Consider the following 144179-nt stretch of genomic DNA (forward strand, 5'->3'; position numbering starts at 1 on the left):
CGAATAACCAAAGACCTGTATATATATGTAGGTCTTTGGTTGTTCGGGTTTTCTCCTGCGTAAAATTGGAAGTGTCTTGGCGATGTTTCGACGAAGTCCCATTTGTCATCTTCAGGCTGGTGTTTTCAGCTTCGTGCTTCGAGGAGCAATGTGTGGTCTTAGCTGTTTCTTCAAAAGGAAGATATTTGTTTTCTGAGGTTTTCGCGGGTGTTTGTATGTAGGTCTTTGGTTATTCGGGTTTTCTCCTGCGTCAAATTGGAAGTGTCTTGGCGACGTTTCGACAAAGTCTCATTTGTCATCTTCAGGCTGGTGTTTTCGGCATCGTGCTTCTAGGAGCAATGTGTGATCATAGCTGTTTCTTCCTTTTAACTGCCAGTGGGGGTATGAACTGATTGGATGAGAGCTTGGCTGTATTCTGATTGGATGGACGTGTGTTCTGATTGGTTAGGAGCTTGGCTGTGCTCTGATTGGATGGGGGGTTGGCTGTGCTCCGATTGGATGAGGGAGTGTTCTGTTTGGGTGGGGGCTTTGTTGTGCTCAGGTGTCTGAGTTGCACAGGAATGTGAGATGGTGAGCTGTATTGCTATTGTTTGGCTTCACGTTCGTGGTCGTGCCTCATCTTCATGGTGGGTGTCAGTTTGCTTCATGTATGAATTGGAGGGGTTTAAAGTGGCTAATGATGCAGCTGTGGTCTGGCTTCTGGTTTGTGGTCATGCCTCATCATCGGTGTGGGTTTGGGTTTGCTTTTTGCGTGGATGTGTGGTGGTGACATCCTGTGTGGCTTTTGTGAGTGTGGGTCTGGTGTCATTCTTTGTGTTAGGGACTCGTTTGTCAATAAGGGCGGGTTTCCAAATGGCTGGTAGGCGGGAGGTATCATCTCATTTGTTCATGCTGTGTGGGCTTTTTTCTATCTCGATGACTTTTCTGATTATTCTGTTATTAAAGTGTTCAGTTTTCCCTAACACAAAGAATACATACACACACACACACACACAGAGAGAGAGAGAGAGAAAGAGAGAGAGAGAGAGAGAGAGAGAGAGAGATTATTTTAAATATAAAAAATGACTTAGAGATTTGAAGATCCCTTTTTCCCTAACCATTTTACCTCTGAAGTTTATTTGAGGTGATTTTCTTGGGAACTTTTGTTGTTAAAAACTGAGAATAAAAAAGCACTGGCACACGTATGGCTCGGGTTTTTTGGCATTAACAACAAAGAATTTTTTATTCCCTCTGCACACAGACATGACAAGTGGGAGAAAAACACTGCCAGAGAACTGGTTACTGTGACCTAGTGAGTTTTCCCTCTTCAGTCTCCAACTCTATGTCTGACATTTTCAGTTGCTTACCCTTCTAAATCTTATTTCTCTCCGATACAAGACTTTTCTTCTTCTTCTTCTTCTCAGTGCCTGAATTAGAAAAACCATTGTTGAAGCCAGGCACAGATTGTCAGGTGGCAAAAGTGCGAAAATTAAACAATCTTCTGGAAGTCTGTTCCTGTATTTTTATACATACATACATACATACATACATACATACATACATACATACATACTCAATTCTTTTCATTAGTCAGAGCTTCCAAACAGACTCTGGAGATTGTAAAGGTTTATTTAATACTATTTTTAAATCTCATTTTCTGCAGTAGGTAATAAAAGTTCATATTTGCCGGTAAGAAAAACCAGGACTTATACTTTTTACTTTTTCTAAGATTACTTTTGCATGTTATTTCATTATGCCAACCCTCCTTGCTTCTATTAGCACATTTGGCATTGTTCCTTTACCAGGGAGCAAAGGAGCAAGATAAAGACCCTTTAACAAACTCCAAGTACTAAATCATACCTATCAAGACTTAGAGGGAAAACATTCTCTTTTTTTTACAAGATAACCTAGAGCTGTCTTTATCTCTGAGTAGCAGGATTCTCAAAAGTATTTTAGCAGTTTGTTCACACTGCTATGGCTCCGCTTACACCAGCATTTTTAAAATATAAATTCCTTCTTTCACAAAGGTTTATTTTCTCTGCTGGTGGAAAAGAAAAAGACTAATTTTGGATTAAAACTTGGGGCAAGGATGGATGTAATTCCTGGCCTTATTTTGTTCCCCAGCCCTTATCTATGAAAAAGCAAATTGAACTATTGACAGACTAAACAGAATGAATATCTTTCCTTCCTTCCTTCCTTCCTTCATTTTTCCTTCCTTCCTTCCTTCCTTCCTTCCTTCCTTCCTTCCTTCCTTCCTTCCTCCTTCCTTTTTCTCTCCCTTCCTCCCTCTGTTCCTCCCTCCCTCCCTCCCTCCCTCCCTCCCTCCCTCCCTCCCTTCCTTCCTTCCTTCCTTCCTTCCTTCCTATATAACCAGGGTTCAAGCCATCACAGAAGAGAACATTATTGCAGAAGAGCTAACCTTTATGGGGAATGTGATAAACACATTCTGTAACGGCAAATTTATACTGTGGGGGTAGAAGAACAATTTGTATTACTGAATTCATATACTATGGTAAGCTGTGGCTGGCTGAAAAAGCATTACACCAGGCCAAAGATGGATAGCTTGCATTTTGTAAAGTAAATCTGGACTCACAGAATCAATTTATGATCCACCTGATCATCTGCTGAGCCTCCAGTGCATTAAGCTTAAAAAAAATAATTAAGGAACAAAATCATTACAGTATAAGTATTTACCCTTTCACACTTTGCTTTCTTCAAATCAGTTTATTCTGGAGGGGGGAGGGGGGGATAATAGCAAAATGGTTGCCTCTTTTATGACTCATGGACTTCAACTCCCAGAATTCCTGGCTTAGGAATTCTGTGAATTGAAGACCACAAGTCGTAAAAGAGCCAAGGTTGCCTACCCCTGCCTTAAACCAAGGCTTAATATATTTATTTCATCTCTTACAAGTCCTCCAAACCTTAAAATAAAGAGTTTGAACATTTTGGACCCATCTATTAGTTGCATCCTTGAGATGTCCAAATGCAGCCATGGTCATTAATCGTGTTTTACAAAGCTCAGTGGTTGGATTGCTACAACATTAAACAAATTTAAAGTAACAATGTACCTATAAATAGTGATTGGCTGCTGCCCTACCAGTGGGAAGATTTGCTGACTGTAGATGTAGACTTTGTGTTAAGATTATGCCCTGTTGCTATCAATAGAGAAACATACTTCATAGAACTGTGCAGCCCTTTAGAATCAAAGGGAAGCAGGTGTGTCAGAGTGCAGGTAGGTCCACAGGTAGCACCTGTTGTCAACTCCTTAAACAAAACATTGCCTTTTCCCAGGATTATGCTGCAGACCCATTATCCTGGGAATAGGTGTGCCAGTTTTCAGGCGTGACCAACAGCTGCTATATTCATGCCTGCGCATGCTAGAGAACTGTTTCTCAACCTTGGCAACTTTAAGATGTGTGGGCTTCAACTGGCTTGGGGAATCCATGATGAGTGGGGAATTCTGAGAGTTAAAGTCTACATATTTTAGTTGCCAAGTTTGAGAAATACTGAACTAGACCAAGCAACAGAAGTGTCTAATCCCGACAGTTTGCTACTGTTTCATTGATTATTTGAATTATGGAGGCCAACAATTGGGAGCTGATTGAACTGAATGAAATCTTTAAAATAAATGATATCCTTTTGCATAAGATATCTCTAATTGCTATAATTATTGTCTAGTGAATTGTATTATCTTGTCAGCTGAATCATTCCTAGAAAAGCCCAAATCTTCAGATCTTTTTCAGCCTACCTGATCGCCACATATTCCTGTTGTTATAACATCACATAGTTCCTATAACAAACACTATGGCTGAGCATACTTGAATTTTTCTGAAATGCTTTCTATACATTTCTACAGTATATTTGTAAGTGAAGGCTTAAGGTTTTGTGAACATTGGATTATATCACTGCAATAATGCATCTATCCCTTCTTTATCTACAGACAATTTGTTCATCTTGTGGTGTGCAAACCCATCTGGAAAAAATGTCTGCTCTATAAAAAAAATGTTAAGCACATTGATCTTAAGCACCATCCAGATTTTCAAAAGCAGATGCTGCGACTGTTGTTTTGAATGAACAGGCAATGGGGGAAATCAAAACTGAACACCTGGGATCCCAGCAAACATGGAAGCAATGATAGAAGCAGAGATCATGCACATTCAAAGGCAGTCAACAAGTCCCAGATTTTTTTTTTAAGTCTCTTGCAATAATATACCTGAGGAATAGTTAGGTGAAACTTCCTTCCTAATCCCAGGAAGGAAAGAAAATTATACAAAATTAGATATTAGTGGCTCAAAAACAACCCCCCCCCAAGAAGGAAAAATGAGGAACATCTACAGGGGCCAGGATAGATTAATGAAGGGGTATAGAATACTGTAGAGAAAAGACATTTACAGGAAATGGAAGGAGGAAAACATAACCAGGCCTACAAGATAATATGCAGGAACTGTGTCAGTCTACAGTCTAAAATTCAGAATGGGGTGAAGCTTGAGAGATATACTAAAACAGCACCAAGGGTTATGTGGCTGCATTAGAAATAAAAAGAAAGCCAAAGGATGTAGGATCCATTGTAAAAAGAAAACAGGGAAGTGGTGACAAATGATAAGATGCAACTTCTTAACTCTCATGTTGTGTTTATCTTCCCTCTGAAGGAAAATGGAACCAATTGGGCACTGTTGTGTCTCAGGGGGAATGAGGAAAATCAAGTTTAGGATGGAAAAGGATAATTTCTACAAGTTGCCTTCATTTCTTCCAACATCATCCAACGATGGTTGTGCCAAAATTACAGTAATGTGGGCAGACTTTATCTCACCCTGGATGACACTATGAAGATGCTGATAGCCACTACTGCAAAATGAACCAAGACAGGGTAAAAGATCACTGCTAATTTAAATGAATTCAAGAGTCCAGGAATAGATGAAGTAACCAATGGAAGTGATCTCAAAATCATGTCAGTCACCTTTGAGAACTTCTTGAAGTCTGGAGATGTTTCAGAAAGCAAGAAGAGTAAATGTCATCCCAGTCTTCAAAACGGGGAAGGAGGAGGACCAGCAAAATAACAGACCTTGACATCTATACTGGCTAAGATCTTCCAACAGATTATCAGGCAACATGTTGTGAGCGTTTAGGTAGGTGTGCTACGATTAAGAAGAGTCGACATGATTTTGTCACAATGGGTCATGCCAGATTATCTTGGCTACTGGGTTCTGTATCTGGATAAAAGATAGGAGAGCAGTCTTCAAATATCTGAAGGGCTGTAGTGAAAGACAGACAGATGAAAGAAAGAAAGAAAGAAAGAAAGAGAGAGAGAGAGAAAGAAAGAAAGAAAGAAAGAAAGAAAGAAAGAAAGAAAGAAAGAAAGAAAGAAAGAAAGAAAGAAAGAAAGAAAGAAAGAGAAAAGGGCAGGACCTAGCAGGATGAAATTACAAGGAAGGAAATTCAAGCTAGCCATCAGGAAGAACTTCCAGTGGGACAAACAGCCACGCAAAATGGTAACTTCTCTTTTACCAGTCAAAAAGAGACTGGACAACCATCTGTCAGAGATAGTCTGGTACATATGGAGCAGGGGAGTTAGATTAGATTACCTTTAAGATCTAAATAACCTTTAAGGTTACTTCTAATTATGACTCTATGATTAAAAAGAGCTCTGGTGGCACAGTGGTTAGAATGCAGTATTGCAGGCTAACTCTGTCCACAGTCTGGAGTTTGATCCTGATGGGCTCAAGATTGATTCAGCCTTCCATCCTTCCAAAGTCAGTAAAATGAGGAGCCAGATTGTTTGAGGCAATATGCTGACCCCATAAACCACCCAGAGAGTTCTGTAAAGCACTGATGTGGTATATAAGTCTAACTGCTATTGCTATTAACTAACATTTCTAAACTTGCAAATTATCTTTGCTTCTAATGATAACAATACACTGCTTTATACATTGCCTTTTGTTCCTTAAATGCCTTATTCTTTCATTCCGCATACCTCATTCGCTCCATCTAACCACTTCCTTGGTCTTCCTCATCCTCTCAAACAGGTCACTCTTATTTCATAGTTTTGTTCTAGAATTTAATCCTAATTTATTTTCTCTATTTGACTAAACTAATATTGGCTGCAAATCATTTGGGTTCTCAGCTACCAGTCAGTGTTTCATTTGCATATAAAAATATCTGTCTCGTCAAATTCCCAACCAACATATCTCTACTGTATCTCTACTCTCACCATAAACATTCCCCATACATTTATCCATAAATATATGAAGCAACCCTTCCTTTCTTACTCCTTACTCAGTGTTGAACCATTAGAGTTAGTCTCATACTTTACTTCCATCATATACTGCTTGTATTACATTCAGCAAGCAACCTTCAGCTCCATACTCAAGCTCCAAATTCATGCAATGGATTCAATGCAGAGTCCACCGGAAGTGGATGGCTAATAAATTGCAAGAAATAAATAACCATTCCATAAATTGGATTTATTCACTTTGTTGTGCATTTTTTCAAAATAAACAAATGTAAACAAATTTTATTTCCTATGTTTAGACATTTCTTAATAATCTACTGAGGATAACAAATAGCTGCATTAACAGAGGGATAGAATCAAGATCACATGAAATGTTAGTACCGCTTTATAATGCCTTGGTAAGGCCACACTTGGAATACTGCATCCAGTTTTGGTCACCACAATGTAAAAAAAAATGTTGAGACTCTAGAAAACATATAAAGAATGGTTGCTTGAATTGGGTATGTCTAATTTAATGTTTAATGAAAAGAAGGACTAGGGAGACATGATAGCAGTGTTCTAATGTCTAAGGGGTTACCAAAACGAAGAGGGAGTCATCCTATTCTCCCAAGCATCTGAAGGCAGGACAAGAAGCAATGGCTAAAAAGAAGCAACCTAGAATTAAGGAGAAATTTCCTGATAGTTAGAACAATTAACCAGTGAAACAACTTGCTGCCAAAAGTTGTGGATGCTCCAATATTGGATATTTTTAAGAAGAGATTGGACAACCATTTGTCTGAAATGATATAGGGTTTCCTGCCTAAGCAGGGATTGGACTAAAAGACCTCTAAGGTCCCTTCCAACATTGTTATTCTAATCTATATATGTCCAGCACAGCAGAGATGCCGACTGTATTTCCCAAATGTTCACTGTCACCTGCTACTTTTTCCATCAGAATTCTGAAAAGTACTTTCTCAGGCACATTTAACAAATTAATCCCCCTCTAGGTTCGACATTCACTCTTGCTGTCTTTCCTTTGAAAAGGGGAACAATAACAGCAGGCAGAGATGCAGCAACCGTTCATATTAACCAAGCTTATTACGTTGCACAAATCTTTTTACCTTACCCATGTTTCCTAAGCCCAAATATTCAAGGCTGTAAAACAATGGGGTTCAATATCCTTCATAGAAGCCTTTCTTAGGCACATACATCTACACACACACACACACACACACACACACACACACACACACACACACATATTTTCTTCTTGGCAGGCATCCCAGTGAATGTCCTAACAGAAACTTTGAACAGTGACAACTGGCTATGAATTATAAACCCAGCAGTCTCCATTCGGAGAGAGTTGAGTCATTTTTCCATTTCATTTTCCACAACTCTTGCCAGAGGGAGAACCAAAATTCACTGTAAGAAGGTTATTGGATTGGACATTCATGGTGTGCATGGATGTCCAGTCCAATATTTTACAATGTCTTGGATGCAGATTTCAGAAAGTTATTCAGATAACTGGTTTTTCAGTGCCCATCCACCTTCAGAAGTATGGTGACTGCAAGGCTGTAGACATGCTTTGCATGCAGATGACCTCAGGCTCCGTAATACACTTAAAATTCATAGTTAACTGGCAGAGCTAAGGCAAGACTATATAAATTGATTGAATAAATAAATAAACAAGCTGATCCTGGCAAGCCACAGACTAATGAAACAGACTAAACAGTCTAGTTATTTGACTCTGTATCAGCCAGGTTACATACATATTCCTCGGTCTTCTTCCCTGATTATCTACATTCTTAAATGCAGGAATGGATTAATAAGGAGAGAATTCTGTCGAATGGAATAAATAAACAGAAAAGCAACCTTGACATCCCCTTGACCTGCTACAGCCTACTGGGATGTGCTGTGACTACAGCTCCCGCAATCCTCGTCTTTGATTGTGCTACCAAGGAACAAAAGGAATGGAATATGAACACATCCAAAAGGTACCAGGTTGAGCAAGGTGGATGTAAAAGGTTCTCTTGAATGGACAGAGCACAGTAAATAATAACGTGCCAGAGACACCCTTGTTGATCTTGGAAAAAGCTGAAAGGGATGAACCTGGCAAGCTAGTACTTGGGCTGGAAACTACTAGGAAATCCCAGGTCTGTAATGCTGGACTGAAAAGTCAAATAAAGCCCCCTGGATGGAGGCAATCAGAACTCAGTTTCCTTTTCTCAACATGAGAGCTACAAGGGCAAGTCTGCAAAGTTTTCAGGCACTGATAACCCAACACAGATGCTCAAACTTCATAGAACTATACAGTTTAAAGGATGGAAGACCAGAACTGCCATCTTGTTTCTGCATGCCTTAGACTTGCAGGAATATAGCAATAGCAATAGACTTATATACCTCTTCATAGTGCTTCACAGCCCTTTCTAAGCAGTTTATAGAGTCAGCATATTATCCCCAACAATCTGGGTCCTCATTTTACCGATCTTGGAAGGATGGAAGGCTGAGTCAACCTTGAGCTAGTCTGGATCGAACTCCAGACTGTGGGCAGAGTCAGCCTACACTACTTCATTCTAACCACTGCACCACCACCATGGGTCTTATATCCTTCAACAACATTGAATGCAGGCCTTAAACCAGTTGTCCAAGATAATGCAAGCTACGGGATTGTGTGCCCTCTCAGCTGGGAAAATACTTGATGTCACAATTTTCTACTTGGAAACAGCTTCTGGATTTTTTGGGTTGAGATAGAGCAAAAATAAGTTGACTTTGGGATTTGCTGATTAGTCAAGTTTGTTGTTATAGAAATGGCTAATACATCTTAAGTATGCAAAAGTCAAAAGTTGAGGCTGTAGTGTTATTATATTTATTCTACTGTACTGAAAAGAATCGGAAGTTAATGTTTTTTTTTCTTTTCCCTTTATCCTACACTTCTCTCCCCACCCCATTTTCCCATTACTTTCACTTTCATTTGTATTTTATATTTTGATAAGTTTAATAAAAATTCTATTTTTTTAAAAAAATGATATCATGGTTAATGACTGATTGCTGGGTCCAAAGCGGTGTTTTTAATCTCACTCCATGTCCCTGTGCACATTCCTTTCCAGTGTGATTATCTGCATAAGATTTGAATTATAAATAATTATGCAATAAGGGAAACATTAATTACTACAACTGCATTACTATTTAATAGATATAGGAAACTCAATGTTCAAAACACAGCTATGATCAAAGTCTCTTGAAAAATTCTAAGGCTGTAAGGCAGCCTAAAATGTGGTTTGGACTTCTTTAGCAGTTCTTTATTGATTTGGAAGACAATATTCACTATTCGTCTAACATGAAGTCAATATGTGGTTGGTTTGGCTTTGGCTCAGCATATGGTATATAAAACTACAATACAGGTAGTCTTCTACATATTTGTTTAGTGAATGTTCAGTACTGAAAAAAAGTGACTTACAAATGTTTTTCACACTTACGACTGTTACAACATCCCTATGGTCACGTGATCAAAATTTGGGTATTTAGCAACTGATATGTATTTATGACAGCTGCACTGTCCCCGAATCATGTGATCATCATGTGTGACCTTCCTAGCTGGCTTCTGACAAGCAAAGTCAGCTTAATTACTGCATGATTCACTTACCAATTGCAGTGATTCGCTTAACAGCTGTAGCAAAAAAGGTCATAAAATGGGGCAAAACTCACTCACCACTGCCTTGCTTAGGCATGGAAAGTTTGGGCTCAGTTATGGTCATAAACCCAGGACTACCAGTATTATAGCTCAGTATTATGAGCTATAATACTGGTATTATTATGCACCAACCAGGCCATTAAGGCTTGTCCGATAAAAAGTGCTGTAAAAGTAGTTTAATGTTGCATCCAGCTACACCAAACCCCAGCACTGGATAAACCAGCAGACAGCCAATCATAATTTCCCTTCTGTTTTAACATTGTCTTTGCACAGTAGTAAGAGAAAAAGAAAAGGCCCATGTTTCATGCTAGGGGCAGAGGTAGGCAACCTTGGCTTTTATGATTCGCGGACTTCAACTCCCAGAATTCCTGAGCCAGCATGGCTGGCGCAGGAATTCTGGGAGTTGAAGTCCATGAGTCATAAAAGAGCCAAGTTTGCCTACCGCTCTGCTAGGCCACACCGATAGTCCTTGACTTACAATAGTTCATTTAGGGACCGTTCAAAGTTACAACAGCACTGAAAAATGTGACTTAGGGCCGTTTTTCACACTTACGACTGTTGCAGCATCCCCCATAGTCACGTGATCAAATGGCTCATTTTTATGACGGTTGCAGTGTCCCAGGATCATGTGATCGGCTTTTGTGACCCTCTGACAAGCAAAGTCAATGGAGAATCCAAATTCACTTAACAAGAGTCTTACTAACTTAACAAATGCAATGATTCGCTTAACAACTCTGGCAAGAAAAGGTGTACAATGGGACAAACTCTTTTAACAAATGTTTCACTTAGCCACATAAATTTTGGGCTCAGCTGTGGTTGTAACTCGAGGACTACCTGTAATGGGATCTAAGTGAGCTCTGCTATTCTACTCAGTAACAAGTATGATCACGAAACTAGCTCTTGTTGTGTTTAAACCACAGATCTGGTTAAGTGTGATTTGTGAACCCAAGCATTAAAAGGTGGTCCAGCTTTCATTATGATACTGAAAATAAGAGAGGGAAGGATATTTGTGTTGCCAATTGTCCTTTTAAAGAATAATCCTTTTAGAAGAACCAAATAAGAACTTGGTAAGCCTCCAAATTATAGATTTCCCCAACACCTTTAATCAACGTGAAAAGATCACCGGGCTGTTGCTGAGCCAACATAAATCAGATTCACTCTTTCAAGTAACTTTTGCATGCCGATAGGGAGGAAGAATCAGGATTAGTAAAAATAATTCACTCTTTTCCAGATAGGGAAGGTGCTACCATCATAGAAATCATAGAATTACAGAGTTGGAAGGGACTTTGGAGGTCTTCTAGTCCAACCCACTGTTTGAGCAGGAGACTCTATACCAGTGATGGCGAACCTTTTAGAGACCGAGTGCCCAAAAACTGGCCCCGCCCTGTTCTCACCCCCTGCCCCACTCTGCCCCCCCCCCATCCCTCACCCTGCCTGCCCACAGGACTACTCACTGCCTCCAGGGCCCACCGCAGATCATCCAGGCAGCCCAGCAGTGCTATGGCAGCCACACCCTCTGCCCACGCCCTGCAGCATCAACTGCATGATGGGGTATTAGGTCAGAGTCTTGTCTATGCTGCCTGGCTGCCATGTCCTTGGCTGTGCTGCTCCGTGTGGGCCACTCTCGGGTGTGACTCTCCTTCAGGGGGGCTGCTGGAGAGGAGGGGGTCATGGGGGAAGGCGAGGCACGTGTGCCCACAGAGAGGGCTCCAAGTGCTGCCTCTGGCACCCGTGCCATAGGTTCGCCACCACTGCTCTATACCATTTCAGACAAATGGTTTGTCCAGTCTCTTCTTGATGCCTCCAGTGATGGGGCACCCACAACTTCTGAAGGCAAGCTATTCCGCTGATTAATTGTTCTCATTATTAAGAAAATTCTCCTTAGTTCTAGGTTTCTTCTCCCCTTGAGTAGTTTTCATTCATTGTCTTTCCTTCTGGTGCTTTGGAAAATAAGTTCACCCCCTCCTTCTTTGTGGCAGCCCCTTACGTATTGGAACACTGCTATCATATTATCCCTCGTCCTCCTTTTCACTAGACTAGACATAATCTAATTCCTGCAACTATTCTTCATATGTTTTAACCTCCAACCCCTTAATCCTCTTTGTTGTTCTTCTCTGAACTCTCCATAGTCTCAACATCTTTTTTATATTGTGGTGATTACAACTGGATGGAGTATTCCAAGTGTGGCCGTACTAAGGTTTTGTAAAGCAGTACTAATACTTCACATGATCTTGATTCTATCCCACTATTAATGCAGTCTAAGGTTATATTGGCTTTTTTGGCTGCTGCCCCACACTGTTGGCTCATAGTTAAGTGGTTGTCCAAATCTGGTGATGGCCATGAATTCAGATGGCTTAAGACTGGATTAGACAAAAGTGTGGGGGGGGGAGCTACCATTGCAACTTCAAATTTGGGTCACAGTCATAACTTCGAATGAGGACTATCTGTATAACAGCTAAAACAGGGGTTCTCAACCTTGGCAACTTTAAGACTTGTGGACTTCAACTCCCAGAATTCCTCAGCAAAGCTGGCTGAGGAATTCTGGGAGTTGAAGTCCACAAGTCTTAAAGTTGCCAAGGTTGAGAACCCCTGACTAAAACTAGGTGTGAAAACATTTCATGTTATGCCACTCTTCTTTCACAGTGCAATTCCGTGCATATCTGCTCAGAAGTAAATAACCCTGACTTCAGCAGAGCACTGCAACCTTCAAACGAAAAGGAGAGACTTCCTTTCTCTTTGATGCACCAATATATTAAATGCCTACGTGTGTAGCTTTGAAGGTATGACTAGCTCTGGCCATCATAAATGATTACAATTCAGAAGTCTAATACCAGAACTCTGTATCTTTTTAAGAACTTAAAAACTTAATGGATCCATCCAAATGTCCATCTCCTACAGCAGTCGGTGTCTGAACAGGTGAGTCCAGGAAGGAAAGTTTATAAAAGGGAGACAAGGACAAGAGCTTTCTTCCACTATTATACTTAAGCACCTACTACTAAGGGCAAGCAGTCTTTGGTTCTGGAATTAATTTACTGCTGTTGAGCCTAGCAGCCAAGGGTAGTTAAATTCTCCATGAATTTCTCAGATTTCTTTTTTAAATCATACAAATTAGCAACCCTGAGAGCAGCAAATTATTTATGTTATTGATAGAGGAGAATACTGTAGGTCAGGGTTGAAATGAAAGATCTTTGGTGCTCTCTGAGCTTGGTTTCATTACCCAAACTAGCATCATCAGTGGAATGACATCACTTTGATGATGCTACCTAGTTGGATAATGAAACATATGCAAGAAAACAATCAAGCTCAGGGAGGGTCAAGGACCCTCAAATTGTTTCTGTGTCATGTAAAGACATACTTTTTTTTTTTAATCCTGATTTTTTTTCTGTCTTGAGTTTTGGTGGATGGTTTTATGTTCTACTATATAAGACGGGGGGGGGGGAATCCTTTTTTACTGATCAGTTGTAGTGTTCATGCCTCTATACACCTCTGCTGTATTAACTGCTTTGATCCAAACTGAAAATCTCCAGTCACTCTAGTCTTTCTTTGTAAAAGAGTTGCTCTATTCCTCTCCCCCCCTCCTCAATAATTTGGGTTGTACTTGGGGTTCTGCAATATATTTTCCACTAGAACCCCAGAATGGATGTGCATAAGGAAGGATCTGGAGTACAAAAATCCCCATGACACGATGCAGCAAAGTGTTAGGGGTCACCCTACTTTTCCTGCCTTCCAATAGTCATTTTCCAACACAGTTCTAGTAGCAGTACACGAAGACATAACTACTTTGCCAGTTTTATTTTCACTTCCTTGAAAGATAATTAATTTTCCTTAATGCCATACACTAAGTTGGCCTTTTTCCTTAGAAATGGTTCAATAAAAAATATCCAAAATAATAATGTCATATTATATTGTTTTCATCAAGAAACAGCTACACAAATAGTTATTAGCTCTTCTACTTAGAAACAGCTTCTGGTGTGTTAAGAATCATATGAGTTGGTATTACCAATATTCATTAATACCAATTAATATTGGTAACACCAATTGATTAAACTATTAATACTTTAAATTTTCAGCTAGCTCTAGCTCTACATGTACAGTTGGCACATGACTGACTAAACTGTATTTGCATTTGGCAATGAGACACTGTGCAATAAAATATGTACACACTTACAACATCCGAATACACGATGTGATCCAAAGTATAAAGAAATGTTTATATGGGTAATTTTTGAATTAAAAGTTGTTTTATGAGTAGATAGGGCATTTCACAAAGTATCTGGTTTATTTATTTGGCTAGGATTCAGTAATCATACTGTAACTCTTGCAGGCAATAATTATGTTAGATGTCACAGCACTAAAATATTGTCATGTAGCACCTGGAAACTGGATATATTTAGGGCTAAATTTTCATTCAACTTTTTATTCACTCTCAAATGAGAGTGAGAGAGTGAGTTTTTAATGTCCAGTCTGACAGCCTGCTGCTATGAAGGCAGACTAGGTTTGTACATCACACTAAAACATGATTTACTTAGACACATTTTTTAATTAACCACAATTGGCTGGATTTCCAAAGCACCCTGAATCAAAATCAAACAAATCACATGTTAGTTTAATGCTCTACAACCAATATATTTTCAAAATTGTAAGCTATCCAGAGTCATTGACAGAGATGGGTGGCTACAGAAATTAGATAGACAGACAGATAGACAGACAGACAGGCAGGAAGGCAGATAGATCTCTACATGACAGCAAAGAATTTCTAGTTCTCTATCCCTTTGCTGCTATCTATCGGATGTCTGAATGGTTGGAGCTGAGATTTGGCAAAGCAAAGTAAGGAATCCTCATTTGATATCCTACCACTCCGTTTCCTAAATCCTAGATTATGGTGAAGCTTACTCTTAGAGTAAGGCGAATTCTTCACTTTCTAACTGGGGAGTCCGTAGTAGGAGTTGAGTGGCCAATAAATTCAAATAAACAAAAATTACTAGGATGGAACTGTAGGCTCCTCTTTGCATATCTGGAGGGGAGGATGTAAAGACTTCTCATTAGGTTAAAAGACCCCCGTTCATTCTGGGGGAGGGGGATAAATGAGGCTTTAGCAATGAGAAGGATCGGGGCAGTAATACAGATTTACCTAACCTGATGACTTCTAGATGTTCGGGGCTTCAATTCCCATAATCTTCCCAATCAGGATCTTTTTCTTTTCTTTTTTTAACCGATGCCCGCTGATTTGGTACAGCGGAGTATTTAGAGTCTGCTTCTCTCTCTCTCTCTCTCTCTCTCTCTCTCTCTCTCCCGCCTTTTCTAACAGCAACCTTCACTTACCAAGTTCGGTCCCGACGGAAGCCGGTTGTATCTCACTTATTCTTCGAAACTCGGGGATTGGGGCGATATAGGAACATTTTATTGACCGAAGGGAGAAAGAAAGAAAGAAAAGAAAGAGAAAGAGGGGGGGGAGAGAGAGAGACGGGGGGGGGGCAAGGGTCCTTTGCTTTAATACATAAGGAAAAGTAGATTGATCCCCATGACTCCCACCAAGCCATCTCCTTCTCTCGGTCCCCCGAAGCCCTGCAGAGTCCTCCTCTCCCTCCTCTTCTTTGCAAGGATGCTCCCCCCCCCTCCGTTTTTTTTTTTTCCCTGCCAGACTCCGAGCACCTTTGTCTTTAAGAGGCAGATCCGACAACCCGAGCGGAGGGAGGGGCCAAGAGGCTATCCCGCCTGCGATTGGGCAGCAGGGCCAGTCCTTCCCGAGCCTTCTCCCCCGCCCCCCCCGTACCGCGCCTTCCCCAATAGATTCCTTTCCTCCCCGCGCGCGCAGCCCCCCCCTTTCGAAAGGGCAGTTCCAGTCTAGCGTTGACGTCACCCCGTCTGTCTGCTTCGGTCTCCTCTCTCTCCCTCTCTCTCTCCCATCTGAAACTGAATCTCCTTGGACTTGAATGAGGAGCAGAGGACGGGGGGGCGGGGGAGGAGGAGGAGGAGGAGGGAGGGAGGAACTCACATCTTGCCTGGGCAGGCGAGCGCGAGAGAGGGAGACGGAGAGAGAGAAACAAAGTCGCAAGTCTGGTCCGCTCCGTGTGCGAACTTCTAGGTCTGGAGGGGGAAATGGGGGCCGAGCCGCACCTCTCAGAGCTCCAACCTTCTCTTACCAGCTTCTGATCCGAAGCTAGAGACACACATCTCTCTCCTTCTCTCCCCCCCCCCCCAAACTGAGGAGGGTGCTCTTTTTTAATGTTGGGGTTTTTTTCCCCCCCTCCTTCCTCCGCAAAGGTTTCTCTCTCTGTGTCACTCTCTCTTTTAAAGTCAGTTATATTTGCCTCGGTTTCCTCTCCCGTCTCTCAGCCGTCGTCCCCTCCTCCTGCCAGCGCTCCCGTCTTTATGTCGGGCTTCCCGGAGACCTTTTGAGGTCTCGCCGCTCCTTTTGTTTCTCCTCCTGATTTTTAAATGTATAACTTGATGGGTCTCAACAATACCGGCGGACCTAACCAGCCTAATGTCTCCTGTACTTGTAACTGCAAACGGTCTTTGTTTCAGAGTATGGAGATCAGTAAGTACTTCTTCGATTTATTTTTATTAACCATACGGTTCCTTCCGTTCTCTCTCTCTCTCTCTCTCTCTCTCTCTTTTTTTTTTTTTTTCTCCCTACTTTGGGGAGGGGGGGCGGAATTTGGATCTAGAGCGACCTGGCCGATCGCCTTGCGTGGTTCCCGCCGGGGAAATGCGATCCGGACTTTCCAAGCGCGTTTCACTCCCGCCGTCCCTCTGCTGCAGCTTCGGCCGAGGGGGTTGCTTCTGCGGCTTTTACGCGCAAGAAAACCCTCCGGGCGAACAGTTTTGTCCTTGTGTCAGAGAGTCTGAGACTTGCATGGCTTAGTTCTATTCCGCTCCCCCACTTTTACAACCTTCAGCCTTTTTTCCTCTTGCCATCCACCCCTCTTGCCTCCCACTTCCCTCCCCTTAAAAAGTTGCGTTTCTTGCAATCTGGGGCGCTTCGTTTCCTCTCTCTTGGACAACGTCTTCCCCCGGCAGAAAGCTGCGTGCCGTATCTGCAGTGGTAGCGTTCGCCGCTTTGCAACCAAAGCAGGAAAACCGAGTTGGTTTCGAGCGCGCGACAGAGGGGGAATTCAGCTCGAATCAAATCCTCCCCGCTTGGTTGTGTGTGTTGCCCTTCAGCTTCGCCGGCGGGACTGCAGGAGACGGAAGGCGGGGGGGGAGGCGGGGAGGGGAGAGAGGCGAGCGGAGTCGTTCCATTGATCGGAGCGTTCCGTTCGCGCTCGGGAGACCCAAAGGACCGTGGGAACGCGCCGGGAAGGCTCTCCCGGTCTGGCTGGCTGGCTGGCTGGCTGGGCTGCGCGCCTGGGTCTCCCCTTTAGGAGAGGGAAAAGAGCCGAGGACGAGGGAGGAGGGGACGCGATCCTCCCCAGTGAGTTTGATCGCCCGGGGAACTTTGTTCCCAAGCCAGACGGTAAAACAGCCTGTTCGGGCTATTTAAAGCACACGCTGGAATGGAGGTTCCAGCCAGCGAGCCGGGGAGATCTCGTCTCCCAGGACGAGACGCCGTCTTTTGGGTTTTTATTGTCGCTGCCTTTGGGTTGTTCTTTTTTTTTTTTCCCTCCTAAATTGCCTTCCTGCAATCTGCTGCTCTTCCTGAACTTTGCAGATCGGAGTCCCCTTTCCCTCCAGACCCTTCCCTTCCAGCTGTCCTAAACCGTTTGTATTAATAACTCTTTCAGCCTTCTCGGATATTTTATACACCTCCCACTCTTCTTTTACAACCATGCTTTTTTTACTTTATGGAAAGAGAAGCCCTTCTTTCTGTTTTTGTTTCTGTTTTCCTGGAGCTTTCGACTGATAGGTGACAAAAAAAATCCGTGGAGGTGATGGCTGAAGCCTCCTTCTCCATAGGCAGTATATCTTTGGGCTCCAACAGTAGAACAGGTCTGTGAGTTTGTGAGCTTAGCCGAGCAGTGTTGGGAACAGAGGACTAAGCTGGCTGTTGGTGAATTTTGATCTGATCCAATAGGGTTAGGGGTTGTGCCAAGAGTGCTTTGCTGTGCTCTGTCACAATTCTGGCTCCAGAGTTCTGTAGAAGGATACTTACAACCAGCCCATCATGACATGACAGAATAATTGTTTAGCTATTAAGGCACCTCACCAAGGAGTCTCGTGTATGTGATGAGAATGCAAACTGTTATGTCCAGCAAACCAGAATTTGTGACTATAAATAGTAATCACTCTGTCTGAGAAGTAGATTACAGCTCTGTCTAGCCTGTGGAAAGACTAAGTCAGACAAAGTTAGTCCCCCCCTGTTCCCCCCCCCCGCCAGTGTGTCTGTGCCTGTAATGATAACTAAGCAAATATACTGTCACAGAGTTCCTAATATCTAAAGGAATAACATCAGTTCTCTTTCCTGCCTACATTTGCATTTTATTCTGTCCTGTGGTCATAACAGCTCCAAAAGAGAGAGAGAGAGAGAGGATTGGACCAGAGAAGGGCTTTTTAAACATTTGCTGTTCTGGAGATGGAAAAATTGTTTCAATTTTTAAGGCTTCCATCCTATCCATAACTTAGACCTGAGCTCTGTTGATTACAGTGAGACTTCCTATTTAGTTGGCATGTCTGACTTTGCTTGGTAAGCAAAAAACTGTTCTCCAATTCTTACTTTCTAGCCTGTAATATTATGGACAAAAATTGCCATTCCCTGCCATTTTTAAATTACCCAACACAGTAAAGCATTGGGGAAATGCCCAGAACTGGAATATTTAAAATACTGCATTGTTGTGATGAATTTGGCTGATTGCCTCTTCTGTCTTTTTTTCTTGTAAAGGATCTGCTATTTAAACACAATCGATGTAAAAAAATACACGCAGTACATGGTCATACCCTCCTTATTTATGAGCCTGCCAATGCTCTTGATGTATCTACTACATCACAGATTCCCAGACACAGCAGGCTAATAATTATTGTGGAACAGTGTTGTCTTCTCCCCTCTGTCAGAGATGTTAGTGTACAATTATTTCTTCTTTAAAATCAGCTAATTAAAAATCAATGTCCATGGGAAATGTGCTTGTCCCCTCTAAATATCGCAGCCATTAAAATGAATGTTTCTCCCCTTTCCTGCTTTTACATGGAGTGTCCCTTTTTTTTTTTTTTTTGGCTGCGGGTCTTGACTGTTTACCTACCCAAAGATTCCCAACACAAGACAATATTTTCTTTGCTAATAAAAATACGTATGGAGCTTCTGTCTGTTATGTATTATACCGCCAAATGTTTGCCTCCCTTTTTTTCAGGGCTTGTCTATATATTTTTTTTTTCCTTTCAAATTCATCACCTTTATTTTCAGTTCCTTCCTCTCAGCTAATCAGCTGTAATGATGTTTTGGCTGACACAAGGCAGTCTCGTTAATTTAGTTGTCTGCTCTTTCAAATAGACTTCATTTCTCACTCCTGATGAAGTGATACTCAGGGGATTTCGACTTGCAAGGTTAGCATTAAGAGGAACAACATTCAATATGTAATATACATATAAAATGCATGCATTCTTTAGCTGTCAAGACAGGGAGGAGTGAAATGGGAGAGGGACTCATTTTTGCAAGCTGATTTTGACATAGTCTTCTTTAAAAAATGCTTTTGAATAAATACATTTGCCTGAATCTGTTGCGACTTCTAGATCTATTAATTAGAGTTAGGGAATATGTGCGCTTGTGCTTATGTGTGTTCATGTGCATTATATTTGGGGCTATAGCAAAATCTATTCCACATGTTTGTTTGTTTGTTTTTGAGACCAAACCCTATTCAAATTTCTGGAATCTATTTTCCAAAATTTCCCATTAAAAATGAAAAATGCCGTAAAACTATTTCCCATAGTCTAGTGCCATTCAAATACGTTGAACTATAATGCTTATTGTAACTTTCCATTTAGGAGGGTTGATATGAATTGTATTCCAAGACATAAGATAGGCATAGATTTAGAAAGCCTGCCTTAAAACTCTTTTCACTGCCCAGGTTACAATAAAAGTCACCTTGGAACTACTCCCTATTAAATAGGGTCTAATGAATATCACTGGAGTGCTTTACTCTGTGTATATGGATTAATACCCAAATATCAATTCCAGAAATAATATGCAAATTAGAATATACATGAGTGTCATCATAATGCTGCATCATAGATATCGAAGCTGAACATGAGTGATCGTGTCTTTTGGAATTCTTCTCCCTCTGTAGCTGAGAAATGAACTTAATTTTTTAGTTGATAGGCACTGCAAGAAGGTGGGAATAAGAATATCTCAAAAGCATTCAACCTTCCTTTGAAGGACAAAGTCTTGTAATGACAGACAGCAGGCGTTTCTTATTGGGAACCATTTGTCCTTTTTCCAAATTTTTGCTTGAAACTTGCACTAGGTTTACAGGATCACCTTACATATCCCTTCTTAATGTTGGAAACTAATATGGAAGACTATTGGGAGTTCGTTTAAGATTGACTTTGGGCAAGAAAACAATACAGTATTATGTGTATTAAGTCTAATGAAAAGCTTTGAATTTTGCATGTTTATTCCCAGTAGTATTGGCTGCAACTCAAAAGAAATTGAACTGGAAGTAAGTTTCATTAAACTCATTTCCGATTTACCAGATACGCCTATGCTTGCTTTGGGTCCAGGCACTAAATCACTGCCTTGTAATTTAAGATGATCCCTATTTGAAATGTTAAGCATTATTTGAAATAAACTCCACTTAAAATGTTGACTCTAGTATTTCAGTCTATATGGCTGAAATAGTAAGCTGATATGGCACTTTTTAAAATATGCAATGAGCTTTAAGTCTTCTCTTCATTCTGTTAGATGTTTGAATTTATTTTTTATACTGATTTCCCCCTAGCTTAATTAATTTAGAATTACTTCCACAATAATACTATCAATAATTGCTAAGGTTATTAAAATAATTGTTCTACCTTTAACAGTGGCAGAAAGGTCACCTTAAAGCCACTTATGTTTTGTTCAATAATATGATCTAATGGCTTCAGCAGGTGGCAGGATTGGCTGACCTTATCTGAGCTATGAAGCTAAGCAGAGGTAGGCCAGGCTAATAATTGGATGGGATACTGCCAGACAGTTCCATCCTGGAAGAAGACAATGGCCATGTTCTTCCGTACAATCCCATATTGTAGGCAAGGAAAATGGATGGACATATTGATGCAGTCAACCTCTGTTGAAAGGAGACTTTACAATTTAATAGTGGCATTCACAGAATCCAAATGAGGAAAAACATAGTTGCTGTGTTCAGATAAATACAGTCCCCAAATTAGGGTACAGGATGACAATCTGATTCACACAATATTCTATGATAATGGCAAGGTCCTCACAACATGTTATAGCATGAACTATCCAATCCTTTGCACCACCTGGTCTGTTGTATGAACTCAGTTAATACACAGAATGTTAAGGAATCATTGAACCACATCGGCATTGATAGATATGCATACACATACAGTTAATGAGAGAGAGAGAGAGAGAGAGAGAGGTGGAGGGTGGGGGGCCCAGTTACAGACATAGACACACACAGAAAGAAATGGAAATCTATTTCAGTTTTGCTGAAATCCTGGCCTTAAGTCTGGAAGCCAGTGGAAAAAGGAGGATTCTACAAAGGTCTAATAAATATCTCTTTGTTAAGGGGTTCACCTTAATGTGTGTGTTTGTATCCACATGTGGCTTAATTGCGAAGATTGGGGTTCAGAGTGGGGTCCAGAGTGGCTTTCACTGCATTTTAGCACCTGCAAACAGGAATTAGCCAGCTTCTCTCTTGCCTTCTTGAATGAGTCTTAAAAAGAGTCTCTTTTCCACCCCTTCCCTCCCTTTCCAAGTTCAAAGTCTTGACTACTGTACAGGCCAGCAAGTACTCTGACCCAGTATAACAACTGTTCATTGTGTGACGCTTTTCTAGGCAGCCAGACATCTCTGATGTGGTCCTAATCAGTCAGACAAAGTGAAATGAGGTCAAGAGAGTGCATGCTATTGGCAGTGTCTGGAAATAACAAATAGTTCACAATGGTAGATTAAGGCCACGTCTTTCTTCCATCCGCTAGGCTTCTGATGGTTGCTAGGAATAATTAATTCTATGTACTGACTCCATTCCTTTTCTCTGGGGATTTATTTGTGCAAGCTTTCTTAAAACAGGGCAGTTGTTTCAGTTGAATAAAGTTATGTTTCAGCAGAGATACATGTGCCTGAAAAATAACTATTAGACTCTTTTCATGTAAAAGTTTAATTCATTAACCACTTTGTTTTCCTGCATATTTCCTTTATGGTCTGTTCAGTTCATTTAGGTGATTTTTGAAGGTATCAGCCAAATAATTAAGATTCGGTTAATGAAAGATTCTCTTTTTAGAAGATTCATGACATATAAGTTAGATTCACATGTTACATTAAATTATAATTTCTTGAACCATGGATGGTTGAAGAAACCATAGCAGCTGGTTAATTTGTTGTATGGATGCAATTACTAGGTTTTCACCTGCTCTGTTTAAGTCTTGTGCAGAAATACTTTATTTTACTATTTATTGCTATTTAAGGTTGCTGAGCAGTGGATCTGCATAATATGAGAAGCCATAACTGCCCCAGATCATGGCTACATGGATTATGGATACAGATAGCCTTTTGCTATTTTTATCTCACAATCCCAAACTTCCCAGATTTTATTTGCTCTTCCATTGGTCAGTGAACCAAAGTCCCAATCTGTTTCTTTTGATTTTTACTGCATGTTGACACCATTGAAAGCATAGTTCCCACATTATACTAAGCTGTGATATGATTTGTTTATTTTTTATTTAAACTGATATGTAAAAGACACTTTGTAAACAAAGGATTTATAGTTTTGGATTGCATAAATGAGGACATTGCCGTGTTACCTTGGTAGTGCCAAATTGTGATTATACCACAGCTTTATTTGCTTCTTCAAATGTTTATCTTTAGCATGTAATTTCTCTTAGTCACTTATCCTGCCTTCCTAATGTTCATCTCAATCATCCATGAGACTCTCCCAATCTAAATTATTTTAATATCTCTTTAGAGATCCCCTCTTCCAAGCCTTCTTCTGCCCAGTTCTTTTCTCCAAATGTCTCCTTCTGGTTTTTCATTCATATTTTTGGGCTGTTTATTTTGTAACTCCTTGGCCCAGTTTTCAACTTCATCCCAGAACTCGAGAAGCTGCACCACATGTAAGGTCCATTCTATGAGCAATGAAACATTCTGTTCTTCCATGAAACCAATCTTTGCTGAAGACAGAATTGAACGCAAGTTGGCCTTCTTTACTATAGGAGAAGGAGCTGCCTATTCATCTACCAAGAATTTAACACAAAGGCCAAATCCCAAAGAACACATTGTGTCTTGGCGCAAAGTGCCAATGAATTCTCTATAAAGGATAGTTCAGACTGATTTCTTTTTAAAACTTGGATGGAAGATTCCGGTGCTGTTGGGGAGAAATTGGAATGAAAGCTTTTTCACAACGGAGCATGCTGGAAAGAAACCCAGCTAACACTGACCCTGTTTGTCTTTGCACTAAGTTGAGTTTGTTTCAAGTCAGCTCTTCACAGTCCAATGACTTTTTATAACGGTGGTTATCTATATAGAATTATGTTTATATTCCTCTAGGGAACTTATTTAATCATCAAGTATCTGTCTGGAACAATTCGAGCTTCCAAATTGGCAACATTTCTATATTAAAATGTTAATTTCTTCCTCAAAACTTCAAACAGTGTTTTGAACATTGCTACTCTCTGCCTCATGTTGATTAGCAGAAAATAGCCAGTTAGGAGGTTATTAATCTGAGCGATCTGTCTTGATAAATAGGTCTTGAGTGCTTTTTAGAAAGAACATGTACATTAAAAATCCCTTTGTTGATATGTGTAAGATTAGAAATATTCCCTGAATGGAATATTCCCAATGGAATATTCCCTGAACAGGCTTCTAAATATATGTGAACTAAAGATATTGAGTTGCCAGCAATTTAGACTGTCCTGAAATCTATGGGGAATTATTGAAGATAACAGTTGGGTCAACGCTGAATCCTGTTAGAGATACTTAAAGTGTTCAAGTCAAAAGATAACTCAGTGTTACTGAAAATAGTTGTGTTCAGGAATTGGAGGGACTCCAACCTGTGCCACAAATTTGCATTCAAATACAGATCCTTTTAAAGGGCCTTCAACTTGGAATATGGATTGATTCCAATATTAATAGGGCAACTTTCACTTTATATTTTGTACTTGTTTGAATCTGCCCATGCTAAAATTAGCCACTAGTCTGGGACTAAGTCTTCATTTCCAAAGGGACTGACTTCACACTGTGTTTGAAGGCCAGCTCAAAATAAGCAGGGTTGAATCCCTATTGTTAATTGATCCCCAGAACTGATTATGAGGCCAAGCACAGGAGCAACTGAAAAAGTATTGCAAGACCCCCCCCCAAAAAAAGCACTTTCCTTTAGATTTTTAGAAATGTTAGGAACAAGGTCTGCTAATCTTCATTGCCCTGGTAAATCAGCTGCTCACAGTATTGTAAGCACAGCTAATTATCCATTGCCCAGTAAATGGTTGTTTGTATTCTCAACCAAGATGCTATTTTTGATAGGATTATCTCAAAAGGTTAACCCAACAAGGCAGCGTTTGTCTTTCTGAATCCTTCACAAATCCACTCTGGAAATGAAGTGCATTGACTCTAAAACCCACAACTTAGTAACCCATTACTGAGGCTCTCTTTGTTCTCTGTTCATTGTTCATATTGGATTTTGCTTTCCAAAATCATGATCACACTTTTATGCTCTCAGTTTTCATCGTGGAATATATTAGGTCAGGTTTTCATCATGAGTTACATTAGGTCAGATAACAAACCAGGCATAGACTGTCTGGTGCTTCCATCAGCCTGAGCTAACAAGAGTTATACAAAAGATGCCCATCAAATGAATTGGGAGAGATAACATAGGGTCGCAACACCAAGGAAATGTCATTACAGTAATCCTGTAATCTAGCCTTCTCTGTAACAATTCTCCACCCTTGGAAAAGCTGTCCCCCACATATTTAAATCATTCCCTACTTATTAATTTTTTGAACAGACATTTATCCAGACTAAGGGATCTTCTTCCTCAATTTACAAGAATCCTTGAACAGAGGAAGTCATCATCTGATATATGATCCTTTTTTTATGAAGATGTTAAGAATTGATCAATGGACCATTGGGTAGAAGCTGGGACTCAAGAGCCTTGAATGGGCCTTGTCATCTTTGATTTTATTCACTTCTACTTTCACCTTCTAAACTCGACTGAGGTCTTTCACTCCCAAAATTAAAAGGGTTTTAAAATAATATCCAGGGTTCTTTTTTCCTTACATCAAGAGCATAAATTTATTTTGAACCTCTAAAATAAAGGATCATCCTATGTTCATTTATGCTTTTTTTCAACAGAAGGCAAAAGTGGCACCTATATTTATGTATATCAGATATAATTACTTAAGGTGCCAAAGCTGTATGAGTGTGCTTGGAATTTCTAGAATGCTTCACAAAGAATATATTTATGTTTTAGAAACACTGAAACTCATGCTTTGAGGGTCAGCAGCATTATGGTTGATTATGAGGATGATTATGAAGGATGATTAAGAGCCTGTGGTGGCACAGTGGTTAGAATGCAGTATTGCAGAGTAACTCTGCATTCCCACTGCCAGGAATTGGATCCTGACCAAGTCAAGGTTGACTCAGCCTTCCATCCTTCCCAAGTTGGTAAAATGAGGATCCCGATTGTTGAGGGCAATATGCTGACTCTGTAAACTGCTTATAGAGGACTGTAAAGCACTATGAAACTGTATATAAGTCTAAGTGTTATTGCTATTGCTATTACATGCCATCAAGTCATTGCTGACTCTTAGTAACCACATAGGTGGTTATAGGTGGTTTTTCTCCATGAAGACCTGTCACTAACCTGGTCCTTCAGCTCTTCCAACAGTGCACTCATCACTACTGTTGGAGACTGTATAAAACTTTGATTTCTATTGTCTGTGTTGATAACAATTGCCAATATTTCCAGATGTTAAACTATAATGATAGAGTTTCATAATTTAAGAGCCTGTGGTGGTGCAGTAGTTAGAATGCAGTACTGCAGGCTACCTCTGCTGACCGCCGGCTGCCAGCAGTTTGGCAGTTCGATTCTCACTGGCTCTACGTTGACTCAGTCTTCCATCCTTTGGAGGTGAATAAAATGAGGACCCAGCTTGTTGGGGGCAACATGCTGACTCTGTAAACCGCTTAGAGAATGCTTTAAAGCACCGTGAAGCAGTATATAAGTCTAAGAGCTATTGCTACTTAGCTCTTCAAGAAAATAGATCGTCTAGATCCAGATACTGTTAACATTTAAATGTAAACAAGTTTACATGGTAAGGTTTTTTTTTTCCTTTTTGAAAGAGTGTTTCTGTTTCTCATAAATTGCACTGATCTGTGAAAGCAAAAGCAGACTGCCCAGTGAAGGTTACATTATTAATTTGCTTCATGTGACAAATTGCCTTGGTCATATTTATCCTCATTGGATAAAGAATCATTGACTAGTGTGCACTTAGAATGGATTGACTCTGCATTTTCTTTAAGCATCATCACTATTAAACTTAGTTACTTACATGACATGATTTCTGCATGATCACTGCAGCTGTGGGGCCTGAGAAAATGAGTCTATGACAAAGGATTTAGTGATGATTAACATCTATAAATTTCTCTTTTATTTAATTTCAGCTTGTAGTAGCCCAAGAATTCTATGAAATGAATACTTTAGTGGGCAGTATTTGTAAGAAGGGTGGCACATTCCTACTGCATTGAGATAATTTACTAAGAGTTCTATCTGTTACACTGAATCTGGAGCCCACTTAATACACGCTGGTTGATATTTCAAGCTGTAGTCAGCAAGTGAGGTGCAAACTGACAATATTCTTACAACGCAAGAGGAGCCCAAGTCCTCTGCTTAAGCATGTCATTTCTCAGAGCAGCCATCTAAATGTTTTTCAGAAACCAGCAAGGAGGATGTGACCCTAATATTCCCCACTACCCTCTTTTTTTCTGCTGCTTATACAGCCATTGCAGCTAATAATCATTGATAGATCTCTCCTCCATTAATCTGTTTTTTTCCCATCCACCATATCCTATTGCAATGGATTTTGTAATGCAGAAATTAATTCTTTTTTACTTTACCTTCAGTCGACCAGATCAATTTCATGGCCTGCCCTGTGTCTCTTTTTCAGTTTCTGTATACCATGCAAGATTATAAATCTCTAGCAAAATCTACCTTAGTTGTTCTTCATCCTTAAGTTTTGTTTTGGTTTGGTTTTGGTTTACTCCAATTTTTAATTCAGCACTTTAAGTATTTTAGTTACTTGCCCGTGGCTGATTTCTTTATTTTTTCTTTTCTTTTCCTTCAAAAGAAGATGACTAAAATGCTGTACTGTACTCCTCAGCTGCTTATATCTTCCAAATTTCAGGTTTTGTTCTACTGCTTCCTGGCCCAACATACAAATGACTTCTAGTAATAAATCTGCAGCTTATGAATCAACTTTACTTAGCGTTGTGCAAAGGGCATGAGTAATTTCTTTGTTCTCTTCATCTCCCCCTCTCCTGTCAGGTTTGCAATTGGTATCTATAGAAGGCCAAAGGTATAGCTTTATGGAAAGCATGAGTCATCCATCGGTCGGTCTGTCAAGTAGTTATCTTTCAGTCATTCTGCAGAGCTGCTACTAGCCAAGAATGAATCATACATGGCTAAGTGCACAAGCAGACAGGGTCATGCTCATCTGCAGAAACTTTTCAAATCTATTTATGGTGACAGGAAAAGAGGTGGGTGTATGAAGGGTGATGGAACTAGTGTCATTTACCATGATGAATAAACCAGTTGGGTAACGCTAACCGTTATATAAACACATCCTTCTGGGTGTTGCTCAGTGCTTTTGTGTCCATTAATCTTTAATCTGTCTTAAAGTAATCTAGCTCTCTTTGATGTAAGGTAGATGAACCTTTTAGGTTTGGCATGCTATGGTGATGTTGGCTGACTGAAAACTTTCCTTGCTCCAATTCGGAAATACCTGTTGGCTGTTAGGAGTTATTTGTGTGTAAAGATCTGTTATTTTCAAGCAGTAATGTGCATGTCCATGTTGGCATACAAAGACTGAGGCAGCCCATCATACAGTTACCCATGACCCAAACAGTCCGTACATGCTGTGTGTCATAGCCACCATAAACTGGAGGCGTGAGAAGAGGATTAGCTATGTGGAACTGTACATACAGTAGATAATCCCTGTCCTTGCACTCTGTATGCAACTTTTTCTGCTTATTAAGAAACAGAGACTTGATTTGGGTGAAATGAAACTGACTTAAAATAAAGCACTTCCTCTGTTGAAGAATATCCAGAAATAGATTTCTAGAAATAAATATAGATTTCTATAAGGCTGCAAATGTACACTGGGTGTAATGGAGGGTTTGCTGAAAAAATAAATGGGGAAGTCGGTTTCTTTTCTTCTTGCCACGATCTTAGTTCAAGATTGCTGTCTATAGCCAATCATTGGAGAAGTGGTTGTTTTGCTTTGGAAAGCACCCTTGGCATTTGGAAAGCAGGACATGAATGCTACCACAGCATGGGCTTGCTCTGGTAGTTGTAGTGAGTCAAACGATTTAGCAGAAAACAACCTGATGAATTCCTCACATTTTCTCTGAGATGCTATCAATTTCTCTAACTTACCTTTCTCTTCTCTTTTCTTTTTCTGACCAGTTCAGTACATTTCTAAAACAAAAGTATTGGACTGCAATTGTATACCACTTTCCTTTTTGGAGACTGTCTGGGGAAATTGTGTGTGTGTGTGTGTGTGTGTGTGTATGTGTTTTAAATATACATATATATTTAAAAGAGTCTTCTAATTCAAAATGGATATATCTTTTAAATAGCTAAGTGGATCCCAGATTAGGTGTCTGGGAACTTTGCCACTCACAGACACCATGTTTCCAGTTTCTACAATGGAAGCATAGGATTCAAGATATATGGTCAGGAGGATAGCAATAGCATTATATACTGCCCCATAGTGCTTTGCAGCACTCTCTGGGCAATTTACAATGTGAGAAGCATTATTTGCATATTGGCCCCAACAATCTAAGTCCTCAAAAGACATGACCTTCAGACGGCTACTCTGTTCAGCTCATGGAGATCATTTCTTTCAAATGTGTGCATACATTCTGTAGCAATGCTAAATATGCAGACTGGTCTTTGCATTAAAAAAAATGGAGGATTATGAAAACCATATTTATGATAAAAAGGACAGCAGGATGCAGGAAGGCAGTAGAGGAGATTGTTCTGCTTTGCAAAGCATATTTGCTTTGCAAAGCAGAAGGCTTTGGAAGTATGTTTGTGTCATTATTGCTTTAAGCAGGTCAGGATGTCTACATTTTTCCTGACTATCTGTCTAGGAATTTTTACTGAAGTCTCCTACAAAGTGCATAGTCTATAAACAGAATTTATATTTGAGTGTGTCAGAGAGAGAGAGAGAGAGAGAGATTTGTTCTTTTGATTAAATTATTAAGGACTGTAAAGAAAGGCATTTTGGGGAAAGAGTGAAAATTGATCCTTTTGAGGGGGGGGTGTGTGTGTGTATTTGAGTTTCACTGAAATATGAGTAAACCCATCATCACCTGCTTTAAACATATTTTTCTATATTGGATATTAAGGTGGTTGCCCAACTTTGGAAAAAGTGAGCAGGAAGTCTGCAAACTATTGCATCTCTGAAAAACCCACATGAAATTTAAGATTAGGTAAAGATACCAAATTTTAATTTCACTCTCATTATGTCCCAGTGGTCAGTATTTTGTGCTGAAATCTAATTTCTCCATAACAAAAGTTTTCTGTCAGGAAATGTCTTCTTTTTGTTGAGACTGGCTGTACAGCTAATCCTTGACTTACAACAGTTTGTTTAGTGACCATTCAAAGTTACAACAGCACTGAAAAAAGGGCCTTACAATCATTTTTCACACTTGCAGCATCCGTTGCAGCATCCCTTGGTCACATGATTTACATCTGGATGCTTGACAGCTGGTTCATATTTATGACGGTTGCAGAGTCCCAAGGTCATGTGATCCCCTTTTGCAACCTTTTGACAAACAAAGACAATGAGGAAGTCTGATTCAATTAACAACCATGTTACTGACTTAACAACTTCAGTAATTCACTTAACAAATGTGGCAAGAAAGGTCATAAAATGTGGCAAAACTCACTTAACAAATTTCTCACTTAACAACATAAATTTTTGTCTCAATTTTGGTGTAAGCTGAAGACTACCTGTATTAGTATATTTCACTTGGGCAGCCAGATGCTTTTTCTTAGTTTTCCACTAAAGCATCATCTGAAGAACATTGATGGCCAGCCACAATGCCATGTTATTTTATCAAGATAGGGCTCTCTGCAGCTTAGAATTATAGTGTGTATAATGAAACACTTTCTGATCCAGTTTACAACAGTTACGGGGAAAATAGTCTTCCTTCTATAGTAAATCATTTGAGGCCAAATGAAGGATCCAACTTCTTCTAGTACTTCCAGAAAAACCTGGTGCTATATTTCTTGTTTGATATATAGAAAATGAATTGTTGGACCTTGCCAGAAAAAAAATCCATTGGTTTCCATTAGTTTCACTGATTTCCATTGGTCAATAGGATGGACAAACATTAGATAACCATCTCTAAACTCAATTTCTTGGAAATTTCAGCTGGTCCAGAATACAGCAATGCAGGGAGTTCTGAGTGCATCTTGTTATGTCTAGGTGACACCACTACTCCATAAACTGCACTGGATGACAGTAGGCTTCTGAGTCCAACTTAAGGAGATTATAAATCAAACCAATGACTTCATTAGAATTAGAGCAGAACAGGAAATAAATATACTACATCTAGGATATCTAAATTTTATCATACCTTCTTGACTTAGCACCAACAGAAGATTGTCCCAAAGGTGCTCTTTCATGAGACAACTGGACTCTTTTGTTTTTCTTTGAAGATGTTTCTCTTTTCATCCAAGAAGTTTCTTCAGCTCTGACTGGATGGTGGGGAATGGCAGGATTTATACTCCTTGCAGAAAGTTGGTCATTTGCATTCTTCCAGAGAATCATTGAGGCCACCTGGAGGATTTATCTGTCATCAGTGTTACCTGAGTAGTGCAAATGGGTGTGGAGCTTTCTTGGAACTGCTTGGAATGCAAATGACCAGCTATCTGCAAGCAGTATAAATCCTGCCATTCCCCACCATCCAGTCAGAGCTGAAGAAGCTTCTTGGATGAGAAGTGAAACGTCTTCAAAGAAAAACAAAGTCCAGTTGCCTTGGGAAAAAGCACCTTTGAGAATCTCCATACACAATAGAAGATTGGGTTTTTTCATTCAACCAAACCTTTCCATTTTGAAAAGCTAAACATTTAAAACAATGGGTAAAAATGTGGAAAGAACAGTTTGGTGTTTGAGTTATGAAGTCTAGTCTTGGCAAAAGCCACCTGGCTGACTTTGAAGAGTTACTCTCAGTCATAGAAAGAACGCAGTGGGAAGCTGCTTCTGAAAATGTTACCAAGAAGAAGACTTCATGGACCTGTCCATATATTTGGCAGGAGTCTTCACTGATTGAAAGCATACACACACACACACACACACAAATGTTGCACTTCATTAATATGTACAGATAGTCCTCGACCTATGACCACAATTGAGCCCATAATTTATGATTCTAAGTGAGGCAGTTGCTAAGTGAGTTTTGCCCCATTTTGCAACTGCAGTTGTTAAATTAATGACATGGTTGTTAAGTAACTCTGACTGTGCTTGTCAGAAGGTCGCAAAAGGGGATCACAGGACCCCAGGAACGGCAACCCTCATAAATATGAACCAGTTGTCAAGCATCTGAAGATAAATCACATGACCCTGGGAAATGCTACAATGGTCATAAGTGTGAAAAATGGTCATAAGTTACTTTTTTCAGTGCCGTTGTAATTTTTGAATGGTCACTAAATGAACTGCTGTAAGTCAAGGACTACCTGTAGACTCCTGCCCTAGCTTCAGGGACCACAGATATAGTAGGAAGGAGTTAAATGCATAAACTCAGCCATCTCCCAGAAGAGATGTGGGCATTTTATAGCCCCTGGTCCACATCTGGCTCTTTGGCTATCCCTGTCTGGCCCTCATGAGATCAACTGGAAATAAGAAATCACATGTAAATAAGTGTATACCATGCACACGATAGTAATAGACTTATATATTGCCCCATAGTGCTTTACAGCACTCTCTAGGCCAGTGGTTCTCAACCTATGGGTCGCGACCCCATTTGGGGTCGATTGACCATTTCACGGGGGTCGCCAAGCAAGGCTGTCTGCCATTTTTTTCCCCTTTTCCGGCGGGTGCCTTACCTCCCTTGGGCTGGGCCAGCTGGTGGCCCAGCCGGTGGTCGGCCTGCTCCGTCTCTGCCGCTTGCCAGCTACGCCTCGACTGGCGCAGGGGGCGGCACCATGCATGCACGGCGCTCCCAGGCAGGGAAAGTCCTCGACGTACGATCGGTTGGGTAGTCCTCGACTTACAACCAGTTTAGTCCTCGACTTACGACCGGTTGGGGTTCGCAGCATTAAAAAGGTTGAGAACCACTGCTCTAGGCGATTTACAAGGTCAGCATATTTCCCCCAACAATCTGGGTCCTCATTTTACCAACCTCAGAAGGATGGAAGGCTGAGTCAACCGTGAGACTGTCAAGAGTGAACTTCCTACTGATAGGCAGACTTTTCCTGCAATATTTCATGCTAACCACTGCACCGTCAGGGCTCCTACAGCTGCGTTGCTTTTATTTTGAAAGTGATTGCTACTTTTTTCCCCCAATTTGCGTATGTGCACCCATGCATGCTTATGCAACTTCACAGTGCTATTGGTCCAGCCCTCCACAATAGTCCCCGTTCCTCATATGCCCCCTTGGGAAAATGAATTGCCCACCCCTGTTGGAGAATCTGTTCTGAGTTTCTCTTTCTGTTTCATCTGCCTAGGGCACTATGAAAACTCACTCCTGCTAATGATCCCTTTTACCTAAAGCTAAATTAGCTTTTAAAAAAATTGCAGACCCTCTCAGTGTCTGGCAAGCCTGAAGAGGATCACAGCTCATAATTCCTTGCCTTGTAGGGTTGCCTGGAGAGAAAAAAAAAATGTTGCTCCAGAAAGGAGAATGCAGTCTGGTTTCCACTTATAATATTCATGCGAAGAGAGGCAGGAGGATACATGCATACAAAAATAAATCAAGCACCGCTGTTAAGTAGACTATAAGTGTAAAATTAAAGGGATTTTTCCTCTCCAAAGCAGCTTCCGTAGGTTCCTTAGGCAGTCTCCCATGCAGCTGTGTTAACAAGGCCACATCTGCTTAACTTTTTAGTTAACACATGGATGCTCTGTACCACCAGATTTTTTTTTTTGAACCAAATAAAGGAGTAATCTAACATTAGGTAAATAATTAGATTTTGGATGTCTCGGGCTGCTGCAAATTCTATAGAAGCCAACTTCGCAATAAAGCCCATTGGGATATGCTTTCAACAAAAGATGTGGAAAGCCAGGGTTACTCAATTACCAATCAGCAAAGAACGGTATTAAAATAGCTGGAAATTAATTGTCTGTTTAATTATTCAAACTTAAAACGTCTGTAGCCACCATTTAGTAGTTACTACAGGCATGCAGTCCATACAAATGTTTTTTTCCAGTAGTTGGAGATATACATTTGACATTAACTTTAAAACAGCTTTAATCTTTTAATTCCCAACAGTTTGGACAGTTAGTTTATATCAGTAATTAAGTTGTGGCTTCTGGGTCTGTACTCATAAACCTGTATATTCTTTCTCCATTTCCTAGGTTTGGTTTAATACAAACATTTTTGGAAATTTTTCTAATTAGTCATTCTTCTCTCAAAGACTCTGGTGTTTGGTTAGGAAAGGAACATGTTTATTTTATTAATTTTCTTTTAATTATTTTCCAAACCTGATTCAAGACCAATTAAGTATCCCACTACAAATGTGTTACATCTTTTTCATTTACTGTTATTTCTTTTGATAACAATCTAAATCTATTTTAAATAAAATACTGATATCATATCTAACCTCTTTTATGTCCTAGTGTTTTTTCATGACTGAATTTCACCTAGAATTGCTGTAACTTTGTCTCATGGTGACTTGTCTTTGGGTCTTCCAAGGATCTATCCTGGATTTCTGGCATGTGGGGTGATAGAGTTTTGACTTTTTTTCTTGACTTATTCAAAACACTTCATATTTTAAAACAGGCTTTTAATTGGTGCTTTTTTCTGAAAACCTCATTAGTCAAAAAGTTTAACAAATGTATGGTGTTTAGACTTATTCCCTTATTCCCCACCAAGTTCCATTACAATTGTTTCATTTTCATTTCCTAAGAATTCAGCAGAATATTGACCATAGTACAGACATTTCAAAATCCATGTCGTATTTCTATTAATATACTGTATGTTATAGATCAGTGTTTCTCAACCTTAGCAATTGTAAGATGTTTTGGAGGCTGGGGGATTCTGGGAATTGCAGTCCACAGATCTTAAATTGCCAAGGTTGAGAAACGCAAACAACGAACAATTATCTTCCACCATAAACCTCTACTCTTAACACACACCGAATGTGGATAAAGAGATGGCAAGGTACCCATCTTTGTCCTTAATTCAGTTTGCAACTGAATCTGTGTGAGTAACTATACATTATTTGTTGCCATTGCAAAGTTTAAACAAATTGTTTCTCCTTTGAGGAATAGGTCACCAAGTAATACACTTGTTGGCATTGATCTCAGTGATCTTTTTTCAGTTTTCTTTCCTTCCCCGTGATAAATGTTCTGAGATGTTGAATTTAAATAAAGTATTTATCAGATGAGTGCAGGCTAATGTTAACATGGTGAAAAAGTGGAAAGTTCAGATGCTGTGACCTACAAGAGGGGAAATCTTATTTACAGTTTGTCCCCAAATTGTTGATTTAAACTAGGCTGACTTTAAGATGGCAATTTTTCTGAGGTAGGAAACAAACAAACAAAAAAAATCAACATTTCTGGAGGCCAGGCTGATAATTCACCGAACACCCAGGAATCATTTGTTCAAGAAACAGAGTGGTTGTATTTTTATATTGTGTTGTTCAAAGTGGTCCATCATCATCATCATCATCATCATCTAAAGTTGGAAGGGACCTTCCAACCCCTTGCTCAGGCAGGAAACCCTATACCATTTTGGACAAATGGCTGTCCAGTTTCTTCTTAAAAACTTCCAATGTTGGAGCATTCACCGCTTCTGGAGGCAGGTTGTTCCACTGGTTAATTGTTCTCACTGTCAGGAAGTTTCTCTTTAGTTCTAGGTTGCTTCTCTCCTTGATTAGTTTCCATCCGTTGCTTCTTGTCCTGCCTTCAGGCGCTTTGGAGAATAGCTTGACTCCCTCTTCTTTGTGGCAGTCCCTGAGATATTGGAACATCTTTGGAGGCTTTTTTCTCATGCAGCTTATTTTTACAAGTTGTATGTTTTGTATCGTGGGGTGGGCAAACCTTGCTTTATCCAGGATGGTGTTTCTCTAGAGCAGGGTTTCTTCAACCTTTTTCTCTTGGGACTCCTTCCTACTTTTAAAACTTACAGAGGATACCCAACAGGGTTTTCATTTGTGTGGCTTATATTTATTGATATTTACCATATTAAAAATGGACGCATTTTGTGCTGCTATAGTTTCTCGTGATCATTTGTGGGATTTTAATATTGTATTATTTTTAATGAAGGCTGGCACCTGAGTCTTTGGGGGTCCCAGGGTCACATTAAAAAAAACACTGTTCACTAGCAAGCTGTGCATCCCTGCAACATTTAAAAACCAGGAACTGGGAGTTAAGTATTTTAATGTGCCTTTCCCAGCACAACACATGATTTGTTGGGGTCCTGTGCCCCAGATATATTTTCTCCCAAGCCTTCAAAGGAGGGCCTTCATAGCAGACCAGTCTAATAAAGCGTTCAGTTGGTGGCTTCTTTATGGTTTATCTGAAAAGTTGAGAATCTTTTTCTAGTTTAATTTTGAAAAACCTTCTGAAACAACCCCTCTCTTTCCTCCGCGTATCTGTAGAGAAGTAAGCAAGAGCATCCACTGGAAGAGTTTCCCCTTTCTGTAGCCTTTCAGAAGTGTTAGTCCCTAAGTTCAGCATAGCTTATGTAAAATTTGCCACTTTTTTTTTTTTGCAAAAAAATGAAGTAATAAATTTGTCAGGCAGATAACGAAGCATCAGTACTGTCCAAAGGTCCTCCTGCTTTCATCAGACTGAGAAAAGCAGGGACGTGCTACAAAGTCTACCCCTTTAGGACATATGTGCAATGGCACAGAGCACACTGAAAAGAAGTAGGGCGTGCACCACAAAATTGTGATGCTACTGTCAACTGGCTCTAATCCTGCTGCAGATGTTGTTGCAAAGCAACAGATGCTTTTGAAATTGACCCCTGTTTTGGGGCCCTTACAAAGCCATTTCAGAAGGATAATTTGCTGCAGAACTGGATGAATTGCTGTGTGTGCTATGCAGTTCTATATATGCCTAGCGTATGTGAATCCAGCTCAATTCAAAAAGCCTGATGCCCAATTTAGAGGGAATAAGGACAGCTAGTTTGGTGTGCAGATAGTCCTTGCTTAGCGATCACAGTTGAGACTGCCAACTCTGTTGCTAAGCACAAAATCATGTGACTGCATCAAGTTTACAACATTTCTTCCCATTCAGGCGTTAAGTAAATCACCGCAGTCATTAAATGAGACATCACTTGACCATGTCTTGCAATTTTGCTTCTGCACTTTCCATTAACTCTGCTGGTTGGAAGTCAATTGTAAAGGATGCAGATGATGATCATGATCACTTGATCATGGGACATGATGGTCATAAATGCAAGGAGTGTTCATAAAGCTGATTTTTTTTACACTGTCATAACGTTGGACAGTTACTAAAGAGCTCAGTTAGTAAATGAGGATTACTTGCAGTAGCTAAACCAGCTGGAAAATTTTGCTTTGTTTTAGTTTCCTTGCTGAGTGACAAATTTTATTGAATTGCAATCTGTTTTCGACAAGCTTGAGAAAAGACCCACACTTGTTCACAAGTAGATAAGAATCCCCAAAGAGCTATACATTCTTATTAGAAAGTAATGAGTTTTCTTTGATATGCTGTGCCTTATTTTGACCCAGGCATGTTATTCAGCAAAATACAAGTAATCCTTGACTTACAACTTTCATTTAATGACTGTTCAAAATTACAAAAGCATTGAAAAAAAGTGACTTATGACCATTTTTCACACTTACAGCATCCCTGTTGTCATACGATCAAAATTCGGGCATTTGGCAACTGGTATGTATTTTATGATGGTTGCCGTGTCCTGGGGTCATGTGATCCCCTTTTGAGAATTTCAGTCAAGCAAAGTCCAACGGGGAAGCCAGATACACTTAACAATCCTGTTACTGACTTAATCATTGCAGGGATTCACTTGACAACTGTGGCAAGAAAGGTTGTAAAATAAGACAAACCTCACTTAACAACTGTCTTGCTTAGCAATGGAAATATTGGCCTCAATTGTGATCATAAGTTGAGGACTATCTGTATTTTGAAGTAGTAATTCTTTTGTGCACTTACTTTTGAGACAATCACAATCAAGGAACAATAGGTGATAATAAGCATTTTTATTAGAGCTCTGGTGGTACAGTGGTTAGAATGCGGTACTGCAGGCTACTTCTGCTGACTGCCGGCTGCCAGCAGTTTGGCAGTTCGATTCTCACCGTTTCAAGCTTGACTCAGCCTTCCATCCTTCCGACGTTGGTAAAATGAGGACCCAGGTTGTTGGGGGCAAGATGCTGCTTAGAGAGGGCTGTAAAGCACTGCAAAGTGGTATATAAGTCTAAGTGCTATTGCTATTGCTATTATAATCCAATAGTTTGTGGCTCTGTCTGTACCTATCACTTGGGAGGGAATCTACCTTCTAGTTTATTTGTCACTTAATTCTGGGATTTTTTTTTTATTATTATGTGAAGAGAAAGAATTCTTCCTTGACTAATTCCAAAGATAGTCCTATGTGCAAAACAAATCGGGGTATCTCACAGGACAGAAAGTGCAATTAGCATGTCAAAAGGCAAAAATGTTGACAAAACTGTACCTCTCAGATGTGTGGGAGACCTTAATACCAACTTATAGCAAGGACATTTCTAAGGTGATATACTGCTAATATTTGCAGACACATGCCGAGGTTTATGAACATTTGGATATTTATAACCTTGTCAGGAGATGCAATTTTCAGGTTTGGATTTTACGATTAAAGAAATAAAATAAAATAAAATAAATAAACTGACTACCGAAGGAAATACCAGCTGAATTGCACTTGGCATTTTATTCATGAAATGATTTTAAGTGTTTATTGAATGGGCTTAAGAGACGCAACAATTATGATTTGATGGACTCAGCTCATTTAAACTGCTTGGAAAGATACTGGATATCTAGTGTGAAATTCCTTGCTTGTTAACAAATGGGACTTTTTCTCCTAGGATCAAGACCATTCTAGCATGATTTATAATACAGATAATCCTCCTTTTACAACAGTTTATTTAGTGACTGTTCAAAGTTACAGCGGCACTGAAAAAAGTGACTTATGACCATTTCAACAGTTATGGTCTTTGCAGCATCCCTATGATTATGTGATCAAAATCCAGATGCTTGGCAACTGGTTCATATTTATGACCGTTGCAGTGTCCCAGGATCATGTGATCCCCTTTTGCGATCTTCTGACAAGCAAAACCAATGGGGAAGCCAGATTGATTTACCAATCAACTTATCAACTGCAGTGATTCACTTAACAAGTGAGGCAAGATAGGTTGTTAAATGCGACAAAATTCACTTATCAAATATCTCACTTAACAACAGAAATTTTGGGCTCAATTGTGGTCATACGTCGAGGACTGCCAGTAAACTTTTTTACTCACATGCCATGCTGGGACTACCACTCCCAGAATCTGTAGCTAGCTTGAACGAAGGGGTTTATAATCTCTGTCCCTCTGGAGCAGGGGTTCTCAACCTTGGCAACTTTAAGACTTGTGGACTTCAACTCCCAGAATTCCTCAGCCAGCTTTGCTGGCTGAGGAATTCTGGAAGTTGAAGTCCACAAGTCTTAAAATTACCAAGGTTGAGAACCCCTGCGGAGTCTGGAGGGTGCCAGGCTGAAGAAGCAATTTACTGTGACAGACACATGTGGGGCTACGAATCCATTTTTGCAGTTCCTGAAGCCCTGCTAATTTGCATTCCAAAGCATAAGTGGCTTCTGGCAGCTCTTCTTGAAGGTTGCCACATGTGAAGCTTCTGAGACAGAAAGGGTATGCTGACAGACAAGTTTGTTTGTGGTGGTTTGTTTTCATTCAGATGTCTTCAAGCACTGCATATCTCTCCACCTTTTCCCAGGTAAAATAACTCAGCTGAGAATTTCAGAACTGTCTAGGCTCTAGCAAGGTTTCTTACAGACGGCTATACTACTATTATGAAAAGCCTCGTAAAAAGGGTTGAAATTCTCTTTCATGTTTTTCATACCATGAGCATGTTCTGCTTTTTAGGAAAGCTGATAAGAGCTTGAAATCTTTCATAGACAATAAGTGTTCTTCATGTCTATACAGTGGGTTTTTAAGTGTTCAGAGTCCTGGATTTAGTGCATATTGCGCACATACTTGAAATTTGGAATTTTCTTTCATAGGTAGTTGAGGCTCAAGATGCTGCCTTGTTTGACTCAATATCTAGACAGAGATTTAGAAAAGAGCGGCTACTTCAATGGACAATAGAAAGGTGCTGTGCGTACACAAGATCCAAAGCCTACTTTCTGAATCATTTCCAGAGTCTACAGTACAGGGCCCTCTTAGTGCCTGGACCTGGGCTTGCTTATCCTCAGTTTTATGAGGTGCTAATCATTTTATACCAGGAGGCATCTTCCAAAGAGCTCCACTTCCAATGAGAGATTTGGTTGCTTCCTTATTGGATTATTGCAATGTGTTGTACATGGGACTGCCCTTGAAAGCCATCCAGAAGTTGCATTTGGTCCCGAATCTGGCAGCATGTGCAGTTCTGGGTGCTCCTCAGTTCATTCATGCTATACCATGTTCCTTGAGCTGCACTGCTTTCCATTTTCAAGGTGTTGACTATCATCTTTAAAGCCCTACATGACATAGGACCAGCTTATTTCTAGGACCACCTCTCCCTGAGGGTATTTACTTGACCTACTAGGTTAGATAGAGTGTGTGTATGCTCTAGGTCTCCTTCCTTAAAAATTGCCATCTGATGGTATCTTGGAGGTGGGCCTTCTCTGTAGCTACCCCAGTCCTTTGGAATAGATTCCCACAAGCTTTGTTTCCTCCATCACCTGTTTAGTCTTCAGGAAGATCCCAAAGACCTGGGTACTCCTCCAAATGTTGGGCTCGCATGGGATGAGTCAAGAGATTAACAATATGGATGGTTCTAAGATCAAGGTGGGAAGGTCATGATGAATTTTGTGGGTTTTTTTTTTACTGGTTGTTTTGAGCAGCCTAGGATCACTGGGTGACATAGGTGGCCATATCAATTCTTTTAAATAAATAATTCTGGAAAGAGTTACTGCAAATAATTGCTCCTTTATTCTTTGTTTGCTTATAGTGTCAAGGAGAGACACACTTGTTTTAGATGATGTGCTAAAGAAAAAGAAAAGTTGTCCAGCATAACACAATAAGAACAGACTTCTGAGAATATTAACAAGTTGGATTAAGACAGACCTTTTTCTTCCTGTTATTCACAAACTCTTTGTGGAACTTGGCAGTTCCAGGCTACTTCTATAGTTGGTTGAAGAGTGGGAGGAGATACTTTCAAATGCAGCTCTACTTTCAGTGCATCTGAAAAAGTAAATAGCTGGTTGGGGAGAAGGCTGATCTACCAGAAGGTTGATTTAACTTCATAAATTTGCACCATTATTAGCAATTTTACTTTAATTTGCCTTAACTCCAGTCCTTGTAGAAGGCTGGAGCCACATTTATTATTATTATTATTATTATTATTATTGTTGTTGTTGTTGTTGTTGTTGTTGTTGTTGTTGTCGTCATCGTCGTCATTGTTCTTATGTTGCTTTCTGCAGACCACTATAATACCATTGAGGAGATGAAACTGTGATAAAATCCTTTATCCAACTTCTAGCCAAGCTCAAGCTTGCTTAAATGAGACAAAAATCAGCCAGATGTAAACTTGGTCAAAATCTATGCTTGTACTGAGTAATCCTGAGACCCACTTATTATTCTCCCATAGGAAATATAATCTAAGGCAGGGGTATCAAACTCGCAATGTTACGTGATGTGTTGCGATGTATTATGACTTTTTTGCCATTGCCGGCAATGGGGTGGGCGCAGTTTCGCTATGATGCATCCGGCCTGCGGGCTGGCAGTTTGGCACCCCTGATCTAGGGGATCTCAAATGCTTTGGTCTGCTTCTTTCTCATATTCTGTTCCTGCTGCTCATTTGATATAGCACATTTGCTGCCCTAAGGTGGACCCTCATGAAAAAAGTCTATAATACTTGAACCAGAACATCTCTGCTCTCAGCTGATCAGTAGCACCTCCCTCTCTGGGCAACAGGTGAAAAATATATCTTGGCATTCATCCAAATTATGTCTGGAAAGCAGCACTGTAGCTAGGTCTCAGTTGCACATGGTCTGCTCTTTCTCAGTGATTACAACCCTAGGAATTCCAGAGCAGGTGGCTGGATGGTAAACTGAAAATATCATGGGAGAAAACAGTGAAACCCCTTCCAAACTTTGCCAAAAAAAAGTAGAGGAATATGTAGTTGAGAAATCAAGCTTAACCCAAGGACATTTAAAACTTTTTTTTTAATCCTTAAGCAAATGGGTCCAATAACAAAGAATTACAGCTATCTACCATTCTAATTTTATAAGATTTTCCATGTGGGTCCAGTGGCATATTTGTTAAAAAGGCAAGGCAAGAAGCTGATGACTTGCTCTGTGGCAGGCTAGCTTGCTATTTCTTTGTATATTTAAAAAAAATGAAAAAGAAATTTAAATCATGTGGTGGAGGGAATGTAGCCTTTGGTGCCTGCAGGGTACTGCATTACTTAATCTGCCATTAGAATAACATCAGGATAGCTGTCTCCAAGGGTCTGAAGGACTATGATGGAAAAGACAGCACAGAATTGTTCAGAAATTGTTCCAGAAGTAAGCACAAAACTAATGGGTTTAAAGAAGTAGATCTTAGTTGGATTTCAGGGGGGGAAATCGTAACAAACAGAGATAATAATAATAGTAAAGTTGGAAGGGACCTTGGAGGTCATCTAGTCCAACCCCCTGCTCAGGCAGGAAACCCTATACCATTTCAGACAAATGGCTGTCCAGTCTCTTTTTGAAAACTTCCAGTGCTGGAGCATTCATTGCTTCTGGAGGCAGGTTGTTCCACTGGTTAATTGTTCTAACTGTCAGGAAGTTTCTCCTTAGTTCTAGGTTGCTTCTCTCTTTGGTTAGTTTCCATCCATTGCTTCTTGTCCTGCCTTCAAGTGCCTTGGAAAATAGCTTGACTCCCTCTTCTTTGTGGCAGCCCCTGAGATATTGGAACACTGCTATCATGTCCCCCCTGGTCCTTCTCTTCACTAAACTAGACATACCCAATTCCAGCAGCGTTCCTTATATGCTTTAGCCTCCAGTCCCCTAATCATCTTTGTTGCTCTTCTCTGTACTCTTTCTAGAATCTCAGCATCTTTTTTGCATCGCGGTGACCAAAACTGGATGCAGTATTCCAAGTGTGGCCTTACCAAGACATTATAAAGTGGTATTAACACTTCACGTGATCTTGATTCTATCCCTCTGTTAATGCAACCTAGCACTGTGTTGGCCTTTTTGGCAGCTGCAGCACACTCCTGGCTCATATTTAGTGATTGTCCACTAGGACTCCGAGGTCCCTCTCAACAGTACAGAGACTCGGGAGATGATAGAATTTCCTTCAACAGAGGTGTTTATGCAGAGGTTAGAAGGGCATTAGAGATACCTGGGTGTTGAACTAGGTGACTTCAAGATTCCCTTCCAGTCCTTTCATTTTATGATGATAGATCTCATACTTAAAAGACTCAGCTAGGGCTTAAAAAGCACAGCCCATTCTTAATTATAAAGTTCCTGCTGAGAATGGGCAAGTTGTGGACAAATTTTACAGTTGTCAATCAATATATTTCCACAAGAAGCCATTTCTTTTCATGGATTGCATTGAAGAAGTTGTCTCTATCACCTTTCCCCTGAATATTTGTTACATCACGGAGAAAGCAATTTGATTTCTAAGGATTTGGGCAACCTGGTTTAATTCTTAGCATTTTTTTTTTCACTATTGCAGTGGGAGCTAAATTGTAGCCCCAATTATGAAAGGAGAAATTGGTCGATGCAGGATCAACACATACGCATACATAAATACACTCCCTGTAGAGCAGTGTTTCCCAAACTTCACAATTTTAAGGCATGTGGACTTCAACTCCCAGAATTCCACAGCCAGCATTGCTGGCTGTGGAATTCTGGGAGTTGAAGTCCACATGCCTTAAAATTGTCAAGTTTGGGAAACACTGCTGTAGAGGGAGAAGCAAATGTTTTTGGTAGGTGTTATATGACACCTAGCATATATAATATAGTTCATCCCCTTTCTTTCCCCAAAGCATTCCAAAATATAAAATATTATGGCAAAATACAAAGCAATACCTGTTTTCTTTTATTCATGATAGAATGGGGCACCTCTTAAGAGGAAGTGCATCTTCTCTCAATGATTAGTAGGGAAATCATTCTGAGAAATATACAGGAAACCTTGAAGTAACTAGTTCCATGTTGTAAGATAGGAGATTTTTTTCATCATAAACTTTTTCTACATGAGCTGCCAGTTTTTCATCTACCTTCCTAGACAAGGTAGGTCATATATTGCTAAAAACAGCAGCTGCCCCTTGGCTGAGACATGCTGTGGGGGATGATAGAGATCATATTGAATTGCAGAATAGTCCTGTTTCAGTCCCGGGTATCTTCAAGTGGGCTGGGAAATTGCTGCCCGAAATCCTGTAGCGCTTTGCTGCTGATCAGCCCCAGTAATGCAAAGCGATAGGGATTAATAGCTCCTACCCCAAAGTCTGCCACGGTGTGCTGCTCCAATTCTTTTTCTTTGTACCATTTCTCCTACAAAATGTGTAAGCTGACACCATGGTGTTAGATTGCCTGTCCTTTCTGCATTTCATTGGGTTGTCATTTCTACAAGAAGTGATGGAAAAACACACAAGGCATGGTGTCACTGAAAGACATACTTTTCAGCGCTAGGTATCAATCAGAGGCTGAAGGGAAAGCAGAGGAATCTTGCAAAGCTCTAACAGACTCTGTCAAAGTCCCAAAGTCCCAGGAACCTGCAGACTATCCCAGGAGGAGAGTCCAAACAATCAGGAAGGAAGGTCCAGCAGCAAACAAGGAGCAATGGGCAGTATCTCATCCAACATGAAAGTTAGTGTGATGTGATAGTCAGATTATTTGATTGACTGAGGGCCCCCATGATGAACCCCATGATCATCAGGCCATGAAATAAGAGATTGGGCTCTTCCAGTGTTTCTCAACCTCGGTAATGTTGAAAATGTGTGGACTTTAACTCCCAGAATTCCCCAGCCAGCAGAAACACTGGACTACTGTTGTCCCTTGGTCAGCCTCATTAAATTCATACTGAAATAAAACTGGGGAAAAGAGGACTTGATATGCTATCCAAGGCATGTGGGGGAAAGATAGGATATAAATCAAAGAAATAAAGTGAGCAAGAGCCAGGCAAAGCTAACAGAAACAAATTATCCAGACCAAAGAACTAGATTTGAGGCTTGGATTTATAGAGCTACAGGTCCTGGGACTGACCTTTGAAATTAGCTGATATTGCAGCATAGACTGGTGGCACAGCTGATGCCCTAAAACCAGGGGTGGGAAACCATAGCCCTTTCATGATTTGTGGACTTCAACTCCCAGAATTCCTGAGCCATGCTGGCTCAAGAATTCTGGGAGTTAAAGTCCACAAGTCATAAAAGGGCCATGGTTCCCCACCCTTGCCGTAAACTCTGCCTCCTATCAAGGCTTGGAGAGTTTGAGATTCCATCACCTTTCTCTGCCTTGGCTCCGACTTCCAGCTTTGTAAGGACAGAAAGCTTCAGCCTTTGTCACAAGTATTTTGACAAAACCAAATATCTGTTTGCCAGAATAAGAATTGTAGAGGTGTCTGACTTCAATGATCTGTGTACATTTAACCATATTGAATGCAATAGAATGACAAAATTAATTAGTGGATGTGCAGCCTTTTGCTGTGATGTGCTATATAGATTTAGCAAGTGAGTTTGCTTATTTCACTTCTTTAAAGTCCTGTTCTTACCCGGATGTGCTCAGAATTCATGGAGAGCATGTAAAATAGATGTCCTGTAACAACCTGCTTTGAAAGAAAACCAAGTTGTTCATTAGAAAAATTCCCAGAGGTGTTACAATTCAGGACCCAGCATGCAAAAGGCAGGGGGGGGTCTCTTATTTCTTTCATTTGGCTGTGGTAGAGAGCAGGCTGAAACACTCCCTCTGTGAACCTAACACAACCTCTTCATGTGTGCTTAGAAGTAGATTCCACTAAACTCTACGGGACTTACACCTCTCAAGAAGCATACACATGCTTTCCGCTTTCCTGAAGGGTAAAATATAAAGAAGGGAGGAAAAGAGTCCAAACATTGCACAACTGAAGTGTAAGGAGGGAGATCCAAACAAGCCAAAATTAGAAATGGTTCTTGAAGGTGTTTTGTGTGCTATAGTGCTTCCTCCATTGTAAAGACCGTTATTGCGTCTATGTGTAAGATTGCAGCATAGGTTTAAGTGCTAAAATTGGCCTATTGTTTTCTGTTGCTGTTGTGTGTTAAATTGGTCTCTCCCCCCCCCCATTAGAAAAGATATGTATGCTGTCCTTTTTTCCTATCTCTTCACCAGATTACTTGCAAAGTGGTTTTCTGTTTTTCTCTCCCCTGTCTCTGTTTCTCTGGAGCAAGCCATGTAGCTTAAGGATACAATACTTGCCTTCTCTTGCATTCAGACCGAAGGTCTAGACATTTTCATTCTCTTTGTTAGCAGAGGTCATGAGGTTATGGTAATGTTGCCAGCCAATTTTCTCTCTCCTGATCAGTGGATAGTTTCCCATAAGAAGAAGAAGTTAGGAAATAAAATGTGGATACATCCACCCAGAGCAAATCCCACTTCTTAAGCAAGTTCCCCCCCCCCACTTTTCACCATAGCTTCTCCTAAAGAGAAACATACTTTTGAAATGTAGTCAAAACTACTCCCACTCCAGTTTTTACATGTACTGATTCTCAGCTGACACTGCCTAAACAGAAACCTTTTAGCCTATGCCAATACATCTCAAGCAAGCTGCCAAATTGTTATGAGGACGAAGATGAAACATAATTACGACAATAATAATGTTAATTTTAAAAATGGCCACCCTTAAAATTGCTGAACTCAGATTAGAGCAGTGTAAAACTCATGGAAACAGAAGAATGAATGTTCCTCTGTCTATTTTTGTGTTCCACACACAAGATGTTCAATCTTTTAGAAAGGGGGTGTTGTTAAAACATATTAACAGAACTTTAAATGCAAAGAATCTCAGCAAATATACTCCCATGGCAACACAGCTGAGCCAATATTTTTGCATGCGTAGATTCTATCCTTTTATTATTATTATTTTTAAATAGTGAGACATTTACTTATTTTTACAAATTTCAAACTTTATTCAGAACTCTTCCAACTTTGCAGACATGTTGGGATGGGTGGTAGAGGGGGTTAGGGAATCTGGTCCTCTTGATGTGGATTTTGTTGTGAAAATTAAAGATGTTTTTTAAGTAATTCCCATAAAATCAGTAGAGTTAACAATTTACTGTCTGGCCCTCTAAATAAATATTTAGGTTTAAAGTTGTGGCTACTCAAAGTGCTTGCCATTTTCTCAGCAACAAATATTTGATTACCAGGTTCTAGAAACAAACAGTGTAAGTTATTATCAGCTTCCTTCTTATGAGGTTTTTTATGTAAGTGGTTGAACTCTTATCGTTGATGGATTGGTGAATTAAACATATGTTTGAACTCATCCTTTTTTGTGTTCCCAAAAAAAACTTCTATTCTAAGGAAGTTTATTTTAGGGTTGCAAGTAATATAGGAACAATATTAAAGGAAATTCTACAATCTACATAATTAGGTTGTAGGTTTTGCTACTTATAAACAATAAGGATTCTGGAAGAATATATTTTATTAATCCTTGAAAGGGGAGAGAGAAATAATCCAGGTGTATCCTCCACTACTTCTTTTAGCAATTTCTTTCAGACAACTTAATGCATCTGTGTCAGTTCAGAGAAAAGAGGAATTCAGTCTAAATAACAGTTTTAGCCCTTGGGCTATTGTGGGTTGAGCATGAAGTCTTATTAAAATAATAATTAAGAAACAAGCAAGTTAGGGAGGGAAAGGGACTTGCAGTAGAAGTATGAAATTATTGATGTTGATAGTACAATAAATGGTGATAAAAAGAAGCAAATGTAGTTTAGGATTTCCAAACTGTCTGGTTTCCTTCTATCATTCATACAAGTTCTTGCATCATAAATCCTAGAGATTTTTTTTGTTATTGTTTTGGTGTGAGGAAGAAGAAGATTTATATATCCTTATTCATTTAGCTCCCATTCAGTGTAATTGGATTTGCTTCTAATTAAGTAATTAAAAGACTTGCTTTGGGGATACGCTGCATTGAGTTCTGAGCACCCATGCATAGGACTTTACCACATATATGATCCAACTTGTACAGTTGGATGCCAACGTGGGTGATTAAACATAATACAACAAAAGTTCAACAGCATATCAAGTCCAGCATTCATGTCACACAGTCCCAACCAGATGCATTCAAGCAACTCACAAGCATGGACAGGAGAGCAATAGCTCCCTTCCATCTTTGCTTGCCATAAATTTCATTGAGTTATTATGGTCAAAGTGTTCTCTACCAGCCAAATGATATTTGCCTATTTATTTTTTTGCATACTGAAAAAAATGTGCTGTTTTGATGTTTAGCTATAGCAATAGGTGGCCAGTTTGTTTCCCCCCCCCCATTAGATTCTAGATACTCTCTGGATGGAGCCCTTTTAGAGCTTGATAAAATCTAATGTCAGCTGATTCTGGTTTGCAGAAACAGAGGGGTTTCTGAGTTTTGCAGAATGTGAGTTGAGGAAGCACTTTCAAAATCTGACTGGAGATAATGTTGAAGTTGTTGCCCAATAAACCTGGAGGCTATACCTCAGTTGGAGATACTGGGAATCTTTTTATGGTGCTGATGATACTAGGACAGGGGTTGAGTTGCAAGGTATTTGTTAGATATCATACCTTTCACATGCTGATCTTTCTTCCTTGAAGGGAGGATCTGAGTTCTAGAATTCACTTCTAACATTAATCTGTTTCCAGTTTATCACCCTAACACCCTATTCAGACTACAAAAATCTATACAGCCACTAGATGGCAGCAGGGAGTTAGATTCTCCCCCCCCCTGCTGCAATCTACTGATTATTTACATTTTTGAAGCCCACGAAGAGTAGCCTTAATATCGCTTCTCTGTTTGAATTTTATGTTACAGATTTCCAAGTCTAATTCCTAAAATTCAGGAAAAAAAAATTGTAATACGTATCTAAGATAAATTGCCTAATTAGTGACATCCTTCTGTTTGCCTAGCATATAGCTCTGCCCATTTTGCCTGAATGTGTTTTGTGGTTACAGTATTAACCAGATGCATTCAGGCAAAGTCACAAGAATGGACCGGAGAATGAGGTGGGCAGTGAGCAGATTTTTCCGCATTTGGAAAGGAAAAACATAGATGACATTGCTTGGTAGAAACTGATACATGGACTTAAAAAATATTTTATTCCTCAGTTGCTTCAGTAGTGGAGAGGTGCAAAAACATTGAAGAAGTGCATCAACTAAGAAACAATCAATCTTTCAAGATGCCTACTTAGTAGGTAGCTAGCTGTTTAAACCAATAGGCAGCAACTTTAGTATAAATATACTGATTTATGTACAAAAAGAAAAGTCCCAGAGGTGATAGAGAAGCCTTTGGAAAAGAAGACAGTAACAGCCACATGTATGTCCTCCTCCTCCTCTTCTTCAGCTTTATGAGCTGTTGGAAGATTTTGAACAAGACACATGAATCTGGCTTAATCAGATTTAGGTTTAGCATCTTTACAAGAATCTTAATAAAGGAATCAGGCATGTGGAATGCTAATTATTGGAAACTGGGTTTTGGTCTAAAGTTATCAGCTGCATTAAAATAGGCTGATATTATGGAAGCCAGATCTGTGTGGTATGTAAGAGATGACCATGGATACTCTCAGACACCAATACATGCAAAGGCACACTGCTGTGATGATACAGCTGTCATTTGTAACACTAACAACACAGAGCATCAGTCCTGAAGGAGCTGGTAATTTATTGCCAGTAGGCTCTTATGCACCCAGGGACAACACCTCTTGGCATCTGCTAGACTTGGTGCCCCAATTTTGCTTATTTATTTATCGAACTCTTCATTAGAAAAATGGAAACTCTATGCTACAAAATCATGCATAAACCTCCAGCCTCAGCTTCATTTCCATGAATTCCTCTTGGACTCACAAGCATTCTCAGAAAATGAATCCATTGCTCTCTTTGGAAATGCTCCCCCTTTCCCAGTAGAACTTGGAAGCTAATCAGCATTAGGACACCAGGAAAACCCAAAGCCTTAGGCTAGTCTGAAAAATCAACAACAAAAACACAGTAGCTCAGAAAATGGCACTGGCAAGCCACTTATTTTTGTCAAGGTAACTACAGGGAAATCCTTATTGGGAATTGACCAGGTTTCCTGTTATTGTATGCTCATAGAGTTACCAGTTTAGAAAACATGAAAAACAGTATTTTTATAAATATTGCATGTTCTGCATGGCCGATATATTTTCAATACAGGAATCCACAGTTTCTGGGAAGGAGATAATTATATTTGAACTGGAGTATCACAAAAATTCTTCCTTGTGGAGAGGCATCTTTTTGTGATGTACTGGCACATTGGCTGCAATAGGCATAGCACTTTGACTTATATACCACTTCACAGTGCTTTTACAGCCCTCTTACGAATCAGCATATTTCTCATTTTACCAACCTTGGAAGGATGGAAGGCTGAGTCAACCTTGAGCCAGTGAGAATCGAACTGCTGGCAATGGGCAGGAAGCAGAAGTAGCCTGCAATACTGCATTTTAACTACTGCACCACCACCATGGCTCCAATGCACCAATGCATGATTTATTTTTGTAAAAAGCTCTATAAATTACTGGTTTTTGGTACAATGATTTTTTTATGGCATGTATATAAACACAAAATATATATGGAATGTATAGAAACACAAGAATATATATGGCATGTATATAAACATAAGAGTTAGAGTAGGCAGATATTGTAATTAGAATGCTACAAAGTAGGGCAAATTCTAAATTTAAATCTAAATCAAATGCCATTGGAAATACAGAGCCACATCCACAATGAATTTACAGAATGAATTTTGGGAAGGAGACGAATAAGGTAGTTATTTTAGATGAGTAATGAAAGATTCATAGAAAATATATTATTTTCAGGATATGATAAAAAATAAAATTTAAGAGACCACCATCTTGCTGGCTACAGAATTCTGGGAGCTGAAATGTACACCACTTTAATTTATCAAAGTTGAAAAATATGGTATAGATGCTCTTAGCAGTCCCTGTAGCTGTATTCTGTAAAGAGTGCTTGCTCTACAGCTATCAACAGTTAATGATAATACAATCCATTTGCTAATTTTTGCACATGGAATTTGCAATAAATAAACAGTATTTCTTGATCTGTTGGCAGTCTTGTTGATAGCAGGTGACAAAGGACAGAAAAAGAAAAAAAGATGAATTTGTAAGGCAGAATAAAAAGGCCATGAAGAGCTGTAATTGAATTGTTGCTAGAAATAATATAATAAATTATGCAGTTATGGACTGCAAGAGCAATGTATTATTTTTGTTTTAAATTACAGCTCTCTCTAAATTGCAAACTATCTTGGATCCCTTAAAAAGGAGTAGAGGAGAATCTATACAAATCCCTTCTTTAAATTAAATTTTAGTGTCTGCTCCTGTGTTTTAAATAAAGTCTAACAAATGTGGCTCTTTCAGGCAACAATTTGGTTCATGAAGTTTTACACGGAAGGGATGAAGAAGAAACAAATATGATTTTGAACAACAAACTGCTGATATCCTCTGAAATCAGACAAATGGTGTGCAACTGAGAAACATTGTGCTGTCCCTTTAAATGGCCACTGTGCATCTTGTGGGGGTTAATGCCCATTGTTATGACCGTCTAGACAGAACGCAGGGAGAATATCGGAAACAGTGTTTAAGGTAGAGGAGGGAAAGGGTTAGATGAATTTTACTGCCTTAAGTTGGTGCATTTTTTTTATTCTCCTACCTCTTTTTTTATCTGCTCCCCCATTTGCTTTTTTTAAAAGGTTGGGGGAATGAAAACCTAATACTGTTCTTTTTTTTTTTAATGCTCCATTTCTCAGAAGAAGACATTAGCCTACTCCAGTTAGCTTCACTTTAATTGCCCTTTTTATGACTGTCTAGACATCATTCAGATACGTGTTTGCAGTGAAAAGACATTTCCCCCTCTGGTTATATGAGAGTCCGAGTATTTTCATGCCTTCTGTTTGAAATCATCACCTGATTTTTTTTTTTACAAGAATATTTTTAGCTTCAATGCTATCCTGTTGTTTTTTTTATTTTATCTTACTATAACTTTCCATCTTCCTCCCCCCACAATACACACACACACAAACACACACACACACAATTCTGCTTTGTGTTCTCCTTCATGGGATTCCCTCCCCCCCCCTTGATCTCCACCCCCACCTCTTCCCTCTGAAAGGGAATCAGGGGAAAACTCTCACTTAAAGTTACTTAAGCAGATCACATTTCCAAGCCTACATTTCTAATCTGATATATAGCCACTTTGAAATCTTTCCCCCCTTTGCATTTTGAGTTGCTGGCAAGAAGAATGCAGCTTCCCTCCGCCAGATTTTAAGAATGGAGACAAGGCGCTCTGAATGGGCTTGGAAAGGTTTTAGTTATGCAAATGAGATGCATTAATTAACCCTGTTGCCATAGCTGCTTCTTTATTGTTAAAAAAGGGAAAGGGGGGTGGAGAGAACTCAGGCTCTGCACAGGCCTGTATCCCCTCTGTTCTTCTTCTCCTCCCTTCCCCACCTCCTTCAAGGATGTCTCCTCCTTATTTCCACCTTTCATCACAATAAAGTCACCCAGTCTAAGCATGTTGTGATTTTTCTCCTCCCCTGCCTTGAAGTAAGGGTAAAAGAAGAGGCAGAAACTTTTTTCATTCATATGCAGTCATTAGGAGAAGGAGAGTAGGAGGGAGGGAAAGAGAAGGGGGAGAAATATTAGCAGCTCTGAAAAGCTAAAATTACATCTACAGGCTGATAGGGAGGGATTGAGGAGAGAGGGAAGATGAGCCAGGCTTTCCTCTGCAATAAAAAAAGAAAGTTCATCTGCTTTGTTTCCTTTCACTCCTTGGGGGCAAGAGAGAGGAAGATCCATTGTTGGTGTTGACCTTGCTAAAGGAGCCATAAATATTTGCCTCTACACAATCCCCCCTTATTCTTTAGTTCTTGTGCAGATTGAGATCTCAAGTAGTTGGGGATTAAGTCAAGCAATCAAAAAACACAGTGATTTGTACCCTGCACTTGTGTTTAACAAGCACAGATTGTAAGCAGGTTTCTTAATATCTCACTGAGCCAAAATTTGGTAATAGATTAACATCAGTCCTTCTGCATAGGACATATCTGATGGGTGATTGCTCTTAATGCATTTTTTTTTAAAAAAAATAACCTTTAACCAGCACCTTTCTGCTTCAACCAAGTAGCTTAGAAGCTCCCTAAATTGTCATTAAAATAAATGTAAACTGGGCAAGTATTTCTAAAGGACAATTTACCGTGTTCAGTTCTTTCCAGGTACACAAACCCCTTTTCCTACTCCCATAGAAACATACTTGGATTTTGAAAAATGATAGTTTATTTGTTAAACATATTTATTGATTAAAGTTATATACCGCCCACCTCGCCGAGAGGTGACTCTAGACTTAAATCGCTTCTAGATAGACAGGACTGCAGGAGAGGTGGAAAAAAAGCTTAGATTTTTTTTTTCTAGGCCTGTTCTTTAGTGCTTGGCATCTCCAAGTGGTTGGTCTGGGACAGATGAGGCAAAAAGGGCTTCCGAAGCCTCATTCTCCAAGCCTTGTACAATGTGGAGAAAGAAACTTCTGAAATATCATAAGAATGGAGCTGGCATGGAGAGTGGCATGAGGTGACCTTGGTAAGAAGGTCATCCCTTCCATAGGCTGGGTGCACATATCAGTAGCTGGAGAAGAACAGTGAAGGTAAGTGGGATGCTTTGTGTGCATTGGTAGGACAGGGAGCAGGCTTAGACATCCTAGGGCTGGTGAACCAGGCAAAAATTACAGATTCCTGGAGCTTGTGGGTCAGGGAGCAGGCCGAGGTTTCCTGGGCCTTGTGGGTTGAGGAGCAGCCTGAGGCTTCCTGGGCCTTGTGGGACGGGAGCAGGCCGAGGCTTTCTGGGCCTTGTGGGTTGGGGAGCAGGCCAAGGGTTCCTGGGCCTTGTGGGTTGGGGAACAGGCTGAGGCTTCCTGAGCTTTCCGTGTTGAGGAGCAGGTTGAGGCTTTCGAGGACTTGTGAGCCAGGGAACAGGCCAAGGCAGAATTACATTTGCTGGGAACCTGGCGAGCAGGCCAAGGTGTGCTGTAAAGCAGGCTGTGGCTTTCTGGGTTGTGGCAGGTTTGCACATGCCGATGGGCCAGGGAGCAGTCCAAGGCTCCTGGGTTGTGGCAGTTTTGTGCTGCAATGCAGCATCCTGCCTCCCAAGTCATGTGTGGCCTATGCTACCCGCCTGAGAAACCTGCGCTCCTTACCTGCCACCATCAGAATTCCACAACTGGATGGTAATTTGAAGGGACCATCTTATCTCACAACATTCACTACGTGACCAGTAATTAAGTAAGGTCTACTTGTATGTCCAAACACAAGAATAGATTCATGGAGCAGCTGCTGTTAAGTATTCAGTACATGGGGAACCTAGAAAATTGGCCAAAAGGGGGAGAAAGCCATGTCAAGAAAAAGATAAAGATACATTTAGCATAAGCTTTCCAAGTCCCAAGCCTTACCAGAGAGCTTTTATAACCTTACATTCTGCATTGGATACCATGGCTTTAAAAATATTTTGATTCATTAATACTAAACCTGAGTTTGGACTGTACTATTGTATCATAGTGTAGGGAATGGCAGATGACATATAATTGAAAAAGAAAAAATGCTACAAGATGCTTTCTCCTTGTGTTGAAGGATATTTCATCGATGTAAAAGTCTTCTCCCCAGTATAGAGGTGCTCTTTTTAAAAAGTTGTATAAAGTTTTCACTTTATTTGTTTAAAAAATATGCGTCATCCATCTGATTTAACTTTTCTCAGCAGGAGCAAAGCTCTCCAAAAGATGAATTTGTTTCCTTTTCTTTATTATTTAGGGAATCCGAAGCAGACAGTTTGCTGGCGAGACAGATGTGGTTGGGCAATAACAAACATCTATTTTCATAACAAGAAACAAATTTAGTAATTGCCTCTTTCAGTAGTACTTGATCAAGCAAGAAATGAAATTCCTAAATGGTAGTTAGTACAAATATCTATTGCTAATGAAAAATGAGGCACAGTTGTGTTCTCTGGGATTCTGAGTGTTTTAGAGATGGGGGAAAAACATATTCGGAGTGTTTTCTAATTTTTTTATATCTTTTATTAAAAGTACTCACCACATCGCAGGATATAAACATATGATTATATGTCATCAAGTCATTGTTGATTCCTAGCAACCATGTAGATTTTCTCCATGACAATCTAGCCCTAACCTGATCTTTCAGGTATTCCAATAGTATAGAGATATATACTTTTCAATTAAATGTCATGCGGTGTCCTTGGTGCTCCCTGACCTTGGTTGTTTGCTTGCAGACATTTCATTACCCAACTAGATAACATCATCAGTTACTAATGATTACTTACAGGCACTGATGAGGTTACCTAGTTGGGTAATGAAACATCTGCAAGCAAACAACCAAGCTCAGAGAATACTAAAGATGCCAAAGTTCAGTTTCTTCTACTGGAATTAAAAGTCACATATGTTTCACACATAAGCCTATATATTGTGTCTATAACTCATGATTGAATTACTGCAATGAATAGTACTCAGTGGCAGTACTAAAATCATCAAGGAGAAAACCACATCCCCACAAAAACTAGCAGGGCAAAGCACTGCATATAAACAGGGAGAAAACTCCATACTCACTAGTCCTGATGATATTACCTAGATAAGTAATGAAACATCTGCAGGCAAACAGCCAAGCTCAGAGAGCAGCAAGGACTCCATTCTACAGTATGCTTTTCATTGTCTTAGTTTTATTGCCGAATATTTTATGCAGATTGTTAGGAATAGATTGTTTTGCTGTTCCTATGCACGAAACTCCATTCTCTTGGAAGAAAAGGGGTCTACAGATGAAATAACCCAACTTAAGACTTGAACCACTTATTTATTTGTAGAAATAAAGAATAATAAGCGGTGCAACATGCAATCGGTGTGTAGTCTCTATCCTAACACCAGTATTGCAGTTTGCCTCTTATCCCTTCTTACTATCAACATAACCTCTGAAGCAGGTAGCCATTTATTCTCATGGATGTTCCTTAAGTCTTTGAAATCTTTCAGGATTCTTCTAAATCTCATAGTGTTTCCATGAGATTTATTGCCTCTAGATCTAAGTTCACACAGCAAGGAGAAGAGGTTCAGTCGATTTTCAGGATTGGCCTTTGACTTTTGCTGGAAAATTACAAGGAATGGGGAAAGACAAAGCTAATAAGTGTGTCCATTGTCCTGGTGTAACTGAAATAAATTCAAAGAGCACCTGTCTTGTGCCACTCTGAGTTGCAAAGGTGACTCTACCTTGTAGCCAGACGATCCACCAAGTAGTTGATGGACTCCAGAAGTTTGGCAGTCATCTGTTTTACAATCCAGGGAAGAGGTGCATGAGCTTTTGCTATGGTACCATAGATGCTGAAGCACCAATGACAGGAGATTACACAATCTGCAAGATAAGGCTTAAACTCTGAAATATAAAGTGTTTGTTACTTAGCAACAAGACAGAAAAGGCGAATTACTCCAGCATAACTTAGCTCATTAATTCCAGAAGTTTTTCCTGCTAGTAAACTTTTCAACAGTATTATAGATATTCTCACTGTTTGACTTTTTAGAAAATTAAGAGACCTGTTTGCTCAATCTACAATATTTGGTTTTAGGAAACTGTTTTGTATTGTTGAACTACACCTCCCAGCAGCCCCAGGTAGCACAGCCAATGTTAAGGAATCCTGGAAGTTGTATTATAATAACATCTACAGATCTACCTATCTCCCGGTCCTATTATAAGTAGTTGAAATGGTTCGCATCTTTTTTCCTGCCTTTTAAAATCTTATTAGTTTCAGTTGTACTTGACTGAATTCCATGATACTTGAAAATATTCTCTTTCATTATAAATGTTACATAGCACAAAGTATTGGGAGTCATTATCAATTACAAGTGGATAATTTCTGGGAGGAGGGGGCTCCATGGTATCCGAAGCAGAACATGGTATCCGAATTCAGTCACAGTTTTGTGCCATACACTCTAAAGCTTCCTCCTTCCTTATGTATTCAAGATGGACAGTGATTAATATTTATATGTTACTTATATGTAAGGGTGTAGGTCTATACATATGTATATAATATGTTTAAATGTGTGTTATGTGTATGTACACTTTGAGAGCAAGCAACTAAATTTCATTTTTAATGTGTGCCATTGTGCCCACAGTAAAAAATGACAATAAAGGTTGTCTGTCTGTCTGTCTCTCCCTCTCTCTCTCTCTCTCTCTCTCTCTCTCTCTCTCTCTCTCTGTTTGTTTTTGCTACTTCCCAGTTGTCTGATTTAGATAAAGCATTTAGAAGGCTGAATTTGCAGTTTGCGACCTCTTGTCACAATAAAATTTCTCTCAGTTATGGAGAGTTCAGACTTGTGTTTGTATAAAAATATTAGGTTAAAGCTGAAAATTGGCAGTTTACATCTCAAAAAGGAGGTATAGACTGTTTGCAAATTAATTTTATTCAAATAAACAGAAAATTAAAAAAATGTCTACTTGACTTTTCTTATTGGAATTTATAAGGAAACAAATTTCTTCAGGACATGCCAATTTAAAAATGCCCATCTGATTAGGTTATCCTTAAAAAACAAAAATGTTTATGCTCTGTAACATAAATATATATTTCTGTAATGTAGACCTTATGATTAAGAAACAAATATGATGTGGGCCATGGGATGTTCATCACCCCTTAAAAACTCATGGAGGTGGGATTTTATAATTGATTGTATTTCATATACTATTAATGGTAGTGCAGATACATGGATCAAGTAAACAAAATATAAAGCCATTGTCTTGATGGCAGCATAAATGTTCTATGCATTTCTTTCCTCTGGAGAGAAAAATCCACAATTAGATCATCTCTGATGCTTCAAAGTTAATATTAAAAAGACTTGCAAATTCCATTTAAGATACAAATACAGATGTAGGCAATGTTGATAATATTTTAACAGTGAGCCAACAAACGGAGGAAACATCTTTTTCTACCTGCTTTCTATTAGCTTTCTTTTTATAAGGAAGATACAGAAAGCTTGTCTAATAAATAGCCTCTTTGAAGCTTGTTAGAGTAATTAGACATTCTGCTAAACTTAATAGCTGAGGCATAAAAGTAATCAAGTTGGGTTGAGTTAGATATAAATTTATGTGCCTTCTGATAGTTTAAATGATGATAAATTGGCATGGATTATAGAGCATTATTTTTCCATAAGGTTGGATTCAAACCTCTGAGCTCTAGTTACAAGGTAGGAGATTTCAAATAAAGTTGTTAGGACATTATTCTTGTTGATATGTAATGTCCAGTGGAACAACAAAGTGCCTTGGAAAGTGACAAACTCTCCTTCATTAAAGAAATTTAAGCAGAGTTCGCCTGGTTGTCTTTCAGCTGGGCTTCAATCTCGCATTTCACTAGGTTGGGCTAGGTCAGGGATCTTCAAGTTTGGCCCTTTTATGACTTGAGGACTTCAATTCCCAGAATTCCTCAGCCAGCATGCTTGGCTGAGGAATTCTGGGAGTTGAAGTCCACAAGTCATAAAAGGGCCAAGTTTGAAGACCCCTGGGCTAGATGATTTTCAAAGAAGTTTTGAGTGTAGTAGTTATTTGGTAATGGGATTGTGTGTAACAGCATTGTTACAGAAGGTCTGAGAAATAATTTAGTTGTGGTTCTTAAATTTAAAGATTTGTGTCTAGAAGAGAACTGACAGTGGTCAGAAGTGATGGAATGTTTTGTGTAATGGATTGCTACCAATCTCAACTTAACCAGGATGGAGCTTGGTTTGGAAGACATGATGCACAAGGTTAAATTGACTTTTTTAATCAGAGAAAAGACAGTATGTATGTATACTATCAACTGGAAACCGCTTATAAACTTTTGGGTGTGAAAGAGAAAAAAAATGAACTTACAGCTTACAGTTTGATGATTAGACAGGATAGATGATGGAAGGAAGAGAGTTATGTTCTAACCATAGAGTAAGAGGTATATTTATAACTTTACTTATAACTGCTATAAGAAGATTGAAAGCTACTTTGCATCTTTGTTCTTTCTTTTCTACTTTTCTTTTATTTTTTTCTTTGCACTTTTAGCTTTCTTTTTCTTTATATTAGTTTCTAGTAACAGAATAATTCTATTTTCCCTCTTTTAAAAAGCAATATTTAATAAAAACTATACACAGTATATGTAAAGGAACTGACTCTGATAGACCTCACCGCAATCTTTATCTTTCAGTATCCTTAGGGTCCATAGAAAAGTTGACTGAGGGGTATGATTCCCATTGCTATTTAACCTTTTTGAAACCTGAGAAACTTGTGATCATTATAATCGTCAAAGCATCCCATGCTTTGAAGTCTTATTGATGTAGAGGTGTTCCTGTTAAATAAGGACTTCAAGCATGATAACCTAAAGGACTTGACCTTGAGTCAACTTTAGGGTAGGTAAGGACAACAAAGCAGGGATTCTTGGAAAAGGAAGAGGAGAAGAAGAAGACATTTCTGGACATACAGTTCTTCCCCCCCCCCTTCTTCTATGGCTTTTCTTATCACTCAGCATACAGAAGCATACACTCAGCAAGCTTCAACAGCTGTTTATAGTATACACTCTGTCTGTTATAGGAGCAGAATTAATAAATGGGAAACCAAAATATTAAGGGGCATAAATAACATGGAACCGAAGTGGTTAGACCAGGGATGGCGAACCTTTTAGAGACCGAGTGCCCAAACTGCAACCCAAAACCCACTTATTTATCGCCGGGTGCCAGGTGGGCATGGCCCACTGGGTGGGCATGGCTGTGGTGGTCATGGCAGACTGGATGGGTGTGGCCAAGGTAGGCGGGATCACTTCGATGTTGCTCATGGGGAGGGACACATGTGGGGGCCAGTCAGGGTTGGGGGAGATCCAGGGGGTCTCTGGCAGGTGGGGCAGTGGGCAGGAGACTTGTCCTATGTGGTGAGGCAGCGTGGGAGTGCCATTGTCGCAGGGCAAGGCGAGGCAGGGGCCAGGGCGGCTACTGCCTGATACCATCAGCCCCTGCACACAGAGGCCAGCAAGCGCATGGGTGCTGGGATGCATCCAGCCATGTGGGACCTCGGCGAGTTAGCAGGTGGCTGGTTGAAGAGGGACAGTTGCCATTTCTGGGGCATGGTGCGCGTGCCCACAGATAGGGCTGTGAGTGCCACCTCTGGCACCCGTGCCATAGATTTGCCACCACTGGGTTAGACGCAATGCTCAGTTGTATTTCACTATCCCTCATATTCATAAAATTGGGCTGGTAATTTTATTAGTTTTATTTCTTCTGTCTACATTCTGTCAGAGGATGCTGTTTTTACTTTTTAAAACCCTGGTCTTTGTCGCTTATGCTAAGGTTCTGTGACAAACATTGCCAACAGCTCATCTGAGAGTTTGTTTCATGTGAAGGAGGATGGGAGACAAGAATGGAGAATGTAGATTAAAATGTGGATTTGAGAATCTGGGACAGTTCTCAGTAGTGTTTATTTTCTCTTCTTGAATTACTCTGTGAGTACATCTCTAAGGATAGTGGAGATATTAGTTTGGGTGGCAGGGTGATAGTAAGCAATTTCTAGAAAAACTAGTTGAAGTTTCCAACTATAGGCATTTGTTATGAATTTCTGAGCTTTGTTTCCAAGACCTGGGCTACGATTGGAGCAGCTGCCTCGGAGGTGACTTTCGTTCAGAATTCCTACAACATGAAATATAATTCTTCAGTAATGGTGTTTTCCACGTATGCTTAGACAGCAAGTCTTATAATTTCTAGTCATCATGGCCAAAGATATGCACATATAGTGGTAGACATGGTGGTGTGGTGGTAGACGTGAAGAGGTTTTGTGGTAGAGAATTTATAGACCCACAGATTCCAATCCTATCTTTAGTGGTGCAAAAAAACTACTGCTTCAGCATCCTTACCATCCAGCTTCTTTTTAAACATCTCAAGTGAACAAGGATCCAGCACTTTCTGATGTAGCTTGTTCTACTATTAAACCACTTCCATTACCAGGTGCATCTTAATACTTGGTTTAACACTACAGTACTGTCTTTTGTACCTGTTTGTTTGCTTCCCCTATTAGGGAGGAAAATCACCTGTATCAGAATCTTTGATCATCAGAGACAATGGTGAACCACAATTTCCTGTAGCATTAACTTAATAATGGTGAACAATGTTCGATACCATAGATTAATAATTTCTAGACAACTATATATTGTCCAGCTGCAAAGTAAGAATAAGTGAAAATTTCTGTTAAAGCTAAAGGATTTGGAAACCATTGTCTTGGGTACTTTGGAATTCTTTTTTGAAGAGTTATTCTGAGTAATACGTTACTTATATGTGTATAAATGTGGCATTCAAAGAAGAATCTTGAGCAGGCACTAGCAGATTGGTAGAACCTTGACAGATATCCCTGGGTCTGCTTTTCATTATTTTACATGTATCTCTAAAATTTACATATATATGTAAATATATATTGGCACAGAGTTTTGCTCATCTCCCCCATTCTCTTGCTCGAAAACTGAAGGATGTATTTTCCAGGGCAGCGTTTCTCAATTTTGACAACTTTTAAGATGTATGGAGTTCAATTCCCAGCATTCCAGCTGGGGAATTCTGGGAATTCAAGTCCATACAAGTTAGAGCTGCTGAGGTTGAGAAACACTGCTTCAGGGAACTTCAGCTGGGTTATCAGTTCCTCTCCTAAACCATAGGAAGCTCCCATTTATCAGTCCAATTCTACAACTCATGTAGATTTTGTAAATCCTCTGTAATCCTTTTATCCCTTTGCTTTTCTTCCCTAGTCTATCTGGAATTCAACATAGGTGTTGGTGCTTAACCCAGAAGTTGTTCTTAACCCAGAAGTTGTTCTGCTCAAGCAACAAGCCACCAGTGTTAGAGTGTACTGGAATAATCAACGCTGGTACTGATTTAAAATTGTATTCTATAGATGCCTACCCATCTACTGTATTTATTTAGCCAAAAGGTACTGAGTTTCTTCAAGACCTTTTGTGGAATGTCAGGCAAAATTGCATTGGGGTACCTAGATAATTTAGGGGAAATGTTAGCATTTAACTCAACCCTCTGCCCGTTTAAAGCAGGGTTCTCTGGTTCCTCTAGCGAGTCCTTGCTATTTCCATCTTTTTTACTTATTGGCATCTTTCCTCTTGCACTTTCTTTGACCAATTGTTCTGGTTTGCTGGTTATATAATAATGGAGCAGCTTCTGCAATGCAGTTTCCATTCCATGTGCCCAGTTGCTGAGCTACATCCATCCAAATACAGGGAATTACTACAAATTTCCAAGATTTAACAGGCAAACACATTCCTTGTTCAAGTGACTCATTTCCTGGTTTTTAGGAATGTTTTGCCAGATTAATAGTGCACTTGCTGTATATTAGAGAAAAAGGGAGGATACCAGAGAATGCACTCTGAAGAACTACAACACAATTACTTCAGCAAAGTAAGGACACTTTTGAGGCTGCAGAAGGGGAAGGGAGAACTATACACATCCACCAGATGCCAGCATGGTTAAATTAGCAAAGTCAAGGAAACCACAAAAAGTCTTACACAAATGAGAGTAAAAGAGAAGAAGGGGAAAAATCATCAGTAAAACAAATATGAATTAATAATAAGGTAAATAATAGGGCAGGTAGAAGAATGTGAGGAATTAATTGCCAGATATGTAAAAATAACCAATGAATTTATTTCCCCCATAGTTTAGAAAGAAAAAAAAACATTACTGGATCTTTCTGAGGTGAGACTTATAAATCAGTCAATGAAACAAACAGCTAGCTAACTGTGAAAGGATCTGTGAAGAGGACAGAGAATTTACAGAAAATTGGAATTATTTTCTTGTATTAGATCTTGCTGTCAATGTTAGGATTTTAATTTTAAACAGTTTCTCAGGGGTGGCAAGAGATTAAATTTCTCAGGTAGCTGATAAATTAAAGATGAACAAATTCCTGAGTCAGGCTGTATCAGTGGTTTTGGGAAAGAGTTGCTACTAAAATTCTGCCTTGGTCTTCAACTACCTCTATCTCATATGGTTTCATTCTTCCAGTGTCAGCACCTGAATTGGGAGAACGTTGCTCTTAATTTGGGCGTAGATATTCCCTGGTTCAGTTCGTCTGTTGAACAACTATGGAACTCCCATCTGACCTGGAAAACGTCTGACAGATGATGATGATGATGATAAAGTTGGAAGGAATCTTGGAGGTCATCTAATCCAACCCCCTGCTCAGGCAGGAAACCTATATCATTTCGGACAAATGGCTGTCCAGTTTCTTCTTAAAAAACAAGAGCTTCATGGAAACCAACTTTCTGCTCTGAAAATTATCTAGATGTGTTGATCTGAAACTCCCAATGGCCACACTAGGTGGGATGATAAGAGTCACAACCCAGTATGAAAGTGCAAAGTTGGGGAAAGTTCACTCTGTATCTACAATGGAAGAACTCCAAGGTGCCCTCCAACTCTATTCTGATTGATTGATTGGAAAGACTAAGATGATAATTGCTCATAGAAAGAATGGCAGAAGACTTAATTGTATTTTTTCTCTTTTTTCTTTTTTTTCTTACTTTCTTCGTAGGTGTGTGTGTGTGTGTGTCTTCATTCTGTGAACCTAGATTAGCCACTGACTAGATTCTCACATCACACTAAACTACAATATGGATATGTGGATTCAGCCATTATGGTTATTAAACAATGGCACAGTTTGGCAGCATTGTCTGCTGCAGACCACAATTATGCAAAAGTAACATAACAAGGCTTAGTTCAATATTCCATTGTTTAGTGTAATGCATAAACCCAGTAGTCTTATCAGCTCCTGGGGTGTGTATGTTGGAGTGCAATATGAGTATACTTCCTGGGCATATCATGCAGAGCTTTTTAAATAGAAAGGTAAGAAATATGTCACTGTAGGTTGCATTTACATTCCATATGGCATGTAAATTGCATGTAAATCTTTGTATTAGGAATGACAATGAATGACTCTGGACTTTGAATATTTTTTATAATTTTTTAAAGATTGTTTTAACCCGCATTTTTATAGATAACTATTTATAAAGAAAACTCTAGCGTTATAAATATGGCGGGAAACGTACCTAATATTCCTTCCTCCTCTTACTTTCAATAACAACAACCACCCTGTGGGATGGGTTGGAGAGAGAGTGGCTGGCCCAAAGTCACCGAGCCAGCTTTCAGGCCTTAGGCAAGACTAGCACTCAGCAGTCTCACCACTAAACCAAACTTGCTCTCTTTAGCTCTTACAACAGTGTTTCTCAACCTTGACAATTTTAATGCATGTGGACTTCAACTCCCAGAATTCCTGGGAATCCCATTGCTGGCTGTGGAATTCTGGGAGTTGAAGTCCACATGCCTTAAAATTGTCAAGGTTGAGAAACACTGTCTTACAAGGAGCACGTTTTCATCTGAATAGCAAGAACAGTATTCTTTGACAGTTGGAGAAACAGCAACTGAGCTTAGTCTTCGCTTTGAAAATGAATAGCTATTTTGGGGAAAGAAACAGATTTTGTCTGTTTTTCTTTCCGTTGCAAATGCTCACAGCTAAGCCACTTGAAGGAACTGGTCTCCTGTTTCAAAGTGGTTCCTTTCTGGTTCAGCCTTTCAGGCCTACATTTATAAAGCAGCAAGTCTTCATTCCAATTAGGAGGGAACCTCGCTGGCTGGTGCTTGGAACCGAGATAAATAAAATTGTATGCCCATTGCAAGTCAGTCACATGGGACCTGATGGTGGGAATGACAATGAATCACTCCCGGCTTATCACCCAGATTGCTCTGGGTAACAAGATTAGATTTTCATAAATTTGAGACACTCCCCCGCCCTCATGCCTTCGTGGGCAGCCAGGAGTCCAGACATGACTGGATCTTGCACATACTTGGTTGTTAGCCAGCAAATATATGTGCCTGGTTGAGGAGGAGGAGGAGGAGGAATGATTTAGTAGACCAGTTTTGTATTGACGGAGGAAATATATTTTGCTCTTCTTATTTAGCAATACAAAGTTGCAGCATCAAAGAGTACACAGGTTTATAACCAAAGCTGGTTTTGTAATGGTTTCTAGAATTGCCTGGATTTGTTTTTCAAAAGTGTAATTAAAAACACTGAAACAAAATAGAACAGCTGGATTGGGAACTGAAAATAGAAACATGGCAAAGATTTCCAATTCAACCAGCATTCTGTAGTTTGTCTTAGTTATCCAGAGGACCAGGAAATGGGCAGCATGGTTCAGTTTAGAGCAAAAGTGGTTAAGAAAATATCTTGTGATGTGTCAGTTGTTCTGAGTCACTTGCAGTGGATTGACTAGGAATTTTGATTGCAAAGCTTTTAACTGTAATAAGAGCACATTAGGTCATTCCCATCTGAATTAGCTGCCAAAATGAAGACATCTGGCAAAGAATTTGGAGCTAAGGTTATATATCACTTTAAATTATAATACCCAAATTTGAATTCAAGCCTAGCCCATTATAAGTTATTTAATAAACCATAGTTAGGTAAATCTTGGTTCAGCCTTTCCATGAAAAGGTGGTGAAAATGAAATCCAGGGCTCAGGAGGTATCCAGAAACATCTCCTTAATTCTATCATAAGTGCATGATTCATTGAAGCTATGAAGGCGGTGAGGACACTCTAGCCATCCAGCCCAGCCATTATTACTAATTAGCATTTTGCAATTGTGTACCGAATTTTGACATCAAGAGGCTAAAGTTCTGTGACACAATTTATGTGCATTTCATTGTGCTGAAATATCTCCAACATATCTTGCTTCCATTCCCAATCTTGAAACCCACTCCCCAGCCTGAAATTACAGTGGAGAAAGGGAGTTGGTGGGTCCCTACTGTTTATTTTTGGTGCCCTTCAGTGATTCTTGACTACAACGACTGCCTGTCGTTGTAGCCAAGTCCTTGTAGTTTTTTCAACAAGATCTGCTGCAACCTAATTTTTTTCTGAATAGATTCCTGCAGCCCTCTGGAAATCACTAATCAATTGATTAGTTTGTGGGTTTTATTATTCTGGGAAGCCATCAGCATAAGCCAGTATTTCTCAACCTTGGCATCTTTAAGATGCGTGGACTTCAACTCTCAGTCTGCACATCTTAAAAGTTGCCAATGTTGCAAAAGATTGACATAAGTCCTGGGCTTTAATTTATCTAGCTGTTTTTGACTTGATGTTACAGAACATAGTTACAGAAACCATGACTTGGGATTATACCTAACTCTGGGAGAAAAAAATAATTTCATAGGGTAAGATCATTGATTTTTTTAACACACTGAGCCCAAATACTTCTAAATCTTCCCCAGACTTTCCAAATATTCTATTATTCTAGAATGGTAGGATTCTAAAAGTTTCACAAAGTGGTAAAAATCATCTTTTTCTAATGGGCTCTTATCAAGGACAATGAGCCTGGTTTGCCTTTGTAAAGTTATTGAATACTGTATGATGTTTTATTTTTATTGTGTAACTGCCTGGGTAGTATAGAGCGTATTGCATTTTGGATGCATACCACTTTTTTGTTTCCATTTTGGAAACCAGTATTTTAGGCTCAGCCAGCCTCAATAATTCCTACTTTAATATGTTCAACCCACCCTCTAGGCTATCATTGCCTTAGTGTAAAACTGTTCTGGAATGTAAACCTCAGACATATGTTTTCTGTGTTTTCATAGAATCACAGAACTGTAGAGTTACAAAGGAATAATCTACAAAATAATTTAACTTTAAATGATAGCTGTCCAATCACTTCTTAAAATACTCCAGAGATATAGAACCCACAACCTTTTTCATATATTTGAGAACACTTCTTATGTCTCCTCCCAGTCTTCTTTTCTCCAGACTAAACACCCCAAGTTCCTTCAGCCTATTCTCATTGACGATCTCCTTAATATCCATCTCAAATACAACTACTTTCTTCCATAGTGTAATATGTACCACATCATTGTGCAGTCACACACAGCACATAGCTAAAATAAGTGAGGGTTGCCTCCAGGTGACCAAGCATGAAAACATCTATAGCAGTGGTTTCTTTTTTTCATCCTTAGATATGTATTTTTATTTTATTTTTCTCCACTAAACCAGTGCTAATTTACCATGCAGTGAAGATACTAATGCTAGTAAAGCTTAACATTTCAAAACAAGCCATTAGCACTTTTATCCAAACACATTCAAGAGTTTAAATAGGATTTGCTAGCTGTACAAATATTTATGACTCTGTTTCAACATTTTATATTGAATCACCATTTGAAGTTGAAAGCAGGAAGTTGTCATCAGATGTTTTCATTTCAGCACTCTGTGTTTTTCTCCCTCTTCAAAGGATGCTTCCTGATTAATAAAACTGTGTTAAAATGAAAAGTGTTCAGTGCTCCTGTAAATTTACTGGAAGACAAAGTGAAGCTGATTGAAACATGTCAGATATTGCGACATGCCATATTGGCTGTTACTGTAACTCTGCTGATGAGTAGTGTCAAATACTGATTGTTAACCTGTCAGGCCCTGTCAAATGTTGAGTGCATCTTTGGAACCATCAAAATGTTGACTACTATTAAATCATCGTCGGATGTTTGGGTATTAGTTGATAATAATGTTGGACTAGAAGCTCCAAATGCCCAGAAATCCTACAATATTCAGATGTTATTTGCCTTCAGACAATCCAGAACTATATCATCTATCATTATGGGGCAAATTTGGTTTCCTTTGAAGTGTGGGTGACATCGTAACATTGCATACAAAGGGAGTTGAGCTTGCAGCATGCTGCTGATCTCATTATTTGCCTCCCCCTGCAAATATCTCTGAAGCTATCATGAGCATTTTGGAGAGCAAATTCATTTCACCAGAAATTAGTGAAGAATCTTGAAAAACAGACAAATAGTTTTTGAGGAGCTGAGTTTTTATACCCCCTTGTCCTGAAGTGCGGTGGCCCCTTGATGCAACATACAGCTCAGTCTTTTTCAGGCTGTCCATTGCAACAGTAAAGAGTTGCAACCAGTGTGGTGTTAAGCAGTAAAGAACCACAATTTCTGTGAAAGCCTCATTATGTCTCACTGGAGCAAAGCGGTTTGAGGTTTACAGCCATAATTGAAGAAAACTGGTGGTTGCACAAACTCCTGAGACAATTATATCAGTGCTGGCAGCCCCTTAGTGATAGATGAATGTTTTCATTTGGTTCTTGAAACTGATAATGCTTATAGGAATGTGCTAAAAATATTTATTTACAAAAGCAAATCTATGCATTGCTCCCTTTTCCCACTGTCTAGATTCCCAGCGTGTCTGTGTTTGTCTAGACAGAAAATAAAAAGAAGCAGTATCTGAATGTGGATCTGAAATATATTCAGGAATAAAAATTATGCTAAATTAAATTAATGTGACCTTACTTTGCATTTCGATGCCACATTTGCCTGTCTCATAAAGCTTCTTTCATCCTTCATCTTTCCCTGGGGAAAATTGCAGGGAAAAATGGAATGAGGTCTTCTCTAATTGAAAAGTGACAATGATTAGGAACCCAAATACATAATGTGTTTTTTTTTTTACAAAAAGGTATGTGGGCGGTGGGTGTGCATGTGTGCCTATCTCTTATATATGCATATGCGCACACAGAGACATATACCCACATACATATATAATATGAATTAATTGAATGATAAATTCATGCGGTTTGTTTCATTTCTCAAAAGTTTGCTTTTTTATACAGCAATTGTTGCAAAGTGCTACTAGATTGATTTTGGGGGGAGGGCATTATTCTCTCCATTCGTGTTTAGCTAGTGGTCCACATTAACCATTAACCAGGTGGATTTGGCGTTTTGTATGCCAAAAACATTGTGAAAATATAATTAATGAAATGAAAATGAAATCAAGAAATCAGTTCTGTCTTTCCCCTGCCTGTAAATTACAGCTCGAAGGATCTTTCTATTTGTGTGTCGGGGTGCTATTATCTCTCCTGTTGTGAGTTCTTTGCTTTTGAAAAAGATTCACCTATTGGTATAAGGTGGAAGATAACAACAAGTTTTTGATTTTTTTTTAAATAGAAAGTGATGCTACCACAATTGTGTAACATGAGACCAATTCATCATGGAAGAAAAAAATGAAAAGAGGATTGAAGCTAAATAATAACAGGGAGAGTCTGTGGATATAGTCCCTCAGCAGTTACCCAGGCATTTGTCATGAAAGAGCAGCAAATTATTAGTTATTACATTATTATTGTATTTACTTATAGGAACAGAATTTTATGAGATTTTTCTGCCTCAGCTGTCAAAAGAAGTTAGCCAGCCTTGAATATAATGCACTTTCCTTGGGGGAAACATTCATTGACTTGGACTACCCTGGTAAATCTAGCTAACCTGGCAAGGAGCCATCAAACCTGACCCTATGGGATGATTGACATTGTTTGCACCATGGGCAATCTATAGCAGCCTTCTTCTTCTCCCAAAGAAGCAAAGTTTACAGTGGTGGTCTTGGGGCTTAAGCCATTTTCCATGGTCAGTTGAAGGCTATTCATTTGTTCACCAGCCCTGCCCTACGGAACACTCTTCTCCTGGAGATTCAACAGGTTCCAACTCTCTATCCTTCTGGAAAGCACATAAGACCTGGGTCTTCCCTCAGGCCCTGGGATAGGATGAGGTCAGGATGAGATGAGAATGTTCTACATTGCATTAGTGTGACACATCATCAGGTGTGGTTGTTGTGTCAGCTTTTCTCTTTTTGCTTTTATTGTCCTTTTGTTTTAAAATAAAATATAAAATATTCTATTAAGAGTTTAAAGACTAAAACATAATGTGTGAAATTGTCATGGATCACAGCTCTGAAATTTGGTTCTATTTTAACAGATTGCTTATATTTTAAAGCTAAATTTGGATTTTGTAATTTCTGGGGTTTTCTCTTTTATTGTTTATCTCTTGTGTCTTGCTTTTTATTTTATTCTAAATGGGTGTGTATATAGAAATGCAGTCATGTATAGAAATATGGTAAGACCAGAAACTGATTGGCAATGTTTACTAAGACAAAATGTTGAAATAAGGATACTCGCTTATATTCTAACTCATCTTCCTTCTTGTAAACTTAATAATGCATTCAGATGAATACATTTGGATGATGTCTGAATGGGGAGATCAAGAAAAGTCTTCTTTTGGAGGTTTGTCAGAGGTGTTTTCAATTGAGAAGGGGACCAGACAGGGTTGTCCATTGTCACCACTGCTGTTTGTTTTAACTTTGGAAATTTTGCTGATTAAAATTCGGGAATCACAGAAAATAAAAGGAATAGAAGTTAATAAAAAAGAATATAAATTAAGGGCTTTTGCAGATGACTTGGTTGTTACTTTATCTCAACCAACTTATCCTGTAATTGAATTGTTACAACTGATACATCAGTATGGACAAGTTTCGGGTTTTAAAATTAATAACAATAAACTAAAATATTGCTTAAAAATACGACTAATTTGGATAAGGAGACTCTAGTTAGGTTGACAGATTTTGAGGTTGTTAATAAGGTAAAATATCTGAGGGTTATCTTATCTGCTTCTAATGCAAAACTGTATAAAAATAATTATGAAAGGCTGTGGGTTAAAATACAAAAGGATTTGGGAAATTGGAAGAAGCTGCAATTGTCCCTATTGGGGAGAATTGCAGCGATTAAAATGAATGTTTTGCCAAAGTTTCTCTTTTTATTTCAAATGATACCTATTTTAAAGAATGAGGTTAATTTAAATGAATGGCAGAAAGGTATCAATAAATTTATTTGGGCAGGGAAAAAACCAAGAGTAAAACTTAAAATTATACAAGATATTCGTGAGAGAGGTAGACTCAAGGTACCGAATCTGAAATTGTATTATGATGCTGTGATGTTAATTAGTGATTGGGTTAACTTAACAAATGTAGATGTACTGCTCCTGGAGGGATGGGATTTACTTTTTGGATGGCATGCCTATTTAATTTTTAATAAGAAGGTTGACAGGGTTTTTAAGTCTCATATTTTAAGAACTTCCTTACTTTGGGTTTGGAAGAAATATTATAGAAGTGATTCAAGAATTCCATTATGGGCTATTCCATGGCATGCGATAGAAGGGATAAGGAGAGGAGTTAAGATGGATAGCATTTCTTATATACAATTACTTAGATGGGATGGTAAAAATTTTTTCATGGTTTCAGTATAGACAATTATTGGAAAGGTGGAAGATAGATTGTAAGGTGGGTTTGCTTAGAGAGGATGAGAATTTGTTAAAACAAATAAAAGATCAAAGACGAACCCATATCAAAAGAATTTATGGGGTGTTAGTGGAACTGGATTCAGAAGCAGAAGTTAAAGATTGTATGGTTAAATGGGCACAAAACTTTAATGAATCGGTTCCATTAGATACTTGGGAGATTATTTGGGTGAGGAATGTTAAATTTACACAAGCCCAAAACTTACGGAAAAACTTTTATAAAATGTTTTACAGATGGCACCTTGATCCACAAAAAATGTCTCGTATGTATTCAGACTTGCAGCCTAAATGTTGGAGATGTGGTTGCTTGGATGCTACTTATTATCATATTTGGTGGTTATGTAAAAATATAAAAGCTTTTTGGATTAAGATATGGTGGAATATTCAAAGAATTTTTAAAAGAAGGATAAAATTTACTCCACAATTGTTTTTGTTGGGTATTGTTTCCGACTGACAGTAAAGAAACTATACTAATGTTAAATCTAATTACAGCGGCTAGGTTGTTAGTAGGGCAATGCTGGAAGAAGGAATCTTTGCCTACTTTGCAAGAATGGTTTCTTAAAGTTTCCTATTTAGTGGAAATGGCAAAGATTTCGGCTTTTTTGAAAGATCAATCGCAAGAGAAATACCTTTTGGTATGGAAAAGATGGATAAATTTTATACAATACAAGTATGATATAAAAAATACTATTTAGCTTTTGAATAATTTATATTTAAAGTTTAAGATATATTTTAGATATTTTTTTTCTTTTTCTAATTTCTTTTTTTCTTTTCTTTTTTCTTCCTCTTCTTGCTTCTTTTCTTTTTCTCTTTCTGTTTTTTAAGTATTGGTGTTAAAGTATTTTATGATTTGTTTAATTATTGTAACCAAATTTGTATATGGTTCATTTGTGTTTTAAATTTTTTCTTTTAAATTTTAATTAAGCCTGTATTCAGCTCTGGGAAGGTTGGGGGAGGGTTGGGGTGGGTTGGGAGAGTTGGGGGAAGGGAATTTTTTTTTGTAAAATTTTAAAAATTTTCAATAAAAAAAAAAGAAAAGTCTTTTTCAGCATTAAGTGTCAGATTACAGTATGGAACAATATCATTGATCTGATGATAATTTAGTTCTAGAACTACTAGAATTGTTAAAACAAAATATGTTATTTTTTAATCAAGTAGTCAATTGGTTATTGGCTTTTCATATCTTTATTCTGAAATCCAGTACCTTTTCTATCATATCCACAGTGTAAAATTCCAGAACTTTACTTGAAAGTGCAGGTTTTCATCATTTTTCCCTTATCTGCTTTGCAGCCCTTTTGACATTTTGACTGTAGGCTAGCCATTAATATCAACTATTTGAAAGCAACGTCTCTTTAAAACAATAAGATTACACAACTTCATATAGTGGCACTATTAAAATCATTATAAGAAACATACCAGTAACATTAAGCAGTGACAGAATAATTAGTATGCATGAGTTTAATACAGTTTTTAGTTGGAATTAAAACATTTCATTCGGCCTAATGTGAACAGCATAGTCTACCTATACAGAGGGCGCCATCACTGAAAAATCACTTCAGTGCTTTGTTTTTCAACCTTGGCAGCTTGAAGCTGTGTGGATTTCAGTTCCCAGAATTCCCCAGCCAGCAAGGCTAGCTGGGGATTTCTAGGAATTTATGTCCTCACAGCTTCAAGTTGCCGAGGTTCAGAAACACTGCTCTAGTGGGAGTGAAAAGAAGGATGTCGTATCATGCGTGTTTCCTCAAATGCTCTTTCCACCCCTCACAAAAGTGTGCTTCAATCTGTGATCTCGTGATATCTCTTTTTAGCACATGAGCCAACTTATTTCTGTTTCAGCTCCTGTGATTCCAAAAACATTGCAAGTTGTTCTTCACTTGAAATCCTGGAGGTCGGTTAAGCTTTGGGGAGAGATACTTAAAAGGTCTTAGGCCATCCCAGAAGAGGTCGATCTATGGCAAAGTTATATCAGGATGCTATCATATCACTCTGAACTTTAATTGTGAGCAGAGGGATAGCACTCCCAACGACTTTTGCCCAAATAAACTTTACATAAATTTTATCCTCTGCAAAAAAAATCCTCAGTTTTGACTGCCCTCTGAAGTGCTATTAGGGTGCAATCCAGCTCTCCAGAGGTGAGCAGTTATATAGCAATGGGGCATACACAGAAACCTAATTCTGCTTCCTGATTTCATGTACCCGCTTGAAACAAACAAACTGCACAGGTTGGTTCTGCCTAGAGGAGGTGATCTTTCAGGTTCCCGAGTATCCAGCCTTAAAAACAGATCTTTACACTGTCCCTAAAGGTTGTGGGAAGCCAATGTAATACTGTACCGCAGGGGTGAACAACATTGACATCTTTAAAACTGGTGGACTTCCAAGTCTCAGAATTCCTCAGGCACCATGGCTGGGTGAGGAATTCTGGGAGTTGAAGTCCACAGGTCTTCAAGTTGCCAAGATTGGACACCCCTGCTGTACAGTATTTGCGAAACCGGTCTCATACAATATTGCCAGTTCTCCCGCATGCATGAATAGGCCACTGCATTTTACACCAGCTGCAGTCTTTAAAGGGAGTCCCATATACAGTAGAGCGTACTGCAATGACAGAGGTGTGCATTTGGAATTTAATTTGTGAGACTTGCCAGCTGTTGATTCCAATGGAAGCTATTTACTTCTACTGCTTATTCTGTATATCATTTACTTAATGTAAACCATCCGTATTTGTTTTCCTTGCAACATGGTGCGGTTCCTTCTGCTAATGCTGACAAACGTTTGGAGGGTACATAATCTCAGTTGTCTAAGAATACCCAGTGGAAATTACGGGTTGTAGTGTCTTTTTCTTTACTTTCCTTTTTGCATAATGAAAAAACATGCGATCACGATATTAATCAGGCAACTCTAGACATGATACACACACACACACACACACACACACACACATATATATATATACACACACACACACATACACACACACACACACACACACACACACACACACACGTGTGTGTGTGTATACACCATGAGATTTCCCAAGTAGGGAAGGGGAGAAAGAATCCCTTGAAAATCTTTCTTGACAGGATATTCTGTATATATAAACAGCAGAACTGGAAGGAGAGAGCAGAGTATGTGATTGGTATATATTTACTCAAGGAGGGAGATACACATACACACACAAATTGATGTGATTCACTAAACATGCTTTACTCTTTTCCATATTAACTTATCTTCTGCATATAAACAATAACTTGAAATACCCAGAGGGCTGCATTTGTACATCAAGCTTAGCCACTCCTCCATTAACCAAGATTAATAGTAACTATGCTTAGATATAGGGCAATGCAGCTGCTTTAGGTGACCTGGTTTAAGTGGGTTGGGTGAATGAATCTCAGTCTTTGGGTTATAAAATGGGTGAATTGAAGAGGGACAAAGAATCCATTACATGGATTATTCAGAGAATTTATCCTGCCCCCCCACCCCATCTCAGGCACCAGGCAGAGGGTCCCAAGTGCTTTGCAGCACCAGGTGTGTGGTGTGACTGTGAAAAGCTGAGGATGTGCTATCTGTCTGCCAGAGTGTCTAAACCTGTCTACCCCTTAGCCAGCAGGGAAGGGGTGAAAACAGCTAACACAAGGAGATTGTTGTCTTCCCCCCACCCCTTGTTGGATTTCTGTGACCTTTGACCTCCTCCTGGCTGCCGTGAAACAAAGGCCCAAAGACATCACCCTGGGGTCTTTTGGCAAAGCAGTACTGCTACTAGGCTGCTTACAAAAGGAGCCATTGACCCCCCCCCAATCCCTCCTCAAGGGAGTAAACATTTGAATGGAACAGTGTGACCCAGCTTTGTTGTCACTCAGCCTAGTTGTGCTGCTCAGTCCTGGATGCCAATTGCACCACCCTTTTTGGACATATATCTCATTGCAGGACAAAGAGAGAGCCCAACCTTCTTCCCCATTCTGCCGCACCCCATTTTTGGAGTGGCTCTGTTTATATACAAGCCTTTCAGACAATCCGCTGTGAGAGTTTGTGTTGTGGATGGAGAGGGTAGGGAACAATGTGCGCACAGCATGATTCTCAATTGAAGGGGGGGCTAATACCCTCGCTTAAAACTTGGGAGGCATCACCGAATGGCAAATTGTTTTATACTGTTGCTGGGTAGATCTCCCTCCTTCGTTGGACCATGGTAAATTAGGCTTCCTTCAGGCTCTCATTGGCACTGGGTGGCTCTCCCCCCCACCTCCAAGCAGAGTGAATAGGGAAAAGAAGATTTAACTTTCCCAATCCACGATATATCTCCTGCATGCCGCCCAATTAAGGTAGACCTGTGGTTCTAAAGCTGGAGATATTAAGGAAAGCAGGGAAATATCTAAGAATCAACAGATTATCTGAATGAGTTGATCTGAGCTACAGGAAGCATCTGTCTGAAATTAAAAGAAATAGATGAGAACTAAAGCATAGGAGAATTTGTAGGATTAAGGTTTAACACCCCACTTTCCTCTTTTGAGTATCAGTGCAGTATGTTTGGGTTGCAGTTTTTTTAAAAAAAAAAACAGATTCACATAACTAGATCATTTAATCCCATGGACTAAATCTATTTACATTTATCTGCAATGTGTGTCATAAGTGTGTGCATGTGTGTTAGGTCATAGGAGTTGTTTTATTGTACTATATCTTATGGGAGGTGATGATTTCTGCATGACTGTCGTTTTATTGTTTTTATTCTGAACTGCTTTGAGACATATCTCATGATTACAAAAGAGCAGAGTACTTGCCTGCAATAAACTAAAAAACACTGAAAACATTGTATGTCCCTTTTTGTGTTGTTTTCAGCTAGTTTGCCAGAAGAGAATTAGTGATGTTGAATCCTAATTAATTAATGCAGTGTTAAATAAAAGTTTTTAGAGAGCTAAGCAGGGGTGTCAAAAAGGTCAAGATGGCTGCCTCAAGGATGTGATTGAAGCCTCACTTTTTTCCACATGTATCATGCACATCTTGCACCTTTTAAAAAAGGGTGGGGCTTAAATTGCACAGCTGTTCTTGCCATCTTGAGTTTTTGTATCCTCCCTCCGTAACTGCTGAATATATAGTTCACAATTATTTGGGATGCTTGCAGTAGATCTGAAGGTGCTTTAAACTGGCAGGACTGGCTGCTTCACAGTTACAAGCAGGTATAGGCTATTTTCCCAGCCTCTCTTTTGCTTTCATTGGCCCTGAACCTCTAAAATTTTAGAACTGGGCTAAAAACTAGGGTGGCTGAAAGCAGTTTGTCCACAGACCAATCTAGGAAACTCCAGTGCAGGTTCTGTGTCATTCCCAGGATGGAAAAATAATTTTGCTGTAGCAGGCCTTGAGGGTAGGCAGTGATGTCACAGCATGTTCACAGGCCTTCTAAATGCAGGGGAGTGAAATGTCAGTTGCTCAACCTTGCTAATTGTGGCAGCTGTTGTGAGGAATTCAGCAGCCAAGGGAAACCCTTCACTCAGCCAGGTGATAGGAAGAGAAGCAGCCTGATGTGGGGAGAGATCCGCAGAACAGAGAGGCCAGCAGGGCTGAAGTGTATGTCCACTCTTAAAATAGCCAGCTTGCTGATCACAGCGGAGGTCATGGTCAAGGGGCTGGAATAGAACAGGCATGGATAAAATTTTAAAGACACTCATTGCAGACACTCAACAATCATATGCCAAGTCTGGCTCACACAGTGCATATTGAAGCCTTTATTTAAGATAGAGATCTGTGCCGTGTGTACAGTGTGAACTCTCCTCTCACTACCTCTATGTAATATGTATGAAGCATGGACCTGCCTCCACTGATCTCCAGTACAGACTATGAAGCCACTGACTATTTATCAGATAACAAAATGTTTAGTTTTGGGAGCATACATCTAGGCTGTAAGATCTAGGCGGAAGCAAGGAGTCAGAATGGCCTGTATCTGTGCCACCCTCAAATGGTCATCCAGATTTTTGCGACCCAGAGATAGTGTGTCTTATTAAAATTATAGCTGGAAATGCAGGAGAAATGTCTTCCCAATGTTGTTGTGATTCTTTTGGCTGACCAGCCTTCCTCATTTCAATCTTTCCTTCTGTCTCATACCCACCCACACAAACACATGCACCCCATAGTAATTGTATTAAAGAAACCAAGTAATCAAAATATGTACAACTTCCGATTACACTTCATCTATGCCAGTACTTCTCAAATTTGGCAACTTAAGACATGTGGAGTTGAAGAATTCCCCAGCCAGCCAGCTGGCCTTAAGTTGCCAATTTTGAGAAACATTGATCTATACCAGGGGTCTTCAAACTTGGCCCTTTTATAACTCGTGGACTTCAACTCCCAGAATTCCTCAGCCAGCATGCCCAATATGAGCCCAATTTAGATCTGGACCCTTATTAGTTCCCTTCAACATATCATCTCCAAAGGAAAGAGCACTTGGAGAACCATAAAGCATTTGTTGGGCTTCATGGAGTCCTGGTCCTTGGAAGGACAGAGAGCCTGATTGGGACAGCATTAGCTTCCTCCCTAAACTAAATCTGCCAGATATGGATATCTCAGGCATCAGCATCTGCCCTTGTCCATTTGTGAATGGAAAACTCAGGGACTTATTTCTGCCTAAGGCTTGTGTGTCCTCTCTTCTTCTCCCTCAAACTCTCTGAGTAGCCTGTTGTTGATTGCTCTTGTTTCCTTGACAGCTTTGTACATCTTCCTCTCCTCCCGCTTCCCTTTGTGAGACACTTTTGTGCCAGCTCAGGTCATTCAAGCTGCTTCTGCCAGCTGGCTGAACTGAGCCTTGAATTAAATTACGTCTGGAAGTCTGGCATGCGGAGACCCCTGGGGATCAGCTTGGAAGCGGCGGCTGCATTTTCAGTGGTAGGCTAACTCCCAGGGTGGGGGTGGGAGGCCTTTCCATTGGCCAGGCTGTTGTCACTCAGTGGATTGCTGCCATCTGAATGCTGCAGTTGACTATCTGGAAGGAATCTCTTGAAGCATAGGGAAAAGAAGGTGGGTGCAATGGATGGTTGGCCACAGCTAGGTAAAAAAAAAAAAGTCAAGGCTGTCTTTGTGCAATGTCTTACTTGAATAAGTGATAGGATAATGCTGTATTTACCCCAAAAGAAGAATGTCAGAATTAAAACAATCCCCTCCCCTGAATCTTAGACAATACTTTAATAAATTTGAGAGGGGGAGGGGATTAGCCTCTCTTTCAGATTAAACCATGGACTTTCCTTTTAGTAATAGATGACATCTTTTGTTTGGTAAATTCAAAAATTCTCACACTTCCAACTTCTTCCTTACTCACTTCCACTAGGTTGCCTTGATTTATTCACTGCAAAAGTGACTGTGATTTTTTTGGGGGGTGGAGGAGGAGGAAGGGAGGTATTTTTAATTGCCAATTTGAAGTTGATATTCCAGGTAGTATTTTTAACACTGTATGTTTAGTGTTACAGGTTAGATGGTTTGTTTTCTGGTTGAGAATCAGTGATCAAAAATTGAGGTGATGAATTTTGGCATATAAGTTGTTGTTGTTGTTGTTATGGTTGGTCACACAACCAGCTAGATGTTTAGGCTGGATTTGGCACTTTTGTCTATGTATTGAGTTCTTCCCAAAGAGAAATGGGCAGATGTTGTTGTTTAATAATAAGAAAGGTATTATCACAGGACGTGAGCTGTTCCAAATAAAGGTACTTTTTTTCAACGATGGTGGTGATTTTGTATTATAAGTGGTCCTCAATTTATGACTGTTTATGATTGTTTAATGAGCATTGAGAGTTACAATGGACTAAAAAAAGTTATTTATGACTCATTCTTGAAGTGATGACTGCTACATCAACCCGGTAATCCCATTATGGAGATTTGGCATACTGGTTCACACTTATGACTGGTTGCAGCATCTGCAATCATGTGATTATGCTTTGCAATGGTTTTCTGGCAAAAGCCAGCAAAAATGTTCATTGGATAAAATGGCTTCACCCTTATAACCATATGGTTCATATAACAACTATGTGATATGTTTAATGATCACTATAAAAAGTCGAGTCATGTGATACCTTGACTTATGATCACATCAACTTATGAAATTTGTTCCCAAGTGTGGTTGTAAGTCAAGGACTCCTTTAATATTATAATATGATTGTCTCTATTATACAGTTTGTCATTTAGCCAGATGTTCAGATTGGATTTGGCAGTTTTGTCCATCTATCAAGTCCTTGCAATTGACTTGGGATAGGCAAAAGTGGATGTCTGATCATGTTACAGATATCATTGCAGAATGTAAGCTGTTCCTAGTAAAGCTGCCTTTTGCAATTGACTGGTGGTGATTTTGTCAATGTGGATTATTATTACTATGCACACAACATGTGAAATCACATCTGCCAGTTCTTTAGCTGTTGTTGGCTTCAAACACAAAAAGTTCTTTCCAAGAGTCTAGGTTATCATAATGCATTAGTGTAGTGTAATGCAGTGCAGATCCAAGTAGTGGGACTTTTTGTAATTGACAGATGAAAATTTTGTCAATGCACAGATTTTGTAAGTCCTGTCCAAATTTTTTATATGACATCCAGTTTACTGATAAGTGATAATTTGCTGATAACTGATAATTGGCCATGGGACTCCCATGGCCAATATGTGCCATAATCTTTCAACTTCAATTTTCAGATTTTGATACTTTGATCTTTTCTAGTTCTTTGACTTTTACTATCTTCTGATATTGCCACATCAATTTGCCACACTTTCAACTACTTTTTCAACTCTGTGTTCCCAGCAGTTTTTCCTTACTGGCACATGATAGTTTTAACAGATGTTCCAGTGATTAATTTGGCAATTGTGTTATGTTTGCATAAGCTGTGTATATGATTTACTATTTCTTCTGCTTCTTTGCACAATATGCACTTTGAATGATTTGATGATTCTTCAATTCTGGCCTTGATTGAAATACTTTGCAATAGTTTTCTCTTGAGCAGTCAAAATCAAGCCTTCAATTTCTTTTTTTTTAATGTTCCAGTTGTAGGTCATTGCCAGGTTTTATCTTTATCCACTTTCTCTTCAGTCTTTGCAAAAAGTGACTATTGGTGCTTTTCCTTGCTGGCATTCGGTCTTATAGTGATGATGACAATTCGACAAATAGTCAGCCATGGATTTGGCATTTTTATTCACCTATCAAGTCCTTTGAAAGGATTTTGAATAGGCAGATGTTGTCATTTGATGGTAATGTTGTAGGATGGAAGCTTTATTATTGTTGTTATCATTTATTAATAATATTATTTTCCCAGGAGGAGTTGTCTTATTTGATTAGTCTTTCATATTTTGGAAGATTCAACTAATCTGTGGGTGTCTTTGAACATGAATATTGTCTCATGTCCCTTTTGCATGAGATCTCTCAAGGGGATGTAGAGAAAGTTTGTGCATAAAAGCCATTTTCAAATCATTTTGGGGAAGAATTTGTCCAGAATACTGCAAACCTTTTTTAAGTCGTGCTTCTTCTTTCACTTTTTGACAACACAAAGAAATTGTTGCTTTGTCCCTTATATAAAGCATCTACCTCTCATTGTTCACTCAAGTGGCTTCCCTGAATAGTTTATGGACAGTAAAGAGATTTTTCTGATTTTCAAGCTTATACTTGAAAAAGGGCATGCCCAACAAAGGGATAATAATAATACTGAGGTGCTCTTATGACTTAATTGTTGTCAACATCTACTCTTATCTCAGAATTTTTCCTTTGCTCTTATTTATCTGTTTCTGGTTTATATTGAGGCCTGTTAAAATACAATCTTTGTCTCTTTGTTTCTCTTTTATAGCGGAATTAGAGTTTGTACAGATAATCATAATTGTGGTGGTGATGATGGTTATGGTGGTTGTCATCACGTGCCTGCTGAATCACTACAAACTTTCTGCAAGATCTTTCATCAATCGACCCAGCCAAGGACGGAGAAGAGAAGAAAACCTGTCATCGGTAAGGAGGGTTGGGGGCCAATTCTAATGGTTACCAGCTAAGACTTTGCTATTTGTCAGCCCATCCAACCAATAGTGGTCCATGAGGATGGGATGAAGGAGGTGTCCAAAAAGACAAATTGGCAAACATAGCATCTTGAAGCTGCATTTGCCATCTTACCATTCTCTCTCTCTCTCTCTCTCTCTCTCTCTCTCTCTCTCTCTCTCTCTCTCTCTCTCTCGCTCTCTCTCTCTCTCTCTCTCTCTCTCTCTCTCTCACACACACACACACACACACTTCCTCCAGTGAATGCTGCAGATCCAGATAACTTTAAAATATTAAAGGCGAAAGACAGTAACCTTTTTTATATACCAATGCTGCATTTCTGTTTTGCAGAGAAGTGAGTTCTCCACGTTTCTCCACAACATCTCGATTTCTGGTCTATCAGATATTCAAATGCATCCTGCTATCATTGAACTTCCTACTAATTATTGATTGATTGATTGAAATTTTCTGTGGCCTGCCTCAATTTTCAAACTATGGGCAGCGTACAGTAGAACAGGGGTTCTCAACCTTGGTAACTTGAAGACTTGTGGACTTCAACTCCCAGAATTCCTCAGCCAGCTTTGCTGGCTGAGGAATTCTGGGAGTTGAAGTCCACAAGTCTTCAAGTTGCCAAGGTTGAGGATCCCTGTTAAGTAGAACAAACATATAAAACAACTTGAACAACCTCAATGTATGCATTAGAAATAGGTTAAAAACCAGGAAGAACTATTTGTTTCAATTCCGTTATGAAACATCTGGATGGGAAGGTCTTCAGAAACCTCTGCTGATGGTGAATTCCAGCACTTGAGTCCCCCAATGGATAGGCTGTCAACTGGTTTATAGATATTGTTGGGGGATTGCTCTCAGCAGATCCACTTAAGGTAACCTTCCCAGGTGGATAGATTCAACCTTGATAAGTCATTACTTACTTTTTTCTGGCAGGCCCTGCCCTATAGCAATAGCACTTAGATTTATATACTGCCCCACAGGGTTTTTACAACACTCTCTGAGTGGTTTACAATGTCAGCATATTGCTCCCAAGTGTCTGGGTCTTCATTTTGCTGACCTTGGAAGGATAGAAGGCTGAGTCAACCTTGAGCTGATGAGGATTGAACTCCAGACTGTGGGCAGAGTTTGCTTGCAATACTACATTTTAATCACTGTGCCGCCAGGTTTCCTACACTTAGTGAATTTTAATTCCTCTCCTTGTCCACAGTTCAGCACTCCTCCAAGACTATGTTTTGAATGATATATAGCCCTGGGAACAATAGTAGACATTGATCTCCCATAAATAATGACTTTTGGCAAGAGGAAGCTTCACTATGTCCATGTAGGATGGTTTTGGATTGGCCTCATCAAGGTGTGCACCTTCCAGTCTCCTCTAATGCTTATATCCAACTTGTGTGTGATGATGCTTGTTGTATCATTTCTCCTTTTTCAAGCTAAGAGTATTCTATTCTTTTGGATGCTCTCCATACCACTGACCATCTTCACAGGCCTTTATAGAAAATATTCCAAATTGCTTTTTAAAATTCTGAACAGAGCAGTCCAAAGAGAGTCTGAATAAAGTGGAATGATTATGGTCTGTGGTTTGGAAACAATCCCTTCCTTTCCCGTTTCTTATTCTATTGTATTTCTTAGCCCAAGGTCATATAACAGGCAGTCTTTGCTTAACAATCATAATTGTTGTTGCAATTGCATGATGTCTTATGATCTTGGTGCCTAGCACTGGCAGTTCTAGCAATCCTCAGTTACCATCACTAAGCAAATTACCACAGGTCATTAAATGAAAACTTCATGTGACCACAGCTGCTGACTTCCTGCCGACTTCCCCATTGATTTTGCTTTTGGGAAGCCGGTAGGGAAGGTTGCAAATCACAACCATGTGACCGTTATAATAGTCAGAAATCCAAGCTGGTTGGCAAGCTGCCAGGATAGCATTCACATGACTACGGGGTCCTGCGACAGTTGGACCTTGTTCAGTGCTATCATTAGTTCTAACAGCCACTGAAAGAGTTGTCATTAACCAAGGATCCTCTACACTTGATACAGCTAAGGATTTGTTTGAATGTCTAAATAGGAAAAAAAATATTATTCGTTCCGTTGTGGCTTTTAGTCAGAATACTCCAGAGCCCCTCACTTGTGAATATTTGCTTGGTGGCAAATAGGTTACTCTGTGGATTGTGTGAATTACTCCTCTGAACAAAGCTTTAGCTTCCTATGTTACATGTCACACATATTGATATGGGTGAGGGAAGAATGAGCAAGATCTGTTATTTCTGGAGTGTTTATAAGGGTACTTATCTTTAAGCACCCCCAGAAAGCTGCTTTGCAAAACAGTATGGCTCCCTCACTTGGGTTTTGAACAGTAAAATTCTTCTACTGCTTCAGCTTTGCTGTTTCATTTTCATCAGGAATTTTCCTCTAGCTCTTTTAATTTTATATTTTCTGTTTTGCGTATTTACATTCCGAGGGGCATTTTTACTTTATAATTTTATAAAGATGACATGTACTAAAAGCTAATTATAATAATTTATCATAAACCTTACTATGTTTTTTTTCTTTTATAATGTTTATTTTTAGTGGGTGGGTTGTAGATCATCCATCCTGCACATAGATTTCTACAAAAAAAACTACCAATAAGTTTCTTAATAATGAATTGAAATAAATTAAACTATATAATGGAGCAATGCATAAATCCTTCAGAGCCCAAATGGTGCTATTCTCCTATATGCATTTTTAATTTATATTTAATTTTATGTCATAACTGAGTGGCCCCTTAGGATATGAACAAGTGTAAGGTTGATTCTAGAAGTTTTAATCTAGGATTAATTCATCCAGATCAAAAACAGTGCAGGCTTCTCATATGTAGAGGACGCACAAAGCTCTTAAAAATGGAAGGGAAGACAGAAACTCAAAAAGCATCAGCTTGTCAACTCTGTGGCAGCCTTTAACTGCCTCCACCACACAAGACTGTCAGCTTGACATCAGCCTAAAGAACTGTAGAAGCAGATGGAATAATGCAATAGCTTTCCTCACTGTTAAATTAAATAGACACCAGGGAGCATAAGGCAATGATATACTCACCACTTAATAAATCTGCCATGGATGATGAAATATAAACATTTTTATGTTTAACTGTGATTCTGTCCTCTCTGGCTAGTAGGTGTGTTACTGTTATCAGGCGGATCTTTAACCCACGCAACTTGAATTTTACGGGAGGGGAAAACTACTGTTCTGAATGCAAAATTGATTGCTTTGAACATTTGGGAAGAATTTCAAGCCCCAAACAGTGTGTTTCACACTAGAAACAGAGCTGTTTCACATGCAAAAACATAGCCAAAATACTCAAAACAGCCTTTTTTTGCATTCAGGCAGTGGTTTGATCCAAGGGACAGCAGGGCTCATGAATTTATATGTTCCAAATGATTCAGAACTAAATGTTTTGTTGAATTCCACATGTAGCTTTCCATTTGAGGAAACTCTTTACAGTCCTCCTTACATGCCAATCTTGACCAGCATGTCTTCTTGTCTACCTGATTTGTCATCAAGGAGAGTTGCTGATGTTGTTTCAAGGCTAGTAAACCCAACAAGGTTTTTCTTGACTCACATCAAAGGCCCTTTTCCTCCTTGCATGTAACCAGGACACAAACATATCCTTGGAACCCTCTTTTTTCTTGCCAGACCTCAACCTCAACCTCAACTCTTGAGTGAGACAGGCTTAAATTATTCTCTGCTGTACCCTTGCTAAAATAATTGTTTTCCCCTTTAAGGTAGCGGCATCCAGTGATAACTGCAAGGTGCATCAAGCCTGCATTTGTCACCCATTGTATCAGATAGTGAGTTGGGTGACCAGTAGTAAATGGGTCAATGAGGCATTTATTAGCTGTTTTGGGCCCTCTGTTTGCTGTCATTGTGCTGTTTTCTCCCTAAATAACTAGACACAATAATTCTTTCGATTTTTATAAGGGTGATGAGCAAACAAGTGTTCTCTTTGTATTCCTTTCACCACCCTACTGTAGCTTCATGCAAACAGTTCCCTCCAGCAAATCCTTATCTATCAGCATAGCTAAATATGATGGATAGATGTTACTATTTTACATCCCTTATGGAATGGTGGGAACAATCAGTAAGTAGTAAATTTAAAAGGGGGTGTATCAGAACTGCTAAATAGTGTTAGACAGCTGTGCTATCTTGGCTCCTTGCTAGTTTAGTGCAAGGCTGAAATAGACCACCCCACTCCTTCCAAAATATAATCCAGAGGAATCTGGAAGTCAGTATTAATTTCCTTTATAGGGAGGGGGAAGGAAGGAGAGGAAAATCTGAAATAAAAATGGTGCTTTTGACTCAGCTCCCTTTCAACATATGTTTTAACCTTATTGTTGTTCAGTAACGCTGGAATAGATGTAAGATAAGAATCCAGTTAGGGTTTAGAGACATCCCTGTAACCAGAGCCACTCTATATCTGCTGCAATGCATGATTGACAGATCCATCTGTCCGTCCATCCATCCAATTTATATGGCTGCCTGTTTCACAAAAAAGTGACTCTGGATGGATACCATAAAAACTAGAAAACATTAATATAAAAAAAAACCCCTAAGGAACAGATATTTGTCTTGTTAGCTAGTGATGTGCTGAAGAAGGTCAATCTTTTTTTGTATTATGCACAGCACACACATAATCAGGATAACCCCATTCAGCAGCAGTTCAGGACAGATGCAACAGAACAGGGGGGAAGCAATCGAAAGAGCAAATAATCATTTTTGTCCAATTCACGGAGGATGGCGGATCACAGTTTTAACTCAGGCTGTGATGTGATGCTCACACCCAAGATTCCCTATGAATCTTTTGGTCTGAGCTTGAAAACCTTTTGAAAGCTACTATTACATATTATTTGAGACATAATGAGTTTTTATGCCTGTCTTCGTGAAAGTGAGTGCCGTATACTTTCATTGGGTTTCTCTTCAATACATCTAAAATTGGCTAGAATCTACTCTAGAATTATAATAGGACTACCATGAAGTCTGGGGCAAAAGGGCCCTAATTCAGCTTGTATCTCTGCTGTGAGTTTTGCCAAGCTGCAGTTATCCGCGTTATGATTTGAATTAGGACCTGGGAAAACCAAACTGAAATCTACCCTGAGCTACCTAAGTTAATTGTGTGGTTTTGAGCCAAGCGCTGCCTCTCAGTGCAGTCTACCCCAGGGGTAGTCAACCTTGGCTCTTTTATGACTCGTGGACTTCAACTCCCAGAATTCCTGGGAGTTGACGTCCACGAGTCATAAAAGAGCCAAGGTTGACTACCCCTGGTCTACTCCATAGAATTGTTGTCATGGGGAAAATTGCAGGAAACGCTACTTAGGCTGCCTTCAGGTTCTGGAAAACAGTAAGGATATGAATTAATAAACAAATGAGACAGTCATCTCTATGTAAGTGTAAAATGACTTCCCTGGAACCCTAATCTGAATAAGAAGGTTTTACGGCCATTTTTAATGGAATAATTTTGTCAGAATATTTCCTATATTAATGCATTGCTTGCTTGCTTGCTTGCTTTTCCTTTTTTCGTGAAATCTTCACCTGGTGAAAGATTCTTGCCATCTGGAGGTGCATTTATTTGTGTTCCTCTAATTTTTGGTACACTGGTTATTGTTTATGTTAAATTTAAAAGAGAAACCAAATTCCGGGGCCCAACTGAATCTGTAATTCCTCAGCAGCTCACAACAGCTTTCTAAAATACAGACATTTTATTAGTTACATCAGTCAAATGCTGCAACTGGATTAATACGCTGTATGAAATCAACACTGGCAATCCGTTATCTTTCACTTCAAAGGAGTCCCTTATCTTATAAGAGGCATTTTTGTGACAAGATTTGCTATAAAACAGAAGGAAGGGGAAAACATCTGGAGTGGTTCATTTCCATATAAATAACTTCTTTTCCCTTCTTAGAGCAGCAGCACTGCCTTGGGGCTTATGTGTGTGCAAAGCAGAGTTTTAAAACATAATGGAATAGAATGCATTCGACAGGCACTTGATGCCTAAATATATTGCAAAACGGGTACTGTACCCTGTCTATTTCACGGCATACTTTCACCTATGAAGCCATCTTAATTTTAACTTATTTCGCCTACATGAGGCACTGAAAACATCACAGAGTGTAAAAATAATATTTTTTTCGTCCCTCCAGAGTTGATGTTGTGGGGAAAATCATGTAAAACTTCATACATAGGAACTGGATATAATATAACATTCATATCATGCTAACCTGAGAGTATAATTTTTTTTTTTAGTGTATCTACCATTTTGATTGATTTTAGTTCTAAGTTTTTTTTTTTTTTCCTACTGAATAGACCAGCATCCTGCCTCTTGTTACTTATAACTTTGGGAGTTTCTATCCAATTTGCATTCATTATGCAAAGTTTGTATAACTCCCTAATTGCGTGATAATTGCCAATTATCAGGTAGTTTGGTTTAGATGCACACTAATAAATTTGTCACCCCCTCTTCTGGTTTCAACTGGAGGTACAGTTTTCATTTTTGCTAATTTTCTTTTAAATGCATGCATGGCCTTGCAATATTTGATTCAATATGCTGTAGATCCTGAAGCCTGAGTGAAGAAGCTAGAACTCATTGATGAAATACCCCGGGGAAGTTCAGATTTGGATAAAGGGAATTTTCATAGCTAATGTTAATATGAAAATTCGAAGCAAATGTTACAGCTTAAAGGAATAGAAATGATCACATTCTACTGCATTTATGCTTTCCAAGTCCTAAAGCTAATTGTCCTTACTGTATTCCACAGCTCCCATTTTAATCAGTTCCTCTGATAAGAGTCTCTTTTGTGATTTACAACTTTCTAGACAGTCCTCTTAAATTTAATGATCAATAAATGCATTTGAATTGAAACTCCCAGCTAACAAGGCTCGCTTGGGAAGAACTGTTTTTAGACATTCAGGAGGCAGCAAGGTGAAACAATATGGATTAAGCTTTTAAATATGCGCTAAGATGCTTGCTTTGTCTTATAAGTTCTTATTTTTGGGGTGGGGGGGATTGCAATAGGAATTTCCCAGTCCCTGACAAAAAGTACATTTCAGTGAAAGAAGTCACAGTACTAATAGGGAAATGGAGAATTTGGAAGGAAATCACACTCATTTCTTTTTGTATCTTTCTACTGCTAATTAACAAGAGGTTAAGAACAAAGGATAGTTGATACTCATTATTCTCAATAAAAGCCATGGATTGAGCTGTTTTGCTGAAATCTAGCTTCCACAAATAATCATGATAGAAACATAGCTTAGCATAAAGGCCTGATTACTAAACCAATATATTGAAAAAAGAAGCAACATGAATATGGAATTGTGTTGATTTTTTTTCTTCAGATTTTTTTTCTTTCCCTTTGGCTGACTTTAATCAACTTTATAGGGTTGCTATGAGGATTGAATAGAGAAAATACAGGGATGTCATTTTGAATTCCTTGAAGAATAATAAGATTAAATACATAGATATTTCAACTAGTGGTTATTTTCCTATTTGTTAATAATGCCCCCAGATTGTCACAGATCAAAATTTCCAGATATTTTGAAAAGGAGTAGTTTTCCAAGAATAGTTCAACAAATAAATAATCACTTGCCTTCCTTAATTTCCCCTTAATCAGCATTTGATTTGAACACTACTTAATGATGATGCTTATCATTTTTAATACTCTTGTGTTTTAAAGGAGGTTGTAGACATTGATGCGATACCTCTCCTTTGCAACTCAGAGAGATCTTAAACCTATGAAAAACACAGATTAAATTTTGTGACATTCAAAACCTTCTGAAATATTATTAGAGAAGAATCTTTTCTGCCAGCTTCAACTCTTAGACAACTACAGTCTCTTGGCCCATTACGTTCAATATCATTGATTTTATAACCACTTTTCTTCAGAGTGCAAAATGGTACAGATATGATCCCCAGGCTTCTCCACAATAGGCAGGACCAAATATTTGATCCTACGTTTTGCAAGGGAGGGGAGTGTTAAAAGATAAAATTGGCAGTTAAAGCCATGTGACCTCCTGATTCCGACAACAACCTCCACTCACTAATTCCTAGCTCTGCTTACCTTTTTAGTGAAGTCTTCAAAATCCCAGTTCTCAGTGTGGCACTTCTGCTCTATGGGGTTCCAGACATTACATGTATCTGCATGAAGCTATGGGGCCCAGGATCTTCAGCATGTCAAACAGGTTCTCTGCCACTTAATTTCCCTAATATGGAGGGCACTCACATCTGGAGACCTTCTTTATTTGCACCTCACCTGTCTGGTGGGTAGATTCCTCAGCCATGCAGGAGCAGGTGCTTTCAAACCTCTATACTATCTTAATGTGTTGGGCTTAAGAAAAGGTGGACCATCCAATAAGGGTTTTGAAAACTGTCTTCTTTCAATTTTTTAGGATGGCAGCTTATGGCCTTCGGAAAGCACAGTGTCAGGAAATGGTGTAACAGAGGTAAGGAACAGATATGCAATAGAGGATAAATCCCAGCTCCTTGATTTGCCTGGCAACCTCATGGCTTTTCTCTTTCTTCTCTCCAGCAGCAAGTCTATACACCAAGGCCTACCGACAGACTAGCAGTCCCATCCTTTTTGCAGAGAGACCGCTTCAACAGATTCCAGCCAACGTACCCTTATATGCAGCACGAAATTGACCTGCCCCCTACCATCTCCCTGTCGGATGGAGAAGAGCCGCCTCCTTATCAGGGGCCTTGCACCTTGCAGCTCCGAGACCCTGAGCAGCAAATGGAACTCAATAGGGAGTCGGTCCGAGCTCCTCCCAACAGAACCATCTTTGACAGTGACCTGATAGATAATTCAGTGTATGGAGGACCCTGCCCTCCGAGCAGCAACTCGGGCATCAGCGCAACTTGCTACGGAAGCAACAGCCGAATGGAAGGGCCTCCTCCAACATACAATGAGGTCATTGGCCATTTCCCGGGATCTACGTTTTACCAGCACCAGCAAAACAACAGTGGGGTGCCTTCGTTCCCTTCGCCTTCGCCCATCAGCAATCTTGAGAGCACAACGATGTGGAACAAAGAGAAGGACAAACAGAAAGGGCACCCTTTTTAAAAGAAAAAAGAAAGGAAACACTCTGCACTTCTTGATAAATAGGAGGGGGGAAGTATATGGAGACGGGGAGGGGGATGAAACCAAACGCCCTTCTCCACCTCTGTGTAGTATAAATATTTACATGTGATGTTTGGTCTGAATGCGCAAGCCAACAAAACTTGCAAAAACATTTCTTTGTTGAGCTCTGTTAGGAAGAGTTTGATTTCCCTCCCCCCTTTCTAAATAAATCTACAGCAGTCCTTTCCCCCCACCCGCCTCCTCCATTTTCCCTTCCCAGTTTTGTATCTAGTTGAATTGTGCGTGTGGATGCTACAACTTTTGTTTTAGTTCACTTAACTTTAAAGATGAAAAAAAAATATTTGCACAAAAACATTTGTTTAAAAATCTGCAATATATATATATATATAAATATATATATTAAAAAAATAAGAGAAACTGTATGTGTGTGGGAGGGGGGGGAGCAGGAGTATTTTTATATTAGAAGAGGCCTATTGAGGAAAAAAAAGCGATTTGTTGTGTTTTTTTCTGAACTTAGAATATAAAACATGGCAACTTTTGAGAGCCAAGTCAAGAAAGCATGTATGACGTTGTTTAAAAAAGTGAGAAAGAGAAAAACAATAGGAAAAAAAGAAAAAAAACAAAAGCAGGGGTTTAGAATTATTTATATAAATGTTGAAATTTTGCACTATTTTTTAATATAAATGTGTCAGTGCTTGTGTTGGTTAGAAATCTCTTATCCTGTCTACCATAAAACTGTTGAGGAAAGTACGTTGAGGTCTGAACAGAGTCATGGGGGGGGGGAAGAGAAGGACTGCATCTTGTGCGAAATTTTCTTTTTTTAATTCTTCAGAGTCACATGACGCTCTCTTAGACCTGTGGTAGTTCCTTGGCACCTATCAACAAGTACAGACGGATGCCTATAAAAGAGACCAGAACCCATCATGTACATGTATTTCATTAAATGTGAAGGGGCTGAGCATACATAAAAAATTGTCCCTTTAAAGAAATGAACAAGTTAATTGTGCCCCTGCCCCACAGTTTCTCCCTCTGTACTTGAGGGTTTGCTTCAAAAGGGGAAGAGGCCATTTCTACACCTGTGAGTATATGTTTCTCCATTGATTTGATGCCTATGTATTTTCTTTGTACTGGTTTTTTGCACTCGGGTATTCATTCCCAGGCTTGTCAAGCAGCATAATGCTTACATAATCCTACATTCCCTACGAAATCATTATGTTTTTTTTTTAAAGGGAACATTTAACATGTGAAATTGATTTATGGCCATTGAAAGCATGAAAAAATAATAATTCAAAAATGAAGAGTTTAATTGTGCAACGCAATTAGCACTGCGTGTGGTCTTCGTTGGGCTGGAGTGCTGTTCATCCTGAACCTATGTGCAGTTAGAATAATGCCTAAGCAAGATCTTTCCCTTGTTCTCCTTATTCTCCTTCTATAAAAGTCTGAATTCGTCTCAGAGTTGAAGATAAAGGCAGTCTCTTGCTTAGATAAACTATTTTTCTGCTCCAGAGCTTTGAAGCACCTGGGTGTTTTTATATTTTGCAAAAACAAGCCCTCCAAAGGCAAACTGGAACAGTTGTTCTATTTTTATTATCTTGTTAATTTCAGGAAGGCCATAAAAGCATACACAGTCATTACATTATTTTATTTTTTAATGAGTGGGTGATGGCTTCTAATTGTCATCAATTTTTTTAATAACAATATAATTTGGGCGCTCTCTCTGGTTAAGATAATAAAAGGAGTGAAGGACCATCAAGATTCAGAAGTCCTGCCTTTGAGATTAATAGCGCTTCCGGTGCCCTGCTTTTCACAAGATTTTAAATAAGTTTTATAAGTGAAGGTTGTTCACATGGCAAAGCCATGGTCCCTGGGCTGCTTTAATTTTTTTTTTTTAAGTAGGAGGAGGGACCAGTGACAAGCACAAGCTTGTCCTATTGGGTCCACAAATGGAGTTAACTCTAAAATACTTTTCATTTATCCCACAGTTAAAGGAAGATGGGCCTGATCCTTCTTTACATCTGCTAATCTGAGTCTGCAGGTTTCTCTGGAAGCCAAATGCAGTTTGTTAATTCTACTTTGCATCCTCCTAACTGGAGGAAAGAAACGACCTATCCCAAATTTCAGGTTCAAGCTAAAAAGCAGGGTTTTAAAAAAACCAGGGAGGATATATTAATCCCTCACTAAATCAGCTTTCCACTTAGCTGTGCATGGTAGTGCCGGGCACTTGGGCCAAATAGTTGGGTTAAGGAAATTGCAGACACCCCTCTGCTTCATGGTCCAGGGTTCCATCTATCTTTGTGTCACTCTATCCTGAAAGAAAAGGAAGGGGTCTTGAAAACCACCCTTGCCAAATTATGTTCCTCTCTTGACTGCCTTTGATTGTTAACTGTGTTGTATTTATTTCAGCTGGGAATAGGGAGACATGTAGATGGAAATATTTCAGCTACTCTGATGTATTCAAGGCAAAAGAGTCATGTTCAGGTTTTAGAAGCAAGTCCATAATCTCTTAGCACTGCTGGTCTGTGTTTGCCACTTGCAATCGTGATCCTTCTTGATCAAGGATGCGCCATCTAACCTTCAAACAAACAAATCAGCTCATGTTATCCCCTTCTTTAAAGCGTTGTCTTGCTTTTTTTTTGTAAACCGTTTTGCCTTTTGTTTACATTTTTAATGTGTAAAGGTCTGGTTGGTTGTTTTTAATCCACATGATTAATTCATATATGATTTGAGTGAAAGAGAGTGAGAGGCATAAATGACAAAAGAGGAAGGAATTGTTTAAACATTTCCAGAGCATCAGTCTCTGGATCTCTCTAGACAAGGGGTAGGCAACTTTGGCTCTTTTATGATTTGTGGACTTCAACTCCCAGAATTCCTGAGCCGGCATGGCTCAGCATGGAAACGTCTCCCTTTCTCCTCAGCATGGCTGGCTCAGGAATTCTGGGAGTTGAAGTCCACGAGTCATAAAAGAGCCAAGGTGCCCCACCCCTGCTCTAGATAATGCACAATGTTTAAGTTTTAGCTAGGAAGGCAGTCAGTTTTTTCCCAAAACGAGCCGTGCTGGGTAGACTTTGAATAGAGTGGAGATTAAAAACTTGATCTTTGATATTTGTCTGACTGAGGAGAACAGGCCAATTGGTGTTTTGAGTTCAGAATTACTATCTGGATCTTTGCTGATCATTGAAGGGTATCAACATTCCTGTTTCTAATTATATCATCAACCTTTGATCAAAAGTTATGGAAAAGAGGCAGTTGGGGGTCACCAGACCTCTTTAGCCAATGATAAAGGAAGAGCTATCAGGGCCAGTTGAGAAGTTGGCAATCTTTATGGCTATACAGTTCCAGACCTAATTAGCAGAGGGAGCTGTATGTATACAAGGAGGTGTAATTTGGTTTTTGCCAGATGCTAACTAGGAAGGTAACATAAATGAAAGATATAAAGGCAATAACTCTTGTTTTTATGCGATTTTTCTATTACTTGAAGAAGAAAAAAGTCTCACGACTTTTAATATATATATTAAAGGGATCATAATGAAAATATAGAAATGAACATTTTAAAAAATGCCACCTTTGGGGGAGGGAGCTAGGAATAGACAACCTCAACCTCCCTCTCTAGCTCCTTAATAATAGCTTTACAAGAACTCCAATTTGCAGTTCTTTTAAGGTAAAAACAAGGAAGAACTCTTATCTTCCTATGAAAGTCAAAGAATTTGTAGACTTTTTAAAAATGTATCTTTCCTTTATGTAACATGTCTATTTAGTGCCTTATTAAAAGAAACAGTAAGCCTCCCTTTTTTTGTTTTTGCAAAAATAAATAAAAGACGGGAAAATTCTATCATTGGTAGTGATAGGAACTTCCAGAGTGTCGTCACTTTTCTTTTAGATCAATCCTGGGATTTCAAGTTTGTTTGTTTTTTTAAAAAAAGTCCATAAATTTGACTCCTTTACATCCAGTCTAATGCATTTATTTCCCTGAAGCATTCTTTCCTCATCTTTTGCCATGTGCTTGTTAGGTAGCTTAAATACCTGTTATGCACATATCCTACCCTAGTAGGTAGTACAATTGTGGCAGAGATTATAATCAAGAGTGTCAACCAAAAGAAATTGAAACATATCTACTGCCCTCTTGAGCCAAAATAAATAAATAGTAATTTTTGTGTTTTGTTTTTTTTACTTTTTCTTTCTCTTATTTTTTTTCTTTCTTTGATCTGTGGTTTTACTAGACACTGTATGCATAAATATAATGCCTAAATTCTCTACCATAATTAAAGAAACATCAGCATGGCTGCAAGATACTAAGTCACGGGAGTGCCTTGTACAAAATGAACCAAAATTTGGGATTGGTGTTGTGTTGGCATAGTTGGGTGCATGTCAAGATCCACTAGCATGCAGTGGCATGAGGGGCCGTGACAGGTTGTCCAGAGTCTTTCTGAGTTTGCCAGCAGTGGCCCACCATGATGTGATGGAAGCAAACTTCCCCACTTGCCTTGTACCCACCATTCAAGAGGCTGGCCAAACGAAACACTACAGCGGAGGCGAAAGAAATTGATCATAAGAATACTAATGAGGTGGAGGGAGTGGTTTGCACAAGTATTTCTGATATTCTAAAACTCAGCTGCCAACTTTCATCCTGTCTCTTCTCTTCATTTATCAGAAGACTTGATACATAGCAGTAAGGAAAAGAAGTGACTTTTCTGTCATTGGGATGAAATGGAACAGAGGGGGGAAAAATACTTTGTTCTATGTCTCTGTGTCAGCTGCTATTAAGTGGACGAACAGGATCAGAAAAAAAAAGAATGGTGTCTTTTCCAACACAAACAGGATTTATTACACAGGACAAAATTAAATGTCCAACTTTGCTTATTTTTTCCGAGCTGCTAATTTATCTTCTCTTCCTCCTTCCCTTGTGTCCTTACTTCCCAAGGGAATATTTAACTGACTCAACCAAACACGTTAATATCCATGATTGTTGCAGAGCCATCCATTGACTTGGGCCCATTAGGGTTTTCAACACCAGTCTTGGGTTAAGAAGGCCCCAGTGTATCCTTATCCAGTGAGATCTCTCTCTTAAAAATAGTTTATTTAGGTGGACTTGTTCTCCCCTTTCAAGGTATTTTAGCATCATCCATGAAAGTATTTATTACCCCATTTGCCCTTTCACTAAAAAAAACTGGAAGGTTGAATATTCATTTCAACATAACACAAATGCAACTTCATTGGTTGCTGCTAAGCCATTGTCTCTTCTGACAAGCATTGCTACATGGAAGGCAGGCATTCAATAGGTGAAAGTATTATGTTCCCAGGCCTCCATCCCAGGTAATTCTGCAATTATTTGGTTTCTGACCAATAATGAATCAACTCTATGAATTCTATGGGGTCCCTCACACTTAATATAAGTGTGACCATAGGAATTCAGAAACCTGAACTCGCTTGAACAAGGAATCCCTATCTGTTGGACTTCCTTTTTTCACACTTGCTCTTAAGGCTTCAGTTCACCTTCCTCTGCCATTTTTTATCTCCACATCCGTTGCAAATAATTTTGTGATGAAATCTGCAGCACTAATAAGCAGGTAACCTTGTTTTTTAAACTTTTGTATTTTTTTTCAGTCCTGCAAACATGATCCCAACACTCTTTCACTCCTGACAGAAATTATATTAATTCATTTGTATGTACTTTACAGAATAGACTTTTTCATGAAAAACAGAAGAATAATATGAAATTATCTTCTTTCCCATCCAAATGAAAACCAAGCAAGTTGGGGAAGGGGGCTCATTAAGCTATATGTATCTGGCTCTTTCTTGACCAACTAACCAGAATGATGAAGAATTATTTGACAAAATCCCCGTAAGATGTTAGCCTTTGACTACAGAATGGAGTCTGACAGCTCAGAAAGAGGTCAAATTAGCAAAGCTGAATGAGGAAAAAAATAGGCTTTTTTTATCAAGCTGTAGCTACCTGCTTATTCGTTAAACAGTTTAATGGTCAGATCAGGTTGTATTTTAGAAAAAAGATTAATATTTCTTGATACTTAAGAAAGCCAAAAAGCGTTCTTAAGACCAAACCCAGTGGAAAACAACTCTTGTGTTGGAGAATATGGATTTGAAAATAATAGTGGCAGGTTTGAACAGGTTCCTAAAACTATAGAAGATTCACAGTTTCTACATTTATAAATCTTAAAGTTTAAAAATTGGATTTATTAAGGAAGGATATAAAAATTGGTCATAAGTGGTGGGAAAAATAAAAATATCACCCTTGAAGATATTTTTACTTACAGCTGAATGTTTCTTAAAAAAAAACATGCATGAAATGATACCTTTAATGGGGAAAAAAATCCACAACTTTCCTTCTTTAAGAATCAAATTAAAAAGCTAGATATGTAGCATAAAATTTCTAGCCAAGATGAGAATCTGTATTCTCTAGTATAATCTGTGCAACACTATACACGCAAACATACATGCACACAATTTCCCCCCATATACGATACACAAACTAAAAGGATTGGGGAAGCAAAACTAAACTTTTCCATAAATTGTGCTTTCAGATTATTTTGCTGTAATATAGAAGCTCATGGAGTACTACGTTAAAAGTCCTGATTTGCCTGCCTTATAGTCACATTTCATTGTATTTTAATATTTTCTTCAATTTCCAGTTGCATTGCTTTTGGCTTTGAAGTTTATTATATGCAGTCCTGTATCCTGAATTTTTTGTTCAACTTAAAAAAAACCTTATGTAAACAAAAGACAGCACATGCAATGCAGTACTTATCTATACTTAGCTGTTTTTGTATGAATATGTACTCTGATGCCAATTTCCACAACTCTGTTGTAAAATGCTTCTTGTGTAACAGTAACCAATAGTGGCAATGATTATGTCATTCTATCCTTAAAAAGCTGCAATACTTAAAAACAATAAATTTTACAATACTTTGGATTGCTCGCTTTCCCCTTTTTTGGTTTCTTTCATCATTTTCTCCTCAAAATGTATCATCTATGTTTTGAATAAATTAAAAGAAGAGACTGGTTATGGTTTTGCATTAAAAAAAAAAGACTGAGCATCTCAGTAGTTGAAGCTAGTAATATATTATGGATTACATGATACTTGTCTTCTTCAAATTGGAATATACAGTATGCATGCTAGGTTAGGATATATTGTATATGCCAGTATATGTGCATTTGAAGGATTGTCATTTTTAAAAAAAGCTTTCCTTGGTTTACATTATGGTGTTAGTAGAGATGACAACTCTTTTCCTGAGAAGAGAATTTTTGATGATCAGAAGTTCATAATTTTTGTTTGCTGTCAACACTTGTAGAAGAAAAACAGGCAGAGCTGGGCGGAGTGGAATTAAATGTGTCATTAGCTTAGAATCCTTACATTGCCACAAAATATCCAAATCCAGCCCTCTTCCCGAATTCCTTTGACCATTATGTAGCGCTAATTTAACGTTAACCCTTAGTTGATTAAATTCTAATGTGTAGGCTTAAATAAATTTTGTATGCTGCAATCTAACAGATGGTCCTGATAGTTTGTGCCTGACACACTTCCAGTTGGAAAAATATAAACATAGAAAATTGAGAGCAAAAAATGTCCCAATATCCACCGAATCTACCATTTGAGGTTTTTTGTTTGTTTGTTTTAGTTCACTTTTAATTAATGTATCTATTCTAATTCTAGTGTATTTGAGGATCTTTAGTTTTCTCCTTCCACTTCTCTGTCTTCTTCCTATTGTGATCAAATCAGAGTGATCACATTAAAATTATTACTGGAAAACTCACGTTTGCAGGCTTTTATCGATGTCTTTATTTATTAAAAAGACAAGGTGGGCATTATCTGACATATAATTGCCTAGTGACTGATTTAAAAATGGCCAGTTCCATCCTGGCCATTCATTCTCATTTATTATTTATTTATTCTCATTTATCATTTGAGAATAAAACTGCCCGTAATACAAAGTCTCCATACAAATCTGTGATGCGATCATATTTGAAATATGCATAGTTTTCATATCATACTTAAGAAATAAAAGGGTTAAATTACAAGAAATGTCAACTAAAATTATTAAATATAATAACCAGTCTTGAGGAAACTTTAAAGTTAATTCTTACAGGGCATCTAATGAAGGCAACATTAGCACCACAAAATGTCTGTATTAATAAAAAATGAGAGTACCTTGGTGTTCTCTGAGCTTTGTTGTTTTCTTGCAGACATTTCATTACCCAATCTAGGAAACATGGTCAATAAAAAATATGTTAGTGGTTGCAAAAAATATTTTTAAAATGGCAAACTTGCCAGTCTCAAAGGCTTAGAGGCTGGAGCAAGGAAAGACTGAAATATCTGGAACGTATTTGAATTCTGCATTGTCTGGAAAAAGCAGAGAGGAAATCTCATATTCTTATTATTAAAGAATATGGCATGAGATTCAGTACAGAAAACGCTTCACAAAAAATAAACCTGGCACAGTTATGAAATTCATTAAAACAATGTGCAGTGATTGAGCACAAACTTGAGCAATTTTATTGTAAAGCAGTTCAAAAAACAGCTGGCTATGCAAATTCTGCTGGATTAAACTAAACTGGGCTCTCCAAATTTGCTGCGTGGGCCATCTGTGGCAGAACATAGACAAGAGATCACAGTCAACTAAATTCTCAGGATATTCCTTTCCTTGCCATTATTTCTATCTATTTCTCAGTGGGCTGGGTTTGCAGGGGGCGTATCGTTTTAGATCTTTAAAGAGCAAAATGAACAGACTGACCCCCCCCCCCTTTAGCTGCTGTAAACACTAGGGTTTCCCCTCTTCTTATTTCTCAATGTTTTAGCAACATTTCTTTTAGGACTTCTCAGGTAGCTTGCTCACAGAGTGATAAATTCAGTGAAGAAGTTCCATATAGGAAGCGGTAATAGTTGCACAGATGTTCCATTTGCTCTTTTCCACCCTCTCCTTTTTGTCTGAAACAGTATAGGATTTGTTTCACAGAGCGATAGAATCAAGATCACATGAAGTGTTAATACCACTTTACAATGCCTTGGTAAGGCCACACTTGGAATACTGCATCCAGTTTTGATCACCACGATGTAAAAAAGATGTTGAAACTCTAGAAAGAGTACAGAGAAGAGCAACAAAGACAATGAGGGACTGGAGGTAAAACATATAAGTTACAGTTGCTGGAATTGGGTATGTCTAGTCCAGTGATGGCGAACCTTTTAGAGACCGAATGCCCAAAAACTGTTTCTCCCCGTCCCCCACTCTGCCCCCACCCCACCCACAGGGCCACCCACCACCTCCATGGCCTGCCACAGCAGATCGCCATGGCAGCCCAGCAGCGCCATGGCGGCCACACCCTCCACCCATGCCCCGCAGCATCATCTGTGCACGATGGAGCATGAGGATGAAGTCTTGTCCCTGCTGCCTGGCTGCCATGTCCTTGGCTGTGCTGCTCCACATGGGCCGTGTTCGAGTGAGACTCTCCTACAGGGGGGGCTGCTGGTGAGGAGGGGTCCACAGGAGGAGGCGGGTCTAGAGTGACGGTGCCCGTGCCCATAGAGAGGGCTCTGAGTGCCACAACTGGCATGCGTGCCATAGGTTTGCTACCACTGGTCTAGTCGAATGAAGAGAAGAATGAGGGGTGACATGATAGCATATTCCAATATCTCAGGGGCTGCCACAAAGAAGAGGGAGTCAGGCTATTCTCCAGAGCACCTGAAGGCAGGACAAGAAGCAATAGATGGAAACTAACCAAGAGGAGAAGCAACCTAGAACTAAGGAGAAATTTCCTGACAGTTAGAACAATTAATCAGTGGAACAACCTGCCTCCAGAAGCTGTGAATGCTCCAGCACTGGAGGTTTTTAGGAAGGGACTGGAGAGCCATTTGTCTGAAATGGTATAGGGTCTCCTGCCTGAGCAGGGGCTGGACTAGATGACTTCCAAGGTCCCTTCCAACTATTATTATTATTATTATTATATTATTATTAATTCATTAAACATGAACCTCAGTCAACTGAACATTCAAATTGGCTGGCGCTGATGGTTGACACGGGTTGCTACCAGCATCCTATGTGTCAACCAGGTATCTTCTTAAAATATAAGATGTTCAGAGTAGCGCAGTTTTTTGTAACATTGCTGGAGTTATTGCAGAAAGCTGCAGTTTCTTGATGTATTTTGCAAAATTTTTGGACATAGTTCCTAGTGCCCTGATGACAATGGGTACCACTGTTACACATTTCATCCATAATCGTGCAGTTTTGATGGCCAGGTCGCGATATTTCATAATTTTTTCTAGTTCTTTTTCTTTGACTCTGGCATCTCCTGGTACAGCGATATCAATCAGCTGTACGCTTCGGTTCTCTACAATTGTGATATCCAGCATATTGTGTTTCAAATGGTGATCTGTCTGTATTCGAAAGATGATGATGATGATGATGATGATGGTGATGGTGATGGTCATGATGATGATGATGATGATTATTATTATTATTATTATTATTATTATTATTATTATTATTATTATTATCTCCTGCTTAAGTGTGGGTGGGTGGGTGTTGAACTAGTACACCTCCAAGGCCCCTTCTGTTACTCTGTTATTCTTTTTTTCCTGATATGTGTCCTATGGAACATCAATTTTAGGAGGACTTTGTGAATGCTGTTTAATAGTTGTAGAGATTCAGCAGTGCTCTTTCTTCTCTCTGATTCACAAATTAATCTCAGTAGCATACGTAAAAGATATACCTGATTATAAATCAGTGATGAATTCAAAACCCTGGGAACTAAGAATTTCATTCAGTGGGACTCAGTGTGGTCTAATGGTTAAGGCACCAGTGAAGAAAGCGGGAAACCAAGAGTTCAAGCCCCCCTTAGCCATGAAAGCCAGCTGGGTGACTTTTGGCCAGTCACTCTTTCTCCGCCCAACCCACCTCACAAGATTGTAAAGGGAGAAACCTATGTTGGTATGTTTGCCACCTTGAATTATTTGTATAAACAAACAAACAAACAAACCTAAGAATTTCAATTTCAGACAAACAAGTGAGAAGGAACCCCTCTTCCACCAGTCCACTTGGTTTCCACATTACCAAAGGAAGAAAGTAGATATTCATTCATTCATTCATTCATTCATTCATTCATTCATTCATTCATTCTGCTTATCTATAAATGGGTGCCCATCTTATAGTCAACTCTGCATCTATCATTCCACAACCATCATAATATAAGTCACGGGTCTTCAAACTTGGCCCTTTTATGACTTGTGGACTTCAACTCCCAGAATTCCTGAGCCAGCTGTGCTGCTCAGGAATTCTGGGAGTTGAAGTCCACAAGTCATAAAAGGACCAAGTCTGAAGACCCCTGGTATAAGTGGATGAAAATGGAGACAGACCCTTTTTATCTCTCCTTCAACAATTGGCTGATAGAAGTCATTTCCTTTCCTATCAGAATCCTAGGAGGTGAGTAAAAGACAATAAGTGTAAACTACTGTAAATTTCCTCCTAAAGCTATTATAAATGCACATTACCTTTTTCCAGTAGCTATCTGGGCTACAAATGCTGATGTTGTTGTTAATTTAATTATTTAATAAACATACTCAAATTTGTCTGAGCTTAAACAAGATTTAGGAAAAGGCAGAAGACAGTTATATTGATTAATACTCTAATTCAGCCTCCAGTTCAATAATCCATGAAGTAAACTGGAAAATTAATTTCAAATTATCAACCTCAAACAGGAAGATTATTTCTTTTCTATTCTGTATGTTCTATATTCTATATTATTTTCTATTTGCTTTTCCCTTCTTTTACGCAATATTTGCAATTTTGAATTAACATTTTCTATAAAATATCATTGATGGAAGACATTTAAGGATACCATCTGAAAATCCATCACACCTGGCTAATGTGAAAGATCAGATTACAGCTTTTACAGATTTGAGTCCTGAGGGTACCTAATAATGAAATACCGTACTGAATTGTGGTGCAGTGGTTAGTATGCAGCATTGTAGGCAAACTCTGCCCACAGCCTGGAGTTTGATCCTGACCTGCTCAAGGTTGACTCACTCTTCTATCCTTCCATTCTTCCAAGGTCAGTAAAATGAGGACCCAGATTGTTGGGGGCAATATGCTGACCCTGTAAACCACTTAGAGCAGTGGTTCTCAACCTATGGGTCGGAATCCCATTTGGGATCAAACGACCATTTCACAGGGGTCGCCAAACAATGCAGTCCACCATTTTTCCCCCTTTTCCTTAGCTGCGCTACTCCCTTTTATTCTATTGGCTTTTGAAAGCCAATAGAATAGACTCTCTTGAATAGAGTTTAATTCTATTGGCTTTCAAAAGCCAATAGAAATTGTCCAGGCTGTCTCTGCCCTGCTGAGCCCACCAAAAGTCCCATTCTGCAAACGGTGCTGCACCAGTTGAGTAGTCCTCGACTTACGACCAGTTGAGTAGTCCTCGACTTATGACCGGTTGGGGGTCGCGGCATTAAAAAGGTTGAGAACTACTGACTTAAAGAGAACCGTAAAGCACTGTGAAGTGGTATATAAGTCAGTGCTATTGCTATTTTACAGTTTTACAGATTACACTGAAATAAGTTGTGAAAGCACTATGGAAGTGATAGAGAGTAGAGAGTACAAAATATATAGGCATGCAGTATGTGGAATTGTCCCTGTTTTTCTTATACTGCATAAAGGAAAATTGGTTTCTACACCAGTAAGGCCTGACCTTTTCACCAATTCCACACAATAATTAGTTCCATTTCCATCAGATGATGTGAACATGAAAGTATTATAATAAACTTTTTTTTTTTTACAAAGAGTGAGACCCAGTTGTGTATAGAGGTTAAGACAACCGGGAGATCATGAATTCTACTCCTGCCTTAGGCAAAAAGTCAGCTGGGTGACCTTGGGCCAATCACTTTTTCTCAGTCCTAGGAAGAAGGAAATGGCAAACTACTTTTTTTTAAGTAATTTGATTAAACGTTGCAATTACAACAATGAAACCTAATACAAACCAAAAATAATAACAGAATAAAAAGAAAAAAGTAGGTGAAGAAAAGGAAGAGCAAAGGAAAAAAGACAAACAGAAAAGACAAAAATAAGAACATAGTAAAGAAAAAGAAAAGAAACATATAAAGAACTAACTTCCTGCTTAAACACAACAAATATCAACAACTTTAATAACTTATCACATTCTCCTAAAATGTCACAAATGATCCGTTTCTCCCATATTCCATCTCTTATCTATAAAGAAATCCACAAAACCTAAAGCTAAAATCCATTAAGGGTTATCAGAGATATTTAACCATGATCACATTGATCAACTTTATATTCCTTTCTTTTATTTTTAACAATCTTGATGTTTAGTCTTTTGAAATAATGTCCTAGAATTTGATTTTTTTCCCCCATTTTTTCTTTGTTCCTTCTCACAAAATTCTTTAAAAGTTTAACAGGTCTCTTTTGTAAATTCAATATAGGAAAATTATCTAGGTCATTTTTTTTGTTCATTATTTGTACATCCCTTTTAATTATTAAAATATCAGATGGTTTCTCTAGTATGTGCAGAGTAATAACTTGTTCCACGTTATTCTTGTAACCTGAAACTTTTAAATCCACTTTCAAATCAATCTGAATCTTTGACATAGAACTTGTTCCTCTTCCTTAATAGATTTAAACAGAGTCTATCTATAGAAGCAGACACCATTAAGAATAGAATAGAATAGAATAGAATAGAATAGAATAGAATAGAATAGAATAGAATAGAAATAGAAAGAAGAGAAGAGAAGAGAAGAGAAGAGAAGAGAAGAGAAGAGAAGAGAAGAGAAGAGAAGAGAAGAAGCTGGAAGGGACCTTGGAGGTCTTCTAGTCCAGCCCCCCTGGTCAAGCAGGAGAACCTATACCATCACAGACAGGTGAATGTCTAGTCTCTTCTTAAAAATCTCCAGTGATGGAGCGCCCACAATTTTTGGGGGGTAAGTTATTCCACTGGTTGATTGTCCTCGCTGTCAGGAAGTCTTTCCTTAATTCCAGGTTACTTCTCTCTTTGATCAGTTTCCAACCATTGTTTCTTGTCCTGCCCTCCGGTGCTTTGGAGAATAACTTGACCCCCTTTTCTTTGAGACAGCCCCTCAAATATTGGAATACTGCTATCATGTCACCCCTATTTCTTCTTTTCTTTAGACTAGCCAAACCTAAGTCCCGTAGCGTTCTTCATAGATTAACTTCCGGGTTCATTGTTCAACACTATGCTTCAGTATCTGCCCAATATTAAAATAGTTTACTTTATTCTCTCATTGTGACTCAAGTTTGGATGTTCTTCCTCTTTAATCCTCTCTAGTTTCATTAAGTGTCCAATTTTTAAAGTCTTATTATTTTTATTTTAAATCAATGCAAAAGCATTTTCCCATAGGAATGATTCTTTATAGTGAATTCCAAAATTTTATTTCAAATATATTTGGACCTTTAGTCCATTCTAACTTTCTAAAATCAAAGTTTTAAATCACCCTTTTGTTGTTTATTCAAAAAGAAAAAAATAAGTTCTTAAACTTGTAGCTAAAATTTCTTTCACTAAGGACTGAAGGAAATTCACCCAGTGCTATAAAAATTGTTCACCCAAAACTCCTTAATAGGTTAAAAGCAGTTAACAAGCAATCTCCAAATGTGAAGTATGCAAACTTAATGTTCTTTCAAAGGCACCAACTGGGGTTTGAGCAAGATGACTATTCTCTCTTCTCCCGGGCCTCTAAGCACACTGAAGAATAGTCTGTTGCCATCTACTTGCAAAGAGCAGCTATCTGGAGCACTTGTGGGCAATCTCAACTCCTCTTCTTATCGAGAGAGAATTTTCAAAGAGTCGGCGCACTCTCTGGCTCTTCATTCCACCATGGTCATCAGCTCCACTTTTCACAGAGGCATCTTCAGCCCACCATTTCTTCCCCAGAAATTGAAATGGCAATCCACTTCTGGAAAAACTTGCCAAGAAAACCTCAGAGGCTAGTCCAGGCAGTCACCAGGAATGAAGAACTGACTCAAAGGCACAACTTGCAATAATAATTTATGTCTGCCCCATTTACATTCTATCTTGTTCAAGACATTTCAGAATAATTTCTTTAAGATACCATCAGCTGCCTGTTTCAAAGAGGAAAAAATGCATTTTCCCCACCTTCAATATAACAGAATGTGTACACAAACTAAATTAAAACAAAACCAATGCATCCAACTATCTGATGCAGCAGGTAGCACTCCATTTCCAGGGATGATACAATAACCAGTAAAATATGGTTTAATGTTCCACCTTCAAAAAGCAAACCAGCCCTACAGAAAATAAAAATAGCTGTGCTGAATCCATAAAGTGTTTAACAAACTGGCACATCTAGAGAAATCCTATACTACAACCAATCAAGAAAAGAGCATGCAGGCTTCTGAGGTCCCTGAACTTTTCATCAATCTAAGTGATAGAAAGAAAGGAGGGAGGGAGAAAGTCGTGTTAAAAAGTCAAACCAAATAAAGAAGACATTCTTTTTCATCTTGTGATCTTGAATGTCTTATTACCAGGTAGCTGCTAGGAGGTAAAATATGATCTCCAAACTTATTCAAAGCCATTCTTCACTCCCAGTTCCAGAATTAAGTGGTGTGAACGGCAGGGCATCATTGGAATACACACAATTATCATTTCTGGCAGTTCAAATGTGTGAGAAGAGCATCTTTTCCCTTGAGATGTCATGTACTTGCAATTTCTCTTTCAGGATATATCATTACAGGTTGTCCTTGTTTAGCAACCACAATTGGCATTAGCTACTTGGTTGTTAAGTGAAGCAATTGCTAAGTGAACCCAAAACTTTGCTTATGGTCTTACTTCAACTTTCCTTTGCATTACCAACACGTAAAGATTGTAGATTTGAGGACATAAATTCGAGGATTGACTACAACGTTACTTATTGTACCTCTGAATATTTCCTAAATAGGACAATCTTTAAGGAAGGACTACCTGTACTTGAATCAAGATAAAATGTATCCCTCGTTCTCTTTCCAACAGTAAGCTTTTCTTTCTTTTCTAAACTCTTGGTCTCCAGTTCACAAATTCTGTCACAGGACAACCCTAGTAGAATATATCCAGGTTTTGAAAGGTAGGAAAACTGGGCAAAATCAATCTGGACAGCAGGAGCTATCAAGGCAGCATCTGGGACCATGCATAAAATAGGGCATATAGGCCTTCAATCATGCTTTCACAGTCCCCCCGGACTCTCAAATGTTCTTGTTGGGCAAATAGATTCTTCTAGAACATTGGTTCGACCACTGGACGATTGTGATGTCATCACAGGAGGGCCACGAAGGCTTGAAAAAATGTTATGATTTAAATTTTGAGTTAAGTCTCAGTGGTCCGTGGCCAGAGTCCATGGCCATAAAGGGTATTTAAAGGGGGTCTGTGGTAGGGAACTACCGCTCTAGAAAACCAGCTATTAGAGAAGAGCATATAAGGAACGGTTGCTGGAATTGGGTATGTCTAGTTTGACGAAGAGAAGGACGAGGGGGGACATGATAGCAGTATTCCAATATTTCAGGGGCTGCCACAAAGAAGAGAGAATCAAACTATTCTCCAAAGCACCTGAATGCAGGACAAGAAACAACGGATGGAAACTAATCAAGGAGAGAAGCAACCTAGAACTAAGGAGAAACTTCCTGACAGCTGGAACAATTAACCAGTGGAACAACCTGCCTCCAGAAGTGGTCAATGCTCCAACACTGGAAGTTTTTAAGAAGAGACTGGACAGCCATTTGTCTGAAATGGTATAGGGTTTCCTGCCTGAGCAGGGGGTTGGACTAGATGACCTCCAAGATCCCTTCCAACTTTATTATTATTATTATATTATCGATCATCGCACAGTCAGCCAGATGTTCAGACTGGATTTGGCATTTTGTCTACCTATCGAGTCCTTACCCAGGACCTGGGATAGGCAGATGTGGATGTTTGATGGTATTACAGATATCGTCGCAGGATGGAAGCAGTTCCTAATAAGGCCGCCTTTTGCAATTGACTAATAGCGAATTTGTCAATGCCAATGGTGTTCAAGTGGTGCTCCAGTTGTTTTGGGATTGCACCCAAGGAGCCTATGACTATTGGTACTACCCTTGCTTGCTTTTGCCACAGTCTTTCTATTTCTATTTGTAGGTCTTTGTATTTTGTTATCTTCTCCAGTTCTTTCTCTTCTATTCTGCTATCTCCAGGCACTGCCACGTCCACTATCCAGACTTTTTTGTCTTTCTTATCGACAATTGTTAAGTCTGGGGTGTTATGTTGCAGGTGCTTGTCTGTTTGAATTCTGAAGTCCCAGAGCAGTTTAATTTTATCATTTTCTATGACTTTCTCTATTTTATGATCCCACCAGTTTTTGCTTACAGGCAAATGATATTTTTTGCAGATCTTCCAATGCACCATTGTTGCTACTTTGTCATGCCGCTGCTTGTAGTCAGTCTGTGCAATCTTCTTGCAACAGCTTACCAAGTGGTCCACTGTTTCTTCAGCTTCTTTGCATAGGCGGCACTTACTGTCTGTTGCTGTCTTCTCAATTTTGACTTTGTATGCATTTGTCCTTAAGGCTTGGTCTTGTGCAGCCAGAATTAGTCCCTCGGTCTCTTTCTTCAATTTTCCTGCTCTTAGCCATTGCCAGGTTTTATTATTATCTGCTTTCCCAGCTATTTTTTTCATGTATTGGCCATGTAGTGCTTTGTCTTCCCATGCCTCTATTCTGTTCTTCATTTGGTCTTTCTTGTAGGCCAGTTTGGTCTCTCCAGTAGTTAGTAAGCCTTCCTGATATACTAATTTCATTACTATTATCAATCATCGCACAGTCAGCCAGATGTTCAGACTGGATTTGGCATTTTGTCTACCTATCGAGTCCTTACCCAGGACCTGGGATAGGCAGAAGTAGATGTTTGATGGTATTACAGGTATCGTCGCAGGATGGAAGCAGTTCCTAATAAGGCCGCCTTTTGCAATTGACTAATAGCAAATTTGTCAATGCCAATGGTGTTCAAGTGGTGCTCCAGTTGTTTTGGGATTGCACCCAAGGAGCCTATGACTATTGGTACTACCCTTGCTTGCTTTTGCCACAGTCTTTCTATTTCTATTTGTAGGTCTTTGTATTTTGTTATCTTCTCCAGTTCTTTCTCTTCTATTCTGCTATCTCCAGGCACTGCCACGTCCACTATCCAGACTTTTTTGTCTTTCTTATCGACAATTGTTAAGTCTGGGGTGTTATGTTGCAGGTGCTTGTCTGTTTGAATTCTGAAGTCCCAGAGCAGTTTAATTTTATCATTTTCTATGACTTTCTCTATTTTATGATCCCACCAGTTTTTGCTTACAGGCAAATGATATTTTTTGCAGATCTTCCAATGCACCATTGTTGCTACTTTGTCATGCCGCTGCTTGTAATCAGTTTGTGCAATCTTCTTGCAACAGCTTACCAAGTGGTCCACTGTTTCTTCAGCTTCTTTGCATAGGCGGCACTTACTGTCTGTTGCTGTCTTCTCAATTTTGACTTTGTATGCATTTGTCCTTAAGGCTTGGTCTTGTGCAGCCAGAATTAGTCCCTCGGTCTCTTTCTTCAATTTTCCTGCTCTTAGCCATTGCCAGGTTTTATTATTATCTGCTTTCCCAGCTATTTTTTTCATGTATTGGCCATGTAGTGCTTTGTCTTCCCATGCCTCTATTCTGTTCTTCATTTGGTCTTTCTTGTAGGCCAGTTTGGTCTCTCCAGTAGTTAGTAAGCCTTCCTGATATACTAATTTCAGTGCATCTTCATCATTGTTCTTCAGATATTCTTCCAAAGCCATTTTTTCTTCTTCAACCATCTGATGTACTTGTAGCATTCCACGCCCACCTATTTGCCTTGGTAGATAAAGTCTATCAATGTCACTGCGTGGATGAAGGGCGTGATTCATTGTCATTATTTTTCTGGTCTGCCTATCCATTGCTTTTAGTTCTGCTTGAGTCCAGTCCACTATTCCAGCTGTGTACCTAATGACTGGGATTGCCCAGGTGTTGATTGCCTTTATGGTATTTCCTCCATTGAGTTTGGACTTTAAGATCTTCTTCACTCTCTTGATGTATTCACCTCTAATCTTTTTCTTGACTTCAGTGTGCTTGATGTTGTCAGCTTGAAGGATACCCAAGTATTTGTAGTACTCTTCCTCATCCAGACTCTTAATGTTATTTTCGTGGGGCATCTTGATTCCTTCAGTTTTCACTATTTTTCCTTGTTTGATAGTAAGTGTGGCACATTTGTCCAAGCCAAACTCCATTACAATATCTTGGCTATATATACGGACAGTGTTGAGCAGCGATTCTATTTCAGATGATGTTTTTCCATACAGCTTCAGATCATCCATGTAAAGGAGGTGGGATAGTCTGGCAGATGTTTTTGATGTTTGATAGCCATGTCCTGAGTTATTCAGTATTGTTGACAGAGGAAACAGTGCAATAACAAATAGTAATGGTGATAATGAATCTCCTTGAAATATTCCTCTCTTGATATTAACCTCTCCCAGCTTTCACCATTGATCTGCAACTGTGTCTTCCATTGTGCCATCGATCTTTGCACAAATTTTCTGATGTTTCTACTGACTCCTGTTATTTCTAGGCACTTTATTATCCAATCATGTGGCAGAGAGTCAAATGCCTTTTTGTAGTCAATCCATGCCACATTCAGGTTGGTCTTCCTTCTCTTGCAGTTTTCCAAGATCATTTTGTCTATTAGGAGTTGATCTTTTGTTCCTCTGCTATTGGGGCGGTTTCCTTTCTGCTCAGGTGGAAAGAGATTGTTTTCAACTAGATGCTGTTGTACTGCATCAGCTACCACACCAGTTAGTAATTTGAAAGTTGTTGGTAAGCAGGTAATTGGCCTGTAGTTACCTGGTGTTGCCCCTTTTGCTGGATTTTTCATTATTAGGTAGGTTTTCCCAGTTGTTAGCCACTTTTCAATTTCTCCTCCTTGTAGTATATTGTTGAACTGTTTGGCAATGAGTGGGTGTATAACAGTTAGATGTTTCAACCAAAACCCATGCAGTTCATCTTCACCTGGTGCTGACCAATTTTTGATTTTCTTTGCTCTTTTTTCTACCATTTTTGTTGTTATTACTAGTTCTTTCATTTCAACTTCTGTTTTATTTGCATCCACCTCTTTTAACCAAGCCGCATCCTTGTTGTATTTCTTTGGGTTATCCCATATCTGCTTCCAGAACTGCACTGTTTCTTCCTTGTCAGGTACTGACTGATTCCTTGCAGTTTCTCCATTGATGGATTGGTAGAAACGTTTCTGATTGGATTGAAATTGGAGGTTCTGCCTATAGTTTGCAATTCGAGCTTCATATCTACTGATTTTCCTGGCTATAGCTGTTATTTGTTGCTTTATTATTTCCAGTGCTTCCTTGATCTTCCTTGTTTCTAAGTGGTATTTCTTGATTAGGTATTCTTTGGTCTTCTTGTTCTTCAGCTTCTTTTCTTTCATCTGTTCTAGCTTGCTTGCATGTGATCTTAACTTGCTGATCTTATTTTCTAGTCTAACCTTCCATTTTTGTGGTGCACTGTTTGTTTGTTTTTCTTTTTGTTGATTTTGCATCCCAGGTATTCTGTTATAACTGCAGCTGTGCTGTACATTAGTTGGTTTGTTTCTTGCAGTGAATTGGTGCTTATACTTGCTATTGCAGTATTTGCATCTTTTAATGCTTGTGCTAGCTGTTTCTTTGGAACAAGCTTCAATGCAGGCAGCCTTATTCTGTTGTTTTTGTGCTGTTCTAGATGCTCAATTATTCTTTGTTTCAATTCTTTTATTTCTTTAGTTAGAGGGTTTTGTTCTTCCTGAGGAAGAGGTGCCTGGTTTCCAAATGAGAACAGTTGTATATCTCTACTGGATTCTTTCACTGCCAACTCCCCCTGGTTTGCCTCTACATTCTGAATTACTTCTGGTAAGGCTTTGATTTCTTTGCCCTGGGTAAACCTTTGCAGTTCGTCCAATTCTGTTTCTGTGAATACTTTATTTCGTGTTATAAATCGGCGTTGATCTGCTAGTCTCTGTTCTGTTATTTCTGATTCTGGATGTTGTTCTTTCCAGAATTGGTGCATTCGTTTTAGATATCCTCGCCTTGTTGGACTTGATCTGTAGTAACAGATCATTATTTCTTTGTTTTCCATCACTGTGTATCTGCGACGGGTAAACACCTTTTCTTCCAGTAGTTCTGCAGCTGCTGGCCCTGGTTGCTCAGCCAACAGTCCTGAGTCCTGTAACCCATTTTTCACCAGATATCCAGGAACTCCAATATCTAGTGCGGACCTTGTTAACCCGGGCGACGTCCGAGCCGGTATGGCATTCTGAAATTTACGTCTCACCATATTTTTTATGGGAGAGACACTCTTTGTCTGACTCCTCTGATGAGACCTGTCCAGTATGGTTGAACCTCTGGCATAGCTCTCATCTTCCTCAGAGTACACAAGCCCCACAACCACGTCAAGGTAGTGCCTCACTGGGGGTCATTACTATTATTATATATTATTATATTATTATTATAATCATTACTATTATTATTATTATTATTATTATTATTATTATATAAAGTACCATTAAACCAAGATAATCTTTCTAGGGACTCCATGGATTCATCAAAGCTTTCTTGCCAACAATAGGGAGGACTTTTTTCTTCAATTTTCCACTTTGGTCTCTAGCTCTGGGATATCCTGTTGTTCAGCCATCCAACTACAGGTACAGTAGTCCTTGACATATGTCCACAGTTGAGCTCAAAATTTCTGTTGCTATGCAAAACAATAAAGTGAGGTTTGCCCCATTTTAAAACCTTTCCTGCCACAGTTGTTATGTGAATCCCTGTAGCTGTTAAGTGAATCTGGCTTCCCCAATGATTTTGCTTGTCAGAAGGTTGCAAACGGTGACCACAGGCCCGTGGGACGCCACAACGGTCATAAATATGAACCAATTGCCAAGCATCTGAATTTTGATCACGTGACCATGGGGATATTGCAATGGTAGTAAGTGTGAAAAATCACACTTATTTTTTTTCAATGCCATTGTAATTTTGAACAGTCACTAAATAAACTGTTATAAGTTGAAGACGAACTCTAATCATAAGGCCCAATTTCAGCTATGATCAACCAGGTGCTACCCTATCTTGGGGCAGAAAAAGTGGTACTTTCTACCAAAAAAGGCTCCACATTTTTAAACACCCACCAGATGAGATAGTCTTGTGCACTTCATCATCACAGAAAACAGCCAGAGAAGACTGACCAGCTGGCCAGCATGCGACAGAGACTGCAAATAAGATATGGTATGAAGAATAATAAAGTTAGCAAAAAGCTTTTTGCATAAGATTGGAAAAAAGTAGACCTAGTGTTACTTAAAATGCAGCAAATTATTCATAGAGTTTAGGCTAGCAACCCAAGACAGGAATAACTTTTGGTACATGTGGTATATGAGTAAGATATATTAAAAGATTGTAGCTACATTACTTGGCTTTTCCCAATATTTTTTATACGTCTCTGGGTTTCAGCAGCAGGCTTTTTATTGTAAACACTTGATTCATTTACTATCTCATGGCTTTTAATCTACAGGTTTTGCTTGATGCTTTTATTTGTATTTCTGCTTTAATAAACCTTGCTTTGCCTGGAATGTACTTCTCTGTTCCTTTTTATATTAAATTATTGAGGTAATAATTCTCTGTGGTAAATAAGAGAGCTTAATGTCTGCATGGGAAGTCATCTGTAAGCCAAGATTTTAGCTAAAACGAAGTTGTGGAGAGAGCTTTGCTCAGAAAATGTATGATACCCTTTCAGTTGTCCCAAAGATAAAACTCCAAGGGGCCTCAAGGACTCCAAGGGGCCTCAAGGATTAAAAGAATGTAAATGACCAGCTGTCTGCAAGGAGTATAAATCCTTCCATTCCCAACCATCCACTCAGAGCTGAAGAAGCTTCTTGGATGAGAAGAGAAACATCTTCAAAGAAAAACAAGAAAGCCCAGTTGCCTCTTGAAAAAAAATCTTTGGGACAACCATGACCTGGACGACTGAGAATCTCCATAGATTCTCTGCTTGAAACTCTCTGCTGAAACATCAAGAAACCTGTGCCTTGTTGGTTGGTTGGTTGGTTGGTTGGTTGGTTGGTTTATTCCCACTTTTATTATTTTTACAAATTTTTATAAATAACTCAAAGCAGTGAACATACTCCACAACCTTGTGAAGTGAATTGGGCTGAGAGAGAATGACTGGCCCAAAGTCCCCCAGGTGGCTTTCATGGCAGGATTAGAATCATGGTCTCCTGATTGATGTCTTAGCCACTAGACCAGACTGGCTCTTTGAAAGATATCCAAGAACTGCACAGATTCCATCATTCCCAACCATCCTAGATAATAGCATTGTCAACTTTTGAAACGAACCTGGCTGAAGCCATCTTTGTCGTTCACAATTGCCACGTAGGCTGAATCCGCATGGAAATTTAGAGTTGGTTTCACTTTTGATCGTGCCAATATTGTGTATCCAATAGACATATTCTTTGAGGAATCTGCAAGCCTCGGAGTTCTGATTTGTTTGGGTTCATTAGTTGGAACCTTGACAAGCATTTCAAAGTGGATTCTGCGGCAAACCACAATGACAACACGCCCACATGGCAATGGTTTACCTGATACAAGTCAATCAGCAAAAGCATTTTCATCATAAAACCATCGGAAACATTTTGTCATTGGCTTCCAATTCTTGACCTCTCATCACAGATATTTCATAGCAATGATAATCAACAAAGCAAAACTTGGTTTATCCTAAGCAAAATATTGTACTAAGATGGATTCTGTCAGGGTTTCTTATTTTTCTCTTTGCCTCTCAACCAGTGCTTTTTTTGTAAAAAAAAAAAAAAAAAAAGTTGCCAGAACTTTTACACATCATACAACCCGCCTTGCCTACCCTACAAGGTTCCATCCAAAAAAGGTGCCGGAACTTCATTCTGGGCATTCTATGACAAAAAAAGCCATGCAAGTCTCAACAATCCACAGCATCTCCATCTCTTCACTTCTTCGGATAGGCAGGATTCATGGGAGCATTTAATGACTGCACATCAAAATGTAAGTTTTGACATCCAACAATATGAACGGATCATTGGGAGAGGTGTGTTCCACCATTTGTTCTCTTGATGTTTTCTGAGCCTGGTTTGTAAACTCTAAACATGAAGTTATTTGAGATGCCTGGTTTAACAAATGGCTCTGTAGAATGGTAGAATGCCTCCGGATTGAAGAATGCCTCTTCCTAAGAAACCTCTTTTGAATCCAAAGAAATTGGAAATTATGGGCCAGTCACTTATCTTACATAGACAAAGCAATTACATCCCAAGCATTGGCAACTGTAGAGGAAGTAAACATTTTGATCTATTCAAAACTGGCTTCAGGGGTTGTTATATTAGGCCTGAAGGATGATATTTGGGGATCAACAGAGACAGCAAATGTATTAGCTTTTCTCAACCTCTTAATGGCATTCAATCCATCTACCTAGAATATTTAGGAATAAGAAGCACTATTTACAGCAATCCAACTCTATCTCCAGGTAGATTTCAGATGGTGTTGCTTGGAAACAGTTGCTCCTCGAAACAGAAGTCATTACAGGGTGTCTCTGAGGACTCCCTTCTGTCTCTTTACAGAATATTGTGGAGCATTAAAGATCTGGGTAAAATGTCCCATAGTGGGGTGGTTCCCATGACAGCAGTCCCATATTTGGTGGTGAGCTGGAAAAAGGACAATAAATTGCTGAAGTGGAATTTAATCAAGATAAAAGGGATCATCTATTAAAATCATAGACCTTCCAGTTCTGGATTAGTTAACATTCCCCTCAGAAAGAAAAGAAATGCATTCTGGGGATTTTTCTGGATCTTTCTGTAATTTTTCCTACTGCAGGAACAAGCCAACCTCGACAGATACTGATTTAGCCTTGGACTGATAGTCTGTAGACTTGATCTTTTGGAGGAAAAAGCAATCATTTGCTTTTAATTAGTGCAGAATTCAGGTACCAGACTAGTCTCAGAAGAATAAAGAGACATAAACAAGTAGCCTTTGATTTATGACCATAAATTAAGACCAGAAATACTATATTGTTATGGTCATAAGTCAAGGTACCAATGTAACTGGAAGTACATTTATGGCTTTTTTGCAGTGGGCGTTAAGCAAATGCCACAGTCAAGTGAACCCATATAATAGAATGGGTTATTTTTGCCCCCAACCGGCAAAAAAAATAGTAAATCGAGTCACATAATTGTGGAACTCTACAACAGGTCGTAAAGCTGACCCATCTGACATGCAGTCATGTTACCACAGGGAAGGCAACACAATCACAATCAAGGTGATTCCCTGATCTCTGAAATGCATTCTCTGTGAAACTGAGGTCACATCTTTAAAAATTCTTAAAGACACTTCTTTTCATTACCATCTACTGTACGTTTAACTTTTCATTTTTTTTAGTTTTATATCTTTGTTATTTTAAGATTCATACTCATTTACCAGTATCAGAAAAGAAGAGGAGGAGGAGGAGGAGGAGGAGAAGATAACTGCCTTGGAAATCAGCCAAACATGTTATTAGACTGAATTTCTACAAAGCATCTTATTGTGTGGACCTATGATGTCATGAGGAGACTTTCCATTCTTTGCCACACTTTTCAAGAGAAATGACAGTCACTCCTCAATTGCAAAATTGCTTTATAGGTCAAAAGGACATAATTTTAAATGAGTGGTCCTTGGTGCTCTCTGAGCTTGCTTGATTTCTTGCAGACATTTTATCACCCTAACTAGGTAATATCATCAGTGCTAGTAAGGAGTGCTATTTGCTGGAAATAAGCAAGCTCAGAGAGCACCAAGGACCCCTCATTTCAATGCTGAGCTACAAATATTCTTCTTCGCTGATAATTTTAAATATTAAATGAACTGGAGGTAATAAAAATCCAACAAAGATGATTAAGAGACTAAAGGATAAAACATATGAAGAATAGTTGCAGGATATGTCGAGTTTAATGAAAAGAAGAACTGGGAATGATATGATAGCAGTATTCCAATGTCTCAGGGGCTGCCACAAGGAAGAGGGGATCAAGCTATTCTCCAAAGCACCTGAAGACAGGACAGGAAGCAATGGATGGAAACTAATCAAGGAAAGAAGCAACTTAGCACTAAGGAGAAATTTCCTGACAGTTAGAACAACCACTGGAATCGCTTGCTTCCAGAAGTTATGAATGCTCCAACACTGGAGGTTTTTAAGAAGAGATTGGGCAAACATTTCTCTGAAATTGTATAAGGTTTTCTGCCTGAACCAGTGGGTTGAACCAGAAGAGCTCCAAGATCCCTTCCAAGTCCTATTCTATTCTATTCTATTCTATTCTATTCTATTCTATTCTATTCCATATTTTCTTTTTCTATTCTATTCTATTCTGTTCTGATCTGATCTGATCTGTTCTGTTCTGCTCCATTCTGCTCTGCTTTGCTCTGTTCTGTTCTGTTATTCTTTCACAGTTATTAATGTAAACAACTATTTGATGATACTGTTTAGCTTTGCAGCCCTTATATACATCCCAATAACTTTCCTCTTGATATATTAACTGTAACATTTGTGTGTGGGGATACTCATATTTGGGGATTATGCTTTTCTGTTTTACAGTTAGAACTCTTCCAATTAATCCACAAGTACAGCTTTAAAGTGGGAGAAGAAATGTAAGAATTGCATGGATACTCCTGCTGGAGGTGTGTGCCTTTATGTTTCCTAAGGAATTATTTTTTAACAGTTCATAACTAATTTTATATTACTTATTTATATAGCCCTATAGGTTTTCAAAGCACTTTATAGGCAAATGAATGTATTGCCCTGTCGCAGGAACATATTATAATCTGGATTTATTAGGCAAACACACAAAAACACTAATCTTGCGCCATACAACAGAAATGGAGCACTATAAATGGATTTGCTTTCACTCTCCCAAAGGCAACCTGGAAACGGGATGTTTTTTTATAGTTAATGATAAGCAAAGATGCAGCTTGCATTCAAAATTATGTTATTTCAAGATACAAATGTGCCACTCATAATTCTCAAAGATCCGATGAATAAATAATTACCTATAGAATTCTTCAGACTGCTTAAAAAAAATGTGCTTTGCTGAAAGCTGAGATGTACACATGTGTGTATTCTTGAGCACAGGAAACTAATCCGAGCAATGAATAGTTTTATAATTATAACAGAAAGGAGATTTATTAACAGAAAATACATCCTACCGCTATCTTACAGAAAGATACTACAAGGCTGGCTGAGGAATTCTGAGAGTTGAAGTCCACAGGTCATAAATTTGCCATAGTTGCCCAGCCCTGATCTAAGGAGAACTGGCTTATTCCACTGTCCTTTATAGGGTATGGTAAAAACACTCATAAATCAAGCTTCTGGTGACTTCATGGACACAACTATGCAGTTTCCTTGGTAGCAGTATGGAAGTGCTAGCCATCTGTTTTGGCCAAATCTTCGATAGTTCATGGCAGTATTAATAATGTCTAACCTGCTTAGCTTCCAAGTCCATGAAAAGGTTGTCACTTAGCAATTATTATTTATTGCAGGTTGCATATAATTCAGATATATATCCATCAAGAATAATAGCCATGCCTTCCATGAATTTGTCCAGTCACTTTTTAAGGCCAACTAAATTGGCAACATTTCCTTTATTTCATTGATCCTACATCTCCCCACCTTTTGTTTTAATGAGTGAACCCAGTTCCAACTTTATGAGGGAAACAGAGAAACCTCTGTCCTTCTATATTTTCCTTGGAAGAAACATACCCCATTTTCCCTTATTTGTCTCCACTTCAAACTAAGAGTCATACCCCCTATGGCATTCTTTAACAGGAGCTACTCTAGACCTTTATTCATTTTTGGATGACCACTTTCATCACTTGTTGACTTCATTGTCATTTCTACAACTGCCGATGCCATAGACAACCATAGACAAAAGTTAGCAACTAAAACTCATCCCAGATACAATGAATAGAATAGAATAGAATAGAATAATACCTTTATTGTCACTTTGAGTGTATACTAATCAACATACATTAAAATGAAATTTCATTGCATTCAGCTCTCAAAGGGTCACCACCTCCAATATACACTACATAAATATGACAAAAATAAATAAATACAGAATTATGCATATACCTACATATATTATATGACACAGAGAAACAACGGTGTTGTTTGGGTTATGTATACATGTGCATGGTGAGAAAAACGAATCTTGCAAGTTTACCAGATGGATGGCTTAGGGAACAAAGCTATTACAGAGAAGGGTAGTCCTGCTAGAAATACTTTGAAATCTCCTCCCAGAGGGGAACAACAGAATCAGACTGTAAAGTGGGTGTGTGGGGTCTCTAACACTAGTAAGACATAGTCTCAGTCAACTCCAAGGGGATCTGGGCAATTTTGTCCTCCATATGCTTAGAAAGCTCTTCACAACAGTCCATTAAATGGTCTTCGTCCTTCTCTAATATATTCCAAATAAGCAGTCCCCAACCTTTCTTGCTGCATGAACCGGCAGCAGCAGCAGTGATGATAGCAGTGGGGGGGGGGGGGTATGGTTTTGCATGTGCAACCTAGCTCCCGCATATGTGCAAATGAAGCTTTGTGTGTTTGCCCACCGCTTGCGCAGCCCAGTTCCCAATGGGCTGCAGACTGATACTGGGCCCATTGGGAACAGGCTAAAAAAAAATCCCATTGTTCCCATTGGGAACTTTTTAAAGTGATTTGGAGCAGATGGTTGGGGACTCCTGTTCTAAATCCACTTTTAAAAGGCCAGCACTTTACAAATGCAAGAAGAGAAGAAAAACACTGACATTTTACTATCCTTATTGTCGCAATATCAACTTGAAATGGAGAGTGTAATTTAGTGTAGTGGTTAAGGCTCAAGGCTTTAAAAAAAAAAGGCTTGAATGATCTCTTCCTGTGTCCTATCTGATTTGCTCTTTGTCTTCCTCCAGAGAGTACAATATTCCAAGTGTTTCCACATTATACTGTATAGCATATTTAACTCAAAACATTAGAATATGGCTGTTTTGTTTTCAGTTCCATTCGAAATAATTCCAGTGATGGCATTTTTTCACCAGAGCTACACATTATCCTTCAAAAGGCTGATGAACTTTTCATGGTCATTCATTGCCACTTTAGATCCCATTAGAAAAACAAGAACAAATAGCTCTCTACACAGGAAAATGTCTCCATTCAGACAACCTTCCCTAAGAAAGGACCTTTTGCTTTGGTTAATGGGTGTTTGAGAAAATCAGCACATGGACATGGACTCTCAGATCTGCTGTGTCTGCAAGCTGACTTCATAATACCAGGGAAAAAATGCATTTTGGCCAAGTTGATGTACTATAACATGGAAACTTACAGTGAAAACTAATGACCAGGAAGTCAACATCAGGATTGTATCTGCTTCTTTTGATAATCCAAAAGGGCACCACCACTAAGATGGTCTCATTGTTAAGTTCTTTAAGTGGTTAAGCAGAGAATAAGAGTAAACTTTGTTTCTCTTGAGGGCCTATATTGGCTCAGGAGCTTTTAAACTTGTGCCTAAATTCCTGAAATTATTGATTCATTATTTACTTAATACAATTTGTGCTATCCATAATTTTTTTTATTATTATTAATTTTTATTCATAATACAATTAAAACAACAGTGGACAAACATGACATTCCAGAATAAATTTTCCTATCAGTTCCTATCATGGTACAAAAGTTTAATACATCATTCTTAACCTCTGTATAAGCCTCATCTTCTATACAATAAAATTATATATATAATTTATAGTATCAGAGAAATGTTATAGATGTTAACACAGACATGCACGTCCACATATGTTTGTGTGTATACATGCACACATATATATGTGGGTGTGCCTATATCTACACACATATAGACACAAGCATTTCAAGGCTGTAGCAAGGGAAATCAAGAATTTCATAAATGTTGACCTGGCTATTCCACAAAATTGTGAGCCCTATTAGTGATTCAAAAATATAGGCAATGTCACACTTTACAAGGAAGACAAATGGGCTTGGGGTTACGTCAACTTCTTTTTCTTTCAAAAACAAAGCATTCATCGGATACCAATAAATACAGTAACATTTTTATGACTGGCAGCTGCCTACTGTGGATAATTTTCCTTTTCTGCTTGTTTCGGGCCAGGTGAAGGAAGGGGAGCAGTCGGGTGGCCTTCAGAAAAGGAAACCAAGAGGGTCAGCATGATAAAAAATACCTGTTCAGAGACTGCAGTTCAAGCCTTTTTCAACATGCCTCATTGCACAAAGGTAGGCTGGAGTTTGCAACGTGACACAGCAATGCTACTTCCGTTGAAAGCAAGAAATTCTGGGGAGCCCTCAAAAGTTTTGCACTTGAAAGATGGCCCACTCAGTTGTTTCCTTGCAAAATCACAGGCCATTATAAACTTCCTGAAGTTTCAAAGATGTCGAAGGGTTCCTTATAATTGAATGAATTGCCCTTGTTCCTACTGTTTGGCATTGGCTGGAAGTACATTCTTTCACTTGAAGGCAATTACAATTGCCTGTCTTGATTGTTACATTTTTCAATTTGCTCCTCGAAGCACGAAGCTGAAAACACCAAAATAAAGATGACGAATGGGACTTCGTCGAAACGTCGCCAAGACACTTCCAATTTTACGCAGGAGAAAACCCGAATAACCCAAGACCTACATACAAACACCCGCGAAAACCTCAGAAAACAAATATCGAACCTCTACGGGGAGGAAATCCATCATCTGACCAGGGCCTATGAAAAACAATTGCTCCTCGAAGCACGAAGCTGAAAACACCAGCCTGAAGATGACGAATGGGACTTCATCGAAACGTCGCCAAGACACTTCCAATTTTACGGGGGAGAAAACCCGAATAACCCAAGACCTCTATATTTATATATATATATATATGCGATTAAAAAGGTTAAAAATATGAACCCTGGGAATATTCATAATGAAAATATAAAATGAGCACCAGGGTAATAAAAACTATAAAAGTTTTTAATAAATTAAAACTATAAAAGTTTTAAAAAGCGCCAAGCTTTCGCCGTCACCTGCCGGCATCCTCAGGGCTGGCGCGCCAGAGAATGAGAAGGTCTTTTATAGGCGTGTCGAGGTCTGCGCCCGGCTCCTCGATCTTGTTATCGGGCCTAATTGGTTCAGCCGTGTGCAATTAACCTGTGCTTCTTTTCTCTTTTTGGTTGCATTTTTATCCTCATCCGTCTCCAATTCTCCCAACTCTGGATTAGCTAGATGGCAATTGCAGTTATTTCGGTTGCCTTTATATTCTAACCTCCCCTTAGGCTCAGGTGGTAGTGCACATTCCACATTCCTTTCTCCACCATATCCTGTCCAGTTGTTACTTTTAGGATCGTATTCATTTCTGGTCTCAATACTTTCATTTTTAATGTGTCCGTCATCCTGTTGGTCTCGTAAGTTGCTACGGGTCCGGTGCAGCGTGGGGGGGGTGTTCCGCAAGGTGGAGGGATCGTCTCTTATTAGTTGTCATGCCCAGCTGTCCTGCGCGTGTCCTACTCCGGGTGCCCGGTCCAGGGGGTGTGTGCGCAGCAATCAAGCCGCGTCCCTCCTGGTTACAGCGCTCTTCCTCAGTTCTCCCCTTTTTTACATTATTAAGAGCATTCGCTTGTATTCCATGGGAGTCCTCAGGACCATCAGGTAGGGGGTGTGACGGCTCGATCTTCCGTACCCTGCCGCTCTCCGATCTTCCCTCCTCCTCTATAACGGTGTGCGATCGTCTCTTATTAGTTGTCATGCCAAGCTGTCCTGCGCGTGTCCTACTCCGGGTGCCCGGTCCAGGGGGTGTATACGCAGCAATCAAGCCGCGTCCCTCCTGGTTGCAGCGCTCTTCCTCAGTTCTCCCCTTTTTTACATTATTAAGAGCATTCGCTTGTATTCCATGGGAGTCCTCAGGACCATCAGGTAGGGGGTGTGACGGCTCGATCTTCCGTACCCTGCCGCTCTCCGATCTTCCCTCCTCCTCTATAACGGTGTGCGAGGGTTCTTCGTCAACCACCCCCCGTGGTTTATCCTTATTAGAGCTAGTCGCTCCGGCTGCATGAGGGGTTCTTCTCCTCCTTTCCGGATCAGCCGTGATGTTTCTTTTGATGTATGGGCGGGCCGTTGCGTTTGGTGATTCATCCGCACTTCCACCTGCCGTATCTTCTCTCGTCTCCTCTTTGCTGCCAGGGGGCCGAATCCTGGTTCTTATCACCCCCCTAATCCTCTGGGATTGCAATAGTCTCACGGGGGTGGTCGAAGTATCTCGCGATTGCTTTCCTTCCTCCAAATTGCTCATGGTTTGTTGGGTGGTTCGGGTGCTGCCCAAGTTGTTATTGGGCCATTGGGGGTGTTGCCTCTGGTTATTGGCACTCCATGATCTTAAGGCCAAATAGGACGGACATAGGTCAATATGCCTATTAATGGATTTGCTGTCCGAGAGCCATGCCTCTCTAAGAAGGCGGCCCCCTTTGGTACTATCATTTGCCAATACACTGACGCCACTAAAATTAAACCTGTGGCCCAGATCCACCGTGTGGGCCCATATTTGGGAGTGACAATCTCTCCTTCTCACTGCCAGTTCGTGCTCATGGACCCTGGTCTTAATGCGTTTAGCAGTCTCCCCAATATAATTGCATTGGCAGTCCATACAGTCAATCCTATAGACGGCTGCCGATCTTTCGATGCTGGGGAGCGGGTCCTTAGGGCGCATTATTGCCGCCCGCAGTGTTTGGTTGGGTCTATGGGCCACCTGTATTTTATATGGTGCCAGGATCCTAGCTGTGGCTTCTGATACATTGTGGATATAGGGGAGTGCAATGCGTGTGGTGGCTTGAGGCATGGATTCTTGGGATACGGGGTTACCCCGGAGTCCAGGTGGTTTCCTGAACTGATTAATAAATTTAACCGGGTAGCCGTTACGTCTACATATATCGTATATGCTGGCGTATTAGGCGACCCAGCATATAAGATGACCCCCGTCTTTATCGTCGAGCCGCCTTCCTAGAACGTCGTCTTATATGCCAGAAACTACCAGTATTTCTAGCGTATAAGACGACTCGGCATATAAGACGACCCCCGTCTTTGGCGCCGAGTTTAGCGCTTCTGGGAGTCATCTTATACGACGGCATATACAGTATATGTGTGTGTGTGTGTGTGTGTGTGTGTGTGTGTGTGTGTGTGTGTAAGAACACAGATCCCTCCGTTTCTTCTTCTTCTTTTTTTTTTTTTTTTTTTTGGTCCCCCATCCTTTCCTGTTGTTGGGCAGAATTTCCATTTCTGCAGCTTTCTCCCTGGGTCTGAACTTAGTCCTTCTTGTTTCCAAAACCTCTTGACAACATTCTGTGTAACTCTCTCTTTATCTCTCTCTCTACAGCTGTCTGTGTTAGCATTTAATCACTCTTATTTCAGAATGGTTCCTAGCTTCAGGCATGGAAGAGAAGCATCACTTATCCAGTTTTAAGAAATGGATAACAGAATTGTGCTCTTGTGCCCTACTTTATGAGTTTGCAAATCAATATTGGTGCTTTTTAAAAAAAAGGGGGGGGGAGTCATGCCTTTTTTTTTTTTTTTGCCTTGCTTTATGAAGTTATCTGGTGCCCAACTTTACATGGAAATGGAGAAAACAAAAGATAAGGAGAAGCTGGCCACAAACTAAGGTCACCTGAGAAGATAGACTTGGCTGGGTAAACTCAGAGTAATGTTTGCCAAAATGTGGAGGGCTGTATGTTGGGTCTCCATGCTAGTGGCTGAGTTCTTACTGCATGCTAGACCATGATTAAGGAACCTATGTTTTCATTTAGCACAATCTGTGAACCTGGATTTTATTTCGTAGCATAATTGGCCTCACAGGATAGCTCTGAGAATGAAATGTCAAGTAGGAAGGGAAAACAGAAGGCTGTGTATCATTTCTCTACCAGCAACTCACAGTGTTTTCTAGGGTGGTATAAATTCAAGAAGACCATCAGCTGATAGGGCTGAAATCACGACAAGCATCTGATACAAGCTACAGTGATATCAAATGCATCAGGACATCATTTCATGAGTGTGACGCCAAAATAGATGTGTATTATGTAAATATGTAATCTGCATAATTCATGCATAACTGATGCAAATGGCACAATTCATGTCATACTCACAATTACGTGGACTTCCCTTGAACCCTTCCTTGCCTCCCTAGTATGCCTCTGGATTTAGTGGTAAGCTGCTTGCAGAAAAGGGGAGCTCAAACTGTAATAAATATAGTAGAGCATTTGAAGTTTAGATCAATTCCCATGTTTGAATGTTTGCAAGAACCACCCCTTCTCAGCACAAAACGTAGACATTGTGTTAAGCCAAAAATTAGGTGCAGGATATGTCTCAGTCTTCCAATGCTGATAGCTTATCAAGTTTTGAAATAAATGGCATCTTATTAAAAAGTTCTTGTGGGAAAGGCTCATCCTTATTAGACTACTAAATCCAGGGTCCAAATTATTTGGATTAGAAATCATCCAAGTTATTTCCATTTTTCCCCCTATTCAAACAATTTATCTGGCTTCCCATCTCACTACAACTCTAGGCAGCAAATGAGAAATTAAAACTAGAAAGCAACAGAACAAATCAATTAAGAAGAAATTTAATCCACAGTTGACCAGTATATATCATGTGCCTGAGGTCCAAAAAGATCATTCTGTTTTACAATTCAACAAAACAAATGAGCAGCCATGAACCAATCCTCCAAGATACTTTGGTGCCTTATGAAAGGCCAACAGAATTGGGGCCATCTGGATTTCTGGATATCAATTATTAAATTGAGACTCCATTCTTCGGTTTATTCCGCTGTTCAAAGTAGTTTATAACAATAAAATATATCAAGTATGAAACACAGCCAAAAGCCACACAGTTAAAATCAAAATGCAAATCAGTCACAACAACACTTAGCAGTTAGAAGCTTGATAAAAGGGAGATGCTTATCATAATTTCCCCAAACACTAGAATAGAAGGAGCCCAACTCATCCCATAATCTAGGAACCCCCGCAGAAAAAGTCCCTTCCTACACAACTGAGTTGTCAAGCTCCTGACTGCAGGATGGGTCCTGTTTGCTGATCACAACTGAGTAGGTTCATTGCCTAAAATTATTTGCTTGTGTTTTGAAAACTGAGTTCCTACGCATTAGGAACAGTGCATGAAAAAAAAGAGCTAATTAAGCATGCCGCTATTTTAAATGGACTATGATTGAGCCAAGGTCAGTCAGAGACAACAAGACAAAGAAAGTTGGGAGGGGGGGGGTTGAGCCAAATAACCATAGGCCAACCTTGCTTCCCCCCCCCACTCAGGGGAGATGTGTGGGGGCATGGGCTCATTTTAAAGAGGACAGGTCAACTTGCTTCTTTAAGTAAAAGAGGAAGAAAAATCAGAATTCTGAGGCACTTTTAACATTCTTTCAGAAGGACTGAAGAATGGATTAAAGAGATGAAGAGCGATGGCCTTCTACCTAATTTTTGCACTCCTGTTTGTGTCTCCACCTCTCCTTCTTTTGGGGTGAGAGCTGACCACATTTTCAGAACTTTGTCCCTTTCTGTATGGAGTGTTCAATAACTCCCAGTTTTATTAGTTTATAATATAAAATACAAGAACACAAAGGCAAATACTAGGAGAGAAAAGGGAGGGAAAGGGCAAGGAGAAGTGTAGAAAAGAAGGGAGAAAAAAAAGGCATTGGCTTCCAGTTCCCTCTACTGCAGTAGAACAAAGCAGTAACATCAAACCTCAGCTTTTTACTTTTATATAATAGTACAAACTAGCCATTTCTATAACAAGGAATCTATCTAATCAGGAAAACCCAAAATCAAAGTTTCATTTTTTTCCCACCTCAAGCACAAAGTCCAGAAGCATTTTCCAACTAGAAACAAAACCAGTTAAATTTTTTTCTTTACTCAAAGCAGTCAATTTGGCCATCTCTGCTAACTCCATCAGCTTTTGCAGCCATTCGTCCATTGTGGGGATTGAAGTATCTTTCCATTTTTGTGCATAAAGTAGTCTTGCTGCTGTCAGCATATATACTGGTAACATCAAAGTTCCCAAAAATTTTCCAAGTCTTTTTCCATTAAGCCCAAAAGAAAACTTTCTGATTTTATCTTTATATTTGCTTCAAGAATTTGCTGTATTAGAATATGAATCCTACTCCAATATTTCTTTGCCATGTCCACCATAAATGGTAAAAAGTCCCTTCTTTACATTTACATTTTCAACATTCCTTTGAAATACCTTTATACATTCTACATAACCTGTCCCCAATAACTGAAGGGTGGGTGGAATACATTTTCTCTCCTTTATATAAAATTGCAAATCATAAAAGTCGGTGAGGTAATTGTCCAGTCTGATTGCTATGAACCTATGCCATTAGTAGAACATCTGTCAAGTATCATTTTAATTCTTGGTTGGCCTATCTTGATTACAGTAGGTCTACAATGATTTCACCACACAGGAGAAGATCACTATTTATCAAATCCCCACTGAATGTCACTGCAAGTTTGTCCTCTTTCTATGGCTAACAGAGAACTTACACTCTCAGTTGGCAGAAACACATCGATTGTGTCACTTGGTACAAGGAGCATCATCCTTTTCCTGCCAGTGTGAACATGTTTTGTCCCCTGCAGGGACCAAAATTCTTCTACAGTCTGACTTGACTAACAACGTGACTTGGCTCTAAAGAATATTCTTTTGAGGAAAATCCACAGAGACGCAGTGTGAGAAGCCTTAAGTCAGAAGGTCTATTTTATTCACGGATTCTGTGCTCGCTCAGCACAACTGCGTCCATCGAAGGAAAATACTCGGACTTCAGGAGAGACTCTCATTAATCAAGATCAGACTTGAGAAGTGCTGGCTAAAGAGGAAAAAAATAACTGACCAGATTCCTGGAGGCTTGAGAGAATAAAACAAACAGAGGTTGCTGGGCATTTGGAGAATTCTCACACCTATTGTTGGAAAATGGGCAGCAGGCTTCCCATATGCCAAGCTGGAACAATAATATACATGCAGCAATAATTCCCATTTACTTGTGTTCTCCACTGTTTAATACAGAGATGTAGGTCTGATGAATGATCGGTGTACTTAAATACCTCTGCAGAGGAATCAAAAAAGTCAAGCTGATGACTTCAGTTGCAGTCATGGCCACCAATCCTGACTTTTTTGAGCCCTCCATAGGGCAATAATCTCATACCTAAACAACTTTTCTGGCCTTCTTGGTGTCTTCACTTCCCTCCTGCTGTCAGGATCTCTGGACCAAGACTTAGCTATAAATCTCCAGTCTCTAACTTTGCAAACCTTAACGATGATAGACAGATGATAGATAGATAGATAGATAGATAGATAGATAGATAGATAGATAGATAGATAGATAGATAGATAGATAGATAGATAGATGGATAGATAGATGTGTATATATATATATATATATATATATATATATATATATATATATATATATATATATGTAGATATATATATAGATATGTAGATATATAGAGATAGAGGGAGAGATAGATAGATAGATAATGTAGATATCGTGTGTGTGTGTGTGTGTGTGTGTGTGTGTAAGTGTTTTTTATGATGCACCCGGTCAGCCCAAATATGGGAAGAAGAAATATACTATATATATATATATATATATATATATATATATATATATGTCCAAATTTCTTTTTCTGACAAAGAGTTAAAGAATTAAATTGGGAGACTAAGATGTATATGTATATGTATATGTATATTTATATGTATATGTATATATACACACACACACATATGTAGGTCTTTGGTTATTCGGGTTTTCTCCCACGTCAAATTGGAAGTGTCTTGGCGACGTTTCGACGAAGTCTCATTCGTCATCTTCAGGCTGGTGTTTTCGGCTTCGTGCTTCTAGGAGCACAAAGCCGAAAACACCAGCTTGAAGATGACAAATGAGACTTCGTCGAAACGTCGCCAAGACACTTCCAATTTGACGCGGGAGAAAACCCGAATAGCCAAAGACTTACATACAAACACCTGCGAAAACCTCAGAAAACACACATACACATATATATCTACATATACATACATGTAGGTCTTTGGTTGTTCGGGTTTTCTCCCACCCGAACAACCAAAGACCTACATACAAATACCCGCGAAAACCTCAGAAAACATATACATACATATATACATATACATACACATATACATATACGGTGGCTTAAACCTAATTCTTCTTCTTTCTTCCTTTCCCACATTCCAAAGAACATTTTTGTCCTGTGTGATGTGCCTTTGAAGCTGAGTGGTTATTGATTGTTGACATAACTGACATCTCTGCCTTGAGAACCATTAGCTCTCAGATTCTCTCTTCCCAAATCACTAGCCTTTCCACCTTGCTGATGGTAATGGCCTTTAAAATAATTTTGGCTCTTGGATGTTCTGTTATTGTTTGGATTCAAGAGAGAATTCATCATTTTCCATTCAAAATCCTTCACGGTTGTGTTCCTCTCTGTTTTTCGTTGCCTGTGATTTCTGCTCTTCCGGCTCCAGTATCTTCAGTTGGCCAAAGATCTCTTGATTTTTCTAGGAATGGCAGTATTCCTCACTTACTGCCACACCTTTTTCATTTCCTTTGAATTCTATATTAAACCCACCTATTGCACAACTCCCTAATTCTCACGGCTTGTAACCAAGCTCTAAGCATGTGCATTTGAAACTTGTCCTTCTTTCCCTATCTTTATTGTTTCTACTGTTTTCAGTTTTAGATTATTTGTGTCAGGAATTAGTCATTTTGTGTTCTGTATAAAGCTATGCACAGGATGATTTTGATAGCAGCAACACCAATGATGACAGTATACTGAGGTTACACTCTTGTGCACATTCACAAGCAGTAATACCTATGGGTTTATCCTAAGCTTTTTGCCAATGTGAGCTACAGTTGTTTTGGATACCTTCCATAGAACACAGCCATTTTGGATACACAAAAACACCTAAGCGCTATGCAAACAAAAAAGTGATTTAATCTTGTTCTATTCTTCTTTAGCTTAGTTTACCCTTTCGGCATAATATACTATTATATTCTGGATAAGATTAGATTAGATATGGTGCACTCATATTGACTCAATTAGAAATGAAACTACATGTTAATTATAAACATTTGTCCAAAATTAATGTTTCTGAACTAATGTTTCTCTTCCCAACTGATGTATTCAGAAACTAATGGCTTTCTTTCCCAGATTATACAATAACATGAGATGTACTGTACATGTTCAAAAATCACCCACAGATAACTGCCAGTTCTCCTGTTCATAGCAGGTGGTTTATACCACTGAATATGAAAAATGGGGATATGGTGGTCCATCTGTTCAGGATGATCATGGAATTAACACGCAGAATTCTGATTTGTGATAGGGAGTTCTAGCGAGCCATTATTTTCTAGAACTGGCTGAAGATCCTTACAGGCAAGAATACTATATAATAGTGTGCTGTGTGTACTAACATTCTGATCATTACCTCACTGCTTTGTTTACACAGGATGCTCTGATCAAGCAGTTTCTGGTAAGTCTCTAGTAATCCAATATAAAAAGTCAAGACAAACATTGAATGAATGAGAGAACAATCCCCTTATGCACTCCTTAATCTTGGTCTTTCACTGGAGGAGGAGTTAATTCTCTTGTGTAAGAATGGAAACAGAGTTCTCCTACTTTGCAAAGCTGCATGGCATTGTGAGTCAGACCTAAATCTGTTCAGGTTCACTGAATGGCTGACAATGAATGAACTTCCTATCCCAGATCATCAAAAATTTGGCCAGATTTACAGGTCTTAGCAGGAAATTCTCCATTCCAGAAGAGATTTTTTATCTTGATTTTGAGGCACAATGTGCTTCTCTGTACTTAACTGAATCACTGTTGAGTCGGCCAGTTTTCTGTTTTTCACAATACATCAAACCATCAATCTGTACATTGTGTGAACACAGTCTGAGAATAGACAAGGATCAATGATACTGGAAAAACTCACTGAGGACAGGCGAGACCTCTAGCTCATTTTGAATGATAAATAACACTCTGGGAATCTGCACATTTGTTGTGGTCCTGACTCTGATTTGGCTTGCAGCCAAAAGAATAGATGTGGGACAGATTGACATTGCCTTGAAGTTCATGTCATCTGCAGGATGCTAATTTCATGGAATTTGTCATGCTGGCTTGACCTATATATTCACCAATAGTTAAGTGGGCTTTTTTAATCATTTCAAAGATGCCCAAAGCCTCCGACTTTTCTTATTACCACCCACCTTTTCTGGGAAAGGTATAATACAGGTAGGCCTCAATTTACAACAGTTCATTTAGTGATAGTTCAAAGTTACAATGGCACTGAAAAAATTAATAGAATAGAATAGAATAGAATAGAATAGAATAGAATAGAATAGAAATAACAGATTGTAGAATAGAATAGAATAGAATAGAATAGAATAGAATAGAATAGAATAGAATAGAATAGAAATAACAGATTGTAGAACAGAACAGAACAGAATAGAATAGAGTAGAATCGAATAACAGAGTTGGAAGGGACCTTGAAGGACTTCTAGTCCAACCCCCTGCTTAGGCAGGAAACCATTTCAGACAAATGATTGTCCAATCTCTTATTAAAAACTTCCAGTGTTGAAGCATTCACAACTTCTGGAGGCAAGTTATTCCTTTTCCTTATGTAACTTATGGTTGTTTTTCACACTTCTGACTGTTTGCAGCATCCCCATGATCACATGATCAGAATGCAGATGCTTGGCAACAGGAAACATATTTATGATGGCTGCAGTGTCCTAGAGTCATGTGATCAGCTTTTGCTGCTTCTGACAAGCAAAATCAATGGGCAGTCCAGATTCACTTAACAACCTTGTTACTAACTTAACAAATGCAATGGTTCACTTAACAACTGGCAAGAAAAGTTGTAAAATGGGGCAAACACACTTAATGAATGTTTCACTTAGCAGCATAAATTTTGGGGCTCAATTGTGTTCGTAACTTGAGGAGTACCTGTATTTGATGTTCCTAAGAAACTTCCGTGGTAACTTTTCAAAATGTCTCCCAAAAAATTGTTTTTTCCCTACTTTCGTTTATTCCTTCCCCTCTGCCTGTGTCAATGATATTGGCTGTCAAGTGCTTGCAGTAATTAATGCGATTGCTAAAGAGTTGATTGAAAGTCTTCTTGGATTATAACGCTGGGCTACCTATCCTGCGCATAAGTCTCACGACAGCAAAATTATTCTATCTGAGATGTCTCAATGTCTTGATTACATTAGCCCTCACTTAAGGGATTTTCCATTCCTAATAGGGTTTCATAGCTGCAGCTGCATTTTGAAGGAAACCAAAAAGTTCCTGTTCAAATAATCAACCTTTAGGTTTCTATTACTTTTCTCTATTATTTGCATGTTTGTCCCGATTGAGTGCAAAGTTTGTGCAATATTGAGCATAAAGGGTAAAGACCAATCTTCATATTGCATGTAATTCTTTATGAGTCATACTTTTTATGGGGAAAGCAATTTAAATCCACCTTCTGAAACTTGCTATTATTAATTTAGGAAGGTGGATGTGTGGGGGGAATTAATTGGTTTCATTTATTTCTCTTTTTTTCCCCTACTAAAAATCTTTAGCTATTTTCCTTTTCCTAATGGGGAAAAATATACTGCTCAAAAAAAAAAGGGAACACATCCTATAGGATTTCTTATAGGATGTATTCCCTTTATTTTTTTGAACAGTATACACGATTCTGAATTTAAGTCGTAGTATCTATTCTCTGACTGGCCTATGGAACATGATTAAGATTGAATTTGGAATTTTCTGAAGCAAAGCATGAACTATATCAATGAATGTGTGTAACTATCAGAGTTCATATTCAACCTCTAGCATCTCCATTTAAAGAAATTTCCAGATATTTGCATAAGACCTATCAGTCACAGTGGACCAGGATGGATAAAATGAGCCAATAATCTGGATTGAAATGATTATTTTCATGCAAAGAGAAAAAAAGGAGACAATTCTTTAGACCCATTTCATAGTATTGCATTATATTCTTTCTGCATTTTAATTAAATTTGTGTGTGTATGCATAGATAGATATTATCTATGCATATATATATATATATATATATATATATATATATATATATATATATGTTGAGAAATATATATAATATATCTACACGCACGTTATAAAGCCATAATAAGACCACACTTAGAATATTGCATCCAGTTTTGATCACTATATTATAAAAAGATGTAGAGGCTCTAGAAAGAGTGCAGAAAAGAGCAACTAAGATGATTAGGGGACTAGAGGCTAAAACACATGAAGAATGGTTGCAGGATTTGGTTATGTCTACTCTAGTGAAAAGGAGAATTAGGGGTGACATGATAGCAGTGTTCCAATATGTGAGAGGCTGTCACAAAGAAGAGAGGGTCAACCTATTTTCCAAGATAAAAAATAATGGGTGGAAACTAATCAAAGAGAGAAGCAACCTAGAACTAAGGAGAAATTTCCTAACAGTAAGAACAAATAACCAGTGGAATGGCTTGCCTTCAGAAGTTGTGGGTGCTCCATCATTGGAGGCTTTTATAAAGAGACTGGACAGCCACTTATCTGGAATGGCATAGGATGTCCTGCTTGAGCAGGGGGTTCAACTAGAAGACTTCCAAGGTCCCTTCCAAACTCTGTTATTCTGTGATAGATAGATAGATAGATAGATAGATAGATAGATAGATAGATAGATAGATAGATAGATGACAGACAGACAGACAGACAGATGCACACAGAGAATGAAACTTGCCTGAAACAAAAACAGTCTAACAACAAACATACAGTTCAGTTAATTCATAACCCACCATCTTTAAAATAAATACTGGGCTTAACAGTAGTTAACTGCAGTTATGTTCCTGCCTTCCATCCTAAAAGCTTATGATGTCAAACTATCATCCTGAAAGCCGATATTGAAAGGCAGATGCTATATATTCACCCATCTTTTATAACTTCAAATTCCTATGAAGATAATCATTTTAGAGGATTGAGATAACAAAGAAAATGAAAGGGAAGGGAAGGGAAGGGAAGGGGAGGGAAGAAGGAAAACATTGATATGGAGTGTTTGAACAGTTAATGTGGAAAGATATAATATTTGCACAAACCACCTGAGCCAGGAATGGATAAATGTTTAGGAAGAAATATAAATTCTGCCATAACCTTTGATACTGGAAGCATCTGGCAATGGATTCATTTTCCAGGTCATAGAGACACTCTGCTCTAATGGCTTCAGAAACTGCTACCTTTTTGACCTCAGTTATTTTGAGAATCTCACTGTTTAGTCCAACAGAGAGAGAAAAAGCAATCAGAAATGGCTACAGAAGTGTTTTTGTGTGCATTCCTGTTTTAACATTTGGTGAGTAGTGAAGGAGATAACTGAAGATTGACTTCAGGAACAAACAAACAAGCAGCAACGGGTGGAAACTCATCAAGGAGAGAAGCAACCTAGAACTAAGGAGAAACTTCCTGACAGTGAGAACAATTAATCAGTGGAACAGCTTGCCTCCAGAAGCAGTAAATGCTCCAACACTGGAAGTTTTTAAGAAGAGACTGGACAGCCATTTGTCCGAAATGGTGTAGGGTTTCCTGCCCGAGCAGGGGGTTGGACTAGATGACCTCCAAGGTCCCTTCCAACTTTACTACTATTACTACTAAACACAAAACATTAAAATAGGCCACCTCAAGCATTTTGCATCATCTAACTCAGGGGTCCCCAACCCCTGGTCCGTGGGCCAGTACCGGGCCGTGGCATGCCAGCAACCGGTTTGCACAAACAAGCAAAGCCTCATCTGCAGGATACAGGCAGCACACAAAACCACGCAACCTCCAATACATGGAAAAACCTCTCTCCATGGAACCAGCGCCCAAAAGGTTGGGGACCTCTGATCTAACTGGAACATTTTCTATCCTAGTGTTTGAATGAGAAAGAATACCTATTTTCACAAAGGTAGGCGAATATACCTGTCCCAGGATAATGTTGCAGAATCCAATCTGAGTTTGTCATCAAGACCGGAGGTTTAGTCTTCTGAGCTTTTGGACTTGTTCTGGAGCCCGTCCTCAGGAAACGTCTCTCTAGCAGAGTGTATCTGCTAGAGAGAATAAGATTGAATCACACTCTGGTAGAGGGAAGTTCCCTGGGAATGGGCTCCAGCACAAGTCTGAAAGCTCAAAAGACAAAGCCTCTGGTCCTGGTGACTGACCCAGATTGGATCCTGTAATACCCACTTTGCTGTTGCCATTAGCTATTGTTTTCTGAAAGATAGGTGACATGGTAACTGAGAGTCAAACTTAAGAGAGTTAAGTAAATAAATACATATACCATATCTACATCTACATTGATAGGTGTTGATTACTAATCAATGTTTCACAGTTACAAACCCTTTCCCCACTTGAACCTAACCAAGTCCTAGACAAGATGTAGCAACAGCTTTTTCTGTTGTGTCTCCATGATGTTGCATTCATCCCAAGCCCCAGCTCAGGCTTAAATTGTCCTCAGCTTTCCTGGTGTGAAAGTACTATAGCCTCATAGCAGGTACAATCTGTCAGACTGAAGAGAAATCAATAGAGATGTGGTCAGATTCTCAGCAGGAACAGCAAATTTCAACCTAGCCTAGTCTTCTGTCAAACCAAGGCTGGCTTAATAGCAGTTCAACTTAGCAGTGGGGACGGTAGCAATATAATATCTTTCTGATATAAACATGGTGGTAGTCCTGATTCTTGTTGCATGTATTTTGTGGCTGGCTACCAACAAATGTTCCCCATATATGTAGATACAATATTTTGATGGTGGATAGATAGCCAATGGGAGCGGCATAGTGGCCTAGTGATGAAGACGCTCACCTTGCATTCAGAAGGTCGAGAGTTCAACCTTAGGTAGTGGCAGATATTTCTCTCCTAGGGCACAAAGAAAAAATAAAAAGGAGAGGAATCCAACCATTAAACACTCAGCTCCATCCAATTGCCCCGGCTTTACCCCAAATTAAGGGATTACAAAGTTGTAAAAAGGGAGAGTTTATAAATACCCAATGGCATAGGTATCACATTCTCCTTTCTAAAATGCAGGTACTATTTTCATGTAACGTCATTTCAAGGTATGAATTATCAAGGTCAATCAAATTCCCAAAAAACAGAACTGGGCATTTTACAGCCCCTGGGCCACATCTGGCCCTTTGTTTGCCCCTATCCAGCCCACATGAGGTAAATCAAAATTTAGAAATCAAATGTAAATAAGATGTAATGTGTATTCTTATCAGTAGCAGCTAATCCAAACCATATAATGTACAGCTTTTTATAACATGATTGAATTAATATAGAGCAGAATTAAATTCAGCTATTGGTTTGGCCCTCCACAGCAGTCCCAGTTTCTCACTTGGACTCTTGGGGAAATTAATTATCTACACCTGCCATAGAATCTTAAAAAAGGATCATGTAGATCATGAGATATAACTGTCTGTTCAGTGTCAGTCCAGCCTCTCCTTGAACACATCTGGGTCAGGGGAATCATAACCTCCCCAAATAATTGTTTTCATGGTCAAGCTGTTCTCATTGTACTGTTAGGAAGGTCTTCCTAACATGGAACTGAAATCTCTTAAAGCCACCATAATTTATCCTATTCTTTAGGAAAATAGAGAATAGGTGTTGATTTTCTTCTGGAAGATACCATTCACATATTTAAAAAGCCCTATCATATTTCTTGTGGCTTCCATGGCTAAACACTGCAGTTCCTTTTATTTCTCTTCACAAGACATAGCTTCTAGCCTCTTTGTCAAACATGGAAGCAATGACAGAATTTATTTTCTTGGGCTCCAAAATCACTGCAGACAATGACTGCAAGCCATGAAATTAAAAGACTCTTCCTCCTTGAGTGGAAAGCACATCATCATATGGGCTTTTCTGACAAAGTTCTTGTGAACATAAAAGGCACTTGAAGAATTTGGAAGACTTGAATCCTTACTCCAAATGTATATCACCACCATCTTAAAGACATCTCCTCATGCAACATCTATCCTAGTGCTTCCTATCCATGCGATTAGGATACCTCCAGCTAGCAGAGAACCAACGTGAGAGCAATGCATGGTAAACTGGTCTGAAATTAGTTTTACAACTAGGAATATTGGGGTTTGGAGGATTTGGGGGTAAGCATTTTTGGATTGATGAGAGATTCCCAAATCAAGGTGTTTTTTTTCCTGCCCCATAGAAATAGTTTTACCATTCCATTAACATTGCTAAAGAAGCATCAGAATGAACACTGAGAGAGCACCTTAGCACCTTTGTCTCCTATTAAAATGTACTAACTGCCATATGTGTCTCCTTATTACTTGGATATGGATGAGGTGGCAAGGTGCTGATAGATGCCATGTTTTGCACCATCTCCTGGTCCTTTGGGACTGATTCATGTGATGTTCACAGCATTTCAAGGTCAGCTGCTGTACAGACAAATGCTGGTTGGGTTTAAAGTATTTTGAGGGATTGGTATGGAAGTGTCAATTTAGTTGAAGAGATTGTCCCTATCTCTGTTGTTTTCTTTCTCTCCCTTAATTGTTTTAGAGTTTTCCTTTCATATATTCATGTCATGCTGCTTCATTATGGTTTGTTAACAATGTGAATATTGTTTAAAAAATATGCATGGAAAAGGTGTGAACACTGTGAACACATTTTCCCCATGAGTCTTGATTGCTGCATTTGTTAGATTTATTTCTGCTTTCTTCTTCATGCTGACACCATTCCTAATAGAATTGAAAACTAAGCCAGAAATAAGATTCAAAATGAAGAGCCATCCAATTTACAGCAGGAAGAAAAAGATAGGGTGGCATAGTCATTAAAATAATCAACTGGAAGTTGAGAGGTATAAGCTCACCCCCATCCACAGAATCTCCCTAGATAACTTTGGACTGGTTATTCTCTCTTACCTCAATCTACTTCACAGGGTTGTTGTTCTGGCTTATGGGTTTCTGTTATCTGTTAGATGTAATATGCTGACCATGTGGAAAAAAATATAGGATATACATCAATAAACAATTTAAATAAGGATGTATAATGTTATTGTTTTAAAATAATTTCTGTCCAGGGATATTAGGAGTAACTCCACTAAACGAATATCAACTGCATGGTAGTAACATTGGGGCTAAGACTGGTAATTTTACTTGCTCTCAACTAGGGGTTTCTGCAGGATGTGTGGGTCAAAAAATAAAGATGGCAGTTGGACCATGTGGCTGAAATCTCTTCCTCTTTTAAGGAGAGGGGCTTCAATTGAACAGACATGGCTGCCATCTTTATTTAATGACTGTTCTCCCCCACCCACACCCACCCCACCTCCACCCGTGCCCCTGCACAACAACTTTAACTCTGGTGCAATATTTGGGATAGAATGGCTGGGTGGCTACAACTGCAGACATGGAGATTTTCTCCTCAAATGGGGACCACTTTCAGATATTGACCAAGAATGTGGATGTCGATTCATGGAGCTAGGATAACATCTATGCATTACAGGTAGTCCTTTAGCTACCACAGCTGGGACTGCCAATTTGGTCATTAAGTGAAACAGTTGCTAAATGAAAATCATGTGACTATAACTGGGCTTACAATTTTACTTCAGTTTTCCTCTGCATCTTGCTACTTTCTTCAGACTCTTTCCCTCTGGGGCATGTGAGGTAAATCAGCAAATGAAAATAAGAGAAAAAAGACACTGGGTAAGTCATAAATGTGAGGAATGATCAGTAAGTTGCTTTTTAGCACTTTGATGAAATGGTCAAACAATCACTAAATGAGGTGGTCGCTAAATGAGAACTACCATACAGGCATCTGGCCTGGCACATTTGATCTTTTTCAATCTCCAGTCCCAAACAAAGGGTAATTTGATATCCCTTTTATCTTTCCACTGATGCAACCTATAAAATTATATGCTGAAAATATCTACATTTTGAAGAGGAGCTTATAAAAAGTAGCTTCCAAACCTAAAATGTATTCCTTGAAGTGTACAGTATATATTAGAAGAGAGGAAACTAATCTGAATATTCATTACCTTAAGACAGATCTTATTTCATAAGTAATGTGTCACCAAACTACTGATAAAATAATTTTTTGCTAGAAGGAGAGTTTTCAAGAGATGAAAGCGTCCTTGTTCCTTTTTTCTTTTCTTCTTGAAATAAGGAACCAGCAAAAGCCTTGGCAAATCTTGATTATTTCAGCCACAGACCAATTCAGTCTAATGCAAAGCTGCACATTATAGTACACAATGTATTTTGTCATTACTGTAGATTATTTTTTTAAAAAAAATCTAAACATTTCTTTGTTTCACTTTCTGTAATTCAGAAGAAAGTCTTTGTCCCAGTTTTTTCAAAGACCTCTTTTTGACTGTACATTCATTGTATCCAAAAGTGATTAAGAAAGTGAGTTTGGGATGAACTTAGTGTGAAGTCCATGGTGCTCTCAGAGCTTGCTCATTTTCTTGCTGATGTTTCTTACCCAAACTAGGTAACATAATCCATGCTAATGGTGATGTTACCTAGCTTGGATAGTGAAGTGTCTGCAAAAAAAAAAAAAAAAAAACCCACAGAAAGCACCAAGGACCCCTCATTTCAACCTTGACCTACAAATATTCTCCTTTATTGTATTTAATGACACATGTCCTTTCCTGTGCAAGGCAACTGGTTCTCCCTTTATCTCCTACTTCTCTACTCATGAGAAAATCACATAATTTCCATCCTGTGGAAGGAACAGCAGTCTGGGTTATAGGTGGGTGATCTCTTAGTCTCTCCTTTACCAGAAAGAGGAGAGAGGGAGGGAGGGAGGGAGGAAGGAAGGAAGGAAGGAAGGAAAGAAAGAAAGAAAGAAAGAAAGAAAGAAAGAAAGAAAGAAAGAAAGAAAGAAAGAAAGAAAGAAAGATTTTTGATGCTTCCTGCCAGATTCCCTTAATGGGAAAGCCAGAAGGAAGCCAGAAGTCATTCCCACTCCCATTGCTTTTTTGCTCGCCTTTGGTCATTCTGTTTCTTTTTTAGGTAAGAAATATCTCCCAATGGGGCACAGATTGTCTATTTACATTTATTAGTGTCTTACTCTTTATGGGATTTTTGCTGGGAAAAAAAAGAACCTGTAATTTATCTGCATGCTCTCTCACACCACCACCCAGCACAGATCAACTCCGTAGCCAAGACACTCATCTCTAGAACAAAACGCTTAGCTGATGAACAATCCCTAAAAACCGAACTACACACTCTCACTAATGTACTTACATCCAATGGATTCCAATGAAATAAGATTACCAAACTAATCCAAAAAGAAACCCCCACTAAAACCCAAGACAGAGAACAAGAAAACGGCAAAGCCCTCCTCTCTTACATAAAAGGCACCACAGACAGAATCAGTAAGATCCTCCACAAACACAACATTAAGACAGCATTCTGCCCAAACAGAAAAATATCCACCATCCTAAGAAACCCCAAAGATAAAATTGAATTAGAAAATCAAGGAGTATACGAAATCCCATGCACCACTTGTCCCACCACATACATCGGACAAACCAACAGAAGAATAAGTGCACGCATTGAAGAACATAAGAACTCAGTCAAAAAAGAGGAACCAACTTCTTCCCTGGTCCAACACCTTAAAATCACAGGACATGAAATTGACTTTAAAAAGACCAGAACTATCGCCAAAACTGAACATTTTAATAACAGAATAATCAGAGAAGCCATCGAGATAGAAAAACGCCCACAAAGCATGAACAAACGAGATGATACCTCCTACCTACCAGCCATTTGGAAACCCGCCCTTATTGACAAACGACTCCCTAACACAAAAAATGACACCAGATCCACACTCACAAAAATCACACAGGATGTCACCACCACACATCCACGCAAAAAGCAAACCCAAAGCCACACCGATGATGAGGCATGGCCACAAACCAGAAGCCAGACCACTGCTGCATCATTAGCCACTTTAAACCCCTCCAATCCATACATGAAGCAAACTGACACCCACCATGAAGATGAGGCACGACCACGAACGCGAAGCCAAACAATAGCAATGCAGTTCACCATTTTAAATCCCCCCTGCAACTCAGACCAACCTGAGCACAACAAAGCCCCCACCCAACCAGAACACTCCCCCAGCCAATCAGAGCACAGCCAACCCCCCAGCCAATCAGAGCACAGCCAAGCTCCTAACCAATCAGAACACACCTCCATCCAATCAGAACACAGCCAAGCTCTCATCCAATCAGTTCATACCCCCACTGGCAGTTAAAAGGAGGAAACAGCTACAATCACACATTGCTCCTAGAAGCACGAAGCGAAAGCACCAGCCTAAAGATGACGAATGAGACTTCGTCGAAACATCGCCAAGACACTTCCAATTTTACGTGGGAGAAAACCCGAATAACCAAAGACCTACAAATATATATATATATATGAAAATAATATATATTCTTACATATATATATATATATACAAATAATATATATTCTTACATATATATACTTATCCATTACTGAAATTTTAAACACCAACATTTAAATGGGCTATTTATCATAATTCACCTTCAACTATTGTGATGATTAATGAAAAAAAAGTCCCTGCTTTTGATCTGGAGTTTCATCTTCAAGAAAAGAAAAACAACAACAACCAGCCTATTTCAGAGGAGGAAGAAGAGGAAGTAGCAGCTACGGTTCATTTGGAGGAAATTCTGGTCTTAGAAAACATGACAGATAGTTTATTGTGAAACAGCTGGCTAAATTGAAAGCAGCAGAAATTACACCAATCAATAATGGTTCAGAGAAAAGCTTTTCATCTGGAGTCTGGGAGAACCTGTCAACTCAGCACTTCTCTTGCAAATGAAAGACAGAAATAGAAGGATGTACCTGTGGATCTACATATACTCAGATACACTGTTCTATATAACATCTACAGGAAGTCCTCAACTTATGACCACAATTGAGCCCAACGTTTCTGTTGCTAAGCAAAAGAATTGAGTTGCACTTGGTTTTAAAATCTGTTTTGCTACAGTTGTTAAGCAAATCCCTGCAGTTAAGTGAATCATAGGGTCATTAACCAAATCTGGCTTCCCCCCTGCTTATCAGAAGCCAGCTGGGAAAGTTAGAAATGATAGTCACGTGACTCAGGAGAGTGCAACTGTCATAAATGCCCTGCCAGTTTCCAAACGCCGACATTTTGATCATGTGATCATGGGGATGCTGCAATGGTCACAAACATGAAAAACGGTTATAAGTCACTTTTTTCAGTGCTGTTATAACGTTGGAAGGCCACTAAACCAATGGTTTAGTAAGTCAAAGTCTCCCTGTGATTACTACAAAAGATTAAATGAGAATCGTGTAAAATATTAGACAGAGTTGAGACTGGCATAGGCTTGGATGTGGTTTTGGACTGCCCATATAGTTTTGTGGGTTTGAAAGTCTTCCCAGAAGAGCTGTGTTTTCAGGAACGGCATGGTTGGGACACCATGCTGTAAGGCCTGACCTACCAGTGCAAAGCAGCCATCTCCTTAGGGTCTCTGGGGATAGGTTGACCAAGGGGGAGCAAGAGTAGACATGAGGTCTTCCCAAGACACGCCAAGCTCAGAGACCACTGAGGACCCACAGTTCAACCATGAGCTACAAATATTCTCTTCTATGAAAGAGATGCTGACGATAAACCAACAGAAGGAACTTTCTTTCTCCATGGGAAAAAAAGTGAAAGGAACATGCAAAAATAATATGTAGCAAGTCATGTAGGGACTTATGAACAAACCTCATAACCAAAAGTTTTGGAAGGATTGAAGAAGCACTTTTTAATTTTTACTACTGCTAATTTGTTGGCTTCGTGGCTGTTTTGGGGGGGAAATTAGCCTCTATCTCCATCTGCTGGCTAGTTCTGTCCTAAATTCTATAAAGTAAAAGAATCAAAGATGACCCTTTTGGTCAGGTGAATTGCAGAATTTCTGGACCTCTCCCAGATGGGGTCACTTGACTGGGTCCCAGAGATCAATTAAAGGACCAATTACTGGGAGTCCTTGACTTACAACCATTTGTTTAGTGGCCATTTAAAATTAAAACGGCACTGAAGTGACTTATGACCAATTTGCACTGTTGCAACATCCCCATGGTCATATGGTCAAAATTTCGGCACTTGACAACTGACATGCATCGGTATATCAGAGGAACACTTCAGATGTTTAGGTATCGTTCTAGAACTCAGCATGTACACCTAAAAGGATATTTGAATGAAAAACATTAACAGGCACTGAAAGTACAGCAACAATGTACTAAACGCATAGTTGCACCAGCCAACAAGAGTTGTTCAACAATAGCTCCTAGGCATGCACCAACATCAAGAGAAATTATGAGAAAATCTCGATGAAGTTACACATTGTGGGTACATTATTTTTTAGTTGAAGGACGCAGTTCACATTTGAGAGACACAGTAAAGATGTGGAGCCAAAACAACAAGGTAGATAAGCCAGGCAGGAGAAATAAAATGTTGACTTAATAAAATTTAAACTAAGACGAAGCACAGTTAATATGATTATTTCAGTTCTATTTCATACTTCTAGTGTTGTGGTAAGAATGAGCTTGGTGGCAACTTTTAGATGGGCTATGGGGCTCACACCTAAAATGTGGAGGGCTCTATATATATATGTAGCTCTAGGACAGTGATGGCGAACCTTTTAGAGACTGAGTGCCCAAACTGAAACCCAAAATCCACTTATGTATCATCGGGTGCCTGATGGGCATGGCCCATTGAGTGGGTGGGTCTGCGGTGGTAACGGCAGACTGGGTGGGACTAAAAAATTTAAATCAATCAATTCCAACTTTGCAAGATCTTATTTTTCCCGCGAGAAGCTGAAATTGATTGATTGAACCTTTTTTTTCCACACGGCGGCGGAGGACTAAAGCGAAAAGGTTTTATAAAACCCAGCTGAAGGCCTAGGACTGGGGCAACGGTGCGCGTGCCCACATAGAGGGCTCTGCATGCCACCTGTGGTACCCATGCCATAGGTTCGCCACCACGGGTCTAGGACCTCAGATTCTAGAGCCATATACAGGTACCAGCTCAAGCTACAGCAGTCTTCCCAACTTCAGCAACTTGAAGATGTGTGGATTGGACATGGCAGCTTTAAAGAGTTGTAGATTGAGGCTACATTCAACCTACAGTATATAGAAACACATCCCAAAGCTTTAAGACTTCTTTCTGGCATCGCATGTGAAACACCACCAGCCTTAGAATATTTATCCTGCATAACTGCTTACAATTATGCTTATTTATCCTAAGCTAAGCTGCATTTTAAAAGCTTCTGACTGCGAGTCATCCATTATTCAGTAAGAAAACAAATGCCCTGTTAAAATCTTCCCCCAATTGTCTCTGAAAATCTTGGACAATCTAGAACAATATATTCCCTAACCCCAAATTAATTGTGGCTGTTTTGATTAACGTGCATTATCTTATAAATATTTTATTAAGAGTGGGATTAAATCTTTCCTTGCTTATGAACTGTGACAACTTTAAAGTCTAACCTTTTACGGCATGGAAACACATAATTATTTTGCTCATTATCCGTATTTAATAGTTCGATCTTTTAATATGCTTTGCCATTTGGAACCTGTCTTTGGTGCCAAGTTCAGATCAATGCTGTTAGTTATTTGTGCTTCTGCACATAATTAAGCTAAAATTAAAAGCAATTTAACCTTGGAGATCATTCACAGTGTGGTATTAATCTGGCTGGGAATAGACTTGTATATATCAAAAGGCTCAGGGTGACCCACAAGGCCATTTACAAACCATATGAAAAAGTTTAGCCTTGTTGAAATCAATACAACTAAGTTGCCTCAGATGTCAGTTCTGTGGCTCAATCTAAGTAACTGATGAATCAAAATATCTACTCTGCCATTATGGGAAAAAAGAGAGAGGAAAAACTAAAAAATAAGGGAGTCAAATCAAATGCCCAGTAATAGGTACTTTTGAGAATACCTTTTCTTAAGATGCTTCAGTTAGATATCTTCCTTTGGTTTCTCATGCACCTAGT

General features: G+C 39.2%; 1 protein-coding gene across 2 annotated transcripts; it reads left to right on the top strand.

The window, feature by feature from the left end:
• Window positions 1–15853: 15853 nt before the first annotated feature.
• Window positions 15854–96974, top strand: PMEPA1 (prostate transmembrane protein, androgen induced 1). Of its 2 annotated transcripts, none has more exons than XM_039343236.1 (4): window positions 15854–16419; window positions 80752–80906; window positions 89358–89411; window positions 89501–96974. In XM_039343236.1, the coding sequence occupies exons 1-4, from the start codon at window positions 16317–16319 to the stop codon at window positions 90029–90031; spliced, it is 843 nt and encodes a 280-aa protein (XP_039199170.1). In that variant the 5' UTR covers window positions 15854–16316; the 3' UTR covers window positions 90032–96974. The 2 variants fall into 2 exon arrangements, with proteins under 2 accessions (XP_039199170.1, XP_039199169.1); XM_039343235.1 differs by having other exon boundaries at window positions 15857–16419; window positions 89498–96974.
• Window positions 96975–144179: the final 47205 nt, after the last annotated feature.

Source organism: Crotalus tigris, unplaced genomic scaffold, assembly GCF_016545835.1.
Source record: "Crotalus tigris isolate CLP2741 ecotype Arizona unplaced genomic scaffold, ASM1654583v1 scf7180000017834.3080900, whole genome shotgun sequence".
Taxonomy (NCBI): Eukaryota; Metazoa; Chordata; class Lepidosauria; order Squamata; family Viperidae; genus Crotalus; species Crotalus tigris.

What these genes read in the sequence shown, in the direction of transcription:
- PMEPA1 (XM_039343235.1), top strand. Translation starts at nt 16,317, where the DNA reads ATGTATAACTTGATGGGTCTCAACAATACCGGCGGACCTAACCAGCCT. An exon ending in GTTTCAGAGTATGGAGATCA is followed by an intron (nt 16,420 to 80,751) that starts GTAAGTACTTCT and finishes TCTCTTTTATAG; the next exon opens with CGGAATTAGAGTTTGTACAG. An exon ending in CAGGAAATGGTGTAACAGAG is followed by an intron (nt 89,412 to 89,497) that starts GTAAGGAACAGA and finishes TCTTCTCTCCAG; the next exon opens with CAGCAAGTCTATACACCAAG.